This window comes from Ctenopharyngodon idella, chromosome 5 (genome assembly GCF_019924925.1).
Source record: "Ctenopharyngodon idella isolate HZGC_01 chromosome 5, HZGC01, whole genome shotgun sequence".
NCBI classification, from domain to species: domain Eukaryota; kingdom Metazoa; phylum Chordata; class Actinopteri; order Cypriniformes; family Xenocyprididae; genus Ctenopharyngodon; species Ctenopharyngodon idella.
In genome coordinates, this window is record NC_067224.1 from 23,390,972 (window position 1) to 23,518,087 (window position 127,116).

Genomic DNA, 127,116 nt, shown 5'->3' on the forward strand with positions numbered 1-127,116 from the left:
ATGTGCTGGGTTTGTGATTACCGACCAGCATGTGGGGCACATGCCCAGAGGCCCCGAGCAGTCTGACCCCCCACCCCCAAATGGATCGAAGTCCCCATCCCCCAGTGCCAATCACCCATCTGGAAAAACACAAGAGCCCCTGATTCTTATGTATCTATGCAAGCCTATGTAATTGAAGGCCCCATATGTCACAAAAAAGAGCAAGGGGCCTCTGAACTTCTATTATTTCATGATACTAATTAGTTAGAGACATCCCTTCCCAATAATAAAACATAAGAGTGGATGGATACTGTTTATTTAACAGTACCGCAGGCAAAAAGTTATGGAGGCTCCATCGTCCATTTTTGTTAAAGTCTGCATAAAATGGAAATTACGATTATATTTCCTTTCCTTACTGTGATGTATATCTTAGTGAAATGGCTCATGAATGAAAAAATAATTTTTATAATTGGGCATAATTTTGTCTGTTAGGAATTGATTGGATCGTGGGATCGTTGTCATTTGCTTATTGCTGTGATGTCATGTGAGTGACAGTTTGCTGAAAAGAAGGGACTACTGTCCCGCCCTTGCACCGGTGCACACGTCATCAGAGAAGAGATGCCATTGCAAGAGGGTAGGTTAACGTTAACGTTATTAAAGATTACGAAGGCACATGAATTAAAAAAAGACAAAAAAAAAAGATGTTTATGGATAAGTCATGTATAGGCTATATTAAATCCGGCAATACTCCATAAAAATGAAGAATTGTCCATTTTTATTTCGTTTTAATTTTAACATTGTTAAGTAAAGCCTAATGCTATGTCCAACCAGACAAGATGTCATAAGATTCCAGCGACAAGCAATTTGTCTGTCCACTCCACAACAGATGGAGATATGTCCGATTGCAGAGCTGAAGCCATGTTGGTTCGGACACGATATAAGAAGTACAAAATCCTTTTTCAAAAGTTAAATGTGCAGGCCTTGTGACATTTTGTCCCAGGCCCTGTAAATTTTAGCAGTTACCCAACAAAGGGCCCTCGGATCTAGCCTTGTTTGGGACACTGTTAGCCTACCTGTGGACCAATGTTTAAGCATACAGTAGCCTACATGACCAATTAGACTATTACATAGTATAATATTAACAGCCCAAATTACAGTCTGTCACACATGGTAGCTACAAGTTTGCTTATCTTACTCTCTTTCTATATCTAATTTGCATAATGGTGGCAAATATCCATCCGCAGGCAGACAGGCAAGTAGTGTAGGCTGTCTTCATGATGTTCACTGGCACAATTGTTGTTTAAAAACACCCACAGGCTTTACGAACACTGTATTTACGACAGAGAAAAAGAAGAGCAAAATTAATTCGCTCCTTGTTGTGCGTCCGTGGGCGCGAAATGCGTTAAACATACTAATCAGATGTGGTCCCACTCGCGCTGCTGCCTCTCGTGTGTAGGCGCTCGCGCGCGCTGTATGTATGAGCGCGATGATGCGACTGAGCCCCCGCAACCCCCCCTCGATCATTCATTCTTTCGTCTATCAGTCGGACTAAAGAAAGACGAGAGCGACACGCCGAAGGTCGCGTGGACACCAAGGCTGTATGACAATTGCGAAGGATTTCAAAAAAAAAAAAAAATCGAAGAGAACTGAAATAACGGTTTGAAATCGGCGTGGTTACCTGAGCTCACCGTCACGCGAGGGATTCGCTTTATGTTTCATAACCGCCCGCGCTGCTTGGGCTGAAAAAAATACCCACACTCACACAAGGATGCGGATTTAAAAGAAAACTATCGAGTTATCGGGCTTTTTAAACCGGAGGAAAACAGAAACACCTATGTGATCTGGACGAAACCATTCCGCTTTGTCTTCGCCCAAGAGAAACGTTGAGATTCGTCGGATTTGAAAATACAGCCACGCCATCGGTAAGTCTGCGTATCTGTAACGGTCTGTTTGTTAGAGAGATTAAGCTTTAGTCATAACGAATTAAAAAAGGCCACCACATGTTATACGGTTGTCAAAAATTGTGAGGTAATGTAACGCTCAGTTATCTCACACTGCTCCCGTGTGTGAGAGTGAGTGAGTGTGAATGACCATGCTGCTCGCCTTTTGTTTCGGCGTGTGTCTGTGCGTCCACTGCACACATTCACTCCTACCCAGACTATCATGTGAGCTTTCCACCCAAACATTACGGTCCAACACACTAATGTGAAGGATATCTGTGCGAGCGGATGCTAACTGGCGTTTTAAATGCAATGCAATGTGATGTAGCTCGCATCTTGGGCTTCTTGCACACTATCTGTTGTGTTATTTTGATTTGTCATAGGCGGTGGAGGGGGATGCATGGCCTCGCTAGCTGTTGCGCTGTCTGAATCCAACACTAGAAAAAGAATCACCGCGATATTACCAAATTATCATGGAAGGAGAGGACAGGTAGCTACTAAACCTAATGCACTTAAGTGTTCTGCACAACAACCTTTAATGCCAGTGTTTTGGACGTATATCTTTGTAGATTAGAGCGATTAATGATTGAATTAAATCGGACATGGCAATGCCTGCTATTGCATGCTGTATAAATGGAGTGATAGGGCGAGAACGCGGGATTTGATGACATTAACGCAGCATGCGACGGAGGATGGAGGGGGATTACAGCCGGATCTGCGGTCAGCGCTCGTGCTGCTGTTGACCGTCAGTGTCTCATTCAGTTGGACAGGCTCTCATCTCGTATAGATGGGGATTTCGACTCGCAACATATTATCCCTGTTGGTTTGAGCACATTTGATTTATTTTTTTGTCCCTGTACTGGACTTTGAGTCATTTCTCAGGTAACATGACAAAATATTCCTCCAACTGTACAGTAGCTAGTGCAGCTGAATGTTGTTGAAGTTCTCTCTCTGTTCTTTCTTCCATGCTAAACTGGTTGAGTACGAAATGTACTGTCTGTATGTTCTGTCTAAACAGTAAATTTGGGAAGTGTTGAGATATGATTCTTATGTAATCGCTCTCAGTAGTTCTTTCATTTTTGTTAAAAGGGAAGGGTTACTTTTGTCTTTGTGTGGAAATATTGATTTAAATCGCATTTGTCTTCATATGATGTTCAAGGATAGGTCTTCAAGTGGTCCTTAACTTGCATCTCTTTGTCACATGCTGACCTATTTTAGCATCTCATTAATTATTAGCTTATCATTAGCAATATCCACAATGCAGTTGTTCCTGTTGGATGTTATTGAAATTACTAGGGCTGCATATGCTAAAAAATAATATGAAACGTGATATAAACCTTTAAGAAAGAGTTCAACCAAAAATGGAAAAAATTGTCAATTTACTCAGCCTCATGGAGTTCCAAACCTGTTACTTTCTTCTGCAGAACTCAAAAGAAGATATTTAAAATGGGAACAAAGTTTTGATTGCCAAATGGCCAAACACATTTCTCAAAATATCTTCTGTTATGTTCCACAGAAGAAAGTAATACAGGTTTGGAACATCATGAGTCGGTGAGTAAATGATTTTTATTAAAAATTTATTTTATTTTTGTGTGAACTATCTCTTTAACATTTCATGTTATTGCTCTGAATATATCAAGGGTAATAGAACAAATAAATAAAAGGAAACAGGAGCTCTCAGGTTGAACAGAGTGTGCAAAAACTACAAACTAGCAAGGTTGCCCATAATCTGCTGCCAACAGGATGTTCTTTAAAAGAACAAAACTCGGACATGTTTCATTTGAGCCAAACGTGAAAATAGGGAAGAACTTAGCTATGGATTCCATTTGTATCTGGACTGATCTCTTTTGGTCCACTTTTCATTCACCCGGTTATTTTTAGTCAATTTGAATATTGTAAAATTGTAATGCAATGCTAAATTATCATATTCAAATATTAATGATAAAAATATAAAATATTAGAAACATTACATTAAAAATGCTTGTTTAGCATTTATTTTGGTGTAGGATGAAGAAAGATCAATAATTTTAGTGTGCTTCTCATTCCAAATCTGGACTCTGGAGACATGCTGTCAACTCCTCCTGTTCTCAATATTTTACCTTATATTTTTATATTGAAACAGTAAAAAAATTGGAGTTGCGCAAATGGGTCATTCCTGTTATGCAATACTTTTTGAACTCTTTCATTTATTTGCGCTCACTCAGAAATTGCTGAGATCTTGAACCCCATTGATTGGCGTGGATGGATGGACAGATTGAAAGAAAAACAAATACATTGTTGGATTCATACTAGCTGACAGATGGACAGACAGATCTGCTCAGATGTACTGATGAATCATTGGCTGGAAGTGGCTGTGTTGATGAATGGATGAAGAGATAAATGGATGGATGCATCAGTGTAGAGGCAGAGATGAGAGGAATGCGACATTGGCCCCCTAGAGTGCTGACGGTCTAAATCCCCCCCCATATAGTGAGACCACTATTGTCCCGATGCACAGGACTCTGTGTTTCTGTAAGCCAAGTCATCATTACCACTGCCGGTGCTTTTGTTTCCACTAACGCCCCTACATTCCTACCCACCACCACACTAGGGCACGGAGAGCTGAGATGGGCATGGTGATAATATGATCTGTATCAGCATTTAGGGTTAGTGTGACTAAAGCTTTAGGTCAGCTGGATGCTCAGCCAACACGCAACCATCTAGAATCAGGTCCAGAATCTCAGCTAGCCTTCAGAGTTTAAATTTGTATATAAACTGTTTATTTTTGATATGGTGTTGGGTACCCTCTGTCAGAGCAATGGGTAAAAGGGAGGCTTTTATCCAGTGTAAGATAAGCTGGACAGCTGCCCACACATCTTTTAGTATCTCCATTTGCTTGGAGGAAATGTCTTTAAGTGATACCTGCCACAAAACCTAATGTCTGTGTCAGGGATATTTGAGTCACTCTAATCTACTGTATCTTGCAAATACTTTAACTCTCTTAGCAGTTTTGCAAGGATAAATTTTGGCATGTATAATAAGTGCAGTAAATATGATATTTGGGTCTCCCTATGCAGTGCAACTAACTGGGTGGATCTGACATGTTGACAGTGACATGCCCATTAGAAGTTTACGTGTTCACTAATAGCAACAAGGTAGCAAATGAACAGCCGATTGCACATTTGTTTTTGCAGTATCATTTAATTTTGATGTGGCTGATGGCCTTTTACACATCTCGTATTGATATTGCTTGGCAAAAAATGAAACGCATTTATATATCAAACACGTTTGTATCTGGAAAAGAAGGAACGGTTGTGAGTGTTTCTTCATAGCATGTAAGGTTTTTCACTTTTTTCGTTTTAGAGGACTCAGAGCTTGTAGAAATTTTTGGCTTAAATATTTTTGCATCAAAAGTCAAGTCAATTGCATGTGTTGTTGTTTTTTTTTTTTTTTTTTTTTACAGTACACATTGTAAGCAGCTTTATGAAAATTCCTGATGTTAGTGTTCATAGTACTTTGATGCCTAATTGTGCAGATTTAGTTTACAGCCAGGTGATATTATAGTTTACATTTAATAATGATATAAATAATCAAGCAGTTGAGATTATAGCATATATCACTTTAACGATGCAATGTGTAAAATTTGGGAGGATCTATTGACAGAAATGCAATATAATATACATAACTATGTTTTCCGTGGCGCATAAAAACCTTACATAATGAATCGTTATGTTTTATTACCTTAGAACAGTGGTTCTCAACCCTTTTTTCCCAGTGGGCCACACTATGGTCCAAGTGCAAGTCTCATGGGCCGCATATCATTTACATATGATGTCACCAATGAAAACCAATCAGATTTAATGTTATCGTATTAGCATATAATATTATTATTATTATACCTAGATGTTGCACACACAGAAGAGGTGGCGTTTTCTGGTGGCACATATGGTATTTTATTTCTGTCATACTCTGCAAAATCAACAAATACTATAAGAAATTCATTTTTGTTTCACAGTGTGTTGAAATGGCTGGCAGTGTTACTTCTTTATATCATAGTGAAACTCTCTTGTTCACTAAACTCACATTACACATTCCCCTGATACACAGTATGTCACAGAAAATGAGAACAAAGTTTTTATTTGGTAGAATACAAACTTACTGACATTACAGTAATCAGATAATAATGCTCAATGATCATACACAAAATGTATACAAGCACTTTAAGTAACTATTTAACTCTGGATGTAAATTTTTCTTCAACAAAATCGTAACAGTCACCAAAAATGACAGAATTGTTATATAGGCCACAAACGCCTTAATAAGCAAATGTTACAAACAACATTGAGCGCATTGTAATTACAATCTCTGACGATATATTTCTGGGCTACAAATATTCAGGTTATCACAGAAGTACTGAGATAAAAGTTTATAGTTCAGATAAAACACTAATGTCTATGTTATCGATCAAAATAGAGCAAATTAGCTTTCGAAAGAAACTTCAACGCGCTGAAAATGACACATTTATCCATTACATTGTTTCACCACCAGGTGGCGATAAGTGATCGTTAAAAAATGTATTTGACATTGAATCTTCATTCAACAGATTCTTTCAAATACACTGATTGATCCAGTAATGAAACAAGAGTATTTGAGCGTGTCATTGAATCATACATCCAAACAGGATTCAAATATATTTAAAATTTTAAAATAGACTGCAGCACTTAATATTTTGTCAGAACCTCTAAATTACATGTTATTTCGTTTAGTTGTCATTCAGAATTGTGATCTCGGTTTGAAACAAACAAAAAAGTTTCTCAATTTATCCAGAATTGTGCAGCTCTAAGTTTCTTTAACACTTATTTATTTAATCTTCATATAAAATATAAGAAAGATTTGTTTACATTTTATTTTGCTTTGTTTTAAAAATTATTTGTTGTTTGCCTTAAATAAAAATGCATTGGTTAAATTCAAACATTTTTTCTACTAAAATTTTTTTCAATAATTATCGATACCGATCAATATGAAACATTATATCGTGATAATTGTTTTAGCTGTATCGCCCAGCCCTAGCCGAACGTCCAATATCATGTCTCCTTACGTATTACCGCGCAAGAGACATGAGGTGGGGGAGGGTCTTTTTTTTTTTTTTTTTTTTTTAACACATTAGCAAAATGGAGACGACAAACAACACAGGTGTGGAAAAAGACATGGGAGAGGATGATGAGTTGGTCTCCAAAAGGAACGCACAATCTGTAATATGGGGGTGGTTTGGTTTTCAGATAACAGATACCAATAAAAAAAAAAACGTAATTTGCAAGGCGTGCAAGAAGATAATAGCTACAAAGGGTGGTAGCACCACTAATCTCTTTCATCACCTCAGGCAGCATCCTGTGCAGTACGAGCAATGCATGAAACTCCGTGAGCCATCATCAATAGCCTCGGCCTCTTCATCTGCTGAAAAATCTGGTAGGCCTGTCGTCCCTAAACAAATAAAGCTGGTCGATTCATTCTCTTTAGGTGTGCCATATGCGTGAAATGGTAAAAAGTGGGAAGAAATTAGCCAAAGATATGATGCCTTTCAGTACCGTGGAAAAACCTGTTTTCAAACGGCTGCTAAAGACAATCGACCCCTGATACAGTTTGCCCAGGATGCGCTCCCGAAACTGTATTTTAAAGTTCGCGAAAAGCTGTCTCAGAAGCTTTCTAAGATAACACACTTCGCGACCACTTCCGATCTATGGACGAGCCGAACCTGCAAACCCTACATAAACCAGTCTTAACATTCATTTTATTGATGGCTGGGAGCTGAAATACGCTTGTCTGCAAACCAGTTAACGTACTGTCCGAATGAACACACCGGGGAGATCATCGCAGATGGATTACGTGACGCACTCATGTCTTGGAATTTGAGAGCGGAGCAACAAGTTTGCGTCACAACTGATAACGGGAGCAATATTGTCAAAGCGGCTGAATTGAATAAGTGGAGAAGGCTGCAGTGTTTTGGGCATCACCTTGCTGTTGGTGTTTAACTATGATAAATTTTTAATGGGGGCAAAAGAAAATCATGTTTTTTTTTATTATTTAAAAGTAAATGCAATCATATCGAGATATATATCGAATACCGTAAAAATTTTGACAATATCGAGATTGTTAAATGTTAAGAGCACAGTGCATTTGTGTCCACAGTTTTTTTTTTTTTTTTTTAAGTTTAGAATTCTATATTTAGAACTTCACCTCTCTCATTCTGCCTAGTCGAGAGTTCATAGATCTGCATATTCTCTCTGGAGAAGACCACTCAAACCCCTGAGAAATTTTTTTTTTTATATATCGCCCAGCCCTACTACTGATGCCACAACTCTTCTTGTTTGCGATGTGTTCCTTCATTGGTATGTTACTCATTTCGTTTTTCTCTTCTGATAACAAATTTGTCCATTTTGATCCCTAAATTTACAAAAATAATGGCTACTATTGTAATTCTGCCAAAGCGTGCGCTTGAAAGTGTTTGTTAACTGAGTACTCAGTATATAGTAGGTCTGCACATGTCTGATAATAATATATGATCACCAAATTGATTTTATATGACAAAAAACATTATAATTCAAACTTATATTAATTTAATCCATTTTAATTTAATTTAAAACAAAAATAAATTGTAAAACTGGAATTTATTTTTTAAATGTGGGCAGCACCGTGGGCCACATTTGCATTCGTTACGAGCCGCAAGCGGCCCACGGGCTGCAGGTTGAGAACCACTGCCTTAGAATAAGCCATTTCTATCTCATTACACCGCAGGTCCCCCCTCCATGTCAAGTCGCCATTATGCACTGACATGTTTCTACAGCAGCCCTAAACGGACAAACACTCTACAGAGCGCGTTTAGTCACTATGTTGTTGTTGTTCTAAATCGTTCGTGTTCTTAGAGGCAGCTTGCACTACGTTGAATATGTACGAAGTAGTAGTAGTACTTGTCATCAGAAGTAGAGACCGTTCTTTGTTAGAAGTTTCTTCTAACTTTGTTAGAAGAAGAAACCTCATTGCTTCACTCTCTACTCTCTGCTGTCTCAGACGACATCTTTGTCTTGTGTTGGCCAGATGGCCACTGTAGCTTCTCCAAAAGGGAGGGGTGTGCGCCGTTAGTTGCAGTTCGCAAGATGCGATGCAGCTAAAATTTACACATTGCACCTTTTAAGTTGCGTGTATTTTATGCATGCAGAGAGACATTGGTTACATTGTTAGATGTAGGGCTGCACGATATTGGAAAAAACTGACATTGAGATATTTAGTTTTTCTGCGATTATATACAGATTAAAATTCACCTTGAATAGCTCTATTTGGAAAGAATTAATCATTCTAGAATCATTAGGGTGATTTTGTAGGTGAGTGAATACACATAGAAAATAATGAACAAATTACAAGCATAGATAAATATAATAGAACAGATAGGCTACAAATGAAATAAATAGTGCTTTATATTTTTCAGGTAAGTCTAACAGTATTCAGGTACAGAGATTGAATAATCAAATGTTAAAATAACACTGCATGGTCTTCACTGTGTAAATACAATTAATCTGTGTTAAAGGTATAAAAGTGAATTTTCTCTTTGTCTTTTGTTGTTTGATTAACATTCACACAGAAACACAGAAAGCAGCAGGGGCTGCTGTCACTTTAAGACTGAATGCGTGGATCCAAAATATTGTTACACATCCGGTTTTCTTAAGCCACAAGCAACTGTGTTTACGTGTATTTTGACAATTTTTTTTTTTGCATGTATGTGTCCGTTCAGGCACATAGATGCAGAAGAGAACGGCATTTGGTGTTCACGTACATCTGCACGGCTGTGTGTGTGTGTGCGCGCAGAAAACAGCCGCATGTTCAGAATTGAGTTCTCTTTCGCGTCTTCGTGCGCTCAAATGGTTTTAAGTCGCTTGAACGTTTAAACTGACAGGACCCCTAAAACACCTTCAAATGATAAACTTTCATTGTATGATGGTCAAACTTTGCAATTAATCCGAGAATCACGTGTGTTTTGAACTATGGTGTCTGGTCCGTACAGATTAACGATCCCTATACTTGACATCGCACATCCTGCGATGTGACTATCATGGATGCGCACATCGCGATATCGATGCTAAAACGATCTATTGCGCGGCCCTAGTTAGATGTGGTATTTTTCACACTTCGCCCAGGAGTGCCCCAGGATCACTGATCACTTTAATTTGACAGTTGCATGATTACATATATATGTGGCAGAACATGTTATCATACAAAACAATACAGCATTGAGGCTATTGCTACATTGTCATCTGTTATCATCATTCTTTGCTGCCACACATTAAAAGTTGTACAAAATTTTTCTTCTTGTTCGAATTGAAAATCCTGGAACAGTGTGAAAGCAAAAAGAACTGGGTTCTTTTTCACACAAATTTACATATGGTCTATGTACAGAGAATTTTTTTTCTCATTATGATGTTTTTTCCACAAAGAAGTGAATAGTACTTAAATCATTTACACTCTCATGATAGAATAAGTGGCTTAGAAAATGCTGTTTTGTTTCCCTATACACCATGAAAGGCCTCTATCACAGCCACGCCATGCACTGCATGCAGACAGTCAGTATAAAGTCAAATGACCACTGGGACATATAAGTGAAATGTAAACAAAAATTACTGAATACACCTTTTAACGGTTATTTTCCTCTTCAGCACTAAACTGGACCAAGCCAAGGTTTAGTGTTAATTAGAGGAATGGCTCTCTTGTGTACAGTTTGTTTTTAGTAAGCAAGAATAATTGAAATGCAGACAGTCTGACTTATGATTAGCATGCTCATAAATACCGCTGTAAAGTCATACAGTAAGCAAAATAAATGTAATTTACTCAATGAATGCTAGTCATTTACATTCGCAGGCATTATTTTGATCTGTTACCGTATGAGCAGTAGCATTTAAACATGATGTAGATGCTACTTTTCTTCAAAGCAACTAGATACTTCTACATTATCACTAACAAAAATGTTAAAAGCACAGTGCATTTGTGTCCACAGTGTCCAGTTTTTTTTTTTTTTTTTTTTTTTTTAAGTCCTGTCCCCTGTACCTGTTTAGAATTCTATATTTAGAACTTCACCTCTCTCATTCTGCCTAGTCGAGAGTTCATAGATCTGCATATTCTCTCTGGAGAAGACCACTCAAACCCCTGAGATTCCTGAATAACATCTAGCAATGAAATTCCATGCAAGAACTGAATTTCTCTCTTTTTTATTTATTTATTTTTTTTATATATATATATATAACTTTTCTTGATGTTGGATTGTGGCGTTTGCAATCTTTTTATTATTTTGTTTTATTTGGCAGAAAAAAAAAATTTAAAAGAAAGAACAAATGGGAAAAGAGATATCAAAAAGGATATGCACAAGTAGATTAATAATTTTTACAGAAATATTTTGCGCAGTATATTCCTTTATATAATAGACCTTATTCAGGGTAGCGCCGTATTTATTTTTTGACAGGAATGAAAGCAAGGCTGTGAAGGAAACAGGGGTGGGAATCTCTAAGCACCTCATGATTCGATTCCATTACGATTCAGAGGGCTGCAATGTGATTATAAAATGATTATCGATGCTTGCTTTTAAAAAAATCTGAAATAATCATACTCTCATTATGACCATGACCATGGGTTTAAATATACTCACCACCTCCTTTCATTATAAAGATGTCCTTGTGAACCCTATTGGATCCAGGTAGCTTAGTGGGTAAGAATCTAGGTTTTTAACACAGAGGGTGCTGGTTTCAATTTAGGTAGGGGCAACCCTATTACAAAGATCACTTTTCTTGGCTGCTCTAGGTTGTAGTCGTGCCAGAGGCAGACTAACAATCCATGTCAACTGAAGTGTCTCTCTCAGTTTAAACTGTTATCTAATTTAAGTTCTGAAAAGGACCACTAGTGTTCAGAGGGTGCAGAAATGTTGCTGATATTGTATGAGATCTAGCATAATGCTCAGTTCATATGTTGGCACAGCGGGATGATGAAACCATCTCATCTGCTCTTGATTTACCTGCTCAGGCAGCAGGAGGAATTTGTCTGTCTAGTGTGCTGTGTGTTAATGCTCTAGTCCTAACAGGGTCAGTGTGTGTGTTTGTGTTTGAGGCAGACTAATCTTATTACTGGACATATACGTGATGCTTCGCATTATGCTGGCTCTCGGCTTTCTAATAACTTACTAATAAGCATGTGACAGTATCGAATTTTCATGTTGCGTTAATTGCCAAACTTTTATCACAGTATACGGTGTTATCACGATATTGAAATAAGTTGCAAAAAATTTTTGTCATAGTATAACAGGTTTAAGAACTCTTTTTCTTACAACAAAAAGAACTCTGAACATTTAAATACAACGCAATACACACACACACACACACACACACACACACACACACAAAAAATAAACTAAAGGGTTTCAAACAGATTAAAGTGCAAAAGAATTATAAAGAACAACAGGTAACACTTTATAATAAGGTCTCATTATTTAGCATTATTTAGCAATGCATTAACTAAGATTAAGAATGAGCAATAGCTACATTTTTTACTATTTATTTATTTTTTGTTAATGTTAGTTAAAAAATACAACTGATCATTGTTAGTTTTAGCTCTTGTCACTAAGTGTTACTGAACAATAACAAATAATCAGAACATTTGCAATCATTATAGGGCAGTGGTTTTCAACTTGTGGGTCGCGGCCCACTAGGGGTCCTCAGTGATCCTCCAGGTGGGCAGATAACTTAAAATTAATTTAAATATTTTAATATAATTCATTAAAAAATATAAATTAAATTAACTAAAAAATAAATTTAAAACAAAGCACCATCTCTCTCGTACGTATTCTGTGATTGTTTCGAATCCGATCAGCCCAGTCCATTTCTCACAGTGCTACTGTGAAATACAGACTGAACGGTGGCTCAAAACGCCCAACTACTTCATGAACATAGGATACGCAATCTAATTCTCTCAGTTGGAAAAAGAAAACCAGCATCGCTAAAAAGGTTTTGATGAATGACGATTGTAATGAAGGTAAAGTTGATTACAGTGACTTACAGGAGTCTTACATTAGACAAACGCGAGTCTGATATTATTGATGCGCAAAAATACCGCACATGTGCTCTCTCGACTCACTGATAGCTACAACATCGTATTTCTGCATGAAAAAAGTTCAATATATTCGTGTAGTTGCCAAAATTAATATACTGTGAATGTTTTATAACGGATGCTCGCCGAACAAACGTGTTTTGGAGAGATTTGTGAGGATCAGTGGTGTTTATACTTAAGTGTTTAATCATTTTGAATGGATCCGCATAGTATCTAAATTCAGTCCTTTGGCGTCTCCCTGTGGTCTTGTTTGGTATGGCAGGTTGACTTGTACTTATTTGTTTTTTACTGTATTACTGAGCAGAGTAAGTACTTTAAGTTGTAAAGAATGTCTCAATGCAAAGTATGTTTGCAAAAAAGATCACTGAAGGTTTAAATCTATCTTGAATTTCTTCTTTAAAAAATAATAACATGGGTTTAAAAAGTAATAACAATAACAATACAAATGTTTTTGTGAATTAAATAAAAAAAAAAATAGGGGGGAGGGGCTTGCAGTATTGATTCGAGAGAAGGAGGGCCTTGGCGTAAAAAAGGTTTGGAATCACTGTTATAGGGCATGTTGTAGTCCAGATTAAAATATAAAAATGTTAAAGTGTAAAAATAAATAGCCTATTAAGTATTTGGTGCTGTGATGAACAACATTGCGAATACAAAAACTGAATGGCTGTTTAAAGCATTTTAAATACTGTTCAGTAGCCCAGCTGCTTTGTTTACGGGGTTTCCGGGGTAACTGCTGCATTTCTGCTGTTCCATCAGCGCCCTCTGCTGTCAGAGAGTAAAGGCGCACTTTCATTCAGTGCGTCTCCTTCACTTGTTCCGCCATGTGCTTCTCATGCTGGGCTTGTTTACATCTGAGTGTGCGTGTCCCTTTGACGCAGCATACAGCGGTGTTGTGCATTTTATACGGTTGGTGGGGAAAGTATTCTTAATGTATTATAAAAATTTGAATAATTCGTAATAAATTATAATTCACAGTATTTTGAAGTGCCCACGGTGAAAGTATTGTGCATATTTATTACCGTGATATATCGTATTACCGAATATTGGCACGTCTACGTACTAATAGAGATTTCTTATCACTTCAGTTGAAACGTCTTATTATTTTGTCCTTCGTATCAGTACGTCATAAATAGAACAAGGAGAAATTAGGACAATTATTATTATAGAATTTACATAGAGAGTTGGGCATTATTGAATGCATTTTGTGAACTTTTTACCTGCCAACTAAATTTTGTTAGAGGCCGCACTGGTGCCACCACCACGTTGCCCAACTGATAAGAGCTGCCATTTCTGTTGCATATGATTAACATCTAACGGCAAACAATACAAAAGCAGAATGAAACTACTCATTTGAGCCACTCAGCGCAGACCGTTTATCAGCTTGGACAAATAATAGACAGCGCAGCGCAAGGTCAGAACAGGTTTAAGCCGCGGTCACACTAGATTTTGAGTATGAGAAATTTCTTTGTACACTGCAACAGTCGTGATTAGACATGTGACGGTATCAAATTTTCATGTTGTGATTAATTGCTAAAGTTTTTATCACGGTATACGGTATTATCACGATATTGAAATAAGTTGCAAAAAAAAAGTGTTGTCATAGTATAACAGGTTTAAGATCTCTTTTTGTAATAACAAAAAGAACTGAATGTTTAATACAATAATACAATACACAAAAAAATATATAAAGTAAAATTTTCAAACAGATTAAAGTGCAAAAGAATTAGGCTATACAGAACAACAGGTAACACTTTACAATAAGGTCTCATTATTTAATGCATTAACTAAGATTGAGCAATACTTACATTTGTTACAGAAAGTATTATTTTTTGTTAATGTTAGTTAAAACTAACTATGATCAGTTGTATTTCTTATCTCAGATCCATTAAATAAGTTCTTTTGATTTTAGTAATGTTATTAAACAGTAGGCTAACTAAGAAATTAACATTAACTAAGAATAATTAATGCTTTATAAATGTTTTCATTGTCAGTTTGGTAATAATGAATTAACATGTTAACCAATGAAGCCGTATGTCTCAAAGTTTTACTGAACAATAACAAATAATCAGAACATTTCTATGATTAGGGCATGTTGTAGTCCAGATTAAAATATAAAAATGTTTAAGTTTGAAAATAAATAGCATATTAAGTCTTTAAGTATTAAGTATTTGGTGCTGTGATGAACAACATTGAGATTACAAAAAAATGAATGGCTGTTTCAAGCATTTTAAAAACTTCTCTAGCGCAGTTGCTTTGTTTGCGGGGTTTCCGGGGTAACCGCTGCGTTCTGCTGTTCCATCAGCAGCCTCTGCTGTCAGAGAGTGAACGCGCACTTTCATTCAGCGTGTCTCCTTCACTCGTTCCGCCATGTGCTTCTCATGTACCTTGGGCTTGTTTACATCTGAGCTTGTGTCCCTTTGACGCAGCATACAGCGGTGTTGTGAATTTTATACGGTTGATGGGGAAAATATTCTTAAATGCATTATAAAAATTTCATTAATTGGTAATAAATTATTATTTATGGTATTTTGAAGTGCCCGCGATAACAATATTGTGCATATTCATTATCGTGATATATCGCATTACCGAATATCAGCACGTCTAGTCGTGATATCACTGGATGCTCTGCGGCTTTTTTTATAAAAAAAAAAAAAAACATAAATTCAACCTGAAACAAATAATAATAAATCCAAAATTTAAAAACATCCAATCTACTCCACTCCGCAACTCTGCAGTTTTAAAATTAGGCCCTATCAGGGCTCCAGACTAACTTTTTTTTACTAGGAGCACCGTAGCCCTTTACTGAAAAATTTAGGCGCACACCTTAAAGCAACCTGCAGCGCAGTTATTCACATTTTCTCCCATTTTGACTCTATTACTGACAGAAGCCTTGGTAATAAATAGGGCTGTGTATTGCCAAGAATCTGGCGATACAATATGTATCACTATACAGGGGTTACGATACGATATATTGTGATATATTGCAATATTGTAAGAAAGGTGATATATTGCGATATTTCTTGTTTTTTTTTTGTTTTTTTTGTTTTTTTTAGAAAGATCTAATTAAAAAAAAAAAAAAAAAAAAAGGTCATAAAGAACACAACCATATGCATAAAACCTGACAAGCAACTTTATTTTATTTAATCAATACAGTATAATTTGCATTTATATCACTAATCACTCTTTTGTGCAATCTAAATAAAGGGAAAATAGTAAAGTGACTGCAGGATTCTTTGTGTATGTTTTAAAGGTTCACAGTATAGCAGCTTTTAATTTCTAAACTATTTAACAACAGAAAGTGCATAGTCCATTCCATGACTGAATGACTGTTTGTTTTATATTTAATACTGTAAAGCTGTTTGCTTTAAAGCAGTCCATTGTATAAAGTGCTATTTAAAGTACTGAACTGCAGAGCTGGTGCAACCACATCCACATCGCTATGATCAGATGCTTTCTTTCTGCTGCCACCGCTGTCAATTTTGTTGTGTGTTTTTGTTACTGAGAGGAAAACGTGCAGTACGTATCAAATATTCTATCAAAACGCTTCTCAGCAGCGCGGATGACGTCAGGATGTTAAGCGAGCTCTCAGATTTAATGCGTTTCCCGATTGTTTGGATTTTAACATGGCCTGTTTTGCAAACAAAATGACTCTTGTCGATTTCCTTAGTGGCTTCTTTATAGCTAAAGCCAAAATGAGTCCACACTTCAGCTCTGTATACCGCGGGAGTGGAATAATTCTACCGTTTTGTGAGCTGGGTTTGCTAATGCTAACACTAGCGATGCACAAACCTTCACCTTGCGCTTCTCCGGCTCCGCGTCAGTTTATGTTCTGTGATAACAAACACTGCCATCTAGCGGTTGGGTTTTATACAGTCTGTGGTTTAAATCGAACACAAAGCCACGAATCTTGTCTTGTCTACATTGTTTTTGAGAATCGATACAGTATCGCCAAACATAATATCGCGATATTCACGTGTATCGATATTTTCTTACACCCCTAGTAATAAATACACTTAACTTACAGAAATTACAATGTGCAATTTTATTTTAAGTTTGCAAGGCTCCAGATTAACATTTGAGGGCAGCATTATCATTCATAATGTCTAAATAATAATTCAAAAGCAAAACGATTGAAAATATATATTAGGGAGTGGAAATGGCAGCCACCTACTGGTTACAGTGGTAATTTAATGTCTTTTTATTTTTAAATAAGTGTGAGGTTTTCCAACATGTTGAAACTTTTAATTTTATAAATGGGGATAATCTATGAAGGATGAACAAATAATGTTTAAATATGATAATATTAGAGTTTTGAAGTACTGGAAAAATATGTGTAAAGTACTTGAAAGCATTTTACTATTCCTGCCAAAATTCTATGGTTACAGTTAGTGTACATTAAATCCATGGCGAATGTTGTTAATTTGTGGACTGAAAACCCTCTATAACTTGTTCATTCATGGCACAATGTTTCTCCTGGTTTCCACGTCAGCTCTGTTTGATCTGATATATATGGTTTATAACAGAGAACTCTGTGCCGAATTTGAATGCTTCTCACTAGATCTCGCAGCGATGTTATTAATTCTGTGGTGAATTCAATGCTTTCTTTACTGGATCTCCCAGCGCTGTGTAGTAACAGTGTCGCGTGATCAAGATCGGCTTGTGAGTAGCTTGCACTGCACTGACAATGGTCCAAACTGATAAATGGTCCGTGAAGCACAAATGAGTAGCGCGGTTTTGTTCTGCTTTCATTACGTTTGCCATTTGATGTTGGGCAATGTTAAGGTGGTCACGCCAGTGCGACTGCTAACAAATTTTAATCGCACCGGCAGAAAAAGTCACAATCTGGAGCCCTGCCTATGTTCTTTTAATTCAGCGATGAGGTCACACTGTGACATATAGATCTTATATTGTACACAAAGCAGCGCTGACCCTATATAAACACTACTTTATACAGAGATGAGAGGAAAAGAGAATGCCATCGAAACTTTTCTGAAGACAGTCAGTTTCCTTTCAGAGATGCATTCATATAAACCCACACCCCCAATTCAATATTTATATATTTTTTTTCCTATATTTTGAGCATTGTAAACCGTGAACTTGCTGTGCCTGGTACAGTATTGTATCTTCAGCGTGTCCCGTCTCTGGCTCATGTTAGTGTCCTGTTTACGACAAGAATACTTCTTGTGTGCCAAAAAAACCCAACTAAACTAAATAACGACTTTTCAACAATATCTCGTGATGGCCGATTTCAAAACACTGCTTCTGAGCTTTACAAATCTTTTGTTTTGAATCAGTGATTCAGATCTCCTATCAAACGGCTAAACTGCTGAAATCACGTGACTTTGGTGCTCCGAACCACTGATTCGATTCGTAAAGCTTCGAAGCAGTGTTTTGAAATTGGCCCATATAGACATTGTTAAAGTCGTCATTTTGTTTTTTTGGCACACAAAAAGTATTCTTGTCGCTTTATAATATTAAGGTAGAACCACTGAACTCACATGAACATTTTTAAATATGTTTTTAGTACCCAGTGGCTTTGCTCTCAATAGAGGCCTCACTGAGCCATCGGATTTTTCATCAAAAATATCTTAATTTGTGTTCCGAAGATGAACAAAGGTCTTAGTGGTGTAGAACGACATGAGGGTGAGTAATTAATGACAGAATTTGGGTGAACAAACCCTTTAAGGCCAAAATGTTCTGAAACTAGAAATTATGTTTCTTTCACCTTATGGTGGATTTTTCCAAATTGTGTGTATGCACGTGATGGTGGTGTGCTGGAGTGTGGGTGGGTGGAGGAGGGGAAGGTGGTGTGCATGTGTGTAGGAGTGAAGCAAATGATGTTTTTTCTATTCTCTACTATCACATACATCCAGTCAGCGTAACGATTGTGTACTCTAGCTGTACTCTAATCAATTACGAGAGATAGAGGATGTAAAAAGCGATAAAGTAGAGGCTGTTTCTGTGGCAGTGGGGTGCCAATATGAAAGACCATCAAGAGGAGGACAACAGAGAACACGCACGCGCACACACACATAATGCCCAGGAGGCATATGGTCTCTTATTTGATCTCTTTTATTAAAAGGGTGCAGCCAAAAACAGATCAGCCAGCTGAGACACAGAGAAAGGAAAGTTAGATTAATGAGGGTAAGGCTGTGAAGAAATGATTTTCCACTGGAAAATAAAGGCTGTAATGTTTGTTGATGATGGTGCTCTTAAGTCCATTTATGTATAAAAATATTATTTAAAAAGAAATTAGGATATTTAAGTGTAAATTTAATATTGTGTTAACATCAGTAAAAGCTGTTATGATGTAACACAATAAATAAATTGCATCTGCACGGAGCTCCAGAAATGGTCACAATTGCAACAACAACAAAAAAATCTAGGAGCCATTGGCAACAGACAAGAAAACTTTAGCCGTTTTCAGCTGGTGAGGAGGCGTTGGTTAATTGGCATATATCTTTAGACATGAGCAAGAGTTTTCTGCACCTCTATTCAGAAGCTTTCTGTTGCCTCTGCACACAACAACGAACATCTGATTCGCTATTGAATGACTCCTGATCCAATGATTTAATCTTAAACTCAGGAGTAATATCTCATTTGGAATAATTCTAATTTGAATGTAATTTAAGTGGACAGCATTTTTAGACTGAACAAAACAAAAACGATAAAGCAGAAATGGATGAATGGAAAGAAAAATACGAACCTTAAAACAGTTTTGTAATGGAATTGAAAACTATGATAAACAGCACTTTCCCTTTTAATTTAACTTGAAAATGAGCAGTTGGACTTGGAAATGCTTGTGTGTATGCTTTTAAATCTCTTTATCTCTGCTATTACATCCCTCTAATGCTGCCATTCATATTCTACAAGGCTCTTAAGGTGAACTGTTAAAAATGTAAAGTTAAATTTGAAAATGTAACTCTTGGTAGACAGTCCAGATAAATAGGTGGGTTTTTTTTTTTTTTTTTTTTTTTTTAATCTGTCTTTTTTCTACCCATATGCTACTAATATACAGTTATAGATAAAGTCCTGAATGCCATTCTTACCCATCTGAAGGATAGATGCCCTGAGTGTGTGCTTTTGTGTCTCATGCAGTCTGGACCCTGCAGGCACACTCTGCACACGAGGAGCCGCCAGACACACATACACACATTTGCCCCTAAAACTTTATTGATTTCCTCTCCTTCTTTTGTCGTCTTGTCTGTAGTAGCAGGAATCAAACAGCCAATTAGAAATGGCCAAGTGTGTGTGTGTCTGTCTCTGAGAGTTTGTTAGTCTTGTTTAATTTTATATGTGTAGAGAAGTGAAATTACCTTTTAAAATGAAATCTATTTGCAGATACCTTCAGTTAGATAAACGTAAAACCTATTGTTACTGTCGGCATTTTCAGGAAATGGGAAAAACAATGTTTTTTTGTTTTTGTTTTTAAAAAACGAAATGCCACGTTGTCAGAGTTGATATTTTGGCTTTATATATGGTCGAACACTTGCATACATTTTACCAAAATTAAGCCCAGTGGATTTATGAGGTTTTTGACCAGGGAATTTCGGACATACGTGTTTTGTCCATCATTAGAGTGGCCGCATCTGAGGCAGTTACGTTTATAGCTTATGGGTTATAAAGTTTACTGTAGCTATGTGGGTGCTCATTTTTTCTCTGTCATTTGGCCAAAATCTAATGTTATTAAAGACTAAGTGCTATGCACAGGCTATTTAAGACCATATTGGCTACAACACCACAACAAATACTAGACTAAGGCCACGTACACACTGCAGCTAAATTCGGTTGTCAGTTCACCTTTTAGTGCTTAATCCCGTTCTGTACACACACAGTTCAGTAAAATATGGGAGTGAAAACTGCATTCTACAACTGAATTAACTCCTGAGAGGCCACGTACACACTGTAAGTTTCAGGAGTGACAACCGCATTTAAATGCGGGAGTGAATCCCCTAAATTATTGTTATGTGTGTGTACGGAACACGACTCACTCTTGAAAATGTGATGATTGACAGCTTGGAAACCATAGCGACGTTCTGGCGCCTCTCTATCCATTATTGTGACCAAAGTAATATTACAGTGACAAAACAGTTGTTATTTTCAACAATTTAACTAAACACACTAACACAGTCGGCAGAGGCGTTGTGTTTTGTTTATACTTGTACATCCTGTTTCACACAGAGAGCGCTCTTTGTGTGTTGTCATGATAACTCATTATAAGCGTTTTTGGGCATGAATCGCGATATTTTGGTCTTCTTTTCAGCATAAAGCATTTGGATTTATTTTGGTTTATTATGGGCTTAATCTTGTTTGCTGATTTTTCTGGCAACTCGAATGAGTCAAGGCTTGTGCTTTCCATGTGATTCACTGCGCATACAGAAGAAAGACACATCTCCGATGAACGTTAAAAAAAAAGTCATTAACAACTAGTTGTTCAGTTTGGTTCCGTACATGCTGCATAGAATTTCTGTAAATGCGGTTGTCACTACCTGTAATTTTGGGAGTTAATACAGTTGTAGAATGCGGTTGTCACTCCCGTATTTTACTGAACTGTGTGTGTACAGAACGCGATTAAGCACTAAAAGGTGAACTGACAACCAAATTTTAGCTGCAGTGTGTACGTGGCCAAAAATACAGGTAGTGACAACCGCATTTACAGAAATTCCACGCAGTGTGTACGGAACCGAACTGAACAACTAGTTGTTAATGACCTTAATGTACATTGGAGATGTGTCTCTCTTCTGTATGCACGGTGAATCACGGAAAGCACGAGCCTTGACTCATTTGTGTTGCCAGATCTTGCTAGAAATTTCAGAGAATAAGAACAAGCCCATAATAAACTGAAATAAATCCAAATGCTTTATGCTGAAAATAAGACCAAAATATTGCGATTCATGTCTGCTCACTTTAATAACTCCATAAACCCGTTCGCTTTATGAGACGAGCTTAAACAACAAGCCCAAAAATGCTTATAATGAGTGATCATAGCAGCAAAGAAAGAGCGTTCTCTGTGTGAAACAGACTGTACAAGCATAAACAAAACACGACGCCTCCGTCGACTGTGTTAGTGTGTTTAGTTAAATTGCTGAAAATAACAAGTGTTTTGTCACTGTAATATACTTTGGTCACAATAACGGATACCAAACACAAGAGAAGCCAGAACGTCGCTATGGTTTCCAAGCTGTCAATCATCGCATTTTCGAGAGCGAGTTGTGTTCCGTACACACATGTAACGATAATTTAGGGGATTCACTCCCGCATTTAAATGCGATTGTCACACCTGAAACTTACAGTGTGTACGTGGCCTAAGACACTTACTTGGTACATGTGTCCTGTGGTATCTGGCACCAAGACTTTTGCAGCAGATCCTTCAAGTCCTGTAGGTTGTGAGGTGGAGCTACCATGGATTGAACTTGTTGGTCCAGCACATCCAGGGAACACCATTGTCATGAAGGGGTGTACCTGGTCTGCAACAATATTTAGGCAAGTAGCCTATGTCAAATTTACCTCCACATGAATGGCCGGACCCAGGGTACATTGCCCAGAGCATCACACTCCCTCTACCATGCCATCACTTCCCCAGGTAAATGGCACATACGTACATGGCCTTCCACGTAATGTAAAAGAAAACAGAAACCTTCTTCCACTGCTCTAAGGTCCAGTTTCGACACTCGCATGCTCCTTGTAGGTGCTTTCAATAGCCTTCATTGTCCCTGTGCATCGGTGACCCTGTCGCTGGTTTGTGGTTTGTCCCTCCTCAGACCACTGTTGATAAATTCTCACCTCTGCTGACCTGGAGCAACTCACAAGCCTTGTCGCTTCAGAGCTATTCTGACCCAGTCGCCTTGCCATAAAAATATGGCCCTTGTCAAAGTCGATCAGATCTTTATTCCTGCCCATTTCTCCTGCATCCAACACATTGATTATGAGGACTGATTGTTTGCTTACCATCTGATCTACCCAGACCTTAATTTGACGCTGTTAGGAGATGATCAACGATACTCTCTTTGCCTGTGACTGGTTGTAATGTTTTGGCTCATCAGTGTACATAACACATTAGCCTTTATATTTTTTCTTGAGTAAAGAAAATGCTGTACTTATTTAAAGAACCAGTTCTTTATTTACCCTTGCACTGCAAACCAGCAGAGACAATCCAATCTGCATGGGCAGGGTTGAGTTAATGAGGTTTGACCGACAGTTTGAGTATCCAATGGAGTTACAAGGTTTAGTCACAAGCTCTTTTTTTTTTTTTTTTTTTTTAAATACTTTTTGTTTAAAAAAAACAAAAAAAAACAAAACAAAACCCAGCGACAAACATAATAAAGGGTGACCAATAGTAATGTGGAGATTCAAGGTTTTGGCCTGACAGTGCCGCTATGAAAAGAATCTGTTTGTGGCTAATGGTGGCAAATATTTTCAGAAATATAATAGGTGTGTTTTGTGCTCACACTGATGTCATACGTTTCAGAATATTAATATCATATTGATGTCTTTTGCATACTTGTGTGACTAGAGCTGATGGCTATTGTGATAGAAGTACTCTGATAAATCTTGCCAAATGCTCTCCACCAAACAATAAGCAAAATGAAGTATATATAATAATAATAATAATAATAATTAATGTATGCTATACTTTGGGTGTAAAAAAAGATATAGTTTGAATGCAGTAGAGCAATTTAAATAACTAAAGATTACCAAAAGGGCAGAACGTTCTGCAGGCAAGCATACATATTCTACTCTGAATAAACCAGTGCAAAATAAATAAATAATTTTCTTTATTTTTTAGCAGTCCCATTAAAAATACTGTTCATATAAAATATCTTTACTTTTGTTGCATGTAGGATTTCATGATTCAGCTGTTAATTTAAAATGTTTAACTGCAAATTTTGTGCTCCCTTTCTCTTTTGCACTGTTTGATTGATGTGTGTGCACTGCCCTCTATAAAGAACTTGACATTTAACAATTACAGTAGCCTGCAGTTAGGTGACCTGTTTTGCATAACTGAAATGGTTGATTTATAAGAATATAACAGTAAAATATAAAAGTAAATTATATATTATTATTGATTTTTATCAGTTAATTTTTTGTAGCTGCATTTGTGACTGGTTTTAATTTCTATGGGCTGTACTGTATGTGTAGGCCGAATGTGTGTTTGTGTGCTCTCAAGCTGACTGATAGTGTGATTGATGTGTAAAAGGCATGGTTTTTAGGACATGGTTAGTGTCTTTTTTTAAATTGATTTATTTCTCTTCCTCATTCCATCTTTTAACGTTAATACAATCCTACTTATCCCCTTCTACTCTTTTCTTCACAGACACACAGTGTCAAGGGCTGGAGTGGGATGGGTGTGTCTGACCTGCTGTTACAGTGCCCCTACCAGATTGGGATTATAACACTCTTCAGATTTTAACACTCCTCAGCACCCTTAAGGCAGCTTTTTGGAGATGTACACTAGAGCGGGTTAAAGAGATTTGGAAGGAGGGACCTGCTTTGTGTCTGGAAGGGCTGCACCTGAGTCCCTGTCCTCAGGGGAGTTTCTGTGTGTGTGCATGTTTGGGTATATGCATGCACGTAATATGTTCATTAGAGGTACAAACACATGGTTGACTGGCCCACCATTTCTGTCCTGGGACAGGGAACTGTATATCATGGTGCGGTACAGGCTTGGGCTTGGCTCATTTTAATGACCAACAAAAGTCTTTCGTATGGTGCTTTTTGTTCTTTTTGGATCTTTGCAGTATAAATCACCTTAAATTTTCATTGTGGAAAATGCAGCTTGGACATTCTGCCTAAGATCTCATTGTGTGCTTCACAGTAGAAAGATAGAGGTTTGGATCAGTATGAGATTGGAATGTTCATGTTCCAGAAGAGGAAGTGTTTTATATTGGAATGTTCATTTTTGATTGAACTATTGCTTAAATTTCCATTTGAGTAATGGTATGAATGCTTTGATGAATAGAGCTACAAGGGAAACAGAAAAGAGGAAGTGTTTTACATTCTGCAAGGATTTGCCAAGATATAACTGAAACTTTATTATGTCTGAAAAAAATAAAGTTGTTATAAATTAGCTCATCATTTATGAATCGGGTAACTGAAATACAGAAAGGAAAAATCTGAAATACTAATACTCATCAAAGACTCTGTCAGACAGGGTTTCACACTTAAGACAAAATACGTTAAAATATGCTCCACAATTTGTTAAATTTGCTGTACAATCATTTTTATGGTCATAAAGTGCAACTAGGTGTAAATTATGAACAACCTAAAACAATGCATGAAACCCTGTTTCATTGAAACACAGTGATATGAAGCATCTGTCACTGGTGTTATGAAACTGCTGCTGAGAGCTGAGCAAATCAAAATGCTGATTTTAGTAACATGGCTGATAGATATTTGACAGGAGAGAGTGTGTGTGTGTGTTGTGTCAGTAACTGAGGCGCTAGAGGAGTGTGTGGGTGTAATCCAGGATAACTGCTCTATGTCCAGTCTCTATTTTCAGCACTTCCTTATTCTACACGCTAATGGGATTTGAAACAGCCCTCCTTCTTTCTTTGTTTGGCTTGAGATCCCTCCAAAATATGGGTTTATCTTGCTGTGTGTGCCACATGCACACAAACTACCGCTCACACACATTCATTGAGCTGTATCACAGAAATATACTTGTTTTCTGTCTTCTCAGACCATATAATGATGCAACATATACACTCTGTCTGTCTGTCCGTCCATCAAGTCTGTCCATCTATATCTTTTACTTGTTTAACCCTTGAGTTTGATTGATTCAGTGTGTGTTTTCACTATGTATATGTTCGTATGAAGACAATCTTGATGGTGACACCCACATATGTAGTCAGTATTCTTAAAGCTGCAGTGTATAGTTATGGCACCTACAGATTTCCCAAACACTCCTGCCAAGTCAACCTACACAGGAAAAAAAATCACTATCAAACACTGAATACTATTAAAGCAGTCAAAGAGCACCTTTCATTTTAGCAGTCTTTTTCATAAATCTCAGTTCAGAGTCATATTTGCTAATTTGTCTAGATTCTTACTGGATTGCACCAATTAACTACATGAAAACAGGTCTATAATTTCACATGATATAAATAACTGTAATACACTGTAAATCTGATCCCTCATAAGGTCATCAATAAATCCAAATTTAACCATCATGAGCACCTGGGGTTCCTTTTGTTTGTGTGTCCCTGGAAGGCCTTTTGTATCCTCTAGAGTCCAGCCCCCCACCCTTCCTGCTCCCCTTAAGACTGATGGAGCTGTCGGTGAAGTGATGCTCAGGGTGAGGCGAGTGGATTAAAGCTGGACCCTGCTGGGAGAGAACAGACACATAGACACATGCTTGCTCACACTGATTCAGGCCACCACACCGATCACCATACAGCCATGCACAAAGACCTCATAAATCACTGCATTTGAGGTACATTACCATGAAAGGATGCACACGCTGGCTCTGTTCCACCTATTGAGGTGCCTTGCTGTCTACTGCCAACATCTAAGGTAGCTGAAATGAAGTAAAACCTTATAAGGGACTGATTTAGAAATGTTCTACATAGGGGACATACAAAAACAACCTACAGATAGCACACAGAAGTAAACAGGAGACTCCAAACTTAATTGTTTGGAGTTGGTTTTAGCATGTTGGTAAGCTAAAAATACAATACTTCAATCGTAAAATTACATATTTACAGAAATCCAGTTAAATGATTATTTTATAATCAACATTGCTCCCACTTTGTCATCTTGGGTAGATTTTTTTTTTTCCCCCACTAAGCTTGTCAGACTGCATTATGGTATTGCATTCTCTGCAAAGGATACATGCAATGCTGCCTTAAAATTTTAAATGTTTCTTAGAAAAAAGCAATAATTTTGGCGTGTCTTTCTTTGCTTTCTTAAAATGCTCACTAGGTTTGGAGCCATCAACTTCATCTGAAGTTGCACTGATGCTCTGAATTTGCTGAAACAAAGGGATATGTACTCTAAATAAAGTTTAATTATAATATTTATACCAATAAGTCTTAAGCATTATGTCAGTAAATATGGTAATGTATTTTATAGTATACTTAGTATGAAATAAATGTATTTTAAATAAGTTTTGGTATTGTTTTTTTTTCTTCACTAGGCTATGCATACTATCTCAGAGAGAGTCTAGTGTCCTAGGTACAGTACAGTCTAGGCGTATGTTTCAGTGCAAAACAGAGAAAGAAAGAGCAGTGTATGAGGGATGCACATTTTACCTCATCTTCTGGCCCTGGAGGTTTGTAATGCCCTGAAACAATTATGGGATAAACTCTGCGCTACAGGCAATTCTCTTTTTCCTTCCAGAATCTCTAGATTCTAAGAACTCATCTTTGTGGTGGGATTAGCACGAGGGATTGCTCAGTCTGAAGGAGGGCATGAGGGATTTCATTTAATCTGTGTTTTGGTTTAGGTTTGAATTAATCTTAGCTTATCTTCATGTTAACTATTTCTTCCTGCACTAAGAATTGTTTTGTGCTTTTTTTCCTCGATGGAAAAAAAAAAGTTTGTTGCATTTTGTAATATTTTGTTGTGCCATAACATTTCAGCAGCACAAAGGTCACATGCAGGGTCCAAAATGAACTTTTGCCATATCTGCCAAAAATGGGTCAATTAAGAACATTTTATATTTATTTAAAAAATAAGCTATTTATTTAATATCAGTGAGGGCTAGAATAAATTTGTTTTAAATGAAAAAATGACTTATTTAGCAAAGCTCTTTGTTTCCATTTGGCCTTTGTTAATTCTGGCCCCTGTTCTAATGTCAGGCATAAGTACTGCTGCTGCAGCAAACGTTGGAGAAGGCAGCTGAAACAAAAAAAATATCTGACTATATCAATGCAAGTTTAATCGGTTTAAAAGTTTTATATATTAAAGCTTGTATTTATTAATTTAAAAGCAAACTTTAATATTTATTGTCAGTTAATATAATAATTATATGAATTATACATAATTATAATCTAATATAAATAATTAGCTGTAAAATTCTTTCACTCTAAACTGCTTTAATTTGGAGTGAGAGATACAGGGGGTGTGGCATTATTGAATCAGATATGTCACTTTACTCACAGCTGATTGGTCCAGTTTTGGTTTGCGATCTCTAACCCAGAATAAAACCAGAATAACCTCTGGAGCAGGTTAGCTGTGTAGCGTATGTCCACCATGGCGATGAACCCCGCTAAAAATCAATCCACCTTCTTGAGCCTGAAAAACTAGAGTTTGCTCAAACTTACCTGGGTAGCATCTTAAACCGGCTTCATGCAACAGGCCACAGGTGGGCCCAGTTTTGCTGTACCAGGCTGGACTAACCTCATCCGCTTACTGTCTGCTGCTGACCTTTTTTTTTTTTTTTTTTTTTTTTTTTTTTTTTCTTCAGCCATATTTGAACATAGTTTATACATTATTTTTTGTTATAAATATATTTTAATATTATAATGTTTTGACCCACCTTGTCCAGCATAAGGCTTTGCAGCCAAATGTGCAGCAACTGTGATGCAGATGTGACTAATATCCTATCCTCCATCTTTCCTCTGTCACATTCACTAATAAAGAGTTTGTTTGTCATTGTCTTATTTTGTGCTTCTCTGATTTTCAGGGCAGCTGTTGAGTTTCCAGCTGTGACCATGAGCACCATCTCACCGACTGATTTCGACAGCGTCGAGATCCAGCAGCAGTACAACGACATCAACAACCGCTGGGACATCGCAGCTGAAACAGAGTGGGATAATGAGAATAGTTCTGCACGTCTGTTCGAACGTTCCCGCATCAAAGCTCTCGCAGGTCAGTTTCATTTTTTTATTCCAATGTGTGTGAGTTGAGGTTTGGTTTTTGCACCCATGTGCTTCCTGTGTTTGTGTTTTTGTTTGTTTGCATGCTTTCTTCTTTATCTGCTAGTTTTCAACAGGTTGCATCATGTGATTGTGTCCAGTAGGGGGTGGCATAAGGCAATGTAAAAAAACAAACAAAAAAAAAAAACAACACACCTTGAACGCATGCTCTTATCAGTAATCTTAGAGACCTGTATGCATAATATTATAGTTATAATAATAAAACAGTTTGAAGTGTATGTTTGTAGAATGGCTTGGCTTTACATTGTTGAAAAGGCATTCTACACAATGGACATCAGTGCATAACACAGTAGTTGATGTGTGTTATAGTGCAGTAAGATACCATCTTTTGACAAGCAGTGACTTGATATCCACATTCTTCTAGTGCTTTTATTCACCCTGTGACGCCCCCTCATTCTCTCTTATCTCCAGGGATTTTCTAATGTCATATTTATGACCTGCTGTATCTCTTACATGTTTTCTTTCTGCTGACAATGGATGTGTTAAAGCCAGTCATTGTCATGCTCTTTCACAATAATGAATCAATTTATACATGCTTTTAAAAGATGTGCTCAAAGCTGCAGATTCTAACTTCATTGAGTGTACATATATAGTAGTGGGACTAAGAAAATTGTCCACAGGAGTTGGCTAAATATAACAAACCTCCCTTTGGGAATATCTAGGGTAAAATGTTTCATAAATAAAGTAATTAATGGCTGGAAATAAACTGAGTAACATGAGGCTTAATAGAATTCATAACAGCACCTGCTGGTCTATAGTGTGTCATTTGAGAGGAGTTTAATTCACTCTGTTGTCTTGATGCATCAAACCCAGCATGTGAAGCACCATATCAATCACAATAACACCAGGCAAAACATTTATTCCTTAAAGCGTTGACAGGGGAAGGGAAACTGAAAATACTGAGCTAGAATGTCTCTTGAAGGACAGAGCAGAGGAGGGGTCTCAGAGGCCCAGCGCTCATGTCTCTCACACCCATACACAGTTAACTTTAGCCGTTCTCAGACTTTTTTGTCCTCCTCTGTCCCTCTCTCACGCTGTCTTTTTTTTTTTTTCTCTCTATATAAACAACACACACGTATACATCAAGTATTCTCAGTATAACAAACACATTTTATTACAGCTAAACGCAAGCCATAGATCGTCAGTATAGCAAGTGGTTATGAAAATTCTTAAAAATGAAATGTTCTTCCATTTCCATTTTTATTTCCATTTATGTTGTTAGCTGGCACATTTTTTGCCAGTGCAACCTGATTTCATATAATTATTTCAAGTACTACAGTAACATTAAAAAAGATCAAATTCATGTCACAGTCTAGCAGCACTATAATACCTTGTCCATTTTTCCTCTCACTATCTGTTTTTATCCTTCTCTTTCTTCCATTTTGTGTGGGTTTAGAGTTTGCTTTGATAAAATACTCTCTTCCATTGAAACACTGGCTGACTGTTGGCCTAGTGCTTCTGGCCATGCTTTGACCTGTGACCTCTGCTCTTTGATGGTCACTGCTGGTGACACTTGCTAATCAGCACAACCTGCCACTGGACTGGTCTTCATTACACCACTTCCTCTTGTAAAATCTGCACACACATGAAATGCACGTGTGAGTATGTGTTTGTGAGGAGTAGAAATTCCAGGAACAAGTTTTTTGATAATGTATTTGCACTTTGCATAGAATAGATTGTTTTCTGATCTATTAGAAGGCATTACATCATGAGATGAGTTTTCTGTCACCAACAGCATTGCCAGTTCATGGGTGTGAGGTGGTGCACACACTTGCACAGGAAGAAAGGCAGTGCTCACTTGTTGAGTCTTTCTCAAGTACTTCCTTCCTGCCTTAACGTCTTGTTTTATCTGTGCACGTGCTTGAGAATGCGAGAGAGGGACTTTTTGATATGATTAATTGAAGGCAAAGGTCTTACAACCCCTTAACACCCATAAAACTCACTAAAACTTAATATTACACAACGTGAAAATCCAGGCAGGCATAAAATAAACTCCTTTTCTTCAATGGTTTCTGCTGTATATCTGATCAGCTCATGAGGTTGGTCCCACACGCCCATCTCTCCTGTGAAACCATCTATCTCTTGACCACTTTTCTACCCCCAGTCCACCTTTAGAAATGGTTTAGCCCACACCTCCATACCCTCACCCTCCCTCTGTCTGTCTTTCTTGCTCGCTCAGCCTGGGATTTGCTCCTCCCACACACACCTTATGCAAATGCCAAAGCTCAGAATTCGAGAGAGAGAGAGTAGGAGGCTTTGTTTACTTAGGAAGCTGAGCGCAGCTAGTTCTGCAAGCTTACTCAAACAAGGTGTGTGTGTGTGTGCGAGAGAGAGAGCAAGAAGAGTTTTGCACTGAGAGAAAAGTGCATTTGAAGAAGAGAAGAACAGAGAACGAGGTGAAAGAAGAGTATTTTGTACCTTTTTCTCGCTTCAACTGCATGGTGCTTCCTTTTTTGCCAGAAAAAGAGAGAGAGTCAATTAAAGGAAGACGGTGTTTTTTCAAACGGATGAAGCAGTATGGCGCGGTTTAGCATGCACTGAAACGCTCGGATGCATGCACACACCTGGAGAGTTTCTGTTTCTAAACTCAACTTCTTTTTGGACTCTTTGAGGAAAGTTTAACATTTGGCCATTTTTTTTTTTTTTTTTTTTTTTTTTCCTCTTTTTATTTTTCAACCTTACATTTTATGTGCCATACTCATGACTTCTGGCTTTACTCTTGTGGAGTGATCGATTGTTTTGGATGAAAGTTTGAGAGTGAGGATCGGAGAAACGGTTCACAGTGAAAGCGAGTGAGTGTTACAGTGAAAGAGAAGAGACATGGATTTTGATCCACGCGAACCTGAGCAATGTCTCTCGTCAGCTGCCTTTGTAAACCAGGTGCAATATTCCAACATCCTGGAAGGCCGTTTCAAACAGCTGCAAGGTAAGACTGTTTGTTCTTAGCTCATACCTCATATTCTCTCTTTTTTTTTTTTTCTTTCTCAGATGCATCTGTGAAAGAGTAGCTCAGCCTCTCAGCTAACCTTTAAACCATGTCAAATAACTTGCCTTTTGTCTTTTGAGCCACTTAAACATTATGAATCCCCTGAGACAGTCAACAGCCTTGAATGTCACAATCAAAAAGTTCATATGACTTCATCCAGATCTAACTGGAAGACATTTCCCTTGACAGACTGAACCCCATCATCATGGGCGTCACTTATTTTAAAGTTTGGTGGTGCACATGTGTGGTGAAGGGTTAACTCATGAATATTAAACGTTGTTCTAAACTGTTTTGATAAATCATCTTTGTGATGTATTGATCCATATGTTAGCACTGTAGTATTTGCTGTTAAAGCAACATTATAAGAAAAGTATGAAAATCACTTCAATGGTGGTTTTATTTGTCCAACAATAAATCTGTCCTCTGCAGATGCTGATGAATTTAGCTATAGTAATGAACAACTTTCCTCTTATCTCTCTCTCTGCACCAAAGATGGTGCAGATGAGAAAATAGGCCTACAATGATTTATTTTTATGCCTGTGCGTGAGAGAGAGAGACACAGAGACCTGTGCTGGTCTCCTAGAGAGTGGCCTTATTTCAGGTACCGCAGGGCTTTTGCCCCAGATCCAAATTACACTGTTAAAATGGGAGCGAGAGGAGAAGACAAGAGGGAAGTTCAGAACGGAAAGGTGTAGGAGAGGGAGGATAAGAGGGGAGAGGGGAGGATAACAGGGTTGGAAAGGAGTGGAGAGGAACAGACGGGAAGGGAAGAGGATAAGAACGGGAGTGCAAAGGATAATAGGACAGAAAAGGAGAGGATAGAAACTCCTATTGTGTGTATTAATATAAAGTTCATTCGGAAGAATGTTCTTGATTGTTTTTTTTCTGTGTGTGTGGATGTGGATCATCCATTCAAATAGTTTTTCCTTCTTTGAAACCACACTTTTTAGACAGGCGCCACATAGCATGTGTGAACTCTTCTAATCCCCCCTCACACGATGCGAGATCTGATCTGCTGTGTGTTTGTGTGTGCGCTTGAGGTCATGGGGAGTGTTTCTCAGTTAACAGAGAGATAATAACTCAAGCATTGTACTTTTCAGGCCTATTATCTGTTGTATAGGAAGAATGACATCTGCAAAACAGGCCTTGAATATGAGCACACACCTCAAGAGTCCCTGTAAGCAGATACCTAAGTTAACCCTGAAAAATGGAAACAAAGTTTCTAGTAGTCCAGTCAGCTTTTTTGAATTACTATTTGAAATTATTACGTTGGGTTGTTTGTTTGACGTGTTTGATCCATGTTATGCTTTCACAGAAAGCTCTAGACCAGTGGTTCTCAAACTTTTTGACTCCAAGGCCCCCCATTTTCCATAACAATATTCAAAGGTCCTGTGACTTTTCAAGTTGTTTGTGAATTACTGCATAAAGATGATTTTTATTTTTTTTTACTCAATTTCTACCCGATAAAAATTTCAGAGGGTGTTCCTTTTGTATTTATAGAATGTATCAAATAGCTATAAAGTGATAAGATTTTATTAATTTACTTTTCCAGGTCTATAAATCAGCCTTTTAAAATTAGGCTGCCATATATCCCCAGGTTTTTCAAGACCACGTGAATCCTGGTTCTTTAAATAAAAAGAAAATATTTGTTCAGGGAGTGAATTAAAATAAGAATTAGTTCTTTTAGCAAATTTTAAATAATTTTAAGTCATCTTGAGGCCCCTATGAATGTTTGCTGAGGCCCCCTGGTTTAGGCCATGCAGGCTGATTGATGTCAAACATCAATGTTCTGTGCATAATGCATGATAGTGTTTTTATTTAAGCCTATAAGGACACTTAAGAAGACATGGAAATTTTAAAGTAAGAGAGAGCTGCTGTACGTACGTGTTAGTGATTACTGTGGTTGCGTCATTTGCACCTGTCTGAAATCTGGTGCATACCTTCAGCTGCTTTTTGACACACATTCACAGACACACACACATACACACACACACACACACGCATATACAGTGTCTCATGTATCTTTTCTGCCCGAGCCGCCTGTGATCCTCCCCTCTTCTCACGTACTCGCTCTCACAAACACTGGTAATTCCGGTCAGGTTACCCTTAGGTTGATCTTTTTAAAAACATTTTACAGAAGTATAGATGCATCGTATCGGGGGGCTTGCTCAGGCATGGTCTTCATGCTGGGTCAGGGCGGTTTTCCTCAGTGTATGTGTTTGATGCGACACCAGTTCCTCTGTTGTGGTTCTAATTATCTTTATTTAAATAAATCCCTGCAGCAAGGTAATAGTGCATGTGTGCCTGCAGGTGTTTGTGTGTGTGATTGCAGTGAAATAGGATGGGATACAAGTCATTTTTTACAAGGTTGTGTCACTGCTTCAGAAGAACTAAATGTGTCACTGTCATTGCAAAACAGTGTGGATAAATCAGCGATCCAGTTCTCCATTACACACATTCTTCTTTTTATTCCCCATCTTTTTGTAAACTCAGGGTGTAATGTGAAATGTTGTAAAGTGTGATTGCATGAACAATGTATTGCTGATAAATCAGTTTATAAAATCCCGATGATACAAGAAAGCCCCATTTACATGAGATTTTGAAACCAAAGTATCAAAAGTATACATAATTAGCTGTGCATGTGCATTCCAACAGAGCTCTAAGCAACAGAAACAGGCGGAAATGGTGACCCGGAGCTTTAGGAGTAACAGGAGCTGGAGAATATCAGCGTGGATAAAAATGTAATTCTTAAATCTCAGTGAAATTCTGCCGATAAGCAGTGTGTTTGTGAGTGTGCTTGGGTTTAAAAGGTTTTCTACCCCAGTGTCAGTCACCCTGAAGAGGTAAACATGTTCTTCTCCCCACCTCTCCCTCTCAGTCATTACACAGAGATGCACAGAAATTCTTCACACACAGACACAAACACAGATTTATAAAGTCCCAGGCAGAGAATTCAATGGCGCCTTGACAAGTGCTCAAACACAAACTCTAGTAGACATACATAATCACATCACACTAACACCGTGTCCTAACCAGACGCGACGCAACGCCGCAACGGCGACACGCAAATATTCTATTTTAGAAACGGTTTCTATTTCTCTGCGACGTCGCGGCTGAAACAGCAACACAAAGTATGGCAATGATAATATCAGGTACTGTTTGTGATTTATTTAATGTTAAAAGCGTCTAATGTGAGTTTGAATATCAATCTGTGTTCCCAGCTTTTTAGCTGTAATGATAACAACACTGGCCTCAGATCTTGAAAATAAATAAATGGGCAGAAGAACGTTCAAACTGTCAACTCAATGCGAACAAACAAGTGTATTCTATAACAAAGATTGGTTCAGTCACTCGGTATGTGCTTTAAATAATGTTTAAATGGTGTAATATTTATTCATTTTACTATGTACTTGCCCATTTCATTGTGTCTGCTGTGCTCTTGTCGAGAGAGCCCGCCCACACTCTCTTCTGATTGGCTGTGGTTTTTGATTGATTTTATCACTTCTCATTGTCGCGTCGCATAGTGTGGACAGTCAAATTGCTCGTCGCTAGAATGTTATCGCATCGCGTCTGGTTAGGACACAGTGTTACAGTGTAAGTGACAAATAGCCCAGTTTAGGTGGTGAACAGCCATCTGAAATAAGGGTGATTAGTGTAGCGGTATAGATGATAGATATGTGTGTATGTGAAGGGGTAGAAACTCAAAAACAGCATTATCACAGAAACACCAGCACATACATACTTTCACATACAATTTATCAGATTGAGATAATGTACTTCAAATGAGATTTTTATGAATATCATCAGTCGTGATCTCTTTGGCTGTTCTTACATGTAAATGAACCATTACATTTTACACTTTATTTCTCTCCACCCAGATGTAGAGTTATGGGACAGTTCAGCCCAAAAATTGTCAATTTTTACAATCATGTATGCATTTCTTTATTCTGTGGAACATAAAAGAAAATAGTTTGAAATATGAAGATATTTTTTCCATACGATGAAATTAAAGCTTTGGACCAGCTTAGGGCTGGATGATTAATCGAAAAGTAATCAAAGCCGAAATTCAGAACCTCTATCCGACGTAATTTTCCTATGTCAGTTATTTCGTTTTTTTAATCCTGTTAATACTTCTCACTTAAAAACATATTACCGCGTGTGTAGCCACATGACTCCGCCCCATCAAGTCAACAGCAGGTGAACGCAACCAACACACAGAGACGGCGTGAGCGTTGAGCCTTGCATCTTCACTAAACTTTGTCAGTTGAATGTGTTTTAAGGTTTGGACATTCAAGCAATGATGATCGGATGTGTATTATTATATCAAGCTACCATGCTCGCGCAGCTGCATTGTGGCACGAACACTCATACAAACAGTAGCTGCACAAAACGTGAAGATCGCGCGCACAGACAGGAACGCAGAAACTAGTTGTCAGCGCTGTCCTGTGATTTATCACCTAAAGTAGCTTAGAAACTCAAAAGTTATTATACCATATATTTTTCTACTTTTTAAGTAATTATTTACAACCCACAGCTTTACAATTGATAGAGAGACGGTATGACTAATTCACACACGTAATCGCTCACATTATGTACTGGTACTGTGCTAATTTATCTTTATCTGATTTACAACGAGCAGAAATCTGTAAGAAATGTTACGAACCATAGATAAAATAACTGCTGAAAGTGAGCTGTTATGTCATGTCACTCTTTCAAAAGGAAAAAATATCCCACCTTTTAATAGTCAAGCAAATTTACAGTACAAACTTTGTAAGTGAACTATGAGGGCCCAAAAAAACAAAACAAAAAACAAAACAAAATAATCGTTCATGAATCATAATCGAGGTAAAATGTTCAATTAATCTAGGTTTTGATTTTTGGTCATAATCGTCCAGCACTAGACCAGCTGAAACATTCTAAAGCCTGGGACACACCAAGCCAACTTGAAAGAGCTAGTGGAATAGTCTATATTTGTCATTCAAAAGGAGAAACAAGGATATGAGATATATGCAGATATACGAAACCTAAACAAAGCAGCGCTTGCTTGAATATCAGTTATGTTGATAACTTTCTTAATTTTAAGCAGCTCATGTTGTTATGAAAATATTCGCATTTGGATATGCTTGGGTAGGATAACATAACATTAGACCAGCCTTCTGTCTGTGCCGTCTTGACTTACTTGCTCTCTTTCATGGCCAATCATCGGCTTGGTGTGTTCCGGCCTTAAGACTGAACTCAACACAAGACTGTTTCCATCGACTGGAGCAAATTTTAGTCTTTGACATTCAGAGAAGTGCACAAACCTAATGATTGAGTCACAACACTTTACGACTGGTGAGTCACGACATTCTGTCGAACATAACTGTGCGAGATCTTGTAAAGAAACAAACAAGAATCTCAACAGACAGCTGCCGCTACTGCCACTAGGCTGTTTGCATTGCAATTTGTGCAGAAAAAGACTGGATAAACCCTGCGGACAACACTTATTTATGAAACCTTAAACATAATGTGCTGTTATGTTGCCATTGTCACCTGAGTAGACGCATTTCATTGTGTCTTTCCTGATTAATTTCATTAATTACAATTTATTAATTACATTTTCTAGTACTTTTTTTTTTTTTTTTTTTTTAAACCTATAATCAAGCAATAATGTAGACTGTTATTCTCAAATCAGGAATTAAAAATGAATTGGTTCATTCTGAGCAAAAACGCTAGGCTATTTTTTTTTTTTTGTTAGAACAAAATAAGATACTGTTTTATTTATTCTGAAATGTAAGTCATTTAAAATGTGTTTTTTATATTTTAATTTTCATTTTATCAGTCTACAGTAAATGTACAATGCTCCCAATATGCTATTTATACGGACTGTCAACAGGACTGTCCAAGGCACTGTATTTCCTTATCATATTTCCTCATATATATTAGATATAATTAAATTGAATAGCTGATATAAAAAATATTTTATTTACAAATGTCATTTTAGGCTATTTAAATTAATACATATTCCAAAACAAGTGCAGTTATATACCCTACATAAGCTACCATTTTATTTTTTCAGTTTAACTTTTACTTTTTAACATAGACTCCAGATCAAAATAAAGGAAAACTTAATAGGCCTATTATTTTTTTAAATGAAAGAAATCACTGCTTATTCTGAATTTTTACAGAATGCAGTTTCACTTTTTTTTTTTTTTTTTTTTTGTCTGCAGAACAAAATTAGTAGCCCATTAACTTAAAATGTTAACTTATGAAATAATATAAATAAAACCTCAAAAAGATGTGCATGTCAAAATTAGAAAAACAAAGATGAATGATGTTTGACAGGGAATGCATCTCCACTAGGGCTGTGAATCTTTGGTAGACAGTGAATCGAATTCGATTCACGATTCATAGGTGTTCGATTCGATTCAAGAACTATTTTTACAAATTCAGAACGATTCGATTCGAGACGATTCACATTAAAATTCGATACGATTCGATTAATTCGATTCGATTCTGCATTTTTATATGCATTCATAGGGTTATTGAAATGCTTCCCCCAATGTGTCTTAGTCAGGGTGCGAATTACTCAGCGACCTTCAGGAGGTCAGAGAGTTATGGCAAAAAACAACCTTTTGTCCATTGTTAGTGTTAGTTCATGTTAGTTCTTAATGATGCCACATAACTTTATTTTAATAGCATAAAAATTGGCATTTGTAGAAATTTACATAAGCCAAAATTTTAAAAGGCTTTAAAAGTATTAGTTCATGTTAACTATACTGTAGGATAGTGTTAATGGCTACACAAACTTATTAAAGTGTTCCATTAAACATACTATTGCTTACATGCAGAGACTACCCTAGAATATCACGCACTTTCACGCATGTAGTAATTTAATGTTTATATATTTTAAAGTACTGAATTGCTATCGAATCGCAATTAACCTGATTCTTAGCATTTTACATCAACTATTAACCAAAATTAACGATTCACGATTCAAAAAAACATGTTTCAAGATCAATGCATATGCATCATCAGGATTTGTAATCGATGCATCGAGAAAACAAGTGAATCGTTAGACCCCTAATCTCCAGTCTGCGGCGTCAGTCGCAAATATTAAACAAATTTTTTTTTAGAAAAATCTTTGTGAGGACGACTGGCAACAGCTGGTTCTTATATTCTAAGACTAGAATCTAGACACCACGCACAGTCATGTAGTATGTTCCCAGCTTAAGTGTTGTTCAGTGTTGTTTTATACTTTTATACAGTGTTGATATATACAAAATATCAAATATCAAAATATCATCTGTTGTGTTCTGTGGAAGAAAGTAAGTCATACAGGTTTGAAACCACATGAGGGTGAGTAAATGATGACAGAAGATTCATTTTTGAGTGAAGTGTCCGCAGACTCTCGCACTGTCCCTGTTATCACTTTGTTGATGTTACTGTCATCTTATTTTACTCTTTGTACTTATTTACTGTCTGCACTTGGGAAACTCACTATGATGGGTTGCTCCCAATCCTCCCTTCTCCCAGTCCTCCGCAATCCAGTTGTCCTTACTCTGCTGTGTATGCATGTAAATGGCAGTGTATGTTGAGCAATTATACATGAATATATGGATATATATAATATATTGGATGGGTTTTCTTAAGTTAAACACACTTTCACAAAGCCCAATAAAAACATGAGATATTTACTTGGGTTTAGAAAAGGCATTTTAAATTGCAGGAAGTGTGTGTAATGTGTAATGTGGTTTGGCAAGACACATGATCTTAAATATGTGAAAAATGTCAATGCATTAATGTTCAAAGCAGAAAGATCCTACAGCTCACCAAGATGCCTAACAATATGCAAGCAAAAGCCCTTTTTTTTTATTAGCATTGTTTTTGTTTGGAAAAAATAGGTTCGGTTTAACCAAAAAGTGTACATTTAATTTAGTATATAGTGTGTATATGTATATGTGTGTGTGTGTGTGTGTGTGTGTATATATATATAATATATTCCGTTTGGTCTTCTAGTGCTCTAGCTGTGCTGAGTAGATATTTTTAAGCAGTGAATGTCAGATGGGGTAATAGTTGAACTGTATAGTAAAGCACACTCTTACTGGCACTTCAGTGAAGTAAGTGTTTTTGCCCGTGACACAACTAGTGGCTTCAACAGCATGCTACTGAGATTTTTTTGGGCTAGTTCATGCATGTTCAGTTTGACACAGCAGATGCAACATAAATCTCATACCTCTCAGCTCTGATACTCTAAAACACAGAGAATAAACAGTGTAGTATTTCTCCAGAAGTGTGTGCCCCTGTGCGGTCATGTATCTTGACTTCCTCTTTCTGAAGTTTGTGTTAAACTGTCATTTTTACACAAACACAAAATACAAACTTTGTGTTATGGTGAAATCAATTCTTTAGTGTTGTGTTTTTTAGAGGGAAAAAACCCTTTTAGTTTCAAATGTGTCATAGCTGCATTGACTATAGTCATTAAGTTATGTAGATGGTAGGTTAGGTATTTTCTGATGACCAAATTGAGGTCCTTTGCATTTGTTTTCTCTTGACTTCTGGAAAATGACGTTCATGTTCTATAGTGAGTCAAAGTTGCTTTTGTGTGATTTTTGTAATCTCCTCAATGTAGCATATTTGTACTGAAATATTTCATTAAGACTAAATTCACACTTTGTATTTGTGTTGAGCTTTACTTTATAGTACATTTACAATATCAGAAACAATTTAAAAATAATAATAATTGACTGTTTTTCGGCTAATTCTGGCATCCTCTGAGAAATTAAATCCTTTCCCCCCCCCATTTCTCATTTATTTTGACCATTGCTAATTTCCCATTGTGGCTGATGCTACTTTATGGATTTAGAGCTTTTCTGGGTAAAATATAACATTTTCTTGCTAACATTTTTTAATCCCTTTAGAAAATGAATACCAATGGTGAACTAGTGAATGGTGAAAATGAATTTTGCTTAAGAGTCTTTCAGTTTGTCAAGGAAATCAAATTTCTAGCATGCTCCATGATGACTGTTTAGCCTGGAGGTTGAGTACTGATGTAGTCAAATTTGGATAAAAATATACATTTTGAGTGTCTTAACAGGACACAGACTCAGAACAAGCTGTCACTGTTCTGTTCTCCATCCTCCAGTGTCACTTACATTCTCCAGACATCTCAAATACCTCTGAGCCCATCATTTTCATCCCTCTGTGTGTGCGTGCATTCGTAAGAGTGGGGTTGTGCAAGATATTTTTTCTCTCTCTGTGTGCCTACATATAAGCTGAATTCCTTTAATAACCTGGAAGTCAACATTTAGAAAACATCTTATTAACATTGCTGAATAAAAGCATTGCAGCGAGGCTGATGTCAGGGGGGAAACATGAAGATGGAAGGTTTCTATGTAAGATGCCTTCACAGGTGGAAAACCCCTTAGTTATAGCCATTAGAGGTGTGTGTCTTCATTCTTTCTCAGTCTTTCAGTAACTATTGTGTGTGTTGTGTGTGTGTGTGTGTGTGTGTGTGTGTGCCATAATAAGTATTGCTTTAACAACAGGCCACTGTAAACAGGTCTGTTATTTGGTGTGGTAATTGATGCCACACACACACACAAGCATTTTGTGCCAGTTTTAGTAGAAACTTAAATTTTTTAATATGCATTGAATTTTGTAGTTCAGTTAAGAAAAACGAGTTGTCAAATAAAAAAAGTCTTTTATCAATGTTTTATAAGTTAAGGCAATAAATTGACAAGTTTTTTTAGGTGGTTTTTCATTTCATCTGACCCACAGTGAGTTTCTGGACTCACATGAACATGTGAAGAACTGTGACAGACGAAACTTATTGTTTCGAGGAAGTAGTCACTGCAGGAAGATGTTTCTGTCTCAATGCACGTGCCCATCAGGTGATTACAGGACACACCTCTGTGATTTAAAGTTAAATGAATAGTTCATCCGAAAAAGACAGTTGTGTCATCATTTATTTAACGCATGTTGTTCCAAACCTGTGTGACTTTCTTCCGTGTAACACAGAAGATGATGTTTTGAAGAACTTCTGAGCTGCTCTGTTCCATACAGTGACAGCATACAGTGTCCATGGGCCGTAATGCTCACAAAAGGGTGAGTAAATTGTGACTGAACTTTCGTTTTGAGTGAACTTTCCCTTTTGAAACTGATTTGCATCACACATTGCAGTGCAGAAGCTTCTTAAATGCTCAGGAAAGGGCTGTCAAACTGTCACAGGACTCAGTTAACCACATTCCTCCAGTGACGAAGGGTAGGGCGGCTCGTGTCTGCCAGGTAATCTGTAACCATGACGACAGCAATAGTTGCTACTGTAGTGATTATTAGTGACCAGAGATGGAAACGTGGGCAGGAACACGAGCAGAAGAAAAAGACCTGGATGATGTAGGGGTTAAAAATAATGACAGGACAGAGAGATGAAAGGATAGAATATACGGCTCCTTGCAGCACGCCCAAACAGCAGCTAGACAGCAGCAATTACACCACTGCTACCAGGTGTGTGTGTGTGTGTGTGTGCGCGTGTGTGCGCGTGCGTGTGGGTGTGGGTGTGGGTGTGGGTGTGGGTGGGTGGGTGTGTGTGTGTGTGTGTGTCATTAAAAAATGACAGAAAAGACTATTACATTATTACAAAAAAAAAAAGGATTACAAATAAATTCATAAATTCCTGGGAAAAAAAAACATTAATCACTGTTTCCACAAAAATACAAAACCGCACAACCATTTTCAAAATTGTTAATGATGATGATGATGATGATGATGATTTCTGAAGGATCATGTGACACTGAAGACTGGAGTAATGGCTGCTGGAAATTTAGCTTTGCTATAACAAAAATAATTTACATTTTAGAACATTTTAAAACGGTTATTCAGTTGTAATATTTTTAATATTAATGTTTTACTGTATTTTTTTACTGTCTGGATGTCCTGTAAAGAGCACATTCAGGGCTTTGCAGAGATACCAAATTTTTAGAGGTTTTGCCATGACAACAACAACTTCTTGGTCTTTAAATATGACTGAAAACAAAAATTAGCACTCTTATGGAAAATGATAATATTTTGTAATTATCATTTTAATCGGATTAATTTTCAAATTGTTTGTTATAAATCAACATCTCAGGAAAATGTTATGGGGTTTCAAATCAAAATATGACTTTCTGTTACGAAACAGGACATACAGTTCATACATGACCTCTGTAGAGAACACCAGGACTTAAATCATGTTTATCAGGCATTTTAATAGGGAAAGAAATTATATATCAATATTCCTATTAATTATTTGATATTATTATGAAAATGTTGCCAATTATTTCTCCCATCATTACACTTCATTTTTCATTGCATGTTGCTCCAAGAACACATTAATATGCAAATTAGATACAGTGTATAGATAGATTGTATTGAATGGGAAAATCCATGTATGACTATTTTACCCACATATTGCATAAAGTAAAATTGTATATCAATTAATTCCATTATATCTTTCATAGCATAGTTGAGAATCATCTTTATACAAAGTTTGGTTAAAAACAATCCTGAAGCCTAAAAATTGATTGGTGATTTAAAAAAAAAAAATCCCATTGTTTTTGCCTATACATGTCATTTCATGTTATGTTATTTTTTTTTAAACAACTTAGTCCTGGTGTCCACTACAAAGGACATAGCATAACATATGAATAAAATATAATTTTTCAAAAATGTTATTTTTGAATTTGTTTCTTATGCTCTAAACCAGTGTTTCTCAACTCCAGTCCTCGGGACCCACTGCTCTGCACATTTTGTATGTATCCCTTATTTAACGCACCTGATTCAGATCATCAGCTCGTTAGGAGAGACTCCATGAACTAAACTGAGTGTGTCAGGTAAGAGAGACATACAAAATGTGCAGAGCATTGGGTCCCGAGGACAGGAGTTGAGAACCACTGCTCTAAACAATATAATGACGTGAAAAAATACTAAATTCAAAAAACTTTTTTTTTCTGGGTCTCAGGAGGCTATGACAGGTTTGAATCACAGGAGAACATTAGTGAACACTCTGAGATGATGTGTAGCTTGGATGTGTAGATACAATGTAAGATGATATTTCAGCATGAAAACATACAGATATTTGAGGTTAAAATGTTTATCTTCAGAACATCAGAGCTAATGCATTCCAGTTGTTGTTTGCACAGTGATCTTGTGAGATCTCTGATATTGTTTTCTCGGCTGTATTACCCAGAAGAGAAGGGTGTAGAGATGTGCATATGTGTGTGTGTTTGCAGATAAATATGTTGTGTACACAGTTTAATATCTCTGTCAGTGTGCTGTCAACATTGCATTAGCCATTGCGGGAAAAACTCCAGACTCACACACATACATCAGCTTTCAGACATACCTGAACTGCCGTTTGTGCTAACCTAATATTTATAGAAAACAGACATGCTCAAAACATATGTCAGTTACCACAAGATTTGGATCAAAAGACAGAAGTATCACAAGTGGAGAGACAGCCAGCAACCTAATATAAGGACATTTCCATGTGATTATGAAAAGAGGAAGATTGCAAACGAAGGATTAGACCAGTTTCTTGTCCAGTATTCACATTCAACACTTTAACTCCCCATCAGCAGTTTTTAAGTTTTGACTCCATTATGTCAGCAAGCATGTGGCTGTGCTGTCTCTCTCTCTCTCTCTCTCTCTCTCTCTCTCTCTCTCTCTCTCTCTCTCTCTCTCTCTCTCTCTCTCTCTCTCTCTCTCTCTCTCTCTCTCTCTCTCTCTCTCTCTCTCTCTCTCTCTCTCTCTCTCGCCCTGTCTCATGCTCTGTTTCTCCTGAACATCACCTCGGGAAAGCCGCCCTGTCACAACAAGACCTGCTGCCTACTATGGCATTTGCACACATGTTATAGATTCACACAAATACATGTAGAGTTTAGTAGTATCTCTCAGGTGTCAGAAGCATGTCCAAAAGAGATGATGGGAACTGTTCTGTGCACATTCCATGTATTTCAGTGTGTATTAGTTTTCGCTTCAGGTCAAAGACAGTTGATATCCGGTCGAATGCGTTTTCGACTACCTCTGGAAGTGGTCAAAAGTGGACAAGCTAAAAACGCTTTAGATCCCATTTACACCCGTATTTAGCGTCGTCCACTTGTGATCCAATTCACCAAAATGCATATTAATACCAGGTGTAAACAGGGTCAAAGTGAGAAAGCACCCTTAATAAATTACAAATAGAAACTGTTTTGAATCAGTCTGATGAATGAACTGAATGACTCACTGAATCAATCATTGTTCACTTTCATTGATGCCTGTCTTGACACCATACTGACTGATTGTGTGTCTGTGTGCGTGTACACATGACACGCATATATGTATGTATGTATGTATGTATGTATGTGTGTATATGTCAGGGTTCGACAATAAGGACTGCCCAATGGCCTGGGACCAGCGTAAACGATTCTTGGGACAGATGATGAAACTGCCACTTTCCCGACCTGGCCAGTGCTGCATCATCACGAAAGTTTATCATTTGCACTAGGGCTGTCACTAATGATTATTTTAGAAATCAAGTATTGATTATTTTGATGATTAATTGAGTAAACGGATTTTTTTTGTGGTAATAAAAATAGACCTAGGCAAACAATAACCTTTTAAAATGACTTAAAATACATATATAATAACAATGAGGCAATAGTTTTTGGTTCAAATAAAGTATCTAAAGCCAGTAATAATATGGTTTTAATAGAACAACACTGTTAAAAGACATAATATAATATACATAATATAAACAACCAACTTATGTAAATTACGTATTATAACACTCCTTCTCATGTACATAATTGATAACTAGAAAGACATTAACCTTCAAAGGACACTGTTAATGTCCACAGACTTTTGTTTTTCATATTGAAGTGACCTTTATGTTTCTATGGTAACTCTTTCCCTATACTGGGAATAATGCCATGCAAGTTAATGAATATGAGCTCATTGTGTTTGTTAGTGATGAAATCTAAGTACAGACTCATGTGATGTTCTTCTGTTAGAAAGGTTTGTCTGAGATTGACATCAGCACCAGTGACATCAATGCAATAATGAGAACAGAGCTGTGTTGTTTGTACACAAGTGATGTTGTGAGTGTGTGTTCTGTTATCTGGTTAAAAGCTGTTTACTGTGGTTCAGACCAGAAATGGACACCTCAATATACGCTATGTGTCGTCGAGATGTGGTGGTAATGATCACGTGTAAACTCACACAGATATCATTCACATTCACACACATGCTTATACATCTCTCTTACAACAAAGTTATTTTTGGCTCTCAGTAGATCTCTTTGTGGTTGTTATAAACGCCCTTTTCTTGACTGTGTGTGTGTCTCTTCTGAAGGCTTGGTAGATATATGCAAAGCTTGTGTGGAGTGACTCTATTGGTCTCTATGGGTTTCCTGTCTGCCAATCAGCTCATTTGTGGGGTTTTTTTCCATTTGTTCACTGGAAGCTCATGAAGATGCAGCTTTAGAGATCCTCGTGGTGTGTGTGTGTGTGTGTGTGTGTTTTCAGGTTAATCTGTAATTGATGGATTAGTCAGCAGTGAAGATCAGCTGTTGACATTTACAAGAAACATTTACACTGAAAACACCTTAAAAACAATATTTCCCTGTTTGAAACAAATATAATATGAAAAAATCTTTACCTAGTATCTCAATAGTCAACAACCTTTTTAACGTGAAGTGCCACTTCTTTATATTTCATTGTAACATCAGCTGTCCCTTAAAGTCTGAAAAAGATTAAAAGGTCTCAATCGGGTCTTAAGGAAACATGAAGTGAAACGCTCCATAATCATCAATGACTGTGAGCTGCTCCAGATGAGGGACACAGATCATCATCAGTCACGCATAACCCTGAACTCTGAGACAGTCCCGAAAGCCTCTTCAAAACCTTGTGGACTGAGAAACTTCTAAGAAAAGTAGTAGTGAAAACAGTTCATCCCAGAAGGTTGCAATGTATTGAGAACAGCCATGGACTGTCAGATCACATCTCATTACCTCTTCCTTGTTCATTGTGTAATGTAGGTCATATGTGTATGCTGTAACTATGAAAACTATCAGACAGATGGGTGTGTGTAAATCGTTTTGAATAGCAGACAGGTATGTGCTGATTATCTGTTCATTTTTACCATCCATCTTAATGGTCAAATGACTGCTGTACCCTCTTATTCCTATTTGCATTGTAAAGCAGGTCAGAGTCCTCGGACTCCCTTCTGCTTTCTGTGTGTGTGTGTGTGTGTGTGTGTCTGTGTGTGTGTGTCCTCCTCCTCCTCCTCGGTGTGGAATGCTCAAGGTCTCCTCATTTCTAAACAGATCAAGGCTGAAGAACCAGAACTCCACAACTCTGATAACACACACACACACACTGACCCTTCACTGCAATTTTGGGCCTGTTTGGCCAACACACAAATTCCTTTTATTTGGTAAAAGCTAAATATTTATCATCTCAAAGCACAATGCCCTTGAACACCTCATGTAGTGTGTGGGTGTGTGAGTTACTACTGGCAGTTATATCCCGAAATTCCATTCAAATATTTGATTGCACAAATGTTTCACATTTGAATACATTTTCATATGTAAATAAAACATCATTATCAAATACTGCACACTATATCCATGTGTATAATGTGTTTTTCATTCACTTATGAGAGGCCAGCAATTCCTAACAAGGAAAACTCCAAATATGCTGCAATATGAGCTTAATGTTTTTTCATAGTAGTAGAATACGTTGCAACAAACTGGCAAGAGGGTGAAATTATCTAGGCATATAATCAAAGTCAGGCTAGTTCAGGTCTGTGCACCTAAACCAGTAAAGCGTAGCGTTTTCTGTCATTATGTGCATATGAGAGTATTTGTGTGCTTGAATGCATCGTCCCTCCTCTCATTGCTGGTGACCAGCAGAACAGGTTTCCTCAGCTGGTGTGTGGAGTTTTTTTAGGCGAGAGTTTGATTATATCAGTGGAAGCAAAAGGACCAAGCCCTGTTCTCTATTCTAAATTCTTTGGAAATCATCTGACTGTGGCTTTATATATATCTGCTAGGGAGAAATTAAATGTAACAAATCATGTAAACATTTCTTTATTGTAAAATTAAACATTTTATCAAACTTAATTGCCTTAATGTTTTAAACAACTGAGAAGATAGTGATCAAACTACATTTTATAAAAAATCATCTGTCAAGTTTATAATATACATTTCATCAGCATATGAGAGTCAATTTGGACCACTACAGGGGCTCATCTCAAGATTACTAATTTAACAGTTCATCTATTGTCTAAATTATGAAAAAAGATAAGTAAAGGTTTGACTCTGTTTGATTTTTGGGTAATTATAAAACATGCTGGAGACTTTCGAAATGCTTCATTCATTATACTTATTTTACGGATTGAAGTTTATTTCATGGCTTAAATAAATTACATGTTACTCAGAGACCAACATGTTTGGCTTGTCAAAATGTTACATTCAGCTGTCACAAATTTGGTGACTTTTGAAAATCAAGAAAGGAGTGGTTTTGATGAACAAAGTTATTTTTATTGCCTCTTACAACAAAAATCTTTTATTTAAACCCATGAAAATATAGATCCTGTTGGTTTTGCTTCAAGACTGTGGACATCAAGGAGCAGCCCATATCCATTCCAAATGTAACCTGTATGTAATAGTCTGGGTTGTGTTTTGTTCATGGTTGTGGTTGAGGATGAGGGCATGTCACACATCATGTCCATGTTGGCATCTGTTTATTTGCCTGTCTGTGACCAACAGATCTATCAAAAAATATACAACAGAGTTTGATTCAACGCATAGCCTTTGATGTCAACAACAAAATTTATCCTGTATTTTTAAAAGTCTGTTTATTTTTAACTTACTTTAACTGTTCAAAAATTATATGGCTTCATAATCATAGCTTGTTTTCCCCCCCGTCCCACCAGTTCATAACCTCTGGGCCAGATTATAGCTAGATTACACTCTTGGCTTCCTCTCAACTAATGTGTCAATCCATCTGGGCATGAACAGTCTTAAAGGTGTTCCCATGCATTTTGGATACATTTTGGCTGCTTTTTCTTCACTAATCTGGCCCAGCATATCTATCTCAAAGTATAATGTTATTTATTGTATAATATTATTTATATATGGATTTACATATGGATTTCTTTACAAATTATATATATATATATATATATATATATATATATATATATATTCAAATTCTAGATTTGTAAAGAAATCCATACGTGGATTCAATTAATATGTTTACAAAACTAATTTCAAAAATCAAATTCTACGAGAAAAAAAAAAATGTGACCTGGACATGTTTTTGTGAGATTCGCATGTCTGTTGCTTTTTTTTTTTTTTTTTTATAAATGTGTGTAAAAAGGAAGCTCATCTTATCCAAAGTTTGTTGGCTCTGTGTGTATGCGATTGCCTCACTGTTAGAGATATAAGCAATTTCTGAAAGAAACTATAGAAAAGAGAGTTTCATTAATGAAATTTTGAGAGAAAGAGAGAGTAATGATAAAAAGACAGATGAGAATTTAATCAGGGATGAGAGACAGCCTTTAAGGTTTTACCATCTGTGAAGTGTTTTTTTGTTCTATAATGGGTTTCTAACCATGATCAGGCCCCCACGCTGGCTTCTCAGATCTTGTATCCTTTACTATTCAGCTACCTTTTTTAGCAGCACAGAAGTAATTCACTGTGGTTTTCAGTCGTACATGTACAGGTGTTTCTGAGTGTTACCGTATTATCCAATTCCCTGTGAAATAACAAGCTCAGCCCTAATGGAAGACTGTGTGTGTGTGTGTGTGTGTGTGTGAGAGAGAGAGAGAGAGAGAGAGAGAGAGAGAGAGAGAGAGAGAAGATCTGTGACCAGATGGCTCTGAGGCTGACCTTGTGTTGCCTCTCGCTGCTATTGTGCTCTTGCATTATTTTGTGTGCTTGTTTTCAGCGTTTACGGGGGAGCGTGTTTGTTTAATGACTGAGGCGTTTTGTGCTCATGACATTTTTCTTATCAGCAATTAAATTACCATGCTTCATTTAAACTTGTTAAGGGAATTATCTTGTCGTATTAGCTCATATGACAGAACATGCAGCTCTTGCTTGGTCTTTCTGAATATAGGTGGTAGTGAAGGGGAGTGTGTAGTTGTAGTAGTGTTTGTGATAAACAGCTTGTTGTTCCTCTGTAAAGGTCATTCAGCTGACAGCAGTGGGTTGAGCCTCTTACTGACCAGCCCCATATGCTTTCACACAAGTTCCTGTGACGCTAATACTGCACTCTTAGTAGACACTTATCAGTCTGTAGTCATATCAAGCATTCCTGCTTCTGGTCTCTTTCCATCTGTCTGTCTGTCTGTCATTTTTTTGATTCAGATTATTATGGGCAGACAAACATTATTAAAAAATAGGATGCTTTATCTGGTAACAGTGCTCTGTGCCATTGAGTCCCGCCCCTTCCGTCACATAATTGGCTGGCTGTGAGTGAGGTCTGCTCTGATTAATGTGGACAGCCATCAGTCAAGCCGTCATTGTGCTGCAGTAATTGAGTTGCTTTAATAGAGTTTAGAGTTACAGTCAGTCCTCGGCCACTGCACGTCTTTCTTGAATGTTCATTTTATGCACAGTTGTAAAATACAGGTCCTGACATGGCTTGTTGCAGTAAAATTTATGGTGTCTTGTTTTTCTGCCTTTAAATTAGGGACCTAATTTTTTTTTAGCATTATGTATATTTTGGGGATAATTTTGAGATGCATTTGCAAACATTGTGGTTTATGAATGTTCATCTGTGTCCAAATTGGTGTGTGTGTGTGTGTGTGTGTGTGTGTGTGTGTGTGTGTGTGTGTGTGTGTGTGTGTGTGTGCAGGGGCTTCAGTGTACCTGAGTGAATGTTACAAGTTTGTGGTGTTTGACCTCCAAACCTCTTTTTTTTTTCTTTTTTTTTTTTCCTTTCTTCCAGATGAGAGAGAGGCAGTGCAGAAGAAGACATTCACTAAATGGGTGAATTCTCACCTGGGCCGTGTGACCTGCAGAATTGGTGACCTCTACACTGACCTCCGCGATGGACGCATGCTTATCCGACTGCTGGAGGTTCTCTCCAGTGAACAACTGGTCAGCATCCATCCATCCATCCATCCATCCATTCTCAAAAGTACTGATTTGGTACCAAGTTGGTACTGAAATTTAAAACAATTTTGACACTGTTGAGCAGATTCGTAAACACCCCTGATTGGCCATTGTGTTCACACGCTCATCACATATGTCTGTGATTGGCTACAATGAAACACTTCAAAAACATGTTATAAATAGACATCAATGAAGCTCTTCACTGAGTGCTTACACAGATACACACGGGAACATTTGAAAGCAGCAGTCGATCAGTGGACCGATCCTCTGATAGACATCTGCTTTCAAATGCTCCTGCTTTTAAAACACTTTCAAATTCAAACACTTCCGTGTGCTTTCAAACGTTCCCGTACGTTGATCATTGTAGCCAATCACAGACATATATGTTGAGCGCGAGAACACAATGGCCAATCAGAGGTGTTTACGAATCCGCTTAACCGCACTCAGAGCATCACTTTTTTAAAATTTCAGTACCGACTTGGTATCGAAGTCATTAGTTTTGACAACACTCCATCCATCCATCCATCCATCCATCCATCCATCCATTCATCCATCAAACCTATTTTTCTTGTTATATTCATCATATATTCATCAAACTTCGAAAACTGCATTGTTGTGATTTATCCATACACTTTCATTTTACAGGGTGTCCGCGGGGTCTTAAAAAGTATTAAAAGTTGATAAATCAATTTAGAGAAAATTAAGGCCCTTAAAAAGTATTAAAAGCCATTTCCAAGGTATTACATTTTGTATAATCTTCATTATGTATATTTGTCCAAAGAGGTTGTATGCTGAAGTTTACCTGAATTTAATCATTGCGTAGGCGAATAGTGTGATTCTGTGTAGTTTATTTATAGAATCCCGCTAGATTTGATGTCATCTGTTACCGCGCTCACTGACTTATAGCACAGGTCCTTTCACGCTCGGTTGTTAAGCAACATCGTTGACTAATGGGAAAATAGAAGTTTTCGTGCAAATGGTTGGAGGATAAGGAGTTGGAACTAGGGGTGTAACGGTTCTCAGTAAAAAATCCAACCGTGCCATTCTCCACACACGTTTCGGCACAAACTTGCACCTCGGTTCATCTCATATCTGACAACGCATACGCATCTATAATTTGGTTTGTTGAAAATAAATAAAACAGACAAGAGTTAGGCTAATGTATGTTTCTGTCGATGGATACGCATTCTGGCTTCCCCTAAACTTTGTTCAATGCGAGTGCTGTATGCTCTATATGAGCAGTAATTTACGTCGTCATCATCCGAATGTTGATAGCGCGCGAGCACAGGTGAGACCTGAACAGAACACATTGCTATCTGCCTTTAAACTAAACTCATTTAAGCCTGGCTAATTTAAACATTCGAGCGCAGGGCGTGAAAGAGAACTTACACACGCGCTGTGAGAAGATCTGTGCACTCATCCGAAGCGCGCACGTGGAAGCGCGTGTACAGTGTGCAAACATTGAGTTCTCTTTCAAGTCTTGCGCTTGAATGGATAAATTCACACAAAAATTGTCAACATGCCCGTCTTGGCGAGTATCCTAGCAAACATAGTCGGTTATTAAGTGAACTTATACACTCGAGAAAGAACGCATGTGTTCAGTGTCAGTGTACTGATCCATGCATTATGTCTTAAAGAGACAGCAGCCCTTGCATTCCTGTTGTCTGTGTGTTTTTAATGTTAATCAAACAACAAAAGACAAGGAAATCACTCACTGCTCTTGATGAAATAGCTTTTGTAACTTAATTAATAATTAATAATGATTAATCTTGTGAACATTATGCAGTGTTGTTTTAATAGCTAATGTTACTTCATTCAGTTTCTGTATACCTGAAAACTACTGATACCAGAAAAACCTGAAACCTTTCAACTCTATTGTATTTATTTGTGCTGTTGCTTGCAGTTTGATTTTTATTTTCTTTATTTTTATTTGACCATAGTCATTTTTTCCCTGAACATAGCACTTACCGAACCGTACCGTAACAGTGACCCTAAAACCGCGATAAAAACTGAACCGTTGCACCCCTAGTTGGAACCATGGGTGAGGGCCGTCTCTGGGAATAACCGTGAGGCGTACTGCTCTGTGTGTCGGAAGGCAATTAGCGTAGCCTCGATGAGGATCAACGCTGTCCAGTCCCACATGCTAAGTGCTAGCCACAAAGCCGCTATGGGACGCAAAATGCAGGTCTCTATCGCACAAATGCTCGGAGAGCTTTATTTTCCCTCTTCAGTAAGTTTTGTCAATTGTTTTGTTTATTGGTCTAATTCTTGTTTCTGGTTTCTCTTTCTAATAAACTTTGGCCTGGGTTAGTCACTCAATTAATTCTCTTGTACTTTGTTCCCACCCTTCTGAATTATGTTGCATTGATAAGGAGTTATCACAAACTAAGACTGTTTAGTTGTGCTATCTTACAATCAATATATAGTAAATTTAAGTTAAAGTGTCGCTGATGTAACCGGTTAAACTTGAAGTGGCGATGAGGTCTTAAAATGTATGGAAAAAGTCTTAAAAAAGGTCTTAAAAGGTATTAAATTTAACTCCATGATTCCTGTATATACCCTGTTTTAGTCATTTAATTTCTTGTTCTCTCTCTCAGCCAAAGCCCACCAAGGGCCGTATGCGCATCCACTGTCTGGAGAACGTTGACAAGGCTCTGCAGTTCCTAAAGGAACAAAAGGTTCATCTGGAGAATATGGGTTCTCACGACATAGTCGACGGAAACCACCGTCTCACACTTGGACTCATCTGGACTATAATCCTTCGCTTCCAGGTAGGATGGTGTGGCTTTGACTAGACTTAGGTGTGCATCTTTCACCTGTCACTAATAATTTGACTCATAGACATGTTGTGTCAAAAAAAAAAAAAAATGTTTTGGGCAGTGTGTGTGATTATCTCTCATTTATTGTGATCTTTTGTCTTCTTTTAACCCAGTTCTGTTCTTTTTGTTTGGCCTTCAAATGGCTTTATCAGTAACTAATCATAATGAAGTATAATTGGCATATTTTTGTTTGCCACTTCATTGTCCTGTTTTGATTGGCCTGTCCTTTTTTTTTTAATCAGCTCAAAATTCCTTCTATTGAAACAAGCTAATTATCAAAGTTTACCCAGTGATCCAGCCTGCTTTCTACGTTTCATCACTGCTTCTGATTAGTTTGTGAAAATGTTGCTGATTTGTGTTTCATGTTGCTGAAATAATGAGATTTCAATTAAAAAGATTTTATTTTATTTTATTTTTTTACTGTTATTTTTGCTGAATTAATTGAATTGGAATGGATCATGATGACTTTTTTTTTTTTTTTTTTTTTTTTTTTTTTACTTTTATTCAGCAATTGGTTTATACAGTTGGTTTGTGTTAAATGACTTATAGGCTATGAACACAGCAGCTAAATACAACTGTCACAGCACTTCTGAGTGCTAAATCATGTTTAGTACACAGTGTTTGGTTATTTATATGACAACTGCATTCTACAACTGGATTTACTCCCAAAAAATCAGGTAGTGATTACAGTATTTATGTTAACTTCTCAGTAGTGTATACGAAACTGAACTAAACAACAACTTATAGAACATAAACAAAAAAACGGCATCTATGTTGACAGGTGTCTAGTAAAAAATGGTTAAAAACTTACCCAAACCTCAAAACTTAAAATCTAAACTAAGAGGTAAAGATAAGCAGTTTACACAGTAATATGTTTTATGTCTTACTTGTTTGAACAGATCCAAGACATTAGCGTTGAGACGGAGGACAACAAGGAGAAGAAATCTGCCAAAGACGCTCTGCTGCTGTGGTGTCAGATGAAGACTGCAGGGTAAGAGAAGAAGAGAGAGAAATGAAGTGAATCGGTGTCTGTATGATGCTTTATTGAACAAACACTAGTTGTGGTTCTGTACTAATGAACACTACTCTCCTTTCAGGTACCCGAATGTCAATGTCCACAACTTCACCACCAGCTGGAGAGATGGTCTAGCGTTCAATGCCATAGTGCACAAACACAGGTATCGATCTGAGCTCAAAAACTGACATACAAGTACACTGGTACACGGCCTTTGTTCTCAAACACATTACAAGCTTTGGTATGACTGCAATTTCCACATAGTGCCATGTGCTCATGCACCTCACAGCCCTTCATTCTTCAGCATGTTCCCACACATACAGAGAGGCCTGCAGGGGCTTCAGCTACCATTCTGGCACTTTAACTTTGTTCTGTAGAAGTGTGTTTAAATAAATACTTAGGTAAATTGAAGGAATCATTTTACTCTATGTTTGCAAGATTTGAGATGTGTATATTGTGTAAAAGCCTGTTCACTCCTTTGTCATTACAGCAAATTAAGACTATTATACTAAATTCTGAAATAATGTTGTTTTTTTGTTTTTTTTAATTTTTAATTTAATTTAGCTTTTCACTTTTTTGTTATGCTCATATAATTTTATTCTAAATTTATTTATTAAGTAAAAAAATGGAAGCATGTGCTTTCAGATTTTTGGTCCCAGCTGTATTTACTTTTATAATGTACTGTATTGTATGATTTGTATATTTGAGTTGAGATTCCTCTTTCGTCTTCCTGTGAAATAATTTCATTATAAACTAATTGGGCCATGTAGAATCTCTTGCTGTTCACATCCTCATCAGTCCCACCAGCCCCTCATTTTTGCTCTCTTCCTCTCAACTGTCACCCAGCAGCTTTGTTCTTTCTGCTTTTTTTTTTTATTCAGCATAACAGAAAAAAGAAAAGTTGAATTAAGTTGACCTAAATAAGGAGAGAAAAATCCCTCACTCCCTCTTTGCAATGTTGAAGTGCTTCCCTCTTTTGTTGGAGAAGTGTATTGCAGTGTTCTTACAGTGTCAAACTGAAATGTCATCTTGGCAAAGAGTTTTACAACCTCAAAAAACATTCATGCTAATTTTCTTTTTTCTTTCTCATTCTTAGGTCAGACTTGATTGACTTTGATAATCTTAAGCGCTCTAATGCCCACTATAACCTGCAGAATGCCTTTAATGTGGCTGAGAAGGAGCTGGGTCTTACCAAGCTACTGGATCCTGAGGGTGAGATTCAGATATATTCATAAAAAGCAAATACATGCATAATTTTTAATCAGATAATAAAGACACATCTACCCTCAGACACTTTATGAAAACAAGACACTCTGAGATACACACTGAACCTTTGGGTGGAAGGTGTCCAGACCAAATCAAGAGGCAATCTACAGAATAAAACGAATGAGCAAAAGAGCGTGTTATCATTTATTATTAACTAGCTAATGTATTTCTGTCATATCTCTTGCTCTCTAGATGTGAATGTCGATCAGCCTGATGAAAAGTCCATCATCACATATGTGGCCACATACTACCACTACTTCAGCAAGATGAAGGCGCTCGCTGTAGAGGGCAAGAGGATCGGCAAGGTACATGGCGAGCGAGAGAGAATTACAGTCTACCCTTATGTTTACATAGCCATTTCCTGAAGTCTTTCTGTAAGTGCGGGTTATTAGACTGTATAAGTGAATAAGGGTTTATTCAACTGTTTCTGTAGGTGCTGGACTATGCTATTGAGGCAGATCAGCTGATAGAGAAATACGAGACTCTGGCCTCAGAGCTGCTGCAGTGGATTGAACAAACCATTGTTACCCTTAATGACCGTCAACTCGCTAACTCACTCAGTGCGGTTCAGAACCAGCTACAGGCCTTCAATACCTATCGCACTGTAGAGAAACCACCCAAGTGAGTGATCAAGTAAAAACATGAAGTCAAGTTTGACCCTATTTACTTTTTTAATGCATTATCCTGGTCTTACTGATCAACTGGTGCATGTTATTCCATAGCAGAAAATTCTTTGTAATCTTTAGTTAAAACAGATTAACTTGCTCTTACTCTGAAACGTCTTGATTTTTCCACTGACATCAGCTAGGCTGTGCAGGCTATTCATGCAGAAAATGATTTGCCTTCTTGGTATATTTGGCTTGTTATCCAGTTTAAATATCTAAACATTCTTAAATCAAGAAGCAATTTGACTTAAGATATTATGGATTGGTTTCACAGACAGGGCTTAGATTAAGCCAGGATTAGGCCTTACTTCAATTAGGACATTTAAGTTTTAACTTTTATAAACATGCCTTAGAAGTAAAAACATTACTGGTATGCATCTTGAGACAAACAATGGCACTGACATATTTTAAGAAATGTCAGTGCAAGTTGCTTTCAGTTTAGTCTGGGACTAGGCTTAAGCCTGATCTTTGAAACTGGGGGTAAGTCTTGTTTACTGCCAATGGGGGAAAACCTTGTTTTCCATGTCAATTAAGTTTATTTTTCTTACCCCATTGGCAGATATTTTTTCTTGTCTTAAACATAATCTCACTTAATTTTGACTTTTTTGACTGAATATGTTGTCATTTTGCGCCAGATTTCATTAAATAATCTGCAAAATATTTTTGTATTGTTTTCCAGTACAGTTATCTAAACATTTTTAAATGTTGGTAATCAAACAGTTAATGAGCCCCTACTGACTTCTATAGTCTTTTTTTCCCCCATACTATGGAAGTCAGTGGGGCCCATCAACTCTTCGGTAACCCATATTCTTCAAAAATAAATAAATAAATAAATAAAAAGTTGTTTTAAGCATCTTTAAGCAACTTTATTTTGATAAATTTTTTCAGAAAACAATTTTTTTTTTAAAGGAACACTCCACTTTTTTTGAAAATAGGCTCATTTTCCAACTCCCCTAGAGTTAAACAGTTGAGTTTTACTGTTTTCGAATCCATTCAGCCGATCTCCGGGTCTGGCGGTACCACTTTTAGCATAGCTTAGCATAGTTCATTGAATCTGATTAGACCGTTAGCATCTCGCTCAAAAACGACCAAAGAGTTTAGAAATTTTTCCTATTTAAAACTTGACTCTTCTGTAGTTACATCGTGTACTAAGGCCGACGGAAAATGAAAAGTTGCAATTTTCTAGGCTGATATGGCTAGGAACTATACTCTCATTCCGGCGTAATAATCAAGGAACTTTACTGCCGTACCATGGGTGCAGCAGGCGCAATGATATTACGCGGCGTCTCTCACAAATGTCTCCATGGTTGCAAGGCACGTTCCCTCTGCAAGCAGGCGCTGCGTATTATCATTTCGAAAAATATTGAAACTCTTTGGTCATTTTTGAGCGAGATGCTAACGGTCTAATCAGATTCAATGAACTATGCTAAGCTATGCTAAAAGTGATACCGCCAGACCCGGAGATCGGCTGAATGGATTCGAAAACAGTCAAACTCAACTGTTTAACTCTAGGGGAGTTGGAAAATGAAGCTATTTTCAAAAAAAAAAGTGGAGTGTTCCTTTAAGTATTTTAAAACTTCTCAAGTAAATATATCTTGATTTAAGAATGTTGATATATTTGTACTGGAAAACAATAAAAAATGTAGCAAGTAAATAATTGTTTGCACTGTTGGATAATGTTTACCAATAGCTAAATAGATGTGTTGGCATTGTTTTAGCAAACTCAGATTTAATCTGGCTGTATTCTGGTATGTAACACCCACTTTTCACCAACCAATTCCCAATAGATAAAATCAAGTTCTGTTCAACAGTTTTTCTCACTGAATATCCTGTTTAACTTGTGTATACACACAACAATCACATCACAAGAGTAAAATGGGCTGTAAACTGGATTTTTATGTTGACTTTAAATGTTTGATACCTAGAATACATTCTAGAAGCATCCCTTTATTCTTGTATGTGTTTTGACAGGTTCACTGAAAAGGGAAATTTGGAAGTCTTGCTCTTCACCATTCAGAGTAAAATGAGAGCAAACAACCAAAAAGTCTACATGCCAAGAGAGGGAAAACTCATCTCTGACATCAACAAGGTATATACACATCAAATGCTGCAGTATATGTGAATATACACAATTCTAGCTTGAGTTTTGATTGATGCTCATGGCCGGATGTGTTTGCTGTTTGTCTGGGAAGGCGTGGGAGAGGCTGGAGAAAGCAGAACACGAGAGAGAGTTGGCACTCAGAAACGAGCTGATTCGTCAGGAGAAGCTGGAGATGTTGGCCGCACGCTTTGACCGCAAAGCAGCCATGAGAGAAACCTGGCTCAGCGAAAACCAGCGGCTAGTGTCACAGGTGAAGTAGATTGACACTTAGAAGAAAATATTTATGGTTAATGTGAGATGATGACTAATATAATACATTCTCTCCACCTTTAGGACAATTTTGGTGTTGACCTGGGCGCTGTGGAGGCAGCCACTCGCAAACACGAGGCCATCGAGACCGACATCCAGGCGTATGGTGAGCGCGTAGCAGCTGTAGAGGCTGTTGCTCGAGAACTGGAAGCGGAGAGATATCATGAAGTGCGCCGCATACTGGCACGGAGGGATAACGTGCTCAGACTGTGGGAGTATCTGAAGGAATTACTTGCGGCACGGCGCGAGAGGCTAATGGCACACAGAGACCTGCAGCGCCTCTTACAGGAGATGAGCTACATCATGGACTGGATGGAAGAGATGAAGGTATGGACTCATTCAGACCAACATTCTACATTTATTTTCCACTTCTACATTAAAAATAGTGTTTGTTTTTAAGTGCTTGCTTTTTTTTTTTTTTTTTTTTTTAATTGTTTGGTGCCATGGACCCCAACATATGATGATTCTCTTGTGAGATACCTCCTGCTTAAAATGTAAAGATATCTAATTTTATGTATAAAGAAACATTTATACCATGAAATATACATTTTTATAAATATTTGCAAAAAATATATACTTGATATTGAGTTGAGTTGCTATTGTAAAATAATTTGGGATTAACCTCATGATATCCCACCATTGTTTAGAAAACAGAATGCAACTGTAAAAATGTAACTAACATTTGATCATTCTTTATTATTAATATTATTATTTTTATTATTTTACCAATTTGTAATGTAAAAAAAATTATAGAAAAAATTATTATTATTATTATTATTGATGATGATAATAATAATAATAATAATAATAATTTTATTTCTTTAATAATACTATCATTTTTTTTTCCACCTGAACTTTTTCCACTTTCTAGCACTCCCTTGCAGCCCCCCGTATGTTGTAATGTCTTTTAGATCAGTCCTTTGTGTTTTTGTTTATGTGTGTTTAGAGTCGCCTGCAGTCCCAGGACAGTGGAAAACACCTTCATGATGTGGAGGACTTGCTGCAGAAACACACACTAGTGGAAGCTGATATATCCGCACAGGCGGAGAGAGTCAAAGCTGTGCAGGCTGCTGCGAAGAGATTTACTTCAAATGAACAGAGTGAGGATACGCCCCGCACATAAACAAACATGTGCTGGTCTTGAGCTCAAAATTAAAACACAGTCGGTTCTTTTCTCTCTTTAGGTTATAAGCCGTGTGACCCTGCGCTGGTTGAAGAGAAGGTGGACCTGCTGGGCCGAGCATATGGAGAATTGGGCCAGTTGGCAGCAGATCGACGAGCTCGACTGGATGACTCGCGCAGGCTGTGGCAGTTCCTGTGGGAGCTGGGAGAGGAGGCTGCCTGGATTCGAGAGCAGGAGCAGATCCTGTCCGGAGGAGATAATGGAAAGGACCTGAGCTCTGCCCTTCACTTCCTGTCTAAACATGAGGCCTTCAGGGACGAGATGGCAGCCCGGTACGGCCCCCTGGGGAATAGCATTGCTGGTGGAGAAGCCCTGGTAAGGGAAGGCCACTTTGGAGCACCTGAGGTGACAGAGCGGATCAAGGACGTGAAAGCACAGTGGTCACACCTGGAGGAGGTACAGAACCAGAGAATGGCTCAAACTTTAAAGTGGAATGTGTGTCTTTACACGGCATCACAATCTTATTCCACATTTCACACACTCTCTTTCCACAGGCCTCACAGTTGCGTGAGCAGAGGCTGAAAGAGTCTGTAGCTTTCCATCAGTTCCAGACAGACGCCAATGACATGGAAGCCTGGATAATGGAGACACTAAGACAGGTAAAACAAACACAAATATGTTTAACTGACTGTTTGCTATGACTGAATTATGAATGTCTATTTTGCCCAGTTCTGTTTCAAAGGAATTCATCATGGTGTAGCTTTGCTGCTGAGTTTAGTCGTCAGACTGAATCTTTTGTTATTCTGTTTGTAGGTGTCTAGTCAAGAACTGGGCCATGATGAGTTTTCTACACAGACTCTGGCCAGAAAGCAGAGAGAGGTGGAAGAGGAGATTCAAAGTCACCGACCACTCATCGACTCACTACATGAACAGGCCTCAACCCTGCCTGAAGCGTACGCACAGTCCCCACAGGTACACACAACACTCACACATTAGAAAGAAATGATGCATTAACTACATTGATAACCAACATTCACCATGATTTATATATTTGAATCGATTGACACAAAAGTTTGGGGTCATTAAAAGTTTTGGTAACACTTTAGTTTAGGGTCCAATTCTCACTGGTAACTAGTTGCTTATTAGCATGGATATTACTTGAATATTGTCAGTTTATATGTGCTTTATGTTTACTTATAAAGCACATATTAATGCCTTATTCTGCATGACCATATTCTACATCCCTTAATCCTACCCAATACCTAAACTTAACAACTACCTTACTGAATATTAATAAGCAGTAATTAGGAGTTTGAGGCAAAAGTTGTAGTTAATAGTTAGTTAATAGTGAGAATTGAACCCTAAACTATAGTGTGACCAAAGTTTTTTTTTTTCTAAGAAATGATTACTTTTATTCAGCACGAATGCATTTAGTTGATCAAATGACATTAAAGACATGTATAATGTTACAAAAGATTTGTATTTCAAATAAATTCTATTTTATTCATCAAAGAAATGGTTTCCACAAAATATTAAGCAGCACAACTTTTTTCCAACATTAATATTAATGTTTCTTGAGCACCAAATCAACATATTAGAATGATTACTGAAGCATCATGTGACTTTGAAGACTGGGGTAATGATGCTGAAAATTCAGCTTTGCCATCACAGGAATAAATTACAATTTAAAAAATATATTAAAAGAGAAGAACAAATTTTTTAAACCGTAATCCTATTTCACAGTTGTACTGTTTTTACTGTATTTTTTATAAAATAAATGCAGCCTTGCTTCTTTTAAAAACTTTTTAAAAAATTGCCAAACCCAAACTTTTGAACGGTAGTGTTTGTTACCCATATTATTTATTTAAAAGACTCTCTTGTTCTTGAACAGGTGGAGGGGCGTCTCCCAGCGATAGAGCAGCGCTATGAAGAGTTAGAGGGTTTGTCGTCGTCATGGCGACAGGCCTTAGATGGCGCACTTGCGTTGTATCGCATGTTTAGTGAAGCTAATGCATGCCAGCTGTGGGTTGGAGAAAAAGAACAGTGGCTGCACAACATGGAGATTCCCACCAAACTAGAGGACCTGGAGGTGGTCCAGCAGAGGTTAGAACAGATACAATAATGCTTGTGTAAGTTTTCATTATTAAGCTTATTGATGTGTTGGTGTAATATGGATTGTTTTGTTTGGACTGAAGGTTTGAAACTCTGGAGCCAGAGATGAACACACTGGGCGCTCGCATTTCTGATGTCAATCAAGTGGCACAACAGCTGCTTGGATCAGACAATCGCAGCAAAGAGCAGATTGACCAGACCCAAAACCAACTCAATAACAGGTACAGTCGCCAACACAAAGAGCAGACTGACCACATCCAGAGTTATCACGCATGGTCTGGCACAGACAAAACCATAACACAGGAGAGATTAACAGCACACAGAACCAACTTAACACAGACATACACACAGAAAAAGTTCATGAAGTTAGATAATCAGATAATCAGAAATGGCCTCACGCTTCTCCTTCCTCATTCTTCTCTGAAGGTGGTCTGATTTCCAGAGTCTGGCCAACCAGCGTAAACAAGCTCTAGAATCAGCACTGAATATCCAGAACTATCATCTAGAGTGTAATGAGATCAAGAGCTGGATGAAGGAGAAGACCAAGGTCATTGAGTCCACGCAGAGCCTTGGAAACGACCTGGCTGGAGTCATGGCCCTGCAGCGCAAGCTCACTGGTATGGAGAGAGACCTGGAGGCTATACAGGTAAAAAACAAAACAAAATTACCCCACATCATTATGTCTAATACAACCATTAAGAAATTGTAGCTTTTATACTTTTTCTTACTTGTTCTCGTCCCTTTGTCTTCCACAGGGTAAGTTGGATGACCTGCGTTCTGAGGCCGAGAAGTTGGCATCTGAGCATCCTGAGCAGGAGGAGGAGATCAAGGGTCGACTGGCTGAAATCCAAGAGGTGTGGGAGGAGCTTCGAGCCACCATGAAGCGGCGTGAGGAGTCTTTGGGCGAAGCCTCAAAGCTTCAGGGCTTCCTCAGAGATCTCGATGACTTCCAGGCCTGGCTTTCTCGTACACAGACCACCGTGGCGTCCGAGGACACGCCCACCTCTCTGGCCGAAGCAGAGCGTCTGTTGGGACAGCATGAGGCCATAAAGAATGAAGTAGATAATTACAGGGAAGATTATGAGAAGATGAGAGCTACTGGAGCTGAGGTCAGTTAGTGTAAACTTGAAATTTAAAATAAAGCTTCATTAATATACACTACACTTGCCGTAAGATTTTTTTTTTTTTAATGTTTTTGAAGTCTCTTATGCTCACCAAGGCTTTATTTATTTGATCAAAAATATTGTAAAATATTATTATAATTTAAAATAACTTTCTTTCAAAAAAAAATGTTTTACTGACCCCAAACTTTTGACCGGCAGTGTATATTTTACTAAAATTTGACAAAAAGCCTGAAAAAAGATACTTAATCCAATTTATCTTTGACTCCATTTGTGATTATGTGTGTTTAGGTAACTCAGGGACAGACTGATGCCCAGTACATGTTCTTAGCCCAGCGACTGCAAGCGTTGGACACCGGCTGGCATGAGTTGAGGAGAATGTGGGAGAGCCGCCACTGTGTCCTTGCCCAGGCCTTTGATTTCCAAACCTTGCTGCGAGATGCAAAACAGGCAGAGGGCTTCCTCAATAGCCAGGTGTGTATATGCAATACTGCTTGTACTTTTCTTGGTATTATACAACTAAATACTGTACATTCCATATCTTTCTACCTTTTGGAGAATGACACCTTTTTATTTGAATAATCTGCAAATAAATAAGGACTCCTGATTGGTGGGTGAAACCTTAATGAGAGCTAATAACCCAGTCTCATTTCTCTTTGCCCGCAGGAATATGTTCTGTCACACACGGAGATGCCCTCCAGCCTGCAAGGGGCTGTGGAGGCCATCAAGAAACATGAGGATTTCCTTACTACCATGGAGGCCAGTGAAGAAAAGATCAATGGTGTGGTCGAGTCTGGACGGAGACTTGTATCTGACGGCAACACCTATGCAGACAAGATCCAAGAGAAGACAGACTCCATTCAGGAGAGGTGAGCAGAAACAGAACAAATGAAAAGACATGATTAGAAGATCAGTGTGACCAAAATCATCATGTTAGGAGTATTTTTAATTTAGTAATTGAATCGCTGTAATAGTATACTGTAGCTATTTTCCCATAAATTTAGTATGAATTTGTTATATAAATTTACACAGAGGTTTGGCATCAGTAAGATTTTTTTAAATTCAATTTTTAAATTGATCAAAAGTGACGGTAAAGACATTTATAATGCTACAATAGATTTCTATTCCTAATAAATGCTGTTCTTTTGAACTTTTTATTCATTATTTGAATTCAGTATTTGAATGGGAAAAAAAATCACGATTTCCACAAAAATATTAAGCAGCACAATAGTTTTCAACATTGAGAATGTTTCTTGAGCAGCAAATCATCGTATTAGAATGATTTCTAAAGGATCATATGACACTGAAGACTCGAGTAATGATGCTGAAAATGTTTTAAAATATATTAAAATAGAAAAGTTATTTTAAATTTTTAACTATTTTACAATATTTTTGTTTTAACTATATTTTTGATCAAATAAATGAATGCATCCTTGGTGAGCATAAGAGACTTCTTTCAAAAACATAAACAAATCTTACTGACCACAAACATTTGAACTGTAGAGTACATACTACAATAAATACTTTAATAATGCAAAGTCATACTTAAGAAGCTGCACTGTATTGGAAACGTGTCGTATTCATCATGATTCATTTATGGTTCCTGACAATGATGTGCGTTAAATAAATGCCCATCCCCGAACAAACCCATTAAATCCAGTCCAGATAATATCATGTTTTTAATCTCATGTTCTTTCTCAATTTCCTTCAGACACCAGAAGAACAAACAAGCTGCCAATGAGCTGCTGGCCAAACTGAAGGATAATAGAGAGCTGCAGCACTTCCTTCAGGATGGACAAGAGGTAATAATACAAAATACAGAGTAATTATTATAAGACAAAGTCCTTCTGACTGATGGAGAAAGATAACACACACATATAAACTACACCAGTGAACCACAGCACCTCCTACAGGATGAATCCAGTGGTGTCACATTCAGGCCTTTGTGTGATTAATAAGTCTTCTTTTCCATCCCCGTCTCTGTAGCTGACATTGTGGATAAATGAGAAGATGTTGACGGCTCAGGACATGTCCTATGATGAGGCCAGAAACCTCCACAGCAAGTGGCAGAAGCACCAGGCCTTCATGGCTGAGCTGGCCTCTAATAAAGACTGGCTGGACAAGATTGACAAGGTATATTCCCATCATCTCCCAGTGCATTTAGATATTTTATGTACCTCTAAATACCAAAACATTTTTTGAAATTGTAATTTCCAGACCTGGAAATGTAATGGAAATTCATAAAAATTCTAAAAAGTAATAGAAATGCTCAGCTCTAAAATATATTATTTGCTAGAAATTGCTCTTTGTGTGGAAGTCTGGAAATATCACGGAAATTCATTGGTCATCCAAGGTTCGTCAAATAACTTCATTTTTTTGTTCTCGCAGGAGGGTCAAGTGTTGGTGAAGGAGAAGCCTGAGCACGAGCAGACAGTATCAGAGACTCTGAGTGGCCTGCAGAAGCAGTGGGAGGAGTTGGAGAACACCACTCAAGCCAAAGCTCAGTGTCTGTTCGACGCCAACCGAGCTGAGCTTTTCACGCAGAGCTGTTCAGCGCTAGACTCCTGGCTCCAGAACATCTCCTCTCAACTCCAGAGCGATGACTTTGGAAAAGATCTCACCAGTGTCAACATCCTGCTCAAGAAACACCAGGTAAATCCAAGGCCAAGAAAGATCACAACTCCAGATACTCACAGATCACTTTTGTGTGAAATTAAACCATTCTGTAGTCCGTGGGACAGAACATTTGAATGTGTAGTCCTTCTCTCTGGAAACAGTCCCAAAAATGTGAAATATGCTTTATTCTGTGTAAGTAGACAAGTTTTCAACCTAATGACCCCCTATGTGACCCTATGTGACCCTGTACCTGTTTGTGTCTCAGATGCTGGAGCATCAGATGGAGGTGCGTGAGAAAGAGGTCCAGTCTCTGCAGTCACAGGCTCTGGCCTTGGCCCAAGAGGATTCTGGGACAGTGGAGGTGGATGGTCAGCAGAGAAGGGTGACAGACAGTTTTGCTCAGCTGCAGGACCCTCTAAAACAGCGGAGGCAGCATCTTCTTGCTTCAAAAGAGGCTCATCAGTTCAACAGAGACCTTGAGGATGAGATTGTGAGTCATAAGCAAGAACAGCTACACAAGTTGTAAATAATATTCAAGCACATTTTACAAGAAAATACTATTTCAATCTTTCTACTTGTAAATTTCACATTTATTTTAATATGTTACTTGACATTTATTTGTAATTAATAATAAATTAATTAATTTTGACATTTATTTGTAATTAATTTTATGTTTGTTTCTAAAGTTATGGGTGAAGGAAAGGATGCCCCTCGCCACTTCCACAGACCACGGTAAAGATCTGCCCAGCGTTCAGCTGCTCATCAAAAAGAATCAGGTAATCAACTGCTCACTCAATGTTTTTGAAGCTATAAAAAAGTGTTTTACTTTTGATCATTTCCAGTCTTTTCCACTTTCTTTTTCGCTGTCTGACTGACTTTACATTATCCCCCAGACTCTGCAGAAGGAGATTCAGGGTCATCAGCCTCGTATAGATGACATACAGGCTCACGGTAGAAACATGTCCCCTGGGAAGGAGTCAGAGATGGACAAGGAGAGGAAAGCTGCTCTTGATGGACGTCTGGCAGAGCTGAGGGAATTGTGGGCCCTTATGATTTCTGAGACGGAGAAGAGAAACATGAGGTTAGCAGAAGCTAACCGAGCACAGCAGTTTTACACAGATGCTGCGGAGGCTGAGGCCTGGATGGGAGAACAAGAGCTTCATATGATGTCAGAGGAGAAGGCGAAGGTCAGTGAGACTGAACTATGTGGGAGTTTTTAACAGCTATTCAAAGATCCTTGAAAGAGATTTGCACATGGAAGTAAAATTAGACATACACTGCCATTCAAAAGTTTGGTTTCAGGATGATTTTATTTCTTTGAAAGAAATTAATACTTTATTCAGCAAGGACACATTAAATTGATCAAAAGTGACAGTAAAGACATTTATATTTCAAATAAATGCTGTTCTTTTTGAGTCCGGAAATAATGTATCTCGGTTTCCACAAAAATATTAAGCAGCATTGTTTTCAACATTGATAATACGAAGAAATGTTTCTTGAGCAGCAAATCATCATATTAAAATGTTTTCTGAAGGATCATGTGACACTGAAGACTGGAATAGCTATTCGCTGCTAAAAATTCAGCTTTGCCATCACAGGAATAAATTACATTTTAAACAGTATTATTATTTAGAGGATCATTTGGGATTTGATGTACATGTACCCTATAAGTCAAAGGTTTAGACACACTTGACTAAATTTGTTTCTTATGGCCTTGAAAAACTTTTGATCTAAAAGCTTTTGCTTAAACAATTAAAATTAGGGTAACACTTTATTTCACAGTGTCCTTGTTACACATGTTACATGAACTTACTGTAGTAATGACAGTAAATTATGCATAAATACATGCAACTAACCCTAAACCAAACCCTAATCCTTACCCTATCCATATAGGTAAGTACATGTTGTTAGTAATTAATATTACTGAGTAATATTACTCAGTACTTGTATAATTACACTGTATCAAGGACCCCTTAAAATAGAGGGTAACCAAAATTAGTTCTATAGACAAATATAAATTATGCCTATCTTTGACAATTTTTATAAAACTAACAGTTTAATTATATGTATTTACTAAATGGATGATTTTTTCAGATGAAATGAAGGAAAAGTAGTCATTAAGAGCCCAGTATACATTAGACCTCCTTCAGTACTGTTTGAATGCATCCCAACTTGCAAGTCATGTTTTGAAGAAGCTAAGATGTGAGATAGTTTTATTTAACATTTTTAGTCCCCACAAAATTCTCATGATTTCAATCATTCTTTAGTTCTGATGAGTTTAAGTACTCTGCCAAAGTGCTGTGCTGTTATTGATGTGTTTACATATGCAGTGTTTAAAGTTTTTATGGTTGTTGTAGGATGAGCAGAGTGCTCTGGTAATGGTGAAGAAACACCAGATTCTGGAGCAGGCTCTAGAGGACTACGCTCAGACCATCCACCAGCTGGCCAACAGCAGCAGACTCATGGTGAACAGCGAACACCCAGAGAGGTGGGGAGCATACTAGTATTGGTGGACTGTCAGATAAAGTATATAAAATGAAGTATTGGTATAATCCATTTTCCTTCTCCTCTTGTAGTGAAAGAATCACTCTGAGGCAGGCCCAGGTGGATAAACTGTATGCAGGGTTGAAGGATCTGGCAGAAGAAAGGAGAGGCAAACTGCAGGAGAGACTGAGACTGACCCAGCTGAAGAGAGAGGTGGATGATTTAGAGCAGTGGATCGCTGAGAGAGAGGTCGTCGCAGGGTCTCATGAACTTGGACAAGACTACGAACATGTGACTGTATGAAATCCATTTTTCCTCCTCACTTCCTAAATCTTCAATACTGGAATTGCAAAAACTTTGTTCAGTTTATCATATTTATGTGAACTACTACTTTAGGTTACATCTACAGTAATCTGGATACATTTGAAAACGCAACTTTTTCCTCTACGTTTTGGCGTTCCGACACTCTTGCGAAAACTAAACTTTTTAAAGACACTCTCTCAAGTAGATAAATTTTAAAAGCAGTTTTCGCATTGTTGAGTGCAACCAAATGACATCAGTAAAGTTGTGAGATATTTTGCTAATAAAGTGATTGTGCCAGAAAAATGTCTTGGGAACCTTATTATGTTTGGTTTCTCTGTATCACCTCAGTGAGCTTTTATTACATTTTACGCATGTACAGTATGATGATTTTAACGTTTTCCGGTGTTTTAGTGTGGTGAAAATCGCTTGAACATGCAAGTGTTTGAGGGCATTTTGAAATAAAAATGAATAAAAAAATAAATTTTTCAAATGTATCTGGATTAATGTAAATGTAACCTTAAACTTTCTTTAAAGATTATTCAGTGGGATTATCGTCTATAATTCTGGATGTTCTCTCTCGACCCTTCAGATGTTGCGTGATAAGTTCCGGGAATTTGCGAGGGACACTAGCACAATTGGCCAGGAGCGTGTGGATGCAGTGAACGCTCAGGCAGATGAACTTATAGAGTCAGGTCATCCAGAAAACGCCAGCGTAGCTGAGTGGAAGGATGGGCTCAATGAGGCCTGGGCCGACCTGTTGGAGCTCATCGACACACGCACACAGATGCTGGCCGCCTCGTACGAGCTGCACCGCTTCCATCAGGATGCCCGGGAAGCTCTTGGGCTCATAAAGGAGAAGAAGGAGACACTAGCTGGAGCTGAACTCGGACGGGACCTGAACACTGTCCAACACTTGCTTAGACAGCATACGGCCTATGAGCATGATGTGCAGGCACTCAGTGGACAGGTGAGAGCCTTCCTTTAACCTTTTCCCATTTATGTTGTACATTTTCTGATGCCATGATTTTGACCGTTTGATTATGTGTCTAAAGGTTAAAGGTCTTTCTTTGTCCCTTCACTGCAGGTCACACAGGTGCAGGACGATGCTGCACGTCTGCAGAAAGCATACGCCGGAGAGAAAGCTGATGATATCCATCGCCATGAGCGTGCAGTCACAGAGGCCTGGGAGGGGCTTCAGTCTGCCACTCAAGCCAGGCGGCTGCTCCTGCTGGACACAGTGGAGAAGTTCAGATTTTTAAACATGGTCAGAGACCTTATGCTGTGGATGGAGGGAATCAACTTACAGATTCAGTCACATGACAGTCCGAGGTACTTGCAAACATACACATTGTGAAGTCTAAATCAAACATACGCTACCGTTCATATGTTTGGGGTCGATACGATTTCTTAATGTTTTTGAACGAAGTCTCTTATGGTCACCAAGGCTGCATTTATTTGATCAAACAGTACAGTACAGTACAAACAGTAATATTGCGAAATATTGTTACAAATTTAAAATAACTGTTTTCTATTTTAATATATTTTAAAACATATGGCAAAGCTGAATTTTAAGCAGCCTTTACTCCAGTTTTCAGTGTCACATGATCCTTCAGAAATCATTCTAATATTGATTTAGTGCTCAAGAAGCATTTCTTCTTCTTATTATTATCAATGTTGAAAACATTTGTGTTGTGGATGCTTGTGGGTTTTTTCAGGATTCTTTGAGTTCAGAATAACAGCATTTATTTGAAATGGAAATCCTTTGTAACATTATAAATGTCTTTACTGACATAGTTGATTGTTTTAATGCATCCTTGCCTAATAAATGTTTTTTCCTTTAAAAAACAAACAAAAAACTTTTGAACGGTAGTGAATATAAACTGACATGCAAAAAAATTCATACATACAGTTAAGTACACATAATAATAATAATAATAATATAATGATATATGATATAATGACTCAAAATTGTACAAGTACAGTTGTTGGAAATCTGTTTAAGAAGGAATTACATACATGAATAAGTAAAGAACTGATGAGCCATATATTCTCTGTTGTTGTAGGGACGTCTCCTCAGCTGGTCTGGTCATCGCCAACCATCAGGACATTAAATCTGAGATAGACACTAGAGCAGACAGCTTCACTGCTTGCAGTGAAATGGGACGGACCCTCATCAATAACAACCACTATGCTTCAGATGAGGTTTGTCCACGCCACATACACACAAATGAACATGCACATTCACATATTAATCACTGCATGTTAGCCAAGGAAACCCACATATACCCACTCACACACTGTGAGGTAATTGGATGTCTGTGATTTCTAGATTCAAGAGAAATTGGATCAGCTTCAGGCCAAACGCACAGAAATTAATCAGAAGTGGCAAGAGAAAATGGACCACTTACAGATTGGTGAGTATGTGGGAGGAAGCTTGTTTCTGTGGCTCATAGCATGCTAAAGAGATTTACATCAAAGGTGGAAGTTTTGATATACATGTTTTTTGATGTTTTTTCTAATTATGATACTGTTTGACCATATGACATCCTTGCATTCATGTGAAATCTTATCTTATTCCTCTGCTTCTGTGTGTATGTCAGTTCTGGAGGTATTACAGTTTAGTAGGGATGCGTCTATGGCCGAATCGTGGCTTGCTGGACAGGAGCCGCTGGTCAGGGCAGCAGAATTGGGCTCTAACGTAGACGAGGTTGAGAGTCTTATCAAACGCCACGAAGCCTTTGAAAAACTGGCAGCAGGCTGGGAAGATCGTTTCACACAGCTAGAGAAGCTCACCACGGTTTGTTAACTACACACATACACCTATAAAAGTGCAGGATTTGTAATGATAACACCATTCATTGTATCCTTTTAATGTTCTCACTTTCTCATGTTATGCTCTGTCAGCTGGAGGAACAGGAAATTCAAAGGAGAAGAGAAGAGGAAGAGAGGGCCAGACGACCACCCACACCTCCCCCTGTGGAGGAAGTAGTACCGTCTGAGATTAATGATTCTGCTGCAAGGTAAGAAACAGACTGTACCATTCTATTCAGCTAGAGGGGTGGTAATTTTTTTCCACACATTTTTACCTCTTACCTTTTCTGCTTGTTACTATGTGTGTGTGTGTATATATGTGTGTGTGTGTGTGTGTGTGTGTGTGTGTGTGTATATATATATATATATAATATATAATTTTTTTTTTTTTTTTTTTTTAACCTTGTAACCAGTGTCAAAAACAAAAATACTCACCAAGTGCAAAATGCAAGTAAAAATAGGCTTTGGCAATGAAATACAGCCATTTTTTACACTACCATTCAAAAGTTTAAAGGGTTAGTTCACCCAAAAATGAAAATTCTGTCATTTATTACTCACGCTCATGCCATTCCAGACCCGTAAGACCTTCGTTAATCTTCGGAACGCAAATTAAGATATTTTTGTTTAAATCCGATGGCTCCATGAGGCCTACATAGGGAGCAATGACATTTCCTCTCTCAAGATCCATAAAGGTGCTAAAAACATATTTAAATCAGTTCATGTGAGTAACGTAGTTCAATATTAATATTATAAAGCGACGAGAATAGTTTTGGGGCGCCAAAAAAAAACCCAAAATAACAAATTATTTAGTGATGGCCAATTTCAAAACACTGCTTCAGGAAGCTTCGAAGCATAATGAATCAGCGTGTCGAATCCGCAGTTCGGAGCACCAAAGTCACGTGATTTCAGCAGTTTGACACGCGATCCGAATCATGATTCGACACGCTGATTCATTACGCTCCGAATCTTCCTGAAGCAGTGTTTTGAAATCGGCCATTACTAAATAAGTCGTTATTTTGTTTTTTTTGGCGCACCAAAAATATTCTCGTCACTTTATAATATTAATATTAAACCACTGTACTCACATGAACTGATTTAAACATGTTTTTAGTACCTTTATAGATCTTGAGAGAGGAAATGTCATTGCTCCCTATGGAGGCCTCACGGAGCAATCGGATTTAAACAAAAATATCTTAATTTGTGTTCTGAAGATCAACGAAGGTCTTACGGGTGTAAAACGGCACGAGGGTGAGTAATTAATGACAGAATTTTCATTTTTGGGTGAACTAACCCTTTAAGGTCAGTGAAATTTTTTTTTAATAGAAATTGATACTTTTATTTAGCAAGGACGCATTAAATTGACCAGAAGTGACAGTCAAATTTTTACATTGTTACAAGATTTCTATTTATATATAAATATATATATTTCTATCTATATATAAATAAATGCTGTTCTTTTGAACTTTCTATTAGGCAAAGAATCCTGAAAAAATGTATGACAGTTTCCAGAAAAATGTTAAGCAGCTCTAAAATAAATGTTTCTTGAGCAGCAAATCAGCATATTAGAATGATTTCTAAAGTTTCATGTGACAATGAAGACTGGAGTAACCATGCTGAAAATTCAGCTTTGCCATCACAGAAATAAATTTAAATTAAAATATAATCAAATAGAAAATTGTACAAATATTTCACAATATTATTGTTTTACTGTATTTGTGATTAAATAAAATGCAGCCTTGGTGAGCATAAGAGACTTCTTTCAAAAACATTAAGAAATCTTACCAACCCCAACTTTTGAAAGGTTGTGTATCTATTTTTATTATGTTATTTTTAATGTGTACAAGTAACATTAAATCACATGATTTAAGTTGATTTAAGAAAAAACTGCTAAACAAGACATTGCTATGGCCAGGTGTGGCAAAAAGATACTTTTGGACCATAGTTGCAACTTTCTTTTTTTAATGGCGTGTTTACACTTGGCTTCTCTTTAAGGACGAGTCTGGACCAGACTACATTGAACCAGTCAGTATCTGTCAATGGTGTCTACAGTGACCAGGAAACATCACAGGTCAGATATGGTCAACACTGTGCTTACATTAAATTCTCTATTCATATTGATCCAGTTAGGCATTCACTTTCATACATGTTTACATCATGTGTTAGTATACAGACACAGTTTTAAAATTCATGTCAAGACACGCGTGACGTCACAGTCCCGGTCTCAATTGTGCTGTCTTGTTGTGTGTTCAGTGTCTTTTTGCTTGTTCCTCTCTATTATTCATGTTGATATCAATGTTCTGCTGTAAACTCTTGAGTCTCTTTGAGTGTGGGAGAATGTTGCAACAGATTGGGTGTCTAACAAAACTATCAGTATGTTTTCATGGTCATGCTGTGTGGATGTCCTTTTAACTGTCAGAACAATATTTCAAGACAAACATATGCTAATTCTAACACACTCACATGTTAACACACATTCTTGTGACGTCTCTTATCTGCAGTCATTATCGGTCTCTGTATCTGAATTCAAGAAAGCCGAACCTAAACCAGAGAGTAAACCTCAGTCTAACCCAGTTTCTAAGCCTGTGCCTAAACCCCACAAGGCACAGGAGCGTGTGAGTACTAACCCCTGTAGCGCCAGCCTGTAGCCGTAGTGTAGCATCGCTGCCCCATTGCTGCTTGCGCTTAACAACCCAGTAGCCTTGCAGCATGATGGCAGCTATACCACACCTGCTAGAGGGCAAAGTCACAGCTCTGCTGCTTTCTATTGCTTTCAGTGGATCAGTCTTGTGCTTTTTTTGTATGTATTTGGCTACTGTAATTCTGAACTTTTGATATTTTTGTCTTGCTTGGGCCTGAGCTTCAACATCAGTGTTTGCACTAATATCACATACAAATTTCTATTTTATGATGGTAAAACACAGCTTTGTTTTTCTGTGGAGTGCTGTTGTTTTGCTGTGTGTTGTCAGGAGAGCTTAATTTACAGTAGGGCTAGTGTTTGTGTGCATCACAACAACTGACAACTAAATCCCTACTAATCCAACTCTCACATGAGACATTGTTTCTTTATTTCCTTCAGTTTCATCGGATTTTACTTTATTCCAAGGCAACTATTTTTCCTAACATTTGTATTTACGTATTTGGCTTAGAATATAAAATTAGTTTGAGTAACTGTTTTAAGCAGATGTGTCCCAGTGTCTTTGTGGCAGTGTTATTTCATTATTGCGTCCACATACCCCCAGCTTTTCCATACTGCCCGTTTGTCTTTGGTGGAAAATGCCGGTGTTTTTTTTTGTTTGTTTTTTTTTTGTCTCCTTATGTCTTTGAGTATGCCTTTGCTTTCCTTTTTGTGCATGTACATATTGTGCTTGAGTTTGAATATTTTGATTCATCTGTTCATAAGGATGATACAGTATTATCCTGGAATATTTGTTTGTCATTAGTGAGGGATTCTACCTCAAAATTCAGTTAGTCACAAAAAAAATAACTGTGCAAGTTAATTTATTAGATTTATGAAAATATGGAGACAGGACATTTTATGAAGGGTCAGTAGTATTTTTTTTTTTTTTTTTTTTTAATTACTACTTTTATTCAGCAAGGACACAATAAAATTAATCAAAAGTGACAGTAAAGACTTATAAATCTTTTGTAACAATGTAAATTTCAAATAAATGCTGTCAACATTGATAATAATAATAATATCCCCTGGTATCACTGATAAGGCTTAAGCTGTTTTAACTGAACGTAACTTAAACGTACATATCTTAAAATATGTCAGTGACATTTTGTATCAAGATGCACACCAGTTTTTTTTTTTTTTTTTTTTTCTTAGGGCATGTTTGTTTAAAGCTACTTAAATATCCTAATTGAACTCAGGCCTAATCCTAGCTTAATCTAAGCCCTGTCTGTGAAACCAGGCCTTAATTAATGTTTCTTGAGCACTAAACCAGGATATTAGAATGATTTCTGTATCATGTGACACTGAAGACTGAAGTAATGATGCTGAAAATTCAGCTTTGAATACATTTTGTTTTAAAATGTTCAATTAGAAAACAGTAATTTATTAATAATATTTCACAATATTAAAATTTTGTAATGTATTTGTAATGCAGTTTTGGTGAGAATAAGAGACTTAAAAAACAAAAACATCTTAAACCTTTGAATGGTAGTCAATGTGAGAGTGTAGTATTTTTAATGAACAGTTTAAAGTTAAAGTATGTTTGTTGCCTATTAATATGGCATGTAATTGTGAACAAGTTACATAAAGCCTTTAATGAATAAAAATAGTATTGACCAGTATGATAGTGACCTAATCACTATTTGAGTGCATTATTGTAATGTCTACTAACTGTGGCCTGTTTTGGTCAACCAGGGATCAGAAACGGAATCAGTTAACGGTCCGGGCCGTGACAGTGGTCTGGACTCAGCATCACGGCAAGACCCTTCAGCAACACTGCCAGGGCGAGGAGGAGCAGAGGCGGCCACAGAAGCCATGGAGGGCATCCTTTGCAGGAAACAGGAAATGGAATCACACAACAAAAAAGCAGCCACCAGGTGACACAGGAGGCAGAAAAATTATGAAAAATGATTGGGCGAATCTAATCAGGGTTTATCATGTAAATGGTGTGTTTTTCTTCCTGTGCATTTGTAGATCGTGGCAGAATGTATATTGCGTTTTACGTAAAGGAAGTATGGGTTTCTATAAGGACAACAAGAGTGCCTCTAATGGAATCCCCTACCATGGAGAAGTTCCCATCAGCCTCGATGAGGCTGTCTGTGAGGTAGCCCATGACTACAAGAAGAGGAAACATGTATTTAAACTTAGGTGAGAAAGAGATGAGGGGAGAAATTATGAAACTCAAGAAAATTAATGAAGTTCTTAATATGTGACATTATGGTGTTTTCTTTTTTTAAAGGCTTGGGGATGGAAAAGAGTTCTTGTTCCAAGCGAAGGATGAGGTAAGTTTTGCAAAGGATTGAAAAGAGAATGTTTTTAGGTCATACTCTGATATTAACCCTCTACTGCACACATGTTGATGGCACATGAAAAAAAAAATATTCCACATCATTTTTTTGGTTCATTTGGAACATCTTATTGATGATACATTTTTTTGACTGCACATGCAGGGTTCCTGCACACCCAGGAACCCTGCATCTTCCCTTCTTATAACACATTATGTCCAAAACATCCTCAAAGTACCCCTTATCACCCAATGTTTCTGAACATGCAAAAGAAAAAAATACACACACCGTCATACTCACACACATATTTTTTATGTACAGTTCATGTCATTTTAAATAAGATTACTAAAGCAAATAATCTTGCCTTCTTCTCACACCATGTGCTCCTGTGACCATGTGTCAGAACAGGACATCCCACCTTTAAATGGTGCTTGATTGTGACTCCCACATCTTACTGGACTGTTCTTTGGCACTTTCTCGACATTTCTAATTGGTTGTAATCATTTAAAGAAAAATTTACTAAACATAGGGCTTAAGAAAATTTTCCATTGCCTAAGGGCAACGCTGTGCTGTAGAGGGTTAAGTTTTAGAAAGATAGCTTCCTGTCGTACTCTTATATTGTGACTCAATCATTCTCTCTCTCTCAGGCTGAGATGAGTTCATGGATTCGAGCAATCCAGTCATCCCTGCTGTCCACCGAGCGTTCGCCGGGTGGCCCACGAGGTCTGAGTCGGGCGATGACAATGCCGCCAATGTCTCCCAGCTCGGGCGAGGGTGGAGGCGTGACCATGCGCAACAAAGACGGCAAAGAGAGAGGCGGAGAGAAGCGCTTCAGTTTCTTTGGCAAAAAGAAATAAGCACCAAAATATGCCACAGATCTCCACAGTGAGCCAAACAAGAGATGAAAGTTTGTCAACACTCAAAAGAAACTGATTAGAAAAGGCAAAGAAAACTCGCATGTCACTTCTGTGATAGGTTTTTTGTTTTTGCCCTTTATTTTTCTTCCACTCATTTTTTTTTTTTTTTAAATTCATCTCATTTCGCACTTCTTTGGATCTTCCTCAATCTCGTCTCCTAGATGGAACGTCACTTTTGGCCGGATGGTGAGCTCTGAGCTGAGAGAGTGGCGTCCCTGACCGAGAGCCATCCTGAAAGTTTAGCTCATACCTTTCAATTTGAGTAGTTTCCTTTTAACTTTTTCCCTAAAAATAATTTTATCTTTGGGTTATACGGCATTTCCATACTGTAATGACCAAGAGTGCTATTTTGTCTCTTTCCCTTGATGATTTCCATTTCTGACCTCCCACTTTCTTTGTGAAGGACTACAGTCCTTTTTTTTTTTTTTTTTTTGGTATTATTATTATACTTATAGCTAAAGATTTTATTGTTATTGCTATTATTAATATTGTTTATTTGCTGTTCGATTTTGAGTCAATTTAAAGTAAAATATTTAAAGAAAATGTAAGTATAGTTGGTATGATCTCATGTTCAGAGAGGACAAAGCAGAAAGAAGCCCATAAATCAGAGGTGGGAGTTCATGCTGGTCTTTTTCCTTTCCTTTTTATTTTTTCTTGATATGACTGTCGAATGTTTTTTTTTTTTTTTTTTTTATAAAGAGTAGTGTTTTCCAGCTTAAAGAGAAAAAAAAACACTATTTATGATGGTTTTATTATCTTTTTGTTTATCTTTCTGTTCTCTCTCTTTCATTTCCATTAAGAAATACTTTAAGTATGTGTTCTTATTCTGTGGCTTGTTCCTTTAGCTCATCAAGTTCCTTTATCCTCTTTAATCCTGTTCTTTTCTTAGACCAGAAAAGTGTTTGTTGTGAAGATTGAAATTGAGGTGTGATGCTGTGGTTTGGACTTTGGCTTTACAATTGCTCGAAAGCAAACAGACACAACACAAGAATCACTTGCACAAGCCAACATTAAACTCACGTTAAACAAAGAATTTGAGGACAGCATATATTTTTGTCCATTTTCAAGTAACTTTGATCTGAATATGTAGTTGACCAAGTTTCCTATCGGAATGTATTCTCAGGCGTCAGTTTTACCATTCACACACCGACGGACATGCGCACATGCGTTTCTCTCTCCTAACCCTACACTTTAAATACTTTCCAGGGATGAACCTCTATTATTGGGATTGGTGTCAGTGATGCTCTTGAGGTTGATGCTGTATTTTTAGGTGTGTGTGAGTGTACGTGTGCTCCGAAGAGGTTGCTTTCAGGTATATCGGTTGTGAATGTGCTTCAACTCTGAATGAGAAACAAAATTACTGAGGTATTCTTAATGTGGACCAAATCAACAGTTTTTCCCCCACGCATGGTGATTGAGATGATCTCTTTCCTTTATTTGTACATCACGAGTTACTATAAATTATCTTCCTTGGAGGAATGTGAAATTTTTACCACATACTTATATAATTGTAGGTTTTATACTTGCGGTCAACAAGAGATAAATCTCTCCTGTCCCGTAAGTAGCGTACACAGAGGCAGAATCAACGGCAACCTAGCTGACATGATTTCAGATATACTTTTGCAGTTAAACGCATGATGTCCTGGTGTAACAAGTGTACCCACTGTGGCATGAAAGCAGTATTTTTGTAGGATAAAGATTTTTCAGCCTCATATGATTGTGTGAAAGCTTGCCTTGGTGTGTTAATATTAGCGTGAGGTTTTTTTTGACGTCATACATTGAAACCCCTTCCTCTGAGGTGTGTGGAGTATTGAGCCATGTCCACTCTTATGTCAATTATCTCTCAATTTCCTTTGGAGACGCATTTAAGGGGTCGGCACGAAGACGCAGTAAACTGAACTTTTTTTGCTGTGACAATTGATGTGAAGGAAAATGATGCAGACTCTCTACTGAACCTTGTCCAGCCCTCACAAACAGCCTCTTTCCAGTTTTCAGTGATTGGACAATGTCACTGAAACTCATTTTCCGCTCTGTTCAGTGACGTGAATTGTGACTTGGTCCGAATGAGAAATTAGGAACTTGGAGTCACCTTTGTGAAACATTTTCTGGATCGGTCTGATGCTCTCCATCCTAAAGGATAAAAGCGCTGCGGTAAAATGATCTAGTTGTGCTTTTGTTCACACAGAATACCGTCATTGAGCTGTAAGATGATTAATTTAGTCTGAGCCTACACATACAGTTTGGGACTGTGTGCTACATTTCTTCCTGAGATAAGTCAATGTGTTGCATTTGGATTAGTCTCTCATATTTGTGCTGTTGATTTTTTTTTTTTTTTTTTTCTATTCTTCTTCATAGTTGCCTAATCTGAAAACGTTTTCTTCCTCTCACATTTTACACTTTTCAGTGTGGTTGGTTTTAACCCAGTTAGTTCAGATGGTCAATTACATTATGGCAAATAAGCCGGTCTAAGATAATTGAGTCTGTTTGTGTAAATTTCAATGGACTGGTGAGGAAAACTGTAAGGAAAATGAAATGTAATTATATTGCAATACATGAATACAGTGAATTCAATGGGAAGAAACTACTTTCAGTAAAAGTGAGTGGACTGAGTATTAGATTTGATGAATCTGGGTTTTTTTTAAGCAGACCCCCCCCCCCCCCCAACCAATAGTAGTGTATTTTACAACGTTTTAATGCGTCTTCAAAAATATTCCCACCAAACCCATTAAAAATACCATTTATTAAAGAATGTTAATTCCATTCTTGATTTTAAACCTGAGTTGTTAATATCACTACTATTATATGTTGTTATTATTGTTATTATTATTATAAAAGTCATAATATTAATAACTATTATTAATACTACTGTTGCAACTGCACCTCGTGTAAAACTGCAGCCTATTCCTGCTGAGTTTCTCGTCTGTAATACCAAACCCCGCCACTTGGGGGCAAGTGTGCTGTGGAGCATTTTTCATTACTGATCTAAACAAGAAAAAGACTTGTTTGTTGACTTGTGTATCTATATCTAATATTAGGAATAAAAACATGATTTGAAAAGAAAAAAAAGTGTGGCGTTCTTTTTCTATAAATTATGTAGATGTATAAATATAAGATTAATATTCATGCAGGGGAGACCGGGGAGTGTTGTAACACGGGTTCAGTTGTAACTGTCAGTTTGAAAAGTCAGAAAAGAGCTGCGGTGATGGAGAAGTGGCATGTGTGTGACATGGTTGATTATGACCCAAAAAAACAGATTTTCAGGAAAGTAAAAATTTTTATCAAGATCATTTTTAGTATAACAATCATTGTATTGTAGTTACAATTACTTGATTCACGTAACCTAAAGTAGCTGTTTCTAAACTAAATTAATTTAGTTTAATTTAATGCTTTGCATTCATTCTAACTTTAAACCCACATGCTAAAACAGTTAGCTTATGGTTGTTTGGGGTGGGGACCATTGTAACAGTTTATTAAAACTGTTGCAACCAGCCCCTTATGATGATTCCAATGAGTCCAGTTATCAATCATATCCTCTATTGAGGCAAAGTCACAAGTTTTTTGTAGCGCGTGGAGGGATTTATCCCATTATAATTTATGCGCATGTCTTCTTATCAGATAAAAACTTTATTCTCCTCAATTGAGCAAGTTTTGTTTTGTGCACATTTTAGAATTTATGCGCATCTTGGTGTCTCCATCCAACGTTTTCTTTGTGTGTGTGTGTGTGTGTGTGTGTGTGTGTGTGTGTGTGTGTGTGTGTGTGTGAAAGATATCCCAAAAATGACAAAAATAGGTGGATGGCAACATGGCTTACAAACATGCACATCAGGGTTTTTTTTTTTTGTGCTAAATTTAAAGTCCTACAAGAAATACAATATAATGTTTTTGTCCCTTTAAATTGTTCACTTTATTGAAGAACAAAGAATAATCCATTTTGATTAAAGTTCTTGCAAACTACCTCTCATGTTTACATCTATCCCCGGCTAGTGTTAACTCACCCCAGTAGGTGGGGTATGTTTTACAACTGAATTTGACATTTAACTCAGATAATCTGTAATTGTGTAGTACATGTCCAAGTGAGTTTTATTTGTAGTATACAAATGTGGCTACCGTGTATCAAAGTTTGAGAGATCCAGCACAAACAACCTCTGAGTTACTGATGCTTAAACAAAAAGTGTTACTTCCATCTCCGGTCTCACCTATGTCAACAACAAAAAATCAGACTTTCAAAAGCTTCTGACAGTCAAAGACATTATTTGGTTATAACTGTGGTTAGTCTTGCCTTTTTAAATATTTTTGATTCCCATACATGTCTAAGCACAAAGCAGACCTCTTTCTCTGTCTGCTCGCCCAGCTAAGTCACTGACAGGTCATGAACTTTGACCTTAACCCATCCACATATATGAAGTTTACCATCTTAACAAGAATCAGCTTGCCTCAAATGCAAATTTCTCCTCCTCCTCCCTCCTGTTCCTCCGCTAGACACAACAGTTTCTGACTTTCAGATTCTTGTGCTTTTAGAGCTGACTTGGATGTTATGTTCTGCAATAATGAACTGAAATAATTATGATAATGCACTATAACAAATGATAGAATGAGAATGAGATATGTTCATTATCTTGACCACTTCTGCTTCATGCAGAGAACAAGTTGTTCTGAATCTGGCCTTGAAACACAACCAGAAAGCTTTCAACTGCCTACAGACTTCCAACTGCTAACAAAGCCAGCAGGAAATACCCGTGTAGGACTCTCGGTCCCTTTGTACTCTGTTACTTGCCCCACGTTCAGATGCTCACTTTTAAAAACAAATACCCGCTTTTAATTTGTAATATACAGACTAATGGTCCTTCCTCCTCCTGTGCTTATTATGTTTTAAAATTTCAGGCCTGATGAGTGCCATTTATCAAGTCTATCAAGTGTTCAGAATCGCTTGGCAACGCAGCACCAGTATGTTAAGACCGATTTAAAAGCGCGACGGCGGCCTCACCTCCAGCCATCCCGGGCCCCCGCTTTGTGTTCAATCACAATGGCGCGTTACCCAGCGACCGTTAAAACCGCCTGAGCACAGCGCGAGGGGCTGGACCCTCACTAAATTGTCACCAACGCCTCAAACTGTTGCCAAATTGTCTTTGAGCCCCCAACGGACTGATATAAGATCTAAAGAACATTACTGAACCACAGAATCTGACATTGGATATCAGCAGTTCTTATTGTAAGTAAATTCTTATATATAATGGTTTTACGTATTATTAACTGCCTGTAACGTATTGTTTTTTTTTGTTTTGTTTTTTTTTTTGGTTAAACTTAGTCACTGTTCTGTGGCGTTTTTGTTGCGTGTAGTCCTACTATGGGCTTGTTCTAGAATTTGAGTCAAACAAAACGGCGTTTTTTCTATGTAGATCTCCTCGATTATTCAGGTTGACATAACTGTTAAGTTGATCTGATAACTGTTTGCGCAATAGTTTCGAGGAAAGGCGTGAATGTTCAGGATACTTATCATGGTTGTGAGAAATTCTCGATAACATTCACAGAGTGGAAATTCTCTTGTCATTCGCGGTTTCAGTGCAGATAAACCAATGCGCATATTTCATTTTATAGTTGTTGAGTGAATTGCGGATGTCTGCGTGTTCGAGGGAAGAGAATGTAGAGTCAGCATACTGCAGTGCGCGTGACCGAGAACGCTCAGCTCCACAGGGAAAAGCTTGCATGAGTTTGATCATTAGCGTAATCGAGTTACATATGAGTTTTCAAAGAGTAAGAAGGAATGACCTGGAAAAACATACACGGGCGAGTGGTAAAAATTGATTAAAATGGTATTGATGCATATTTATGTATGCATGTATGTGTATTTATCAGACATTTATGTGATCTCAACATTTAAGTCGTTTTCTCAAGATATCAATGTAAAAGTTTTTATTATTTTTTTATCAAGTATCAGAAGCCAGTTCTACATGTAACAGGCCTATCTACTGCTGCATTGTTGAGCATGTTTGCTTTTACTTAGGGATTCAAAAATAGATGACTGTCACTGATAGTTCATTTCCAAATCCGTGTCAGACACTTTGAAAAGGTGGCAACAAATTTATCGTGACATGTAAACACAGTCAATTTCAGTGCCAGCCAACTCATGGGACTGGGACATCTGCATGGTTGAATGAAGTTTAACAGAAGCCAATTAAATGGTTTGTGGCTAACCACAGAATTTGTGAGTGATGTGCAGAGTTTTTTTTCTTTTTCTTGAGAATATTATAGTAATTGTAAGTCATGGGAAAGCAAGACAGAAAAAATAATGCATGTGAGGGTTTCTATACACGTGAACCGAAGACTGTTCAACTCATTCTACCTTTTGACTGCTGAATTTGCAAATAACTCTGTTTGCTTCAGGGAGGTAGATATTATGCATTCTAGTAAAATTAGACAATTAGACCCACTACCAATACCCTACAATCCTGAGGTATGCTTTCACTCACTGAAAGCATCTTGCATCTTGTGTTTCTGCTGTGTGTGTGTGTTTCTATAAGTTTGTGTTCAAGAATCAGGTCTGCTCTATAAAATGCACATCACATCTGGAGTGGATTTGGCAAACAAAGAAAGATGGATAATAGTTGGCCCCGCTTCCCTATCAAAGCTACACACACGCACACATACATACACAGCATTATGACCCCGGATTGTTCTGCAGGCGGATATGTAATGCTGAGGGCATGTGGTTCATAAGATCAGATAAGGTCATGAGGGCAGGTAAGCAGATAGACAAAGCAAGAAAAATATGTGAAGCGAAGAGTTTGGAACAGTGAATCTATATCAGACTGGGATAAAGTGACCAAATGAAAGATGATTTAGCTTCACTCTGGTATCCATATGTTGAACAGAACCATCCAATGATGCTGTAATTAGTATTGAATGAAAAAAGAAAGAAGAGAAAAATGAGAGAGACAGTTTTAGAATGTTAAATCAAGCCTTTGAATGTGTTCATGAAAATAAAAAAACATCTAAATGTGAGAACTGGCAGAATCCAAACATTAACATTTCAAAGTCTGATTATCAGTATTATCAGAGAGATAAACAGAATTTTTACTATAACCATCATGTTTAATTGTAAGAATAACAGCTATTACAAATGGAAGTTAGAACATAAGGTTATGGTGAAGACTTGCATTTAGTTGGTCTGGAGTCTCTGGACCCACATTGTGGATTGGAGAAATTCCCCCATGTAAAGCAACAATGGAACACAGAGAGCTGTGAAATAAAAATGGGGAGATAAGGAAGATGAGAAGAGATTGCAAGTGGGTAGATGGTGTGTTTCATAAAGCCTGTCTGTTTTAAGTACATGAGAGTGTCCTAACCTCAGAAACTCTAAACTAGGGTTGGAGATTGAACAGTTTTTGTCCAATATGTAATATTAGAAGAAGGGCATATCATAGATATAGAATATACTTAGTTGTCTTTTGTCGCTACAATCTGCATGACGTAAATTTCCTTTGGATATCCTGTCATTGTCACTGCATGATGAACTTTGGAGCACATTAAGACCAGTAGGAATATTAAAACTTATACATTGTTAAAGACAAGTCAATTATAAGCTATTAAAAGGATGCAATATGCAAGAACAGTATTAACAGCACTTAAAAATAAAGGTTCTTTGTTTGCGTCTATGGTTCCTTGAAGAACCGCCAACATCCATGGAACCTTTTTTCATTCCACAAAAGGTTCTCTATAGTAGAAAAGGGGTCTTTAGATTATTAAAATGTTCTTCACACTAAGAAAAAAGGGGTTCTTTTAAAAGCTGTTCACTAAAATTTTCCTTTGGGGAACCCACAGTTCTTCTATGGCAGCAACGTCGGTAATGGAGAGCCGCTGTCCACAGCCCACTTTCACTTCAGATTGATAGTAGACCTTCTCAGAGTGTCTCTCACCGAATATCAGGACTGTCTGATGTATAATTCCAGAATAAAAGCCCTCCAAAAACCCATATAAAAGCTGTTTTGTAAAAAAAAAAAAAAAAAAAAAAAAAAAAATGTCCTGTTTCTATCTGAATTTCAAATAGACAAAACTGATTTTGAGATTTTGGAGGGCTTTTATTTTTTAATACAACATCAGACAGTCCTGACATTGGGTGAATGACACTCTGAGAATGTGTACTAACAGTCTGAAGTGAAACTGGTTTGTGGAAACAGGGAGTTTCCTTTTACAGCTATGTGAATTTACAGATAGAACAGGTTAACAAAATATAATAGTCTTTCGTAAACTAATATAAGTTTAAGAAAGACTATTATATTTTGTTACTCCACATCAGACAGTTTTGATATTATTTTGAAATTCTACATTTAATATTGCTCAACATTTAAAGTCTTTTCATGTTATCAGGCCTTATATTTTTTAATATTTGTATTATTTTATATCTATATGTCATGTATTTTTTAATTTACTTATTCATTAGTGACAAACAAACTGTCTGAATAAATGAATGCAAAATATCAGCAGAAGTTTATTTTGAAATGAGTTTTTACACACTATTACAGTAATGCCCAAAACAACGTGGGGGCTAGAATGATCGTGTTTTTCAAAGTGGAGCCTGGCCTGAACACAGTCCAAAAGCAGCCAGACAAGCAGGCCAATCATTGTCAATCATTTATTGTGCATGCTTAAAGGGATTGCTTAAATCACAAAAGTATTGCCTTCTTTTTTGAAAAGTTGAATATGTATGTAACAAAGTTCAAGTTCAGGGATGGAGGAGGTGGGAACCAACAAATGTTAACGTAAAACCGGTGTGCCTCGCTCCGTTCACATGGCTCTCAGCCCTGCCCTGCTTCTCGCCACAATACTTCTAAATGTAATATCTAAATATCTGGAGCTTCCACAGTGTAAACAACAGACTTCTCTCTAATGATGTATGCAGGACTTCTTCAGTCATTTAGTCTGCTTAAACCCCGGCCGAGCAAGTCCACTTTTATCTTCCTCCACTTTTGAGTGCAACGACCACATCCCAATATCCAATTAAAAACCAACGGATAAGACCAAGTCCCCGCCCTACACTCTTAAATATGAAGCTTCCTAAAAGCAAAGCCATAGAAGAACCATTTTGGGTTCCCCAAAGAACCTTTCAGTGAACAGTTCTTAAAAGAATTTTTTTTTTCTTAGTTTGAAGAACATTTTAATAATCTGAAGAACCTTTATCACTGTAAAGAACCTTTTGTGCATGGGAAAGGTTTCGTGGATATTAGGCTAAAGGTTCTTCGTGGAACCACAGATGCAAATAAAGAACCTTTGTTTTTTTTCTTTTTCAATAATCTGTTACACTCGGATGTTGGCCTACGTCACAATACGGAAGAAAAAGATCTGCAGTAGTTCTCATCACAACTTTAACTTCAAATTAATTTCCTGAACTTGAACTGATTCGAAATGAATTTTTTAAAAATTCATATTATTCATATTTTTAACTATAAGGAAAGTCTGTCAAAAAGACAAAAACCTTGTATGAAAGTTTTTAAAAAAAAATTTTTTTTTTTGAAGGTTTATAGGATAAAACAATGATGAGAGTTGGAGTACGTTTATTGACAAAAAGAAAATGTTTTTAGTTATTTTATATTTTTATGTGAGGAAATGCAGCTCTGTTTCTATCTTTTGAAGATGTGCTTTTGTGCGATGAGTTGGCTATAAGAGATTAGAGGTTTAGAGATGGAGACAGATGTTTTGATATGGTTTAGAGGAGTGTGGAGGGTGTGATAACTTCAAATCATGAGTCATCGCAACGTGTGCTTACCTCGGCGTGCGTGTGCGTGATGCGCTGCAGACTCACTCCGCTGTCCTGCTGGAATCTTCAGCAAACACGGAAGAAGCGGAACAACACAGCGGTGAATGCCAAATAATGGTCTGGATAACACAATTGTAGATATCAACAGCGATCCAGATCCATTGAGTCCAGTCCTGTGCGCTCTGCTTCAGCAGTGATGTGAGGTGGGCTTACAGCGCTCTATAGCGCGGCTCTATTTCTACTGGATCAGCAAATACTCTCTGTATAGGTATGCGGTATCAAGTGTAAGGGTTATTTTTGTACGTCTGTCAGTTCTGCAGGTTTTCGCGCTGGAAGAAGTATATATGACCGAGCAGAAGTGGTATTGATTAATTTTGACCTGAAAGACCTGCGCATAGATGCGTTTTGGAAAGGAGTTGATCACACGGGAATCTCAACGGTAAGCAAAATATAGTATTTGCATGTGGAGTTAAAAAATGGCAAGACTATTGAACACAAAATGTGAAGTAATCATATGGGAGCGTTTTTACGGGGAAGTTACGCATAGTTGCCTATTTCAGTGTTTTGTAGTATAAATTATCATTTTAGAACACGATGACATGTTCGATAAATTCTCTCGAACATTTAGGAAAATGCCTATTGTGTCCGCCAGTGCTAAATGTAATGTGGGGTGTCGCTCTGAATGCCAAAGGCGCGCGGGGTGGTGCGCGCACACTGCCATGATGACATTGGGCTGCTGCCATGTGATATGTACGGAGTTAGATTTTTCTGTTACATGACTCTTCTTCAATAACAAAAATATCGTCTACTTTTTTAAAAAGTTGAATATCAACTAAATGTGATCTGTAAACGGGTGCAATGACTTTAAAAAGTGCCCGGAGTAGATTGTATAGTTTTGGAGAGTGAGTACGCGCACATAACAGCTTTGAACAGAGGTAATGACAGGCAGACCACTGCCTCCACAACAGAGCTGCCTTTTAAATTCAGTTTTTGAAATTATATTGATTTTAAATTCGAGATTGCAAACAGAATTGTCTGGATTAATAGGCTTTACAATCAGATAGGTAGATAGGAACATAAAACATTTTGTTTGGAATTGGGGTACATTTATTTATTTATTTTAAAAAAGGTTCATGTTTGTTTCTTTTGTGAAAATTTTTGGTTTTAGTTATTTCATATTTTTCTGTGAGGAAAGGGTAGGGAAACGTACTGTAAAAGAAGTGTAACATGATCACATGTGCCTCGTAAGCTAATCATATACAGATATACTGTAATGACCCTGACCGTACTGAATCCCTTTCAGAGTTTTGTACTGTTTGAGGATCCCATAGAAGTAAATGTGTAGTTCCATAAAACGAATCACACCTGTTAAAATTATTCACGAGTTCACTTATAAAGCAGCTATTTTTGGATATTATATTCAAATTATAGCTCATTCCAAATGAATATGCCATTCCACATGTGTTTATGACAATTAGCAGACAGGAAGTCAATTTATTATATGACGAGCTGTTTCCAAACAAGAGCAGTGTATTCAGTTTATTCTCCTCCACTGACTTCCATTCGAACAGAACAGCTTCTGCATTACACATTTTTAAGATGGTCTTAAAGGGCCCCTGGGGGAGGTGCTCTGGGGGCCCATCTCAATGGCTGAGCTGTGTTCGCTCAGTCTGTATACCATCAATTACTTTCTTAATTGTTTATTTGTTGGTGAGCGTTGTCAGATAGTCTTTTGGGCTGTTATGTTCTAATTTTTACAGATGTTTGTCTAATAATATTTTAGACAGAATATTTGTATGTGATTGTCCTGATAATGTTTTACCTAGTCAAATCTGTTGTAAATGAAATTTTATAGGTTTACCTCACTGCCATTTACTGCAATTGGTTTTGTAAATGTTTATATAATTGGAGCCAGATTTTAATTGGAGTGTAAATTTTTTTTAATGGATTCTTTTTTTTTTACACCAAGGTTGATTAAGTTACTTCAGTGTTTCTGTTTGATAATAAAAATGTGGGAGACCTGGACCGTTTTTCAAAGATCATGGCGTTCATGTTTTGATAGTTTACTGTCAGGTCAGACAATAACTCTCTCTGTTAAAAAAAGGCAAAAGCGGCTGTGTTTTTGTGTCAGTGTGTTCTCTGCATTGTCTAACAAACAGAGCGGTCTGTTGAAGGGCTTGTCTGAGCACAGCGCCCCTTTTACGCTTTCTAGTAACATTGTTCACTTCTGCTCTGAAACTAAAAAATAACCTCAGGCCTTCAGAGGAGTGGCATAGTTTATTTCCACATTGTAAAATGTCTTTTTTATTAACATGACTTTAACTAATATTTTAGTTAAATGATGGTACACATCATATTCTCCAGACTCAGAGTTTTACTGAATTGTTTAATATCTGTGATTGGACTATTATAAACACAGAGATATCGGAATACCATAAAACAAAAAAAAAACAAAAAAACATTTGCACTTCCTGACACTTCTCTGCGAGTCTGAACAGGACTCGCCTGATTCCTTCTCTGGAAAAACTGTTATACAGTTGTGGTTTGATTAGAGCCTTTCTGAGATCCAGAGTTGTTATCCAAAGAGCAGTCTTGCTAATGTTGATTAATGCAGTATTCACTCAAATGTTATATTATAAAGGTGATGCTTCTGATAGATCTTATGCTGATTTGTAGTTTAACATTAATTTCACCTAGTTTATGTAATTAAATTAATTGCTTGTGTGTTTTAAGTGCTGGTTGGTCTGGTTGTCTCATTCTAATTTTAAACTTATTTAATTCTTATTTATACTTTTACCTATATATGTCTTATTTATACCTAATATGCAAATAAATAACTTGTAAATGGTCTAAAAAGTTACTTGGAGTTTGTAATGAAACAAAATACGCAGGTTGCAATGCAATCTAATGAATCACTTCATCTGTTGGTTCAGTCAGGGCTAGAACTGATGTGCTAATTGCTCTCTGACTGTTTATCTATGGTTCATCATTATCTTGCTCAGTTTAGTGTGTGCACACACATGTGCATGTTTGTCATGCGCACTCAACATTCACATGCTTCCATTTGTGTCTTTCATGTGCATATGTGTAAAAATAACCTGAACAATGAATAGCTGATGCCAACTTTTACTGTTTGAAAAAGAAAATAGACATTTTTCTAGTTACAGGGAATCTCATGAAAAAGACAGGCCTACACCTCTTGGTTTCCAAGTTCCCCTTGTTGTATAGCACATTTTGAACAGAAAGGTGTAAATAAAAGATAGAATTTTGTCTTTATACCTGTATATTTTTTATATGTTAGGTGACATAATGCTTTATAGAAATTACTTGTTAAAATAAAAGTTTCCCAAATATGATAATTCTGCCATCATTTACTCTCTCATGTCATTCCAAACCTGTGTGAAGATATTTTGAAGAACATTTGGAACCAAAAAATATTGGTTAGCACTGACTTTGCATTGTATGTAAAAAAAAAAAAAAAAAACACTGAGACTGAGAAAATATCTTTTTTATGATCTTAAGTCATACAGCATTAAAACAACATGAGATTGAGTAAATGATGACTATTCCTTTAATGATGCAAGTCAATGAATAGAACCAAAGACTATAGAATAACACAAGACGCGTCACTCGCATTGTTTTGAATGGGATAAAGTGCAACGCACAATATGTCGGAATAAGTCCCGCCTTCTAAATAAGAGCCAATCGCCGATTGGTAAAGTCATCGCGTCACTGCAGCGGCTGTTAGAAGCAGTAGAAACAGTCAGACGCGTGCCTCCGAGATGAGACACAAGAGACACGCACTTAGGACTGTGCATGCGCATCAGCTTGATCCAACCATACCATTTTTTTGTAATGATTCAAGTGTTTAGAAACAAAATGTATGAGTTGTTGTCAGATTTCATTGGTGCTTTCAAATATGAAATTTAATGGAAAGCTTGGCAAACAGCTTTGGAGAATTTGATGTTTCCCCATTCAAAGAGATAGGAGCTGCACTTGCATACCCGAGAGGTGTTTCAAAGATGACCGCCAAGTGAAATGACTTGTCTTAAAGGGACTTTGATAGAACTTAACGACATGATAAACCTGTCATAAAGACATCTTTTTTTAATGAACTCTCCAAGTTTCCTATATTTTTTATAACTAAATTTTATGCTTCGCTACATTTGTCTGAAGGAGCGATCTGAAAATGTCAATCGTTACCATGATTTTGTATAAAAATAGTGATTTATTACCATTTAAAAACATTATTTGTATAATAGAATGTTTACAAAAATGTACTTTACAAATCACATGATCAAACTGGATTAGGCACATGTTTGAATGGCCCACGTACAGTACTTTGTTGATTAAATCTGTTAGGCAAGAAACACAACACTCAATTGACGTATCTAGGATCAGTATTATTTGAGGGAAATGATGTGTAAACACACACTGTAGTTTATTCCCTGGAACTTTTCAGAGCCTCTCTGACTTTAGCTGGGTCACTTATGCAACAGCGAGATGGCTTTTCCCACACTTGAGATGGAAATACTGGCCTTTGTTTTTAGTCTGAGTGTGCGCCGGTTAAGCTAACCGTGATAAAAGTCAAGGTTGAAGGAAATACACACACACACACACCAGGATATAGTTAACTGATTCAACTCCAGAAGTATTATTTAATGCGAAAGGTATGCGTTACGAGTCATGCTCTGGAGCCCCTGATGTATTGTCACACACATACAGGTCTTACGGTCTGTTAAACCTTTCAGCACACAAACAAACACACTAACACATGCACTCAAATGTTCCCATTACACCGCTGCTGTACCTTTTATAAGTTTTGACAGTTGAGTCCACTATCAGCAGACACATGGAGACATGATATAGTTCTATGTGTGCAAGTCAAATATGCCAATACTAACAACCCATGATTATTTGCTCTGACTCTTTTCCAAATTATAGTTTGTTTATCATCTCTCACTTCTTATTAAATTTTGTAACATTTTTTCTGTTGTCTTCCCCTCTTTACGTAAATCCCACTTTTAACTTTGACCTAAGAACTCATATGTTATATAAGATGTGCTGCTCGCTTTGAGTTTGGATGGGTTTCATCTTTTTGTAATGTGATATAGCTGGGTTTTTTTTTTACTTTGAAGGCTGTCTCAGTTCAGTTGTAAATAAAAACAAGCAAACAAAAAGATCAGATTTTGGGGTCCAATTTTTAAATGTTTTCGAAAGAAGTCTTTTATGTATAAAAATGCAGTAAAATCAGTAATATTGTGAAATATGATTACAATTTAAAATAATCTATGATTAAATCAGCGCTACTTTGTGTCAAACTTATTCAGTTAGTATGTACTACAGTGTATGTGCTAAATACTCTTTCTCTTTCTCTCCAAAACTGCAGGCAGACGGGACTGGCAGTGTCTATAAGGATGTCAGAATTGCAAATCTGAATTCTTGGCTTTAAATATGAAGAGACACTCTGAACCAATGAAGAGTTTTTCATGAGAATAAATCAAAAAAGCATCCCGACTCTGTCCAGTTGGATTGATTTTGAATGCTAAGTGCGTTGTGATTTCTTTCTTTACATTTCCTCTCATCCGTTCACCCTGCTGCAAGGTCTGTCTCTCTGTTGTGCTGGAGGACGCAGTGGGTCAGACATGTCTGCCAAGGCTCCCATTTACCTTAAACGACGAAGCCGTAAAGGAAAGAAGGAAAAGCTGCGTGACCTTCTTTCATCTGACATGATCAGCCCTCCGCTGGGAGACTTCAGACACACCATCCACATTGGCAGCGGAGGAGGCGCAGACGATCTTTTCGGTGACCTGTCTTTCCTACAAGGTAAATTTCACCTGTTACCAGGGCAGCAAGGTCATCAAGGGTCATTTCAACTAAGTCGCACAGCGAGTGTAAGCAGTCACCCAGTGCCAGCCAGTGAGAGCTCACCTCTGCTGAAAAACGCCCTGTCGCTTCCTATCATTGGAGGGGTGCAGGCGCTCACACTTCCGGCTGTGACTTCAGCAGCAACGGCGACCGCTGAGGTCCCAACAGCCCCGACCACAACCCAATCGCCCCCAACATCTCCGTCTCTCGCTCCACCTCCCAAACCTCCCAGACTGCACCTGGAAGAGAGGACAGTGTCACGACATGCATCGCTTCCTGCATCTCCAAACCGCTGTCCACTTAATTTGCACACATTTGGGCAGAGTCCAGATACTAAAGAAGATGAGAAATTTGTGAAGGATGGAGATGGGGAGGAAAGGCCATTTCTGTCCAACGCCGGCTCTATGCTTTCCCTCCATCTGGACCTGGGGCCATCCATCCTAGAGGATGTGCTACAGATCATGGACAACCAGAGAACAGGGACATTCAGTGGGCGACTTACACCCAGTGGACGACAAGAGATATATACCTGAAAGTGAACAAAGACGTGAGTCAAAGCTTCATGGTACATAAATGGGCTAATCACATTTTTCTTCATGTATCAAAACATTTTGCCATCTGAGAGAACTCGTTTACCTGCTGTACAATGGCATTTCCTGGAGACTTTGACCTTTTTTTCCTCATTATGCATATAATCTTTGGAAAAGACCTTTGGAAACTACAGGATTTGAACCTGTATCACAATTGAAACTATTTGGATTTCTCTGTATTCAAATGGATTGTTTTAACTCATCTCTATTATTTTTGGACTACAAGCAATACACCAATTCTGGCTTTAGATCTACTCTTAGATGCATTTTGAAATCTGAAAGCATTTTAGCAAGCACATCTCAAAGTACCTGTGTTGAGTGTACAGTATGTACTATTACAGAGCAACATCCTACAGGCCTCCTGGTTTCACTACAGGAAAAGAAAAACTGACATTTTCCTCTTTCAGAGCAGTGATGACATCATCTCCCCCCTCTGTGTTGTTGCAATTTGTGTAATCGGGTAAAAATGCGCAGCTCCTCCCTAACGATCTGGACACACACACGCGCCAGGAGGCCTGTGCGTCTACACCCTGGGATTTTAACGTACTCTTTTTGTTGGGAGTAGTCTTCATTGTTCAGAAGCAGAAACAAAAAGGCTGTTTTTTCAACTGAGCGGGAGTATGAAATGTTTTCCTTTCATGAAATACACCTTTTTTTTTTACTGTGTTTGTTTGTTGGTGAGGTGTCTGCGATCCCTCCGGCTTTGACAGACGATCGCTTTTCCTTTCTCTGACTGAGCGTGAATGATGGGGCCTAAAGAAGGGCTTGTGTTACCTTGGTGTCCCCCATGTAACCCACCCCACACGGGTTAATAATGCTCTATGCTTTCCGTTCCCAGATTTAGACTAGTATTATTTTCTTGTCAGGTTATAAATTAAAACAAATAACTCTTTACTTTTTTCTAACTTACCACAAAGTGCATCAAACTGTCTACAAGAGGTGGGCTTAAAAGAGCAAACACTAACAGGAACACAGTCATTTTGCAATCAGTTTTATATGATGCTACCTTTGCACTTTTTATATGATGCTAACAGCACTAAGAAAACCTGCTGTATTCATTTAAACTCATCAGTTCTCATATTTAAAGGTACAGTATGCAACTTCTGACGCTCTAGCAGTTAATAAACAAAACTGCATGTGGAAGAACATTGTAGCCGGATCTACTCTCTGTTTATGTATATGACGAGTCACACAGGTGCTGGGCTACTCTGCAATGTTTGTCGTCCTGCTTGGTTTGAAATTGTCCAAATATAAACACTTATTATAGGCGTACCATACTCGCTCATTATATAAATTTTGAACATAAAAAGTTATAGTGTACCTTTAAAAAAAATCTATTTGAGATTTGAAACATAATGAACAAAATCAAAAAAAGTTTTGTTCTAAATAGCCATTGTTTCTGACACTGTCTACATGGGACGCGACCGTTGTCATGTCACACCGTAACAGCTAGAAGCTGTCCACACTGGATGCAACAAAGCGACCGTTGCAGATCCATTTATCCTTCGTAGCAGAAGTAGCGCGAGCGCTTGGAGTACATCAGAAATAGAACAGGGCATCAGTTTTCTGTCAGAAATTAGTTGTCACTCAAATTGTGTTGAGTATTAGTGGTTGTTTTTTTAGGACTCTTGGTTCCTTATTTATTTTTGTTACAAGCGGATTGTCTTACAATTTTATCCTTACATTGTGAAATCCATTTCCAAAGCTGAGTCTATTTACAAAATCATAGTTCTGTGCACTTAACTTCATTGCTGACATACATCTGATCTAAAGACCGATCAAATCCACAAACAGATTAAATCCTATGGTGTACCTTTCTATTCGGCCAAGTATTTATTTTTGTAAGCTTAAAGACTAATTTTGTTACATTTATTATTATCATATTGAACAGGGACCTGAATGTTAGACTTAGGATGAATAGATTTTATTACTAGTCATAACTTTTTTTTTTTTTTTTACATTAATAAGCAGTTCTCTTAGCTACTTTACTCCTCAAATGATTTGAAAGAGAGAGTAGAATATGAAAATATCTTCACATTTGTAATTTTTATTTCTTACATCAATGCGTATTATTTTAAGACCACATGTATAACTCATATGCAGTTGTATTTAATTAAGGGTAATCAGGGTTATTGAGGATCTTATGATTTTGCATCACTGAAGCACAATTAAAGCAATAATACAAAAAACAAATAAAAGTACAAGACCATATTAAAGGTCAGACCATTCAACAAGCAATTGGGTAAATATAGCTGGGTAGATGTAAATTTAAATAGGGAGATGCATTGCTAAAAACCACACATGCCTTAAAAAGCATCTCTAAAATACCTGTACTTTTCAACTCCACCACAACAAAGTACTGTGATGATTCATGTTGACTAATATTAATGCTATTTATGACAAATATAGACCTGGATTGTAACTCGGATTTGGACTATTAAGTTCAAAATTGCATAAGTATATGACATTCCTGACAAAGAGTTTTTACCATAAAATATTGCATCATGTTTAGACTGAAGGGGAAACAGCTGCATCTCTATGTTATCTCTATATTATAGCATTGCTGCCTTGTCAATAAAAGTGAATCATTAATAACTTTGGCTACACATCTTAGCTGAGCATCATGTGCCTATAACAGCTGTTCAGATTTGCACCAAAAGACATTTTAGCCCATGTCTTGGTTTTTATTGGGCTTTGTCTGATTCTATACTGGATGTTAAGTGGATGTTTGTTGCTGCTGCTGTACACACTACAATAGACTTGGGATAAGACACAGAAACAGAAACATAATGATCAATAAATGCTGATTTCTGATTCAAGTCTGGCTGGGTTTTTTCCTCCATATAAACACAAAGGCAGTTAAACAATGCATGCTTTATGTGGATTGTATGTAAAACTAGATGTACCGACTTATCCTGTGCTTTTTATTGCAACAGAACTCTTTAGCTAGGACTAGAATTTATTATGGGTGAAAGAATGAGCAGAATTGCAGGTCAGTGCATGAATGACTCTGGTATTATTGCACTTACCTGAGACACTTTTTTCATCTCAAGTCTTAGCACGCTTGCCTCTATTACTTGAATCTGTTTTGAATACAAGCAATGTCTTGAATTTGCGATTTTGAGCCTACCTTGTGGCTGGGAGCCAGCCTTGTGGTTTTGTGTGTGTGTTCCAGGCACATTCAGAGTTTGAGAGTGTGTGTCTGTGTACTCTGCTTATTTGCAGTAGCTCCTCTATTTTCTGCAGGCCCTGGGAATCTTTCCAACTGGCTTTATTAACACAGAGCAGTCCGAGTCCCTGACCTCACGATCACAATACCATGGGAACACCAGCTAGAAAGAGGGGAGCAGTTGGAGAGAGCAGGAGGAAGGGAGTATAAGGAAAAGGGTTGATGGAAGGTGAACGAGGGCCAGGATGAAGGAAAAGAGGGAGTGAAGAATTGCAGAAGAGCATATTTATTTGATATCAGAGAGGAGATCATAGATCACAATCCATGATTCATTTATTTGACAAAACACTTTGTTGCACTTTCATGGATATTATGTTAAAGAAAAAAGGGTCAGATGCAACTTCTCAGACAAAAAGTGATCATCATAACCAGCTAATATGCATTCTGATTGTTAAAAATCTATAAGAACTAATGTTTCACAGCACAGTATTGGGAATAATAAATAATTTCTGTTTTGATTTGTAAAGCCAGTTGCTTCGAGTGATCCATTGTCCCTATCAAATCTATAAATAAAAGAAATAGTTTGCCCAAAAATTTAAATTCTGTCATTATTTCTGACCCTCATGTCATTCCAAATCTGTATGACTTTCTTTGAGCAACACACACACACAAAAAAGATAAATTGGTACAAGGCACATTTCATTGCCTTATCTCCAGGCAATGAAACTCAGTATGGTTCAGTGTTCTTTTGGACCTACTGACTTTCATTGTATAGACAAAAGCAGTTCTTTAACGACATAATGACGAAAAAATGATGACAAAATGTACATTTTTTGTTGATCTGTCCCTTTAATATTAAAATGAAAACCGCTGTTGAAAGCTCTCAAACAAATTCTGTTGAACACCAAAACAAGCTTCTCGGATGCACACCAAAACAATCGCTCTCAGATTGCCTGAATGAGGCGGTCTTGGCCTGATTGAAAACGAAATCTGTGGCGGTTCGGTTGAGGTGAGAGAGCAATCTGACCCAACAGACCAACAAACCAAGCGGTATCATAATTCATAACGAAAAATGTTACATAAAAAAGCAGCAGTGTCTGATTCTGTGAGTGAGCACATTAGTTATCACAAATGAAAACCAAGAGCAGCTCTTCATCTTAATGTTTTCTCTGTGCATTGCAGGAATGCTGTCCCGACAAAGCCTTGATTCCCGCTCTAACGGCATTATCAATTAAAAAAGGCTAGATTTTACTCTATATTTACATTTTTATATATATTTTGTGAAATATTTAATGTTTAGAATTCAGTTGTGTCAGAAAACATTCTATGATATGAATGCAGCCCTTTGGAAGATTCAGCTTGAAGGCCAGTAAGCGCCCTCTGGAGGAAGACACCATATTGCATCTTTGCAGATGATAGGGGACAGATAGGCTTGTGCGCATTAATGAATCAAGGCCGCGGAACAAAAGATTCCACAATACAAAAGTGCATAATGATTGACATTCTTAAGGTAGAACACCAATGCAAAAGACTTGTGATTTGTTGTGCATGAAGTTACAGTTACAGGTTCAGACAGGCTAAAGCATTTGTGGACTGTGAGCAAAGGCACTCATGACAATAACGTTTGATTGCCATGTGTGTGGATCTATCGCGTGCATTTGTGGGAGGTTTTGATACTGTTTTCACCCCATAGTTTTCAATGTACAGGGTGTGTGTATACGCATCTTTGTGTGATTTAGTAGGAGGGAATTACAGCCCTTATATCACGGACTGGCTCTAATGTGTTCCTTTCTCAATCCTCACTCCTATACTCACAGAATGTAACAGATAATAGCCACCCTGGCAGCTTCTGCAAACACACACACAAACATAAAAACATTTCCATGGAATATTCTGAAAGTGCTCTGAGGAAGGGAGGATACCGAAAAGTATTCAGCATGTGCTCTGTTTCTTCAGTGCAGCCTTTGTGAATGTGTCAAAGGCTTTGCTCTGTGTGTGGCTACTATTCACAACCTGTCAGTTGTTATTGAGCAAGAAGAATAAAGGAGAGAAAGCAAAGGAAAAATAAGAAACATATGAAAAGGTTTGTAGAGGTGGAATAAATGTTGTTTGTTGTATGTTAGCACGTTTCACTGACAGTAGAAATTATGCACCAAGGCGACGAGCTTTACACTTTAAGTTGATAGGTGTATTTTTACGTTTTAATATGCCTTTGGACATAGATGGATGCTGAGGCTTTTTAGGTCAGGTAAAATCTGTGATCTCTGACCTAGTTTGTTTGCTGGCTAATGGGGTCGATGGTTGTGCCACGTGTTTGATGGAAGATGAGACGGTAATGTCCGACAAAGGAGACAAGCTGTTTTTCTTTATCACCTAGCAAAAGCAAATATTGTCATCTATTGAACTAAAATGGACAGTTCATATCGTGTTTTCTTCTTCCCACAGATGCCAGCCAGAAGCACACCGAATCTGTTCCTATTGCTCCTGTCACTTCCTGATGATTTAGCAGAGAACTTAGAACATTTTCCACATGACATTAAACTGGGAGTAATCAGTATTTTCTGCATATTCTGCAGAACTTTTCAACACTAAAAACAAAGCCAGCTGCTGAGGTCCCAGACCAGCATATCTATCTCATAATCAGATATTCTCTCTTGAACTGCACCTTCACTTCCATTTTCCGTTTCCTCCTCTTCATTTTCCCTGATATCTCACTGTCTCTCCCTAGTGTGTGTGTACTTTTTTTTTTTATTATTATTATTATTTTTCTTGTTCCTGTCACTTCTTCACTAGCAGGTCTACTGTTATGAACAAAACTGTCTCCACCTTGTTGCAAAACAACCACCTCATTGTAATTTGTTTGCACAGAATCTAAATTCATTTTAGTTAAAATCAAAGTATTGCATTAGGACAGTGTTTTTTTAAAGGGATAGTTCGCCCAAAAATGAAAATTATCTCATGATTTACTCAACCTGAAGCCATCATAGGTGTATATGACTATCTTCTTTCCGACGGACACAATCGGAGATATATTTAAAAATATCCTTAGTCTTCCAAGGTTTACAATGGTTGTGAATGGTAATCCAAATTCTGAAGACAAAAAAATTCATCCATCCATACAAAAATAAATCCATACAACTTCAGGGGGTTAATAAAGCACGTTGTACATCATGTCATTGTGTAGAAAGTCATGGCATTGAGCACTACTTTGTGGAAGTTGACGCTTTTTGGATGTACGTCGAATGTGTATGGCTGTCGAGCCGGAAGCTCGTCATTTTACTTCAAAAAGTTAAATAAGGATACTTGTCTTACACAAAAGCATCGATTCGCTTTTTTTTTTTTTTGTCTTCAGAATTTGGGCAGCCATTTACAACCATTATAAACGTTGGAGGACTAAGGATATTTTTTAAATATATCTGACTATTATATATCTGATCATTTTAATTTTGGGGTGAACTACCCCTTTAATCTTAGAATGACTTTACTATAAACTTATGTAAACATTTGTCTGCTAAATTACTAATGTAACTGAACTGATAATGATGTCCTTTAACATAGCCTACAGTATTTTGAGTGACCATAGTAATGCTAACATTTGCTAGCATTTAATACTTAGCTGGGGACACACTTAACGACTAGCTGAAACATTCTAAGACTAAACTCAACACACTTAGCTAAGTTAACGAAGACAAAACTACAGTAGCCTATTTACAGATGAAACTGACCTGCACTTGAAACCCTGAATAGATCAGTTATTTTGCTACATTTCGCTGGTTCTTCTTGGAGACTATTTCGTTAGCATGCCCTTTCCTTTCAGCTCCACTTGACCGCTTTCTTCATCCTCGAGACAAAGTAACAATCATCAGACTCGAGGCTCCAGTCCCTCGCATTAATTACTTTGTTAACTTCGAAACCGTTTGGCGGAGGCGCAGAGCGGACATAAGCCGAATCGTAGCTTTGCTAGTCAAGACTAAAGATTCATGATTTATTATTGAATGCCGAATTCGGAAATGATCACTTTGGTACATTGGGCTGGCAACAATATAAAATAATAATAATAATTAAAAAAAAAAAAAAGCGGCCCAAATCAGTCACCAGCCTACACCTAGTGGCCGATTGCATAGCTGCTTAGACAAGTCTTACAAGTTAGTCATCTAATTTTTTTTTCTTCAAGACGGGTCTTTTTTTTTTTAAGTCAGTCACATAAAAAGATTGATTGGTCTAATTTAAATCCGAAAAGTAAGAATGACTAGCCATAATTAATTGCTGGTTGATCAGTCTATTTCCTAAGAAACGGTATTAACTTAGCAGCTATGATTAAGTAAGCCAGTCCTGAAAACAAATTAGATGACTAACTTGTAACACTAGTCTTTATGGAAGTTTTATGGTTTATGGAACCGGCCACTGCTTGTCTCGTCAGATTGACCACTAGTGCCACATTGTGTCCATTCGTGAACACTACAACACTAAAGCCTGGATTCACAGACAGGGCTTAGAGATTAAGCCAGGATTGGGCCTTAGTTCAATTAGGATATTTAAGTATCTTTTATAAACATGCCTTAGAAAAAACATTACTGGTGTGCATCTTGAGAGAAAACAATAGCACTGACATATAATTATTGACATTTAAGATATGACATATTTTAAAGGGTTAGTTCACCCAAAAATGAAAATAATGTCATTTATTACTCACCCTCATGCCGTTCCACACCTGTAAGTCCTTCGTTCATCTTCGGAACACAAATGGACTACTTGCACTGAGCCTCGTGACGCACATCCGGTTTGATATATTACGGCTCAGTTGTTAACGTTATATCTATTTTCAATGCGCTGTTATCACATAGCTAACTAAACGCCTCTTAAAATGAGAGTCCTCGGGATGATTTTAAATTCCAGACATATTCAGAGACAGGAGAAGAGATATTCTGATGATTACCGTGTACAGACCATTCCAAACTCAACGGAATTTTAAGTTTTAATCCAACATAAACCGTGATTATTTCACCACAGGGTGTCAGCGCTCTACCAGTGATCGCGACGCTGCAGTGTGAGACGTGATGAATAAGAAAAGAATGAACATAATATTATTATTTAATTTTAGTCACTATTCTGTGCCATTTTTTCACTGACAATTAAATGAATGTGAATGTGAAAACTTCCTTAACGATGTTAAATATTTAATTAATTTGAAAGAATAAAGAAAAAAGTGGAGAAAGTCGTTTGCAACTTCCGGTTCACGGGGACTAATAATCTGCGTTTTTATGAGAAGCTCTCGTATATAGAGTACCTCAGGAATGAGGTGTTTTTGTAGGCCAACCCGGAAGTTAGCGGCGCACGGGTTCCCTCGATCGAAAGCCAATGACCCATCAAAAGCCATTTTTCCCATAGACTTTTGGAAAATCGCAAAAAATAAACTCTGTGTTTAACAAAGGGTCATGACACTTACACGTTTTGTCTATTAAGATAATCTTTACAAGTTAACACAACATTTATACATTTTGAAGCCTAAATAAAGTCGTCAGATATAAAACGCTAACAGTAGGCTATAAACGGACTACAGCACACCATGGTCGCAGATCAACGTCACCACCAACAAGCTTCCTCAAACTTTATCTAAAAACATGCTCACTGATTATGATCTGCGCTGTGTATGAATACTTGTCCACTTTTTCATGAGAAATGCTGTCCAAATGTCCTGTTTGTCATGATGACGTCTAAAGTCCCCACCAAAGGAAGTAGTCCCTTTTAGCAATTTGTTAGCAACCGCCGTTTTTAAGACACAATAAAGGTTTAAAAAATTCACAAGCGGGTTATAACTGGTGTGTTTTATGTCATAGATCAAATGTGAAAATATTTATAGGCTTTGTTAACCACAGACCCTTATTTCAGGTGATTTAGCAAAAACCCATTCAAAAAACCCATTGACTTCGGGGCGATGGAACCGGAAGTCCTAAAATGCTAACTCGCTTCCGGGTTTTGCCTACAAAAACACGTCATCCCTGAGGTACTCTATAAGTGCGCTGAACGCTGACCGGAAACGCTCGAGCCGTAACAAGCAGAACGCGGAAGTAGTTGTGCAAGTAGTCCATTAAGATATTTTTGTTGAAATCCGATGGCTCAGTGAGGCCTCCATAGCCAGCAATGACATTTCCTCTCTCAAGATCCATTAATGTACTAAAAACATATTTAAATCAGATCATATGAGTACAGCGGTTCAATATTAATATTATAAAGCGACAAAAATATTTTTGTTGCACCAAAAAAAATAAAAAAATAACGACTTATATAGTGATGGCCGATTTCAAAACACTGCTTCATGAAGCTTCAGAGCATAATGAATCAGCGTATCGAATCAGTGGTTCGGAGCGCCAAAGTCACGTGATTTCAGCAGTTTGGCAGTTTGACACGCGATCCGAATCATGATTCGACACGCTGATTCATTACGCTCCGAAGCTTCGTGAAGCAGTGTTTTGAAATCGGTCATCACCAAATAAGTCGTTATTTTGTTTTTTTGGTGCACCAAAAATATTCTCGTCGCTTTATAATATTAATATTGAACCACTGTACTCACATGAACTGATTTAAATATGTTTTTAGTACATTAATGGATCTTGAGAGAGGAAATGTCATTGCTGGCTATGGAGGCCTCACTGAGCCATCGGATTTAAACAAAAATATCTTAATTTGTGTTCCGAAGATGAACGAAGGTCTTACAGGTGTGGAACGGCATGAGCGTGAGTAATAAATGGCATTATTTTCATTTTTTGGTGACCTAACCCTTTAAGATACTGACATATTTTAAGATATGTCAGTGCAAGTTGCTTTCAGTTAAAACAGCTCAAACATGCATTTTAGTATGGGACTAGGCTAAGCCTTGTCCGTGAAACCAGGGGTATGAGTTAGAATAAAAACGTAATAGGTGGAGCGTGAAGGTCCAACCACACCCTACCCAGAGCTCTATCCCTAAAGATAACTAGCTCAAGCTCCACCCATTACTTCTGGAGAGGGGGGGCTGGACATCATTCGACTCTGCAGTAAGTTGGGATGTCAAGTCGCGGTTTTCCCGCGGAATTGGGCTACTTTTAAAATGTTGCTGTGGGTTGATTGAACTGTTGCATACCTGGCAACCCTGGCAATGAGCACCGCTTGCGAATTCAACTCGCTGGCTCGATTTGCTGTAAAGGGAGCAATGATTTAAATGTCATTCTCCATCTCAAACAACACTTCAGGAGACTTTATTATAGTGCATGACGTTGTATCATATGAACCCCTTTTAGCCTCCTTTTGACTCTTCAATAGCAACCAGTACAGTATTTAAACTTTCTCCTTTTGTGCTAAAAAAGTTGTAAGGGTTTTGAAAGATAACAGATATTCTTTTGTTGTTTAAAAGACAATAGATATTTTTGATTGATTGAAGCAGTCTTCATACATTTTGGGATAATAGCAATAAACAGTTCGGTGTATTTCACTGCCTATATCTGAACATGAAAAGAACCTTCATTTCTAGCTTCACGCGCCCGCCTCTGAACGCCCGTGACCCGTGACCTTCCTCTAAGGTCCTTCATTCTGCGCAAGCGCAGAACACCCGCTGCGAGCACAGTAGAGCCAAGATGGCGGCGGTTGTGGAGAATGTTGTCAAGCTGTGAGTATTTTTCATCCTTATTTGACTACATATGAGATTTTCATGTTGAACTTTGATATGTAACTGTAAAGTAAAAATACAACGTTATGGGCATTTGTGTTATTTGCTGAAAGAGAGCTAAATACACGTGTTTGGCAAGGTTATCCGAGCTCTGGTTAAGTTAGCTGTACTAGCAGCTGCTGTGCCCCGCTGGTGTGAATGCTTCATTTAGCTTCCGTCTTTCAGTATGATCAGGGAGCAACGCATGTAGGAGGCTTTCTCTGTTCCTCTAATGAGTGTGCTTATGTCAGTGGTGTAATAAAGTTTAGCGGGAACCATGTTAAAGCTCTGAAATGTTTGTTTTAGTTGTTTGTCAGAGCTGTTGTTGATTGGTTATTCTGGTCTTCAGTTGTGGAAGCACCAGCTGTTTTATTGGATTCCAGTTCTGTCATGTGTGGATCTGAACAGACTTTGAAGAAGGTTACATTTACCTGACCATTTCGTATTATACTGTTTATGTTAATAACCAAATATTTACTCTGATTGAAAAGTATTTTCATTTATAACCAATGGGATACACATATGATCTAGCCATACCATTTCGCCTAGGTCTTTATCTGATTTTTGCCACATCACACTGTCCCGAAACCAGGAAGTGCTCTTGGTGCAGTTTAGGCTGTCATTATATAAATTAGCTGTTCTTGTTCAATAAGGAGCTTTTAGATGAAGGGCAGTGAAATGGTGAGTTATTTGTGATGATTTCAGGCGATGCTGACAATTGCAAAGACTTACAAAACACATACAAAACTATCAAATATGATCCCTCTATTGTATTGTATTATTATCCTTATATTGTATATAAGCTGTAACTGCTGCCTAACACATTTGCTGTGTCTACTTAATATATACATAACCTGTATTATCTTATAGCTGTATATTACTGCCATATGGACATTACCTTGACACACATCTCTTTCTGATAACAGAATAAATTGTAACATTAAAACAAGCACTTTCTATAAAGCTGCTATGAAATAAGTATTGTGAAAAGTGTACAAATAAGCTTGACTTAAACTTGAATTATTAATTTCAAACCTGAGTTTGACAGCCCTGGTAACTCCTGGAGACACAGTTCCTTATTTAGCCCTCAACTTCTGACTGATTTAATTTGAGGACACTGTAGCCAAATCTGTGTCTGTCTTTGACCCTGTTTACACTTAGTGTTAAGATCCGCCTCGGGTGAAAATTCAGTAAATTGGAAAAGCACATGCTAGAGCTGCACAATTATAATTTGAGAATCACAATATTTGTTTAAATATCACTATTCTCTCACAATACTCTGTGGACAACTAAACAAATTAACATGTAATTTACTAGAAGTTCTGACAAAATGATAGTTGTTGCAGTCTATTAAAAATATTAATTTGAATTAATTTTTTTTAATTGGTTTGAATGAATTATAAAGATAAAGACTTGATTTGTTTCATTAATGGATGAATCAGCATTTTTGAATGGATATATTGAATGATTCAATGACAACCTACTCGTGTATTGATTTAAATAATAGAGTCTTTTTTTGAAGCGTCAAGTTATTTTCAAAAGGTGATTCACTCTATTTTGATCGCTACTGTAGACGTCAGTGTTTATATCCGAACTATAAACTTTTATCCCAATACTTCTGTGATAGATTTGAATGTTTTCTGTGATCATACTTGTCAAAGGTTTAATAGATGTAGCGAATCATTGACATTTAGGAATAAGATTGAATGGGTGTTTGAATCGAGATCGCAATCTATTAACAATCATGCAGCTCTAGCACATGCATACTTTCACAGCATTCACGGCTGTTTATGATTGTGCGTTTCTAGTCATTTTACAATGTGCCTCATCCAATATGAAATTAGACTTTTAACATTTTAGCAGGTTGATAGGTGAATATTATCTGGGATGAATCCGAGTGCATTAATGTTTACACTATCAATTTAGTGTGATCACATTTCTGATTCTGAGTGATTGGTTCACAAAACACTGGACCCCATTTACACCTGTATTTAGTGCTGTCCATAAAGTGGATCTTAATAGCAGGTTTTAATGCTGTCCAAGTTGGTTTGTGGAATGTGAATCGCCTTTGAGCGAGTGCCTTTTGAAGCTGCAGCTCTGTGTTTTGGCGTCTTGGAGGCAGACAATCATCCCAGGGCTGTTTTGTTGTCTGGGCTCTAAACCCCTCAGAGCTCTTGGTTCTAACACTGCAAAGCTTTAAGCTTTTGTTTCATCCTCTGTGACATCAACGCCCGTCTGTGCTCTAATCTCACAGGCTTTAGCTAGCCTGTGCTCTCTCTGGGGCTCTTAGTGGTTGCCGGGGTGATGGGCGGCAGCGGCACCTGCTAAGTGGCTGGAGTGAGAGAGTTACAATGACTGAGCTGCATGCCTGCAAGACCTCCTGCTGCATACAAACACTCACGGGCGGGTAAGCCGAACAGGGTTGAGCTGGTTTCAGGGTGGCACTGGTAGGGTGTGTGTTGTTGACACACTATCGCTTAGCCCAACAGAAGATGGCTTCTCTAGACTCTATGTGAGTTTCAGAAATCAACTCTGGTTAAACTTAGTTTTGATTCAAGCTGTTGCATTTATTGTCTCTTGCTGTGTCTGTAGGCTGGGTGAGCAGTATTACAGGGATGCTATGGAGCAGTGTCACAACTATAATGCCCGTCTGTGCGCAGAAAGGAGCGTGAGGATGCCTTTCCTCGACTCTCAGACAGGTGTCGCCCAGAGCAACTGCTACTTCTGGATGGAAAAACGACACAGAGGACCAGGTGGGACACTCTCAGTCACAGTGGTCAGTTTACAGAACAGAATTTTCTTTTTTTTTTTTTTTTTTGCGTTGTCGGTAGAGTTTTCAAAATTAAATGTTTTATATATATATATATATATATATATATGTATGTATGTATATATATAAATTGTGTATATATATTTAATTACATATTATATTATATTATATATTTTTTTGACGTAAATGTGTTTTTGTGCCTTGCCTATTTTTAAACATGGCATGACTGACTGCATGTATCTTTTTCATCTCACTCTCACCAAAGGTGTTGCCCCAGGTCAGTTGTACACTTATCCAGCACGACGCTGGAGAAAGAAGAGGAGAGCTCACCCTCCAGAGGACCCTCGTCTAGCCTTCCCATCTCTAAAAACCGGTATGCAGCCACTCTCTTCCTTTGTGAAAGACTGTTTTAATAACAGTGGTGTTTGCGGTTGTGTTTATGTAATTCCCTATGTGTAGCCATTCATAGATTTGTGTCTAGGTATTTGTGTTTCACTTTCATGTAATTTACGTTTCTGTATGTTTTGATGACATTTTTATCCATCTCTGTGCAGTTGCCTATGGATGTGTATGTGCGTGTGTATGTTTCAGAGCTGGATCTGGGGCTTAAGAAGGACGTTTTCTCCAGTGATGGCAGCAGCTTAGAGGCTCTTCTGAAAGGAGAGCCGCTGGATAAAAGGTCCGGATTGGAGCTCCGCACAGGGGAGGAGGAGCCCAGCTCTACAGAGTTCTCCACCGGGGCACTAAACCCCAGCAGCAGGGTCCGTAAGGTACTGAAAACAGCTGATGATTTTGATTTGAGGTGTCAGTTTTTGTTGAAATCTCACCTTGCTTGGTTATTCTGTCTGATTTGTTTTGTGTGTTTGTGTGTGTTTGTAGAGAATTTTGGAGCCAGATGATTTTCTAGATGATCTGGACGATGAAGATTATGAAGAAGATACTCCAAAGAGAAGGGGAAAAGGCAAGGGAAAGGTGAGATCTTGATCTTATTAACTTGCATGCATGTAAATATCATGTACACATAATCTGTGTTAAGCAAAACCCTGTAAAAGGTTACAGTTATGATGATGATAATGGTTTCACAGGGTCGTGGTGTCAGCAGTGCTCGGAAAAAGTTGGAAGCAGCAGCAGCTTTGGAAGACCGGGACAGACCGTACGCCTGTGACAGTGAGTCATATATGGCTTTCAGGGGAACCACATGACTCAGCCCGGTGACCTCTTGGTGATCTCATCTGGAGATCGACTTCTCTTTGCTATAAAAAGGCTTGAGCTATACTGTAGCTGTACTGTATCTGACACACTAAACTTCAGAATAATTTCTCAGTCAGCTCTTTCTTGTCTATTCACGAAGCCAGAAGTATACAAAAAAATGCAAATTTATATTTTTATTGAAAACATCTAAAAAAGCCTACTATTCTGTAAGCTTTGGTTTAACAATCCCACATCTAGCCTGATTAAACTAGTTATGCTAATCTTGAGTCTTAATCTTGTAAACCTGAGGATAAATACCTTGATGTCCAATTGATTTCAGGTTTTGTGTTGTTCTTTCATAGTTCTGGATCTCTATTCTCTGCATTTGTGTCTCTTAAATGTGTCATGATACTGTGATGCAAATGTTCTTTATGAGTTTATTTCTCCTGATTTCCTGATTCTTGTTGTCAGTCTGTGAGTCTTTCTGTCACTTCTTTCTCTCCTTTTTCTTTCTTTTTTCTCTCTTTCAGACACTTTCAAACAAAAGCATATTTCAAAATCTTCTGAAAGAGGTATATTGCTCTTTCTCTCTCTCCGTCTAGTTCTGCTTTCCTGATTCTCTTTGTCTTTCTTCTCCTCCCCCATCCGCTCATGTCTTGGTTTTTCCTCTTTTTCTTTATTTTGTGTGCATTGCAAACATGATTTATGCCTGACAAGAATGTACTGAACTTTTATTTGAAATTAGGGGTTATTGATGGCTACAGTTAACATCTTTGGGGGGGGTAAAGAAAACTGCCTGAATAGCGTTAAGTGTGACAGCAGCTTCACAGGAAGACATTTTCCACAGAATTCATTTCTTTTTTCCCCTAAACAAGCTGTAATGCCTCTGGGCCACGTGAAATGTTCAGACACGTTCAAGTGGGTTGTTCGCGGCAGCATGACTCAATATAACTTCCCAGTCCGAGGTGTTGTTATTGTGAACTGTTTGAAAAGCACTTTATACTTACAGCAACTCTTGTTTACTAACAATTTACTTGCATTCATCTTATGAATCAGCATCAGCAGGGACCTGCCAGTACAATATTACTGTAATATTACAATTTTTTTTTTTTTTTTTTTTTTTTGATAGAAGTCTCTTATGCTTACCAAGGCTGCGTTTATCAAAAATTATGTAAAAACGGTAAAATTGTGAAATATCAACAATTTAAAATAACTGTTTTCTATTTTAATATGTTTTAAAATGTAATTTATTCCTGTGATGGCAAAGCTGAATTTTCAACAGCCATTACAGTCTTCAGTGTCACATGATCCTTCAGAAATCATACTAATATGCTAATTTAGTGCTTAAGAAACATTTCCTAATATTTTCAATGTTGATATCAATGTAGCATTTATTTCAAATAGAAATATTTCATAATAATGTAAAAGTCTCTCACGTTTGATCAGTTTAATGCATCCTTGCTGAATAAAAATATTCTTTCAAAAAAATTAACTGAACTCACTTTTGAACTCTAGTGTATATACATGTCTAGGTCGTAATAGAAAAATACTGCAATTTGTTTGTGTTTAGTATGTAGTTAATCAACTATGATACATTATGATCTTTTACTCTAGTGTTTCTCTTTCATCTGAATTAGACTTCAGTGCTTTGCACAATCATATTTTTAGTTAATTCTGATTTTTGGTCGGAAAAAAATATTCTACTGAACATTTCTCCTTTTTGCACACTTTCTCTGATCTCCTTTTATCTCAAAATAGTTGTGGGAACCAGGGAAACGTTTACCTTAATTGGCTATTCGTGTCACAAAAAATTATAACAATACTTTGAAATATCCCATCCCCAGTTAATACTTAGAAATTGTTTGACAATTGCTTTTATCTGCCCTCTTTTATTCACCTCTTTATTCTTCATTACCTGCTCTGTGTTGTCTCTGTAACTCTGTTTCTTAGTTCTTTACGTTGCTTCTTGTAATACTCATCCTTCTCTTCACCTTGAGGTCGCTCCCTGTTTTTCTCATTCCTTTTCTGATTAGATTCAAATAGTGCCTCTGTTTTTAAGTTGCTAAAGGGCTGATCAATCCCATTTCCCCAAATGTGTGATGCTTACGGTTTTAAAGGGATAGTTCACTCAAAAGTGAAAATTGGCATTGTGCACTCACCATCATGTCATTCAGTCCATATAACTCTTTAGTGTTGATCAGTAAAGGTGTTGTCTAAAGCCAGGGAGCACACTGTACGATTTATAATAGATGATATCATACATTATCCCAGCTATAAGCTATGTCACCTGTGGGATCTCAGATGTCATTAATGTCAGACTGTACGGCAGTCAAGACTCATTAACAGATGCACGCAAGTTTTTTAAATCATCAGTCCATGACACGTTCGGCTGTGAGCTGCATTACATGCAGGATCGAAATGGTGGCTAGCAAATAAAAAAAAACAATCTCTAGTGTTAATTTTGATCATGGCTTCTCTTGAAAAGAAAACCGAAAAAAAAAAAAATGAAGACGATGTGTATGGTGCAAGTGGTGGTTTGTTGTTGCGCTAATTGTGCCATCAGGTTCTGTGCTCCTGTTGGTTTTTGATTTAACAGTTGTCGTAGGAGAACTCACACTGCAGGAATGCACCGCAAAACTTCTGACACTGCCAAAATTTCATTTGGAGGTAAAACTTGAATGCAGTAGTCATTAATTGGCTGTCTGCGAACATGTCAAACTAGTGTTCAAAGACTACAGATTTCCTGCCGTCAGGGACGTCACACTCTAGGATCAGAGGAATCTTTTAGAATTCGCAAAATTTGTCTCAGACAGCCAAATCATGGCCAAAAACGTACAGTGTGATACCGGCTTAACAGAATGACCAAGCTGCTCTTGTCCTTACAATGAAATTGAATGGGAACCAATCGTGGTTGGTAACTATTTGCTTCCACTGTATGGAAAGGCTACTTGGTTATATGCAAGGAAATAAGTCATAACTTTTTGGAACAACGTGGCTAAGTAAAGGACAGAATGATTATTTTGTAGTGAATTATCGCTGTTGTTTAGTGAAACATACTTATGAGCAAACATATTAACATCTGCCATGGTGTTGAAGAATGAGAATTTATGAAGATCAGGAGAGCCAGGAGCAATGGAATGATCCCTCAACTGTCCAGTAGCAAGAATGTGGGCATGAGACTGTAGGTGCATGCATGAGACAGAGCTTTTGGTGTGTACAGATGATACAGACTGAAGTACAGATGTTTTATTTTTTTTTTTGCATATGACCATTGCAGGCGCTTGTAACCATCATTGTGCTCTGTGTGTGTGTAGTCTGTGGGAAGCGCTATAAGAACAGGCCTGGTCTCAGTTATCATTATGCCCACTCTCACTTGGCCGAGGAGGAGGGGGAGGAGAAAGATGAGATGGACATTCGCGAACCAACTCCACCCCAACAGGACGAACCAAAGAGTAAGAAATTGATCATGCTTGTTGTTCCACAGACTCTGATAGCCAAATGAACAGAGGACATTTAACTTTGTGTCACTCGGGAGTGGCATGAAATATTTTAGTCAATATAATGCCAATAAAACAAAAGATTTGATAAACTCTTAACTGGTTGGCACAGTGTGGTAGACTTAATTATTGACAACATGGCTTTATTTCAATACCTAGTGGGGTACCTTGCCTGCCGTTCTAAATGAAACCTCATAAGTGAGTGATTTGGAATGCTCTACATAGGCAGCATGTCGCAGCACAATGCCATCTACATGGCAGCTAACTAGGTTTTGAACAGATTTTTTAGCTTTTAGGGACAGTGTTGGATTGTATAATTTTCACTGAATGCTATGATTGGTGTGTTTTGAAGTAATGTAGGTATTCTCTGTTCTCTTTCTCTCTCTCGGGCAGCTCCAAAGAAGGGCCCAGATGGTTTGGCTCTGCCGAACAACTACTGTGATTTCTGTTTGGGAGATTCCAACCTAAACCAGAAAACTGGCCAATCAGAAGAGCTTGTGTCCTGCTCAGACTGTGGTCGTTCTGGTAAAACAAACAAACAAACAAACACACATACTTTCACCTGCTTGCTTTCTTTTGATTTTCTTGACCAAATGACCAAATTATCTCCATTCTCAGGTCACCCTTCATGTCTGCAGTTCACTCCAGTGATGATGGCTGCTGTGAAAACCTATCGCTGGCAGTGCATTGAATGCAAGTGCTGTAACATGTGTGGAACATCAGAAAATGATGTGAGTTGGTTTACCACTATATAGCAGGGATGTAACGGATCATAGCTGATTTCTGTATCTGAATATCCCTATCTGGATTATCTGTGATGTAGTTTTTTATATGCTTTTCCACAGGACCAGCTGTTGTTCTGTGATGACTGTGACCGAGGTTATCACATGTACTGCCTCTCGCCCCCTATGTCTGAACCTCCTGAAGGTAAAGCAACATGCAGTAATGTCTCATAGACACATACACTACCGTTCAAGTTTGTGGTCAGTAAGATTTATTTATTTATTTATTTTTTAACAAGAAATGAATAACTTTATATTATTAACTTTATTAAGTAACAGTAAATGTTCATAATATTTCAAAAGATTTCTGTTTCAAATATGCTGTTTTTTTTTTACTTTCTATTCATCAAAGAATCCTGATAAATCAACGGTTCCACAAAAATGAAGCAGCACAACAGTTCTCAACATTGATAATTATAAGAATTGTTTGTCAAGCATCAAATCAGCATATCAGAATGATTACTGAAGGATCATGTGACACTGAAAACTGGAGTAATAAATTTATTAAAACAGTTATTTAAAATTTTATTATCTTACAGTATTACTGTATTTGCTGTTTAAATGCAACATAAGGGACTTCTTTTTAAAAAACCTTACCAACCACTTTTTCAGCGGTAGTGTATGCTCAGTAAAGCGCATAGAATTGACTTACATAGTGCTAAATCACACATTTGTGTTTTGATAAAGATAACTTTATGTTTTACAGGAAGTTGGAGTTGTCATCTGTGTTTGGCCCTCCTGAAAGAGAAGGCCTCCATATACCAGAATCAGAATGCACCGCCTTCATGATGGTCCTTTTGGAAAGACAGATCGTCAATCTCATAGTTCCTTCCAAGATTTGTTTGTTTGATTTAAGCAAACAAAAGGGGTCGAACAGAAGTTGTAGTGGAACAGAAAAGGGGCGACCACCTTGCCCAGGCCCGCAGACACAAATGGCGGGAGAGAAAGAGAGAGGGAGTGAGAAAAAGAGTGGCCTCCTTCTCTTATTCCTCATTCACATCTCAGCAGGTTTGATCTCAGTATGACTGTTACACAGTTCCAAGTTTCAAACTACCCCTGCTCTTTGTTTTCAACTATTGTCCCCCCACAACTAACACAATACCATCATACCAAACACAAACTCTCCTGACCCTTTCAGCAGTACATACTTGGAGGAAGTCACTATGAGAATATTATGACTCTGTTTTGGAGTTCCTGCTCATATTAGACCTGATATTTCCACCCATTTCTGCAGACACTGTTTAACAGAAAACAAATAATAAAATGCATTTTATATCAGCCAAAATAAATATTGCATACTCAGCCATATCCAAAATACTCTGCACTGACACTGTGCTTATCATGGAGAGGAATAGTTGAAACCAATCAGCATGCCAATGCTTGTTCATAATAAGCGAAATAGAAAACAATAATGTGTTTTTGTATATTTATATATTTGTATAGCATATAAAGGTGTGTTGTATTTAAGATCTTGAACAATAGAGATGGTTCATTATTATGACGGGAGTTGCTTGGGGATTTTTTTCCGTAAGGATTGTGTCTGCAAATGCCACTGAAGCGCCGAGTCTAGCAGTCAGTGCGTGAGCTCTTTAATAACTGATGGATTCATGGTGCAGGTAAAGGTAGCGATTTTAAATTATATTTTTATAATGTTATTAATTTTTGCTTTTTTAGGGTGCCCTTTAGGTGTTAAGAAACTAGTTAAAATGTAGTGAAAGGTGGATATTTAAGATGTCTGGTAAAGCAGTGAGGAAGAGAGGGCTGAAGAAGTCCAGTTTAAAAGAACGTCCAGAAAATATAATAATTATTTGCAGTTAATTGAGACATAGTTAGAACAATGTATTACAGACCACACTGAGATAAGTTTGTCAATGTTTATGGTTTGATAGATTCTACCAAGAATGTTAAATCCCTTTCCAGGTAATTCTGAAGGATTTGCTGTGGAGTACATGAAAGATTTAACTAGTATAAAGAAATACTTGGACAAAAACTTTAATGCCATAATTATCATGTTTACTGTGATTACATTTCATTGATTACAGCCATGCATATATTACACAAGCATTTTACTCACATGTATTCATTTATCAGATTAAAATTAAACTGCCAGTTGCTAGTTTGTGTAGTATAGTGCGCAAAGGTTCTTCCAGCAGTCAAAAACTGAAAGCTCTGCTTCTGGAGGTCTACTGTGTTAAATCACACATTTACAGAAATTGTTTTTTTTTTTTCTACCCACAAACCACCATTGATGAATAGAGATGTCAGAATGGCTTTGTTAGCGTCACATACTTGGTTATCCGATAAATTGATTTTCTATTGTTTAACTGAGAGACTACCTTCAGTCCTTTAATCTTAGTGTCTTTATGGCATCAGATGTGTGCCATTTACATTTTTAAAGAAACCTAGATTAAATAGATTAAAGGGATGGCTGACGCAAAGTTAAAATTGTCGTCATTAACTCTTAAAACTATTACTTTCTTTCTTCTGTAGAACATATTGTGAGATATTGTGAGTTTTGAGGATGATTGACTTCCATTGTGTGGACAAAAAAAACAAGAAAAACACTGGTTCCCAACATTCTTCAAAATATCTTCATATGTGTTCCACGGAAGAAATTAAGTCATTAGTCAGGTTTGGAATCGCATGAGGGTGAGTAAATGAAGAAAGAATTTATTGGTTGAACTTGGTTTAACTTAGAGGATTGAATTATGATAGTGAAGGCGCTTTGCGAACAAGGTTATTCAAGTGGCGCAGTGCTACATTCAATACAACACAGATGTGCTAGTATGGTATTTGCTAAATTTTCCAGAGCTTAGTTTGACTTCCTAGAGCAAGCTGAGGCAGATATACAGCCTGCTTCAAATGTTGCCCTATTTTCCTGTCTTCTATTGCCATTTCACAATGCCATTTCACAGTCCAGCCAAAACTTCCTTTGTTTAAAGAATAAATCTAGAGCAGTGCATGTAGCTGACTCTTTCAACCCTGTTCTTTGTAAATGTATACTGAAAGAAGAAATGAATTGACCTGAGATGAGTTCTGTGTACTCTGTAAGTCTTCAGTCTCAAAATAACTGCAGACCTCCATAAAGGTTTAGGTTTATATCAGATGCTGATACATTAATTATTGCTCATTCATAACATGTACAGGATCTTATCGTTGTTTTATTTTTCATTCTCAGTTTAGTTACTGCATGTTTACCTTACATGGTTGTTTATACATAACACATAACATTTAGCTTAAACTCACTCTGTTGTACTCTCACAGGACAGGCATAGTAAAGGATTATGGGGAATTTGATCATTTAGCTTCATGGTATCAGCCAACTAACTATTATTAAAATATAACACATATAAAATATAACAGTTTACCTGAATCTTTCTAAAAACTACACAGTTTATCTAGAGAGAAAGTGGCCATTTATTGATTTTGTTTTTTTGTTTTTTTAATTTTTTTTATTTTTTTTTTTTTGTATTGCTTTATTTTTGAAAAAAAAAAATGTTTGTTAGGTTGCTTTTGGGGGATTTGTTCATTTTGTTTTTGATGTATGGTACTTTTTTCCCCTAGAAAAATAAAACTGTCACAAACCATACATGATTTGTTTCGAGTATACTGTTCATCACTTATTGTTCACTTGTTTAAAGCCTGTACTGTTCATTTATATTCAATAGGCACACCACCTTTTTGATTTACAGAAATTGAGTGTCCAAAAATGCAACTAAATACGTAACTAAAATAAATATAATTAAAATTTAAATTGTAGAATTCCAGAAGTTTGAGGGTGTATTAGTTAGAACTTTAGTTTATTTAAAAGATTATTTTAAGTCATCTTGAAGGCCCCCTGATTGAGAACCACTGCTATAAACACACTGTATTTACAAAAATATTTACTATTTAAAAATTTATATTCCATGCAATTTTGAAAAAGTACTATTTAATAAGCACATTGACAATGGCATCAAAAGAATTTTCCAGTGGCCGTTGGATCTTTTTCTTTCTTTATTCCATCTATACATAATGCAATTCCAAATTATACTCAATTGATTTTTTTTTTCTTTTGTTGGATGTGAAAAAAGTACAATTACAGCTTTTGATGTTGCCAAAGAGCTATGACCACAAGGCTAAGTAACTTCTCATTGGTGTCTGACAAGATTCAAAATCAAGCAGTTTAACATAATGACAATGTATTATGTAAAAGCAGAGGCACACACAAATTTAATTATACAAATATAAAAGTAAAAGTTGATTCAGGCTTATTTAGAGTCAATACAAACCCTATGTTATTCCCTAGAAAATTATTGTCTGCCAATTGAAGCACTGTATCTGGATCATTGATCAATTAAAAGCACCCACACTGTAGAATAACAAATGATAAGGTGAAAAATTACACTGTACTACAAGGCTTCTTCTGCCTCACAGAGGCATGGCGATTCCAGCTGTTTGTGTCCAACTTCCGTTTATCTCCACGCCGACAAAGTAGCAGAGCTTTGAAGGTGACCCGGAAGGACTCATTACATAGGGCATAGCACATGGGGTTTACAGTGCTGTTTACATAGCAAAGCCAGTATCCCAGCTGCCAGAGCTTTTCAGGAACACAGTATGAAATGGAAGCCAACACCATGATGTTGTATGGTGTCCACGTGAGGATGAAAGCCAACAAGATGGCGCTTAGCGTCCGGGCCGCTTTTTTTTCTTTAATGATCGCACTGATGCGATGTTTTGCTCTGAACTGGTGGCCAATGCTGTTTTCTGACTTTCTGGGTGTTTTTAAGTGGCACTGTCTAGTGGGATGCTCAGCTGATGAGTTGAACTGTTCTTGCACATCCTTGCTATCCTGTGGTCTACTTTGCAGGTCCTTCAGCTTAATCGCAACTTGATTAGGTGAAGGTGCTTTTGCATTGATGTTCTGCTCATGTTCCTCGTCTGTGGAAGAAGACAATGTGCTATCATCCTCAATGTTCCAGCTGCTGTTGCAACTCTCATGAACTGACTTCTGCAAAATTGCTGCTGTTTTCTTCCTTGTTGTATTAAAACACCCAACTGACATGCCTTTGGCAAAGCCTTGTCCCTTTCTGGAATTTCCTTCCTTTGAGCGACTCAAGTTGCTCTTGGTACTGGTTTTGTGCATTGATTGTTTGTCCAACCCATCCAGAACACCTGTAGTGTTTTTCACAGACCCAACAAAACCAGCAAGTCCTTTCGCTCTGTTCTCAATTTCCCAATAAATTTGCCAGTACAGAATGATCATGATGCTGACGGGTAGGTAGAATGCTGCGATGGCCGTACCATATGTTATCAGAGGTACTTTCAAGAAGGGGATGGAACAGACTTGAGCTTCATCTCTAGATGGTCGTCCCTCCATATGAGGCCAAAACAAGATAGCAGGCCCCCATAGCACAAACGAGACCACCCATGCCACAGCGATCAATACCACTGCCGTCTTCGGAGTTCGCTTTGTTCGATAAGTCAGCGGTCGTGTGACTGAGAAATATCGGTCAAAGCTTATGACCAGCAGGTTCATTACTGAGGCGTTGCTCACTACATAGTCAAGCGTCAACCACAGATCACAAGCTAAATGTCCCAATGTCCAACGGCCTATGATTATGTATGCAGTATATAGGTTCATTGACACCGTACCCAAGATCAAGTCTGCCACCGCCAGACTCATGAGAAAGTAGTTACTGATGGTCCGTAGCTGACTGTTGACTCGGATGGAGATGACCACCAGTAAGTTGCCCAGGATGGTAATAAGGGAAAGAGGTCCAGTCACAAGCACAATCAGAACCACCTCCCATACCTGATGACCCCCAAGTGGGTCTGTGGTAAGGTTTGTTGCCTGTGAGGTGCAAGTGTGGTTCATGTTCCCAGGGGAGACACAACATCAGATCCTTGAATGGCCAAATACATTCTTCAGGGGGAAAACCAGAAAGCGTCTCCTGCATTACTGGTTCTGAACACCGCCGCTCTGTGACTCTGTTTTCAGGTAAGAAAGATAGAAAGGTTTAATTTTTTAAAGCACTCTCAGTAATTTCTCAGACCTGAGTTTGATAACACTAGAATTTTAATTGGTTCTCACTTAAACCTTTTCTTACATATGTGACCCTGGACCTCAAAACCAGTTATAAGTTGCACGGGTATATTTGTAGCAATAGCCAACAATACATTCTATGGGTCAAAATTATCGATTTTTCTTTTATGCCAAAAATCAATAAGATATTAGATAAAGATCATGTTCCATGAAGATATTTTGTAAATTTTTTTGTAAATATATCAAAAAATTGTTTTTGTGAGTGGATATGCATTGCTAAGGACTTCATTTGGACAACTTTAAAGCCGATTTTCTCAATATTTGGATTTTTTTGCACCCTCAGATTCCAGATATTCAAATAGTTGTATCTCGGCCAATATTGTCCTATCCTAATAAACCATACATTCAATGGAAAGCTTATTTATTCAGCGTTCAGATGTTATATAAATCTTAATTTAAAAAAAATTGACCCTTATGACTGGTTTTATGGTCCAGGGTCACATATGTACATAAGAAACATTACTGTTTACTAGTGTGCCTCATTCTCTACTGAAGATTTTATACTTGAATCTTTACATTTTGCATTCCCTTTATTTTAGTACCAATATGCTGAATGTAGAATGATTAGGGTCAAAAGTCTTTTGCCCACAAACCACATCAAAACTCATAATGATATAAAGGGTTTCATTTACTTTATTTTCTCTGTGTTTGATATAATTAATGCGTGTTGTTTGGACTAGCCAATACAGACACGTTTGAATTGACATGTATATGAGATGTACATCATCTTATGCACATCTGTTTCAGAACATTATTTAATTTAACATAATTTAGCAAAGCACAATGGGAAAACAATCAAAACTCGCTCTCAAATGGTAATGTTGCTGCCTCGTGTTTACCTTTGTAAGGACATTGAGTATAACACCATATCTGAATTTAAATAAAATGGATAATGATTCTAGTTTAGATAATTGTATTGTACAAAGTATTAAAGGATTAGTTCACTTTCAAATGAAAATTAGCCCAAGCTTTACTCACCCTCAAGCCATCCTAGGTGTATATGACTTTCATCTTTCTGATGAACACAATCGGAGCTATATTAATAAATATCCTGACGCATTCGAACTTTATAACGGCAGTGAGCAGGATCAACGAATATGAGCTGAAGAAAGTGCCTCCATCCACATCCATCCATCATAAACATACTCCACACAGCTCCGGGGGTTAATAAAGGCCTTCTGAAGTGAAGCGATGCGTTTGTGTTAAAAAAAAATCAATATTTAACAAGTTATAAAGTAAAATATCTAGCTTCTGCCAGACCGCCTTCTGTATTCAGCTTACGAAGAAAGTGTAAAACTCTCGCAGTTCAAAACGCTTACGCTACGTCCTACGCCTTCCCTATTCAACTTACAGAAAAAAACATAACTGATGCGATGCCAGTTTCTCCGATTGTGTTCATCAGAAAGAAGAAAGTCATATACACCCAGGATGGCTTAAGGGTGAGTAAAGCTTGGGGTAATTTTCATTTGAAAGTGAACTAATCCTTTAAATTCCTGTCTTTACACTATTTGTTTTCAGATATTTATAAAAAGTTTTATAAAAAATGTTCATTGACATTATGCAGGTGGTTGTTTGCTCCTTGAAGTCAAAAGAGCACAAATGAATTGTCTGTCTTTGGCTGTTAAAAATGTGTATCAGGCCTTCGAAAGATTCCAGCTTTGTCACGGTGGTAAATTTGTGTAGCCATATAAACTTGCAGGTTAAATTTAATTATCTGAATGCGGAATGCATACCATTACCACACATGTACGAGTACAGTTCCTCCTCAGGTTCTTTTTGGATTCTCTCATCTTCATCATATTATATATCAATTAGCTGGATACAGTCGTCTATATGGCTTTCCAGTGGATGTAAATACAGCAAACTTTAAATAAAGGCTGATTTACAGGCAATGTCCTGAATCCCTGTGTTTGACCTGAAACTCTCCCCCCCAAAAAAAAAAAAAAAAAATCTTAATGCATATGACAATTTAGTCTTAAATAGCAATGACCATGAAATGGTAATGTAAGTAGTTGACAATATAATTAACATAATAAGTGCATGATAAATGGACACTTACCTTTTTGGAAACAGCTTTTAAAACTTATTTTAAAATAAGATGTGTATTTATCCATTTTTCCAGGTGTCCACTGTATGATGATGCGTCATTAACACCTGATGATCACCAATACTCAAACGACAGCTACATCCACAGGTGTGTTTGACTTGTAAGATGTTCTGGTCATAGAAAATACCTTTTGTAGTTCATCGTAACATCATATACCCCACTGGCTCATCCACCTCGTCTGGCTAGAGGTGACAATGTGTCCTCCTCTTGCTGCAGCAGCGGAAATAGGCGACTGTCATAATACGTGTAAATACTGAATGAGAGGCTGCCAACAGTTCATACTCAAAGCACCGGTGACAATGTGCAGACACCTCTCTCCATGTTTACCTCAAATGAGCTCGGAGAGCTGATGAGCTAGATGGGATGGTGACCATTCACCCTCATTTATAAACACGAATATGGTGTTACAACAATTGCTAGTCAAACTGTTTTCTCTCTCTATCTATATATGATACTTGTACAAATGAACTGGGTTACATCTCAGTGATGGTTTAATACATGTACACTATGAGGTTTACATTTGGAGTTGGTGAGGTAGCTGTACAGTCCACAACCAGATTTAAAGAGAAACAACAATGAAACTATTTAAAGAGATTTAAAGAGATTTAAAGAGAAACAATGATGTTCACAGATTCTACATTCTAGAATGGTTAAATTTAGAGATATTTCAATCAGCCAGTAAGTCGTATAACATGTTTTGTTTCATTTATGTAGTTTAAGACATTTAGTTTGTGGGGGTTTTTTAATGTAAATGTGTACTCATTTGGATAGAATTGTGACATAAACTGATAATAAAAGAAGTTCATTAAGCCTGTTTATTGTATACTTAGCAAACAGTCTGCTCGTGTTTTATGTAAAACAAATTTGAACAGTTTTCCGTTTTCACAATTTTTAATTTCCTCTGTTATCATTTAATGTGACGCTCTTGTGAGCGACTATCAGCCTACATATATAAATATGTGTGTGTGTGTTTGCCTTTATAGATCATTACAGACCAAAACACCTTTGTAGTTAATCAGTAATCATCTCTTTCTCACACCCCAGTCACTTCTGCAGTGCTGTTGTGGCAGAATACACAAAAACAGCTCGTTTATTGATTAGAGGAGGATGAGGTAAAACTTGCTGCATTTAATTAAGGTGCCCTAGGTGAGGAGAAATGAGACAGAGGTAAAACTAATATACCCAGTTGTGTTCTGATTATACGCTCAAATGCTAAGGACGCATTTATAACACTGAGCCATCTGTTGTCAATTGAATAACACTTTTTTTTTTTTCAGACAAAATTATTAATTATTCTGGACAGTGAGCAAAGTTTTAGTAAGTTAAAAATAAATAAATAAATTTCTTTAACTATTGTAATGGGTATCTATGTGTATCTGTTCACCATTCCAACCAAGAATAAAGGGAAGTATGATGTGTTGCTTCCTCCTTGCAGTTTCCTGGCTTTGTAAGTGTGAGATGTCTTTTACTACAACTTACGTATGTGGAACATAAAAGAATCATGCATCATTTCCCTTGAAAAAAAAAGTGGCTGATATTACCTGGCAAGGGCACCCTTGTTTTTGTTTTTTGTTTTTTCCCCAAGTAGTGTGTTCACTATAACCAAGTCATCAGCTTCTTCTTTTTTCTTCTTTTTTTATCGTAAGATAAATGAAAATCATCATTATATACGAGAGAGAATCATTTCGAAAGCTGAACCACCGTCTCTGAGTTTGGGAAAAGTGTTTAAGTAATTCTAATTTAGCCAAATCATATATTTGTCTATATATTTAATTAGATATTTTATTTTATTATTATCTTCACATATTATTTTACCTTCAATTTTACTTTGACATGCAAAGAGCAGATAGTTTTTAGCAAATCCCATCTGCTTTCTTGTTACTTACAAATTGCGCACTGCTCCACAAGGTAACTACCGTTTCAACTCACTCTCCCCAATGTATTAATGAATGTTTTTATTATTATTAATATTATTAAAGAATTATGTATTTAATGTACTTCCAATGAATACTACTAATTGTAGTCTGGGTAAATGACAATAAAGGTCTGCTGCTTAGAGGATGGAAGTGTGAAAGACCATGAACATTGCAAGAGGTAGGAGCAAAAGGGAAAGAGGTGAGAAATGTTGTAAATAAACGTATGCTTAGGATGTCTGTGTTTTGTCTTGTAAAACAGGCTCGACAGTTGTGAGGCTGGTCACGCAAACTCTTAAGCTAAAACTTTTACAGTGTTTCCTTTAGTTTTTAGTAGGTTGTACATACACTGATGCATACATAAATTTACAAGCCAAGCAGCAAGCCACCATTTTTTCCAATGAGCAAAACTTTATTTTTGTACTTTTAGGTTTTTTACATGTCCACTACAATGGACACCAGGACTGAAGCAATATAAAAATCCTCATATTTTAACCATACTTATGAACTACAGTTTAAACAGTATGTAAACTAGCGTTGAAGATTTTGAAATTTACATGCTGTAATAATGAGCAATGGAATAAAAATGTAGAAAAAAAGTAAGATGATAAAATTAAGTCTAAAAAAACTTGTTTATAGGGTTAGTTCACCCAAAAATTAAATTTCTGTCATTAATTACTCACCCTCATGTCGTTCCACGTCATAAGACCTTCATTCATCTTCAGTACACAAATTAAGATATTTTTGATGAAATCCAAGAGGTTTTTTACCTCCCATTAAAAGCAACATAATTACCATCATTCAAGGCCCAGAAAGGTAGTAAAGACGTCATTTAAATAGTCAACGTGACTAAAGTGATTCAAACTTAATGTTATGAAGCGAGGAGAATACTTTTTGTGCGTAAAAACAAAACAAAAATAAGGACTTTATTCAACAATTTCTTCTCTCCTCTGACACCTATAGACAGTGCAGTGCTTGGTGTTCTCCGTCAGAACGTCGGCTCATAATAGAGTGGTGCAGGTATGATGTCAGAACCTGGGAGACTAATTCGCCGGCTTATAATGGGGTTTTTCAATTTATAATTAAAATAAAGCCTGTGGTATACATAACTTCACGATGCTTTGACATTTTGTTCTACAACATACACTGCACACACTCACACCCCAAGCTGTCTTATCTAGTTACTTATTAAAAACATACATTTTCAAAATTGAACAAAACTGCTTAAAAAAATCACGTTTTCTGTATGGGTGTGTGTAATTTACGTAAAAGAACAAAACGTCAAAGTACAGTTGTTTACCATAGGCTTTATTTTACACATAAATCGAAAAACCTCATTATAAAACGCTATAGGAAAATCTTGAAGGAACCAGTGACGAATTCGGCCCCGTCCACACAGAGACGAGTTTAGCTGTATACGTAAAAATTTTGAATCGTATAGGCGTTTTGTCCAGACGGATCCAGCGTTTTCAGAAGGTGAAACCGCTATTTTTTGAAACCGGGTCCCAGAGTGGATAAATCTGAAAACGACGCCCTTTGCATTTTCACGTGTACAGCCAATCCGTATATTTTGTGAAACGATGTCATCACCCCACGTGTCAACCCTAGTCAGACACCGCTAACGGCACAAAACAGCAACAACAGTAGCGTACTACATGCTTGTGTTCATACTGCAGAAGCTACCAAGCCTAAAGCTTTATTAAAATAAAGCTTTATTTCTAAGCTTTACTAAAGTTTGTATACAGCATGCAAGGTTTATTATTATAGGGAGATGAGAGGGTCTGTATCTCTTACCATTGGAGAAAGCGTAACGGCTAACTTAATCACGTGCGGCACCTCTCAGCCTATCATGTTATGGCAGTGACATCAGTCGCAACATTCCCTAGTCTGCCTTCTCTTAAAAAAATACATTTTTATCAAGCTAAAATCTACATATAGCTCCCAACGAAAGTATTGTTTAGTGTAAAACATGCTGAAGATTAGCAAACAGGCTGTCGATTAATTAAATGATTAGCTATTTCCCCACAAAAGCTGTTTAATCAGCATAGTGAAGCCTCTCATCCATTGACATCCATTCAGTTCAGCCTCTGGTCTCCTTCCCTGCGTACCGCCAGAGGCGGAGCATTAACATTAGCCATTACGCTTGTTTGGCCAAAAGTTGCGGGCTTGCCTTCCAGTGGCTTTGGTTTATGTGCATGCTCCAAGTCTTATTCTTTGTTTTTAGTGTTTCTCTATTGCAGAATTACAGCGCCACATACTGATCTGGCATGTATACTACATCATTTTGAGTCGTTTCAGTGGTTTTGTGTTTACGCAGATATTTCTTGAGACGAAAAAAAAAAGATCGGATAGGGAAAGCTCTGGCTTCGTGTGGATGTAGCCTTAGTCTTCTAGGTTGTGACGTTATACCTGCACCACTCTATCGGCTGGCTCCTGCTCACATAAACAGTGTCGGCCAATACTGAGTCGCCGTTCTGATGTAGAACACGGAAGTGCTGCACTGTCTGCACAACGTAAACAGCGTAGGAGACTGACAGGGGAGAGAATAAATTGTTGAATAAAGTTGTTATTTTTGTTTCGTTTTGTGCGCAAAAAGTATTCTCGTTGCTTCATAACATTAAGGTTGAACCACTGTAGTCACGTTGACTATTTTAACAATGTCTTAACTACCTTTCTGGGCCTTGAAAGTTGCTATGATGTTGCTGCCTATGTGTGAATCAGAAACCCTCAGATTTCATCAAAAATATCTTAATTTGTGTTCTGAAGATGAACGAAGGTCTTACAGGTGTGGAATGACATGAGGGTGAGTAATTAATGACAGAAATTTCATTTTTGGGTGAACTAACCCTTTAATTCTTTTTGTTGGTTGCAGTTTATGAATCTGAATATGTTTGTAGCCTGTATGTCTGTGGGTGTTTGTAGGTGATGTGTATTTGCTGGTTTTGATAAATATGATTGTATGCATATAGCATCAAGGCATCAATGTGTTTCTGTGTATTCACTCTCATGTCACATTCACTGTTGCTGTTTTTCACTAAAATGATTGAAAAACTGAACATCATATCAATAATAATCATCATAATAATTATTAAATTATTAAAAATAATAAATTTCACAACCGGGCACACAGCTAGGTTCCAGAAGATGTCTTTCAAGACCTGATGTCCATTGCGATTGACATTAAACCTTTTACAAATTCTGTGTTCTACTTCTCTGAAAGATTTTCAGATTAGAATATTATCACTTACAATAACTATTAAGGTTATAATAAATGCATGTTGATGAGGCTACCGTAAACATAAAATTAGCATATCCTCCTTAAAAAAAAGTTTTGTGAAATTAGTATTTTTATGTCATTGCATTGTTTTTTTTGTTTTTTTTTTGAAAAACTATAATTTATTCATATGTTATGCTATGTCCTCTGTAGTGGACATCAGTGGCCTGTTGCATGAAGCTAGTTGAACAAACTCTGAGTTTCAGAGTAGGTTTGCAGTTGACAAATCCAGATAAATCCAACCTGGTTTAGATCAGGTTCAACTATTGCACAACGGTATAAACTTTCTCTGTCAATTTAGGTTTAATCCAGAGTTTGCAAAGCGCGTGCACCTGAAAGTCTGACACGTGCGGCAAACAGCCAATCACACGGAACAAGGAGCACGACAGTTTGATTCACTTCTCGCGAGAGAGCCGCGCAATTCATGTCGCTTCCGAAGATTAAGAGATCGTTATGAAAAATATGAAATAAAACGCATTTACAAAGCAGGAATAAACACTGCTGCTGCAGTGAAAGTTTGAGAAGGCAGCTGAAAGAAAATATCTGACTATATCAATGCATGTGAATCAAACAAATAGACCAAATAATTAATATAGTTTCACAAAAGAGCTCAAAAGAATAAACGTAAGCTTAATCTGTTTAAAAGCTTTATATATTATGCATCTATTATATTTATTTTAATTTAAAAGCAAAGTTTAATATTGTCAATTAATATAATCGGCCTAATTATATGAATATGTCATGAATTATTCATAATTTTAATTTATTTAATATAAATATAATGAATAATGAACAA

General features: G+C 37.4%; 4 protein-coding genes and 1 long non-coding RNA gene across 17 annotated transcripts; 3 read left to right on the top strand and 2 right to left on the bottom strand.

Annotated features, from left to right (window-relative positions):
• The first annotated feature begins 2,377 nt into the window (after positions 1-2,377).
• Positions 2,378-80,708, top strand: LOC127512256 (spectrin beta chain, non-erythrocytic 1). 6 transcript variants are annotated; one of them, XM_051892995.1, is made up of 42 exons: positions 2,378-2,409; positions 28,660-28,844; positions 50,855-51,006; positions 53,619-53,792; positions 54,740-54,831; positions 54,938-55,018; positions 55,952-56,067; positions 56,314-56,426; positions 56,555-56,742; positions 58,758-58,875; positions 58,979-59,137; positions 59,221-59,523; positions 60,143-60,296; positions 60,381-60,775; positions 60,874-60,978; positions 61,133-61,291; positions 62,211-62,422; positions 62,515-62,652; positions 62,858-63,077; positions 63,187-63,540; positions 63,844-64,026; positions 64,219-64,421; positions 65,264-65,354; positions 65,539-65,685; positions 65,941-66,204; positions 66,434-66,658; positions 66,855-66,944; positions 67,062-67,355; positions 68,526-68,656; positions 68,745-68,949; positions 69,545-69,922; positions 70,040-70,284; positions 71,019-71,157; positions 71,285-71,369; positions 71,556-71,752; positions 71,860-71,975; positions 73,759-73,834; positions 74,265-74,378; positions 76,136-76,317; positions 76,415-76,588; positions 76,680-76,722; positions 77,373-80,708. In XM_051892995.1, the coding sequence occupies exons 1-42, from the start codon at positions 2,393-2,395 to the stop codon at positions 77,580-77,582; spliced, it is 7,227 nt and encodes a 2,408-aa protein (XP_051748955.1). In that variant the 5' UTR covers positions 2,378-2,392; the 3' UTR covers positions 77,583-80,708. The 6 variants fall into 6 exon arrangements, with proteins under 6 accessions (XP_051748955.1, XP_051748957.1, XP_051748956.1 ...); XM_051892997.1 differs by lacking the exon at positions 74,265-74,378; XM_051892996.1 differs by lacking the exons at positions 2,378-2,409; positions 28,660-28,844 and adding an exon at positions 31,599-31,838.
• Positions 25,042-31,412, bottom strand: LOC127512272 (uncharacterized). Of its 2 annotated transcripts, none has more exons than XR_007930165.1 (4): positions 31,331-31,412; positions 26,476-28,772; positions 26,211-26,355; positions 25,042-25,952 (listed from the first exon to the last, which is right to left on the bottom strand). It is a non-coding gene; the product is annotated as an uncharacterized LOC127512272 (long non-coding RNA). The 2 variants fall into 2 exon arrangements; XR_007930166.1 differs by having other exon boundaries at positions 26,211-26,358.
• A 2,163-nt stretch (positions 80,709-82,871) lies between the features above and the next one.
• Positions 82,872-96,670, top strand: cdc42ep2 (CDC42 effector protein (Rho GTPase binding) 2). 2 transcript variants are annotated; one of them, XM_051893033.1, is made up of 3 exons: positions 82,872-87,596; positions 87,706-87,832; positions 92,783-96,670. In XM_051893033.1, the coding sequence occupies exon 3, from the start codon at positions 93,039-93,041 to the stop codon at positions 93,792-93,794; it is 756 nt and encodes a 251-aa protein (XP_051748993.1). In that variant the 5' UTR covers positions 82,872-87,596; positions 87,706-87,832; positions 92,783-93,038; the 3' UTR covers positions 93,795-96,670. The 2 variants fall into 2 exon arrangements, with proteins under 2 accessions (XP_051748993.1, XP_051748992.1); XM_051893032.1 differs by having other exon boundaries at positions 82,872-87,832.
• A 7,833-nt stretch (positions 96,671-104,503) lies between these two features.
• Positions 104,504-115,506, top strand: dpf2 (double PHD fingers 2). Of its 5 annotated transcripts, XM_051893023.1 has the most exons (13): positions 104,526-104,662; positions 106,956-107,108; positions 107,294-107,454; positions 107,737-107,844; positions 108,063-108,241; positions 108,351-108,443; positions 108,557-108,638; positions 109,193-109,234; positions 111,977-112,114; positions 112,553-112,684; positions 112,778-112,890; positions 113,005-113,086; positions 113,648-115,506. In XM_051893023.1, the coding sequence occupies exons 2-13, from the start codon at positions 107,053-107,055 to the stop codon at positions 113,728-113,730; spliced, it is 1,269 nt and encodes a 422-aa protein (XP_051748983.1). In that variant the 5' UTR covers positions 104,526-104,662; positions 106,956-107,052; the 3' UTR covers positions 113,731-115,506. The 5 variants fall into 5 exon arrangements, with proteins under 5 accessions (XP_051748985.1, XP_051748988.1, XP_051748983.1 ...); XM_051893025.1 differs by lacking the exon at positions 106,956-107,108 and having other exon boundaries at positions 104,504-104,662; XM_051893027.1 differs by lacking the exon at positions 109,193-109,234 and having other exon boundaries at positions 104,527-104,662.
• Positions 115,507-116,396: 890 nt separating this feature from the next.
• chrm1b (cholinergic receptor, muscarinic 1b) lies at positions 116,397-122,270 on the bottom strand. Of its 2 annotated transcripts, none has more exons than XM_051893020.1 (2): positions 121,086-122,270; positions 116,397-118,911 (listed from the first exon to the last, which is right to left on the bottom strand). In XM_051893020.1, exon 2 carries the CDS (start codon positions 118,796-118,798, stop codon positions 117,323-117,325), a length of 1,476 nt encoding a protein of 491 aa, XP_051748980.1. In that variant the 5' UTR covers positions 118,799-118,911; positions 121,086-122,270; the 3' UTR covers positions 116,397-117,322. The 2 variants fall into 2 exon arrangements, with proteins under 2 accessions (XP_051748980.1, XP_051748981.1); XM_051893021.1 differs by having other exon boundaries at positions 120,760-122,270.
• Positions 122,271-127,116: the final 4,846 nt, after the last annotated feature.

Coding starts and splice junctions, on each gene's coding strand:
- LOC127512256 (XM_051892995.1), top strand. Junction 61,292..62,210: donor CGTACGCACAGTCCCCACAG/GTACACACAACA, acceptor GTTCTTGAACAG/GTGGAGGGGCGTCTCCCAGC. Junction 63,541..63,843: donor TGAGAGCTACTGGAGCTGAG/GTCAGTTAGTGT, acceptor ATGTGTGTTTAG/GTAACTCAGGGACAGACTGA.
- cdc42ep2 (XM_051893032.1), top strand. CDS start 93,039: ATGTCTGCCAAGGCTCCCATTTACCTTAAACGACGAAGCCGTAAAGGA.
- dpf2 (XM_051893023.1), top strand. CDS start 107,053: ATGACTGAGCTGCATGCCTGCAAGACCTCCTGCTGCATACAAACACTC. Junction 107,455..107,736: donor AAAACGACACAGAGGACCAG/GTGGGACACTCT, acceptor CTCTCACCAAAG/GTGTTGCCCCAGGTCAGTTG. Junction 112,891..113,004: donor GTGGAACATCAGAAAATGAT/GTGAGTTGGTTT, acceptor GCTTTTCCACAG/GACCAGCTGTTGTTCTGTGA.
- chrm1b (XM_051893020.1), bottom strand. CDS start 118,798: ATGAACCACACTTGCACCTCACAGGCAACAAACCTTACCACAGACCCA.